General features: G+C 36.0%; 1 non-coding gene and 2 pseudogenes across 1 annotated transcript; all 3 read left to right on the forward strand.

Annotated features, from left to right (window-relative positions):
* The first annotated feature begins 6,000 nt into the window (after nucleotides 1-6,000).
* Nucleotides 6,001-8,839, forward strand: LOC114082376 (serine/threonine-protein kinase PLK4-like; annotated as a pseudogene).
* A 4,721-nt stretch (nucleotides 8,840-13,560) lies between these two features.
* LOC139707873 (zinc finger protein 845-like) lies at nucleotides 13,561-85,056 on the forward strand (annotated as a pseudogene).
* Trnar-ucu (transfer RNA arginine (anticodon UCU)) lies at nucleotides 17,216-17,289 on the forward strand. The gene has a single exon. It is a non-coding gene; the product is annotated as a tRNA-Arg (tRNA).
* Nucleotides 85,057-111,457: the final 26,401 nt, after the last annotated feature.

Here is a 111,457-nt window from a genome sequence, read left to right on the forward strand (position 1 = left end):
TCTCTCTCTCTCTCTCTCTCTCTCTCTCTCTAAAAAAAGGTGTGTTTGAATAAAAGCATTTTAAGAAAGCCTCCACTCAATGATGAATAAAATTCCCTATTAAAGAGTATTTATTTATTTTTTTTAGTACAAAATGTTTCCCATGAAAAGAAGGAATGGATGTTAGCCCACCACAGTACGCTAAATCACCTTTCATATAAACCTATGGCAGGGATGCTAAGAAGATTATATTTCAAAGCACAATGGATCTCAAACATCAAATAAAATTCTAGGCTTCATGAAACCAAAAGAAAAGATTTTACCAGCATTTTCTATTTACCACAAAGCCTCTCTCAAAGAAGTAGGCAGTCCTATGCTAAGTATTTGATAGCATACCCTTGGTGTCAACATTTCCTATTCTTCTATAACAATCACTGAAGGTCCAGATTTCCCCTCACAGTCAGAATTCTATTTTCTTCTATAGGGTATGCTCATAAAGCAAAACAAATAGAAGTTCATGGAAAAGGACTTTTTCACTCATATTTTCCTTACTGTCTTTTTTCTGGAAACAAACAGAAGGCATCTGTCTTCAAAATTGCTTTCACCATAGTTTACTACAATTTTCTAATCCCAATATTGGACTGCAGGATCCTCTTTTGTGGGAGCCAGTGTTGAGGGTCTTCTGCTGCCAAACAGAGGCCTCACAAGCCATGTGGAATGTGGATGATCCATGTCATGTCTTGTGAGCTGCATAGCTTACACAGTTGCTTTCCAAAGGAGTCAACCTGATGTGATCTAAAAGGTCCTGTATTATATAAATTCTGATTTTCTTTTAAATTGGCCATCTTTATTCAGCTCAGCTAGTGTGCTGCTCCTAATTGTCTCTGCATTAATATTAGTGAAACACAAAAGAGCAGTGGGCCTCAACCATTTTTTTTTCACCAGTTTCAATCCAAATATTCTTCAGGACTACTTCAGGATTTTTTGTATAAAAAGCCCAACCATCTTAAATAGGTTAATATACCAGTGGATTAAAAGGCCCTATTCTTATAGCTTTATGACTCTAATTAGCTTGAATGCTTAAAATTGATTTAAGTTATAAACCATGCTGTTTTGTTGCAGTAAATGGTATTGTGTATGTGCATCAAATCACTGTATCAGTGTGAAGTAAATGTATGGATACTTAGATCAAGACAGCAGAGGCATGGGTGAGAAAGTCTACACATCAAGAAAGACCTGAAAGACCTGTGTTTGTGCCTGGAGCTGGGATTGTGACTCAATGGTATAACACTTGCTTAGCATGTTTGAGGCACAGGGTTTCATGTAAGCACTGCATATAAACAAAATAAACAAAATAAAGACCCATCAACATCCAAAAATGTATATAAATAAATAAAGTGCTTAAATACTTTGTCAGAATTAGTCTATGCCGTTTTAAGAAAATAAGAACAAAATGAAATGTTTCACCCCTTGTAGAAAAGCTATTACCTTCAATAAAGTGCTGCTTATGAATTTATTTCTTCTTTGTTATCCTGTGAGGAAATTACAACATGTTAAAAATTCAGTTGTATGTTATCAGCCAAAAGAATGATTGAATATCAGAGTTTTTCTTCCTATGCAAAAATCACCACCCTTACTGTTATTGTAGGAGAAATTAATAAACACAGAAAGCTTGGCTATTCTCACAAAGTTTATGTAAACATGTTACTCTAAATTAAATTTATATAATCAATTATGATTTGCTACCAATGCAGATGTCTTGTTACCATTTGGAACACATGAAGAGGTGATGAATTGATCGCTATTTCAGTTTCAAGAGAAACATTTCCTATAAGGGTGTCTGTATTTTGTCAAGAAGATAAAACAAGAACAGTAAGGACATATTGATTCCTGATCCATGCAAAAATAACTGAGAAAGAAGGGTGATATCACTTAGAAAATGTACACAAGTCTATAAACCACTTTTAAAAAATCATATTAAAAATACATACAAAGAACTACAGATCCAGTTAAGAAAAAATCAGCTATTCCAGCCAATAAAACTACAGGAGATATCACAATATCAATACTTGAGAAATAGTGCCACTTGTTATCTGATCATATCACTCACTGAAACATTACCCAGGAGAGTCAAAGCCAGTATAAACACTCCAAGAACCATTTAGAGCACACTATTCTTTAAGACCTCAGAAGTAAATGTAGCTAGAACCTACTGACATACTAAAATTGCTTATTATCACAAAGGTGAACCAATATATTCTGCTTTACAACTCTCTTGGCAGGCCAGAGAACAGGGTAAATTTATTATCTACAGCACCATAATGCTCACAAAGATTTCTGTATTATTCATAAGACTGCATATAAATTATTAAAAAAACATATTTTTTTCCAGTTTATAACATTGTTTTATACATATCAATACATTATGTTGTGGCCAGCAAAGTACATATTATTACTGACAGCTGTTGACATGATTCAATAAAGCCCCAAGGGGTTTCACTGATAATCCTAAATCACAACTACTTTTCCAAATAAAAAGCCACTTCTATCTCTCACAATATTTAGAGGAGGTTTGCAGAAATGTCAGTGGTTCATAAGGAAGAAACTTGGGCAGAAGCCCCAAGAAACCAGTGTAATTTTCTAAGTTTAGTGGGGAGGAGAGGGGGTCTTGTATATTAAAAAATAAGCCCTCTGTAGAAAATGGAGTCTCTCATGTGAAGTCTAATTTTGGAAAGAGAGTTTCTATCAGACTTTGCTAGTATTTTATTTGGTTTCTTATCTTTCTCTTCCTGTGTCAGATGGTGAAGTGCCTAATTTTAAACCACATTTTGAGATGAATGTCCTTAAAAAAGTTTAGAGATTTTTCTATTGACTTTGAATTCCTCTGCAGTTTTCAAGTTTGCAAGTCATATTAAAATAGGCAGACTGCGTAACCAAATGTTATTCGGATGTCTTCAAATAAATTTAATAATTTCTTTTTTTATTCCATGTACAAAGGAATAATTTAATTACAATGAATAAAAGTTGAGAGTAGTTGGTTCTTTTCATAAAGCAAATTTTTTTAGACATCAAGAACTCCATGAATACAATTTTGAGCTGAAATATGGGTGGACTCCTCCTGCCCCGGCTGGCCCCAGTGCACCTCTGGCACACATGTCCACCCAGAAAGTTAAGTCATGGGGAAGCGAGATTGTCGCCTCTGAGGCCCTGGCTCCGTCTCCCCGGCTCCGGCTCCCCGCCCCCGGCTCTGGCTCCCCGCCCCAGGCTCCCGCCCCCACCGCTGCTGGCCTGGCTCCCATCCACGGACTGGCCTGCTCTGCCAGAGCCTCCGCCGCCCTGCCCGCTGCAGCTCCTTCCTGTCAGGCCCTGTAGTGCGGCGCCCCTGTCTCTGCCCCCGGCGCGGACAAGGGCGGCCGCCTGCGGGGCGGGGCTCCCCTCCTCCTCCTTCTCCTCCTAGAGGCTCAGCCGGGGGTTGCCTCTGACACTCCGCTTCACCTTCACACACCCCTAGCACTTCCCGAGTCCTGCCTCCCCTGGCTGCCCTGGGGAGAGCTGGAGCCTAGGCTGTCTCCAACACCGCACCAGTCTGGGCGGCAGGCGCTCGCTTCTCCAGTGGGGTCCGCGCCTGCGCCCCACCGCCCCCCGCCCCCCGCCTCGGCGCTCACCTCTGGCCTGCACCGGGGGCTGCAGCCTCCCCCAGCCTAGCACTCTGGGACTCGTCTCCGGAGTTCTCCCGAGGCGCTGGAGGCCTCCTTTCTCTCCCGCGACTCCGCTTCTCCCCCGCGCTTCCCGCCCTCCCCACCCCAAACCCCAACTCCCCAGCTCCATGGCGCCTCTGGGATGCAGCTCCCCTTTTCCGCACACTCGGGCAGCGGTGCCCGCACCCAGAAACAGCCCTCTTGGGGGCGCTCATCTCCTCGGGGCTCCGTGTGGGCACTCACAGCCCGGGGTGGGGACCCGGAGCCCCCGCCTACCTCCCACCGGCCTTCGCAGCCCCTGGGGAAGGCCCGGTGACTGGCTCCAGTCATTGGTCCTTCAGGTGCCTGCTGCCCAGGGCGCTGACCTTCGCTGCCAAAGCTGTAGCTGAGGCTGCCTCCGCCAAGTTCCCTTGTTATAACTCCTCCTGTTAGCAACTCCTCCTGCTCCACTCCTCCCCCTCCTCCTCCTCCTCCACTCTTCTTCCTCCTTCTCCTCCTCCTCCCCTCCTCCTCTTCCTCCTCTCCCTGCTCCACCCTCCCCCTCCTCCTCCTCATCTCAGCATGAGAGAGTTGGACCGCACCAGCTCTGGAGCAGAGGAGGGGGCTCAGGAGCAAGGCCGTCCCTCCCTCCTCCTCCCCAACAGTGACCGCTGCCAAGTCCTGTCACTGGGGAAAGGACAGGGCGGAGGAGGGGACAAAGGTGGATTGAGAAAAAAAAAAAAAAGAAATATGGGTGGAGGGCATAGGAGGTGGAGAGGTGGGGCAATTCTCCCTGGGCCATGGAAGTTTTTCAGTATCTCTCCACCAAATTAAAAGTAATAAAAATTAAGAAAAAAACTTATAAGGAGAAAAAGAACTTCTGAAGCCATCAACATTTTTCTTTTTCTTTAGTCTCCACCTTAGAACCTAAAATATTTTATGCTGCTATCATCATCCAATGATGGTTCTTCAGGCTTATGGGGGAAAGGCATTTTCAAATTTTTAAAAATCTTTCTGGATGATTTGCACTTATTCTTTTATTAATTATGATTTCTTTGTATTCTATCCTAAATATGATTTTAATATTGTCAATTTTCCTTATGTGTCTCAACAAATCATTTTTTCCTCCACTAAAATCATTAGTATTCATTCAACGAATTCTTTTTTGTTATTTAAAAAAAATTATATTTTCCATAATGTCTAGAGGCAGGACTGAGATATTTGGCTTTCATAATTGTGCTAATATTCACACCAAATTTATAAGGTAGTGGGAGAATATTTTCACAATTAAAGGCATATATGTCTATAAATATTTTTCTATAGTTCAATACAGTTTACTAAGAGAGTCAACAAAATTTTAATGAAGAAAAAATAAATCACTGTCTATAAGATGACTGCTGTTTTTCATACAACCTCTGCACATCATGTGATTGAAACCTGGCATCCAGCCTATAGTGAATAAATTAACTAATTATCTGTCACTAATTAACTCATTCTAAAACTTATTAGCTCATGTTTGGGATGGTCGTCAATTTAGGCTCAGTTCACCTGGAATCTTTGCTGCATATGATTAGCTGATGGTTGGTAAATACAATGAACTTTAGAGTATAATCTGGCTGCCAATAAAACACCCTGATGTTTTTTCCCCAAATAACTCATGATTAAAAAAGTATTGTGTGCTTGTTTTCATGGAGGTACCAGTGTTCTGAAAGCAAAAACGAAAACATTCAAATGTTTCTTGACCAGATACCTGACTAATACTCTTTCATAGCAAACAGCATTACATAATTCATAAGAATGAACAACTGGATAGTGGCTTTGCAGGTTTTTTAGGAAGGCAGGTGAGTGCCCAATGCCTGGGATCCATGTGACTTACCTGGAAACCTGACAAGCACCAAGTTGATCTTTCTTTGTGCAAGGCTGCCAATCATGAGGCCACTGCAGATATTTGTGACCAGTCAACTACTGAGCCGAGTGCCCAGCTGGGTTTGACATATTTCTGAGCTGACTCAAATCTTCTGAAATGATTCCTGTTTTCTGCCTCCAGCCAGAAAGTCATCTCAAAATATTGATTAATTTCAGAAGGAGGAAAATAAGGTTCTACCACCAGTCTCGCTTGAACAGCCACCAGCAGGAGTATTTCAAAATGGGAGTGCAGAGGCACCGCCCAAGCCTCGGATGGTGTCGAGGAATTCCTTCGGTGGCTTTAGCGTCATCGCCCGGAGCGGCGGCCTAGAAGGTAGAGCCTGATGGGCACCACGACCGGCTGGCTGCCTGGAGCTCCACCTCGAAGGGACTGTGAAAAGGGACCTGACCCCGGGAGCGCCGGCCCTGGCCTGAGAATATGGCGACTTGCATCGGCGAGAAGATCGAGGATTTTAAAGTCGGAAATCTGCTCGGTAAGGGATCATTTGCTGGTGTCTACAGAGCTGAGTCCATTCACACTGGTTTGGAAGTTGCAATCAAAATGATAGATAAAAAAGCCATGTACAAAGCTGGGATGGTACAGCGAGTCCAAAATGAGGTGAAAATACATTGTCAATTGAAACATCCCTCTATCTTGGAGCTATATAACTATTTTGAAGATAACAATTATGTGTACCTGGTATTAGAAATGTGTCATAATGGTGAAATGAACAGATACCTAAAGAATAGAATGAAACCTTTCTCAGAAAATGAAGCTCGACACTTCATGCACCAGATCATCACAGGAATGTTGTATCTTCATTCTCATGGCATGTTACACCGGGACCTCACACTTTCTAACCTCTTACTTACTCGTAATATGAATATCAAGATTGCCGATTTTGGGCTGGCAACTCAATTGACAATGCCACATGAAAAGCACTATACATTATGTGGAACTCCTAATTACATTTCACCAGAAATTGCAACTCGAAGTGCCCATGGACTTGAATCTGATGTTTGGTCCTTGGGCTGCATGTTTTATACATTACTAATTGGGAGACCACCTTTTGACACTGACACAGTCAAGAACACATTAAATAAAGTTGTATTGGCAGATTATGAAATGCCAACGTTTTTGTCAAGAGAGGCCAAGGATCTTATTCACCAGCTACTTCGTAGAAATCCAGCAGATCGTTTAAGTCTGTCTTCAATATTGGACCATCCTTTTATGTCCTGAAATTCTTCAACAAAAAGTAAAGATTTAGGAACTGTAGAAGACTCAATTGATAGTGGACATGCCACAATTTCTACTGCAGTTACGGCTTCTTCCAGTACCAGTGTAAGTGGTAGTTTACTTGACAGAAGATGACTCTTGATTGGCCAGCCACTTCCAAATAAAATGACTGTATTTCCAAAGCATAAAAATTCAAGTGACTTTTCTTCAGGAGATGGAAGCAGTTTTTGTACTCAGTGGGGAAATCAAGCACATGAAACCAGTAACAGTGGAAGAGGAAGAGTAATTCAAGATGCAGAAGAAAGGCCTCATTCTTGATACCTCTGTAGAGCCCATTCCTCTGATAGATCTGGCACTTCTAATAGTCAATCTCGAGCAAAAACATATACAATGGAACGATGTCACTCAGCAGAAACACTTTCAAAGTCCAAAAGATCAGGAATAGAAGAAAATGAAGACCGATATCCACCCACAAATAGCAATGTCAATATTTTTCATTTCTTTAAAGAAAAGACATCTCGTAGTTCTGGATCTTTTGAAAGACCTGATAACAACCAAGCACTTTCAAATCATCTTTGTCCAGGAAAAAGTCCTTTTCCATTTTCAGACCAGACACCTCAAACTGAAATTGTACAACAGTGGTTTGGAAATCTGCAAATGAATGATCCTCTTTCAGAACAAATCAAGACTAGGGGTATGGAGTCAACAGTGGGATATCAGAAACACACATTGCGAAGCATTACGTCTCCTTTGATTGCTCACAGGTTAAAACCAATCAGACAGAAAACTAAAAAGGCTGTGGTGAGCATACTTGATTCAGAGGAGGTGTGTGTGGAGCTTCTAAAGGAATATGCATCTCAAGAATATGTGAAAGAAGTACTTCAAATATCTAGTGATGGGAATATGATCACTATATATTATCCAAATGATGGAAGAGGCTTTCCTCTTGCTGATAAACTGCCCTTACCTACTGATACCATCAGTAGGTACAACTTTGACAATTTACCAGAAAAATACTGGCGAAAATATCAATATGCTTCCAGATTTGTACAGCTTGTAAGATCTAAATCTCCCCAAATCACTTATTTTACAAGATACGCTAAATGTATTTTGATGGAGAATTCTCCTGATGCTGATTTTGAGGTTTGGTTTTATGGTGGAGCAAAAATACACAAAACAGAAGATTTAATTCAAGTAATTGAAAAGACTGGGAAATCTTACACTTTAAAGGATGAAAATCAAATTCATAACTTAAAAGAGGAAATAAAAATATACATGGACCATGCTAATGAGGCTCATCGTATTTGTTTAGCACTGGAATCTGTAATTTCAGGAGAGTAAAAGAAGAGTGGGAGTGCTCCCTTTTTCCCAATAATTGTGGGAAGAAAACCTGGTAATACTAGTTCACCTAAGGCCCTGTCAACACCTCCTTGTGTGGATCCAAACTACGCAATAAGAGATGCACCATCTTTGGGTAGATTGATCATGAATAGTGCTACTACTCCAACCCAGGCACCCATACTTAATCCTTCTATAGTTACAGCTGAAGACTTGGCCATACCACTACAGCTTCAGGAACAAACGTCTCTTCGAATAATCTAAAAGATTGTCTTCCTACATCAGCACAACTTTTGAAGTCTGTTTTTGTGAAAAATGTTGGTTGGGCTACACAGTTAACTAGTGAAGCTGTGTGGGTTCAGTTTAATGATGGGTCCCAGCTGGTTGTCCAGGCAGGAGTATCTTCTATCAGTTAAACATCACCAAATGGTCAAACAACTAGAAACAGGGTCTCACTGAGTTGCTTAGGCCCTTGCTAAGTTGCTGAGGCTGGCTTTGAACTCATGATCCTCCTGCCTTATCCTCTCCAGTCACTGGGATTACAGGCCTGTGCCACCATGTCTGGCTAATTATCCTATTTTAAGAAGAAAAAAAATGGGTATGGAGACAATGAAAAATTACCGGAATACATCAAACAGAAATTACAGTGTCTTTCTTCCATCCTGTTGATGTTTTCTAATGCAACTCCTGGTTTTCATTGATTGAAAAGATACCTAAATTTAATAAATAACTTTTTGGTTGGCTTTCAAGTAAAGTGACTTTTTATTTAATATAACTTCTTCAGAAAGCCTATTAAAGAGAATTTTAATCTGTACAGAAAAGGATGTGTACTAAGAGAAAACTGAATGAAATTTGAGTCGACAAATAATTGGTCGCAGAGTACAATAGGATGCCTAACTTTGCTCTGAAAACATACCCTCAAGCTTACTGAGTATATTTGTATTGAATGTTTTTTTAAAAGCAAAAATATAAATGGTGTGTGGTGTATTTATGCTTTTATTGTTTCTCTACTTCCCAGACATGTTGAGAATCATGGACAAAATATGCTGTAGTTTGGAATTTTTGAACATGTAAATAATATGTATTTGTTATAAGTAACATATGTAAACATGTATAGTTGTTTTATATTTATTTTTGTAGACCCAACATCAAGCAGTTACACTTTTTTCTCAGCAGCACATGGATCCTTCTCAAAAATAGATCATATATTATGTCACAGGGAAACTCTTAGACAATATAAAGGAGTAGAGATAATACCATGCATCCTATCTGATCATAATGGAATGGAACTGAAAATCAACAATAAAAGAAGGAAGGAAAAAGAATACATCACTTGGAGAATGAGCAATAGGTTACTGAATGATCAATGGGTTATAGAAGACATCAAGGAGGAAATTAAAAAATTCTTAGAGATTAATGAAAACACAGACACAACATATCGGAATCTATGGGACACATTGAAAGCAGTTCTAAGAGGAAAATTCATTGCTTGGAGTTTATTCCTTAAAAAAAGAAAAAAACAACAAATAAATGATCTCATACTTCATCTCAAAATCCTAGAAAAAGAAGAGCAAAACAACGGCAAAAGAAGTAGAAGGCAAGAAATAATTAAAATCAGAGCTGAAATTAATGAAATCGAAACAAAAGAAACAATTGAAAAAATTGACAAAACTAAAAGTTGGTTCTTTGAAAAAATAAACAAAATTGACAGACCCTTAGCCATGCTAGTGAAGAGAAGAAGAGAGAGAACTCAAATTACTAGCATACAGGATGAAAAAGGCAATATCACAACAGACACTTCAGATATACAGAAGATAATCAAAAATTATTTTGAATCCTTATACTCCAATAAATTAGAAGATAGTGAAGGCATAGATAAATTTCTTAAGTCATATGATCTGCCCAGATTGAGTCAGGAGGATATAGACAACCTAAACAGACCAATATCAATTGAGGAAATAGAAGAAACTATCAAAAGACTACCAACAAAGAAAAGCCCAGGACCGGATGGGTATACAGCAGAGTTTTACAAAACCTTTAAAGAGGAACTAATACCAATACTTTTCAAGCTACTTCAGGAAAGAGAAAAAGAGGGAGAACTTCCAAATTCATTCTACGAGGCCAACATCACCCTGATACCTAAAGCAGACAAAGACACTTCAAAGAAAGAAAACTACAGACCAATATCTCTAATGAACCTAGATGCAAAAATCCTCAATAAAATTCTGGCGAATCGGATACAAAAACATATCAAAAAAATTGTGCACCATGATCAAGTAGGATTCATCCCTGGGATGCAAGGCTGGTTTAATATACGGAAATCAATAAATGTTATTCACCACATCAATAGACTTAAAAATAAGAACCATATGATCATCTCGATAGATGCGGAAAAAGCATTCGACAAAGTACAGCATCCCTTTATGTTCAAAACTCTAGAAAAATTAGGGATAACAGGAACATACCTCAATATTGTAAAAGCAATCTATGCTAAGCCTCAGGCCAGCATCATTCTGAATGGAGAAAAATTGAAGGCATTCCCTCTAAAATCTGGAACAAGACAGGGATGCCCTCTCTCACCACTTCTGTTCAACATTGTTCTTGAAACACTGGCCAGAGCAATTAGACAGACGAAAGAAATTAAAGGCATCAAAATAGGAAAAGAAGAACTTAAATTATCACTATTTGCAGATGACATGATTCTATACCTAGCAGACCCAAAAGGGTCTACAAAGAAACTATTAGAGCTAATAAATGAATTCAGCAAAGTGGCAGGATATAAAATCAACATGCATAAATCAAAGGCATTCCTGTATATCAGCGACAAATCCTCTGAAATGGAAATGAGGACAACCCCTCCATTCACAATATCTTCAAAAAAAATAAAATACTTGGGAATCAACCTAACAAAAGAGGTGAAAGACTTATACAATGAAAACTACAGAACCCTAAAGAGAGAAATAGAAGAAGATCTTAGAAGATGGAAAAATATACCCTGTTCATGGATAGGCAGAACTAACATCATCAAAATGGCGATATTACCAAAAGTTCTCTATAGGTTTAATGCAATGCCAATCAAAATCCCAATGGCATTTCTTGTAGAAATAGAGAAAGCAATCATGAAATTCATATGGAAAAATAAACTACCCAGAATAGCAAAAACAATGTTAAGCAGGAAGTGTGAATCAGGCGGTATAGCGATACCAGACTTCAAACTATACTACAGAGCAATAGTAACAAAAACAGCATGGTACTGGTACCAAAACAGGCAGGTGGACCAATGGTACAGAATAGAGGACACAGAAACCAATCCACAAAACTACAACTACCTTATATTTGATAAAGGGGCTAAAAGCATGCAATGGAGGAAGGATAGCATCTTCAACAAATGGTGCTGGGAAAACTAGAAATCCATATGCAACAAAATGAAACTGAATCCCTTTCTCTCGCCATGCACAAAAGTTAATTCAAAATGGATCAAGGAGCTTGATATCAAATCAGAGACACGCCGTCTGATAGAAGAAAAAGTTGGCTATGTTCTACATACTGTGGGGTCGGGCTCCAAATTCCTCAATAGGACACCCATAGCACAAAAGTTAATAACTAGAATCAACAAATGGGACTTACTCAAACTAAAAAGTTTTTTCTCAGCAAAAGAAACAATAAGAGAGGTAAATAGAGAGCCTATATCCTGGGAACAAATCTTTACTCCTCACACTTCAGATAGAGCCCTAATATCCAGAGTATACAAATAACTCAAAAAATTAGACAATAAGAGAACAAACAACCCAATCAACAAATGGGCCAAGGACCTGAACAGACACTTCTCAGAGGAGGATATACAATCAATCAACAAGTACATGAAAAAATGCTCACCATCTCTAGCAGTCAGAGAAATGCAAATCAAAACCACCCTAAGATACCATCTCACTCCAGTAAGATTGGCAGCCATTATGAAGTCAAACAACAACAAGTGCTGGCGAGGATGTGGGGAAAAGGGTACACTTGTACATTGCTGGTGGGACTGCAAATTGGTGCAGCCAATTTGGAAAGCAGTATGGACATTTCTTGGAAAGCTGGGAATGGAGCCACCATTTGACCCAGCTATTCCCCTTCTTGGTCTATTCCCTAAAGACCTAAAAAGAGCATGCTACAGGGACACTGCTACATCGATGTTCATAGCAGCACAATTCACAATAGCAAGACTGTGGAACCAACCTAGATGCCCTTCAATAGATGAATGGATAAAAAAAAATGTTGCATTTATACACAATGGAGTATTACTCTGCATTAAAAAATGACAAAATCATAGAATTTACAGGGAAATGGATGGCATTAGAGCATATTATGCTAAGTGAAGCTAGACAATCCCTAAAAAACAAATGCCAAATGTCTTCTTTGATATAAGGAGAGTAACTAAGAACAGAGTAGGGTCGAAGAGCATGAGAAGAAGATTAACATTAAACAGGGATGAGAGGTGGGAGGGAAAGGGAGAGAGAAGGGAAATTGCATGGAAATGGAAGGAGACCCTCAGAGTTATACAAAAGTACATACAAGAGGAAGTGAGGGGAATGGGAAAAATAATACAAGGGGGACAAATGAATGTCAGTAGAGGGGGCAGAGAGAGAAGAGGGGAGGGGAGGGGAGGGGGAATAGTAGAGGATAGGAAAGGCAGCAGAACACAACAGACACTAGTATGGCAATATGTAAATCAATGGATGTGTAACTGATGTGATTCTGCAATCTGTATATGGGGTAAAAATGGTAGCTCATAACCCACTTGAATCAAAGTGTGAAATATGATATATCAAAAACTATGTAATGTTTTGAACAGCCAACAATAAAAAATTAAAAAAAAAAAAGAATACCCCTTCTAGCAGTTTAGATCACCTGCATTTTTGTTGTACAACTTAAAAGTATAAGGCCAAGTGGCTGAATTGGATTAAAATCTGGATTGCTGCTAGACAATCACAGTCCATCATCATTACCAGTGGTAGAGTTAGAAAGGCAATTGGAACTTAGAAATATATTTTTTAATGGCACGTAGTAAAAATGCACAATGTACTAGATATTGAATTTCCTCTGACTTGGGAAAAGTTATAATTGTTTCTAATTTTCTTTTATGTGATATATGACCATCTGAAATCAGGCAAATAGAAATTTCTAAATGTCAATGTATCAAGTATTTAATAAACAAAAGACACAGCCAGAAAAAAAAAAAAAAGAAAAAAGAAAAAAAAAAAAAAGAAAATAAGGTTCTAATGCTGCCATTCAGGTCCAAGTCTTCTCCAGGGCACCTGCTAGGCCTGCTGTGAGCCTCCATCAAAATGGTCAGGAATTCACTGACAAATTTCAAAGGGGCTGAAATGTCATTACTGTTTGTATAATTTTGGATTGATTAACAATTGCATAAATGACACAAACATGACAAAGGTGGAAGGTATGAAGCAAACCTTTTGTTGGCAATCTTTCTTTATTCAGTATTCAGCAGTAGAGTCAAGCAGTGGTTTACCTAGCATGGCTTATTTGGGGGGCAGAAAGTGGCTTAAGTGAGGATCTGAGTTACATAAGCTTCTTTCACCATATCAATTTTCTTTCAGAAGCTTACAACATTCTTATCATGGACACTCATGCCATCCACATCTCCAAATACAATATGTCAAATCTTTCTTTTCTGAAATCTAGATTCTATTTTTTAATGTTTCATAGTCCTGTCAGTAATTATATTTCCCACCTTGGTCTCCTTTTTCCTCTATTTGCTTTCTATTTAAAAAATGAAATAAAATAAACAAAGAAAAAATTAAAAAAATTCTTCTGAATGCCTATATATCTCACATTTCTTTTTGTTTTGAAAACATAGGACTGTGTGGTACTTTACATTCTCTCTAGATCAGCCTGTTCTCTAATGAATAAACCTTGATTAAACTTCCAACATATTCAATGACAACCTATATTTTGTATGTAAAGGGGTATTGAGATAAATTCTAGCTGTTGTTTCTTTGTTGAGAGCCACAGCCAGTCAGAATGATGCCTGGCATTTGCCAGAGAGAATGTTTGAAAGGTGACAAGGAATGTTTGAAAGGTTAAGCCAGGGAACCATTGAGATGATGATTTGAGTTAAGCTATATCTAATTGCTGTGATGCTAGATTAATTGCATTGAATATTTGACCTTTACTGTCGGGCAATGGGGTGGCTCTTGCTGCCTTGGGCGCCTGCTAATTTGAAGTTCTTGCTCTACTTTGGAGTTCTCCTGAGGATTCCCAGAGAGTTCCCATTGGTTGGGGAAGTGCTGGAGGGGGGATTTCCAGTGTGGGGGGTTGCTGGAAGGGCTATGTGAGTGGCGTTGGCGAAAAAGTACGCGTGCAGTGCCGGTGAGAGTTGAAATAAAGTAGTTGCTGTTTGAACCTACAAGGCTTTGTTGTGGCTCGGTTATTTGTGCCCAGCCAGACTGCGGCATTTCTTCTTGATGTAAACTGTGAAGTGTATGAAAAATAAGTCCAAGCACATTACTCTAAATCTTTTGTCATTTAAAATGATAGACCTCAGCCAGAGCAAAGGAACATATACAAAAATACTTGCACCAGCCTGGTTTCAGACCCCCCCCCACCCTAATGGAGCAGCTGACCCCAAAACAATAAGCCCAGGAAATACCCTATTCACATTCTGGTTCCATGTTAATTACTCAGCTGGGATCAGTGCAGAGAAGTAGGCAAATATCAAAAGTGCCAGTTTAGCTCAAGACATTATCAGCATATTTTCTCAACTACTATTGCTGGGAGTATTGTATTGTGGGTGTAATAGTGTAGAATAAAGTAAATCACCAATACCCTGAGCGAGACCTTCCAGAGCCCTGGCCCAATTCTGCTGACCACAGTAATAACTCCACAACTACCAATTGCTCCTAAAAGAAATTTGTTTGTGCACTGTTTCAACTTTAAAAAAAATTTGTTCTAGTTACTATGTTCTGAAGTTTAAAGTTTTAGATGCAAAGGTGACTGGGCATGTGCAAATATCTGTAAACTGCAAACAAATAAATTTGCATTCTTTTTTCTAGAACTTTTATGGACTATGGTTTCCAACAGTCATTCACAAAAGAGGTTAGAAAAAAAAAATCCCTGTTTATTCCCAAGGAATCTTTACACAACACTTTTACACTGGCTACTTCACATAAATTTGCCTCAGGGATTTAATTCATAAATCAAATGAATTTCCTGCAGCCTGTACAGTGCTGTTGTAATGGCTATTATAATAATGTAAAATTGTCATGAGTGATGAAACATGCCTGGAATCCTAGAAGTTCAGGAAAATGAGGCAGAAGAATTGGTAGTTTGAAGACAGCCTCATTCACTTAGCAAGACTCCAAGAAACTTAGTGAGAGCCTGTCTCAAAATATAACATAAAAAAGACAGTGAATGTGGCTCAATGGAAAGCACCCCCAGGTTCAGTACTCAGCACCAAACCAAAAATTAAAAAATAAATAAATAAACATAAGGATTCAGGGTACAAAAACATGTAAAAAATGTTGGCAACAGCATAAATTTAATAAATATATTTTTGATAAAAGTGTTAAGGTTCTTTAAAAGCCCAAAATAAATATGCTACATAATCCACTAGTAATTATTTGGGGTACTACCACAAGGTTGTACATGCCTGTACTCTCTGTGCCTTAGAAGGGTGAGACAAGAGGATCTCAAGTTAGAGACCAGACTCAAAAACTTGGCAAAGTCCTAAGCATATCAGTAAACCCTGTCTCAATAATAAATAAATAAATAAAAGTGGTGGAGACTGGGTATGTAGCACATTGGTAAAATGCCCATGATTAATCCCTGGGTTCAATCCTCAGTACCACAAATAAGTAAATAAATAAAATAAAAGAGAGAAAGAGATAGATTGAACTATCATGTAATTTAAATTCAAAATAAATTTTTAAAAAATATGGGTATATATGTAAAGCAATTGAAATCCTTTTGCTGAAGATATTGCTACACTTCTATTTTTATTGTATCTTAATTCACAGTATCCAATAAAAGGAAACAAGTGTCTTTTAGATAAAAGGTATTATCAGAAAATGCCTTCCAGCTGCAGATTATTCAACTAATGCCTTTAGAAACTACACACTTAAAATTAAAACTGGTCTCTAGAAGGCAAGACTCAGATACTGGTGTTTTTAAAGTACTCCAAGATATTTGGTATCTGTGGGCACCTTGTTTCAGACTGTTCTAAAATTCAGAACGAGGTACATATGGGAGGTCAAGATGAAACCACAATATACAGTAAATTCTTCAATGGGTAATCTTAACTCAGACACTCTAATAGATGAAACAGTTTTGGAGATAAAACTAGATTCCCTGTTTCACTGATTTCTGGGTTATGGATTCAATCCAAACATATATTAGAAAAGATTTAAGGCTACTGGTTAAAATCTATTTATAATAGGTATTGAAAATATACCAAAGGCTGGCTGTGTTGGTGCAGGCCTGTAATCCCAGTTGCTGGAGAGGCTGAGGCAAAAGCATCAAATTTCAAAACAGCCTTAGCAAAAGTGAGGTGCTAAATGACTCAGTGAAACCTCATCTCTTAATGAAGTAAAAAATAACCCTGAGACTGAGTCTCAGTAGTTCAGTGTTCCTAATTTCAATCTCTAGTATCCACCATGAAAAAAAAAATATGTACCAGGGGGCTGGGGCTGGAGCTCAGTGGTAGCTAACTTGTCTGGCACTTCTTTTAATTCTCAGAATTACATATAAGTAAACAAAATAAAGGTCTATCAACAACTAAAAATAGTTTTTTTACAAAGTGTACCTATTTGTTGACAGCCTGTGACCTAATTTGCTGTGTACTTTAGTTTTTGAGATGGAAGTTGGCCATGCATGGTGGTGCATGCCTGTAATCTCAGCTGCTTCAGAGTCTGAGAGAGGAGGATCCTGAATTTGAAGTCAGTCTCAGCAATGGTGAGAAGCTAAGCAACTCAGTGAAAACCTTTCTCTAAGTAAAAATAAAAAATAAGGGTAGGTATGTGGCTCAGTGGTAGAGTGCCCATGACTTCAATCCCTGGTTTTGTCTCCCAAAATATGGGACTGGGGATATAGCTCAGCTGGTAGAGTGCTTGCCTTCTAAGCATGAGGCCCTGGGTTTAATTCCCAGTACCACAAAAAACAAAAAACAAAAAAAAGGAAAGAAAGAGAGAGATTGATCTTTCATGTAGTTTGAATTCAAGTTTGTCCCACTTTTATTTTCCTGCCACACCAGAGAAAGGTGTTTACTGAAATGTTTGGAATGTTTCTATGGTTCAGGGCCATTTTAATAAAAAGGTCTTACATATGAAAACAAAATGAATTGAGGACCTTTATTGGGACACATAAACTACACTACCTCATTTAGAAGAGATTAATTCTTTTAAATGTCACCTAATTTTATTCTGCTTTATTCATATGTAAAAAGCTCGGATTGTTGGTAAAGATGGTGCCTGGAGGGGCTGGGAATGTGGCTCAAGGCATAGAGCACTCACCTGGCATGCGTGCAGCCCAGGTTCCATCCTCAGCACCACCTACAAAGAAAGATGTTGTGTCCGCTGAAAACTAAAAAAAAATAAAAAATAAAAATAAAAAAATTCTCTCTCTCTCTCTCTCTCTCTCTCTCTCTCTCTCTCTCTCTCTCTCTCTCTCTCTCTTTCTTTCTCTCTTAAAAAAAAGATGGTGCCTGGAGCATTTCTCTTCCAGGAGCTCAGGTCCATGACACTGAATGGCGTGAATTTTAATGGCACAATGGAACACCTCCAAATCCCCAAAGTGGCGTGAACTCTCAGCCAATAAAGAAGTAAGAGCCCACTCCCCCCTGCTACTCCTCATCCCCCATTGAGCTCATCAATATCAACACCCTCTCCCTCTCCCTCTCCCCGTCCCCCTCCCCCTCTCTTCCCCCTTCCCTCTCTCTTCTTCCCCCTTCTCTTCTGTGACAGGCCTCTACAGTCCTGTTTGTTGAGTTTATGGAGCTTTTCCACCATTCCTACACAGATGATAAATCAAATCTTTTAAAAATGTTCTCTAGTTCTTAAAGAAAAATGAAATGAAATATGGGAAAATAGTCATTGATAATGTTGAAAGTGGAGTTTTGAGATGAAACAAAATTTCTTACTTTGCCAATTGCATCTGGGTACTTGTCTCACAAATTTTAAAGAATAAAATCTATTTAATTAAGCAAGTTGAAATAGAACTCCCACCATGTGGGATGGGGAATGATACCAGATAAACTCATTTTTGTGTGCCATCTTAAAAGTTTACATATGTTTTTCAGCAGAAATGGAAAAAAAAATTATTTAAAATAGGTTTTAGAAAAGGCATCCTGACTACCATATGGGTTCATTTTCATCTTTTCCATGACCCATCTTTCCTCTTGCAACTTCACCACTGGACAAAGGACTTTGTTGAAGGTGTTTCCAAAAGTGGGCATTAAGGTTTTTTTTACATTTGAAATAGGCCTTAATGGTGCTGATTAACATATCTTCCAGTTATCCTCCAGCTGTGTTAGAATAATGTTCATAATCCTGATTACACTGTAATTTTACTATCCCTTCTATTTTATACTAATTCACTATGAAAAAAGAACCCTAGATTTGATTATGTGAACAGAGAGCTAGAAAACTAGAGGTTTATTCTCACACCTAGGAAGAGCTAAGCTGAAGTTCTGGAATTTATATTGTTGTTCTGAATTTGTGATACTACTTCCCCTACATTAAAAAAGCTCTTGAGGGGCTGGGGATGTGGCTCAAGTGGTTTAGTGCTCGCCTGGCATGTGCAGGGCACTGGGTTCGATTCTCAGCACCACATAAAAATAAAATAAAGATGTTGTGTTCACCGAAAACTGAAAAAAAATAAATATTAAAAATTTCTCTCTCTCTCTAAAAAAAAAAGCTCTTGAGTCATGAGGAGCATTGAGTTAAAATCCAGCATCAGCAACTTAATGAGGCCCTAAGAAACTCAAAGGGACCCTGTCTCCATATCAAAATATTTAAAAAGGGCTGGGGATGTGATTCAGTGGCTGAACTCCCCTGAGTTGAATTCCTGGTACCAAACACACACACACACACACACACACACACATACACACACACACACACACACAAAAAAAAAAAACGCCATAACACGCTCTAAAAGTACAATCTCTCTTGTGCATGGAAACAACAAATGAAGTTGGGGTTCTCTTCAGATAATTATTCCAGTCTTCACCACACAATGTGGGAACATGCTGGACTCATTGCACATGGATGCCCACAAAGGGCTTTAGAGACAAGCTGAAAACACCATATAATTATCGAACAAAATGCCCAGGTTTTTAACTGCTGATCTAAGCTTCACTAGACTAGTAAGGGTCGGGGATGGAGGTTTATCTGCCACAGAGACCCTCTGAGGAGTCCTGTGAAGATGACCTTAGGCCTGAGCCTACATAACTCTATTTTAAAAATTCTAGTTTCAAACCTGCAGTCTCACCAGGCACACACACACAGAGCACTCCAGTATGGCCTCAATCAAGTTATTTCCCCCCAACCTGATAAATAGAGTGAAGCCCCTGGCAGGCTCTCCTAGCCTGATAAGAGAGAAAGGCAAAAATGTCAGGGTGGAGACCACCAGACAAGATGTTTCTGACCCCAGGGTAAATGACAATGAGAAACCTGGTGTTAGCTGAAGAAGATTGCAAGGGGGGTCAAAAAGCCCAAAATTTTATGTAAATAATACAGCTAATGAACAGGGATTCAGCCAGCCAAAACAAAGATGCACTTGAGATAGATAGCCTGATGAGGACCTGACATCCCATTAGTTGTCTTCATTTCCTGATCCTCTGCATAATACTCACCACTCCCCAACTCTATGCCCTTGTCTGGACCATGCTGAGTGCTGCAACTTCTCCCTATGATTCTCTCCTCAACCAGTCATCTGCTCCATACCAGGAAAGCCCTGCCTTGGTTTTTGTCCTGATCACCCTGGTCTGAGTGAGTGTGCATATCCTGGACATAAAGCCTAAGGCTTGAGACTTTTGAACTTAGCATGCAGAGGGAATGTCTGTAATTAGCCTGTCATTATTACGTGTGCTTTGCAGTGCTTAGAATTAATTTATAATTGTTAGCTCTGAATAGATTATGTCTATTGCAGTACCTAGCATTAAGAATTGTTGTTTTCTTGATTAAGAACCTATAGAGTGAAATTGTGTTGAGTAATTGAGTGAATAAAGCATTGAAAGGGGCATAAGTGCATGGAAATTCTTTATTTCTCTCCTGTACTGCATATATCACAATTGTTGCCCCCTCACAACAAGTACCTAGCCACAATTTTCATTTTCCACCATTGCCACTCTTGCCAGCTTCAAACAACATACTTATCCAGTCTCAAGATAACAAGGCACTCTTATAATTTTCTTGCTTTCAGGGTTTTCAGAGTTCTCCCTGTGATTTGTTTTCAGCTTCTTCTTAGCACAGAAATTTGGGCTCTTCATCCATGACAGAAAGCCTACAAAATGATTAAAAGAATGGCACCTAAGGGACTGATTGGACAAGTCTTCAGGCACTGACTCCAACCTAAGCCAAGTGGGCCCAGAATCAAGTCCAAAAGGCAAGCTGGTCCATTTTCATTGTTAAAAGACTAAGGATCAGGGCTGGGAATATGAACTTAAATAAAAGAAATTAAAATACTTCTTATAAGATATCTGCTGTTTTCCAGATATTCACTGTACCACATATGATTAAAACCTGACATTTTCCCTCCAGTGGGTATATTGTTGTCTATAACTGTATAAGAAGTCACTCTAAAACTTACTAGTTCACATTTGGATTGAACTGCATTCATCTGCAATATTTTTGCTGCATATGTTTAGCTGTTAAGATTACTGAACTTCAGAGGGTGATCTGGCTGCCAAAAGAAAAAGGACCCTGAATCTTCTTCACATGATATCTCAGAATCTAATAAATTAAGGTGAGCTTGTTCTCATTGAGGAGACAGTGTTCTAAAAGAAAAAGCAAAAACATTAAAAAAATTTCCTGACTAGATACCTGACTAGTACTCTTTCATAGCCACAACTTTACAAAAGCCATAAAAAAGAAGAGCCCTGACCCAAAGTTTGTAGAATGCATTCTGCATTTGGCTAGAGTAGGAGTAAAATCACATTACCAAATTTCTGCACACAGATAAGGCTAAAGGACTATTGATATTATGTCACTAATTCTGCCTTTTGTAACAGATGAGGTTAATACAGCTGTTCAGTGTCAAAAACATATTTTCAAAATCCCATAAGTACTGTGTGTGTGTGTGTGTGTGTGTTTATATGAGTGTAGTGCTGGTGGTTAAACTGAGAGAATTAATATTCCTGAGCTATATTCTCAATTTTTTCCTTTTCTTTTTCTTTATTTTGAAACAGGATCTTACAAAGATGCTTTGTTGTGTGCCCACAATTTTTAAGTACATATCAAGATCAAATATGCCTGACACAAAGGCAAAACTTACCTCCTTTAGAAGCCATGATTCATCATTATTTTTAAGTAGTGACATTTTTAAGTACTGACATTTATTCAAAAAGGGGAGGGGGGTTACACACATATGTGGCTCATGTCAGCAATCTTAATAATTTGGGAGACTTAAGCAGAAGAATCACAGTTTCAAATTCAGCCTAAATAATATGAGAGGGCCCTAAGAAACTAAGCAAGACTTTGTGTGAAAACTAAAAATAAAATAAAATACAATTTAAAAAGCCTGATTATATAGGGGTTTAGGAGAACTACCCTGGGTTAAGTATTCATTCCTCTCCCCTTAAAAAAAGAAAAGAAAGAATAAAAAAAATAGAAAAACAAATTTTTTACATCTGATGAACTTTTTATTCAATGGGGATAATATGTTTGAGAAAAAAGTCTAAAGCTTATAGCAAGGAATTAAAATAAACTTGGGAAATTGCTGAAAATTGAATTGAAAAATCAAGAACAAGCAATATTTTTAAAATTTCTTATCAGGAGAAATTTGAAAACAGCCATATTTCATTTCAGTCATGATGAAAATGCAGGATGCTATGGAAACTGCAACAAAAGGACTGTATCTGTATCACAAAAGTTTTGTAAATGGAGAATATGAAACACTACATTAAAAAAGTGTGGGTGAGACAACATTAAGGCCATATGTGTAATCTAAAATAAATAATATACTAAATCTCCACTATATGAATTTTATCTGGGAGTATGTCTACAAAACAACACAATACTCCTTGAATAAAACAGAGGATTTGTGATAGTATCAAATTAAAAATGATTTCACATCTGCGGCTGTTGTGCAGGGGCTTATATCAAAAAAGTAAGGTTTGGGGCTCAAGCAGTTGAATGAAGATGTGAGGAACTTTTGGGATGGTAGGCATGCTACTTTTGAAGGCAGCAATAGCCCATAACCAAACTCTAGCTTCTATCCCTCAGCCCCCCAAATTATTAAATGGAACTTTTTTTAATGCAGGTCAGACAAAGAAAGCATATCAACAACATTTTACTGATGTAAGAGCATGCTCACAAATAAATGTGTTTTTTTTTTTTTTTTATCTTGAGTACATAGATTGAATATGATTGTTTATGACCTTGGTTACTTGCTAAAAATACAGCCCTCTGGAAGCCTGGCCAGATACTAACATACATGGTCTTTTTTGTCCTTAAATGCCTCATGGCATTGAGCATTTTACAACTTCTACTGTAAGGAGCAACGCTAACCTCTCCATTCTTAAGGTGCAACACAGAATGCTGTTTATCTCTAATTCTTACAGACAAAAAATAATAATCTTGCTCTCTTGCCACCTGGGTAAATTATTTTTTAAGTCCACCAGTTCTGAATAACAGGTAAAATGGGGTAAACTTGGATACCTGGGCTGGCCATGCCAGTTGTTCACTGAAGCCATTGGCTGCTGTTGTTTCATTTTATGCATCATCCATTGACTGGACTTGAAGGCCTTTATCCTTCTTCTTCTCCCCAGACTCAATCATCACAATGGAAAATGTTGATGGGTATTTTCAAAATACAGACATCTTACTCTACTGGATATACTTTGGATTCCTATACTTCTTGATTATCTTGCAATTTCTCATTCTGGTAGTCTCTCCTACACTTGCATCAGTTTTTGCTGTCAGATCTATAGAAACCATTCATCCCATGACCACAGCAGCTGCACATGACTCATTTGACTACTTCCCCAAATCATCTATGCCATTGCTGCCACTTTTTTCTTTGGCCAGGGGCTGGAGCCTGGGCTTCAGCAATTCATTGATAGTTCAACTTCCAAGGTTCATGTTTCCACACAGTGCAGTCCGAATCCTTATTTCTGTTTACAAGGAACTAATCCCATTATGTCACAGCTCTCCACAGGAGTTCACTGTAATTGGACTGAGGCAAAAAAAGTGTTGTATGCTTCTTTGTGTCCATAGGTGCCACTACTCCCCTAAAAATCTCCATGAATCTATCAGGACTGAGATATCTCTCACCTGCAAATATCCTAAAGAGTATGCGAGTTGCTGTGTGTGTGTTGAGACCCAGGATGTAAATAAAATTTTGGTCTCTAGCAATTGAGAGATGTGAGGAAGAGTTGGCAGCGTAGTCATGCTTATGCAGAGGTAACAATAGCTCCCAGGTAGCCCAGAGCATCCAGCCCTCAGAATCCTGCATCATTCCATATGTCTTTTCATATATAGGACAGAAAATGAAGGTGCATGATCAATATTTTACATAGCGAACACATGCTCAGAAGAAAATGTTTATGACAATTAATGTATACACTTAATCAAGGTATTCATTACTTAAATAAATGATAATAATATTCATCATCATCATCATCATCATCATCATCATCATCATCATCATCATCATCATAACAGTAACCTGTTGGAAGCATCAACAACAGAGTAGCTATAGCCATGTTTGGCCTTTCCAATGATCCACCCTTATAGGTTTCATCATCAAAAAATCTACACACCTGAAGTCTTCTGCAAATATCTATTAGCAAGGAGGTAAGAGCTCTGCATCCACAGGCCTCAAAAATTATGCTGTATTGTGATATGACTAGAACAGAATCCCCCTGTCTAGGATTACTAAAACCCATCTCCAGATGGTATCTAAACAAGCTCATCATTCTTGCAACTTATCATTGATCAACTGCTGCGTGCCTGCATCTAAAGATATCATATGTATTGAAGTCATACTGATATTATTATATGGCAGAAACCCATTCCTGTGCTGCTGATAACAAACCAACTTCTATGTGATTTTGCAACACAACTTTTTGTATTTGATATTTTTCTTTATTAACTAGAGTTAGAGCCTGCTTTGTATGATTTAAGGTTTGGCTGTGTACTCTGTATCTTATTCACCAAGGTTACATAAAAATAAAGAAAATACCTCACCTTCATGAGTTTAAAATTTTGTCATATAGTCTTCTCTTTAGCTATAACCACACCATAATTTTCCATAGGCTGTATGGTTTGAACCTAGTATCCTAATAATGCCAGAAGAAAAACCAGAAGTTCAAACATATTGAGTAACATTTTCAAATTAAATCAAAGTTTAGGCAGTAAAAAATTGTCTGGATAAAATGGAGATCAACAGACTGTTGACTATAATAGATAATGTTACCTTCAGTATACATTGAAATATGGGTTTCAATATGTAAACCTTAGCAATTAAGCCAAAATTAATAAAGGGGTGATTATAACAGCTGCTTCTCTTCTTATCATTTCAATTTTGCCTATTCATAAACCAGGAAACAAGAGCCAATATTGTAATGCATGTCTGTAATTTCAGTGACTCAAGAGGCTGAGGAAGAAGGATTTTAAGTTCAAGGCTAGACTCAGCAACTCAGTGGGGCCTTAAGCATCTTAGTGAGAACTTGGCTTTTCTTTAAAAACAAATGGGCTGGACATGTGATTTGTGATAAAGTGTTCTGAGTCCAGTCCTTGGTACAAATAAATATTCTGCTTTTTTGTGCCACTATCTAACTTCTAAGACAATAATGAAAGACTGATAATTCATGTAGTCTAGAGGATGTGAGTTGTGGCTTTGGGGTCACAGAGAATTGTCCCTGAATTCCAGTAAAGTTGCTTAATATTCAGGAGACCTTTCAAATATTCTTTCACACTGAACAGCTATGTAAACCTCATCCATTACAAAAAGCAGAATGATACCGAGTGTCAACATATTAGCAATTCTTTAGCCCTATCTGTACACATAAAGTTGACAATGAGTTTTTACTCCTCTTGTAGCCAAAGTGCAGAGTATATTTCACAAATTTTGGATCTGAGCTCTTATTTTTTTGTGTGTGACTTATGTAAATCTGTGACTATGAAAGTGTATTAGTCAGGAAACATTTTGAATACTTTGTTTTTACTTTCATAACACTGTCACCTCCATGAGAATGAGCCCACCTTAATTTATTTGATTCTGAGTAGAAGGGTGCTTTTTTTGGCAACCATATCTCCCTCTGAAGTTCAGTAACCTTACCAACTATCACTTAATCCAGTAAAAATATCCCATATGAACCCAGGCTTAATTGATGATAAGCCCATACTTGAGACAATAATTTTTATATGGTTTCTTTTTATTCAGTGATAGATATCTAATTCACTAAACATGGGCTGAATGCCAGGATTCAATCACATGTGGAACAGAAGTTACATGAAAAACATATTGTGCCTTATAGGTACTGGTTAAATTTTTATTAATTTAAATTTAAACTTTAATCTCTTGACAGGCTTTATTGAATTATATGGAAATATGTGTAGACTTCTATGCCTTTAATGTTTGATGATATTCTCAGAGTACCCCATCCTAAAGAAGAAAATTGAAATAACAACCCTGCATTAGGCTAAAGACAAAACTGCAAAATAAATTTTTTAAATGTTTAGATTCTAGTTTCTGGGTTACTGATGATCTGATTACCTAGAGTCTTCTCTCCAGTGATATCAACCTCTTTTGGTTAAATTATGATATCTAAAATGAAAATGGATCTGTGCCCAGAATCCTGTGAGAAACAGTTTCCACTTTTGTACACTTCTGAGTTGTAGATGGTTTCTGTCTCAAAGTGCAGAGTCTCTCCTGTTCTTTGGCCGTAAGAGAATGTTGTTTGGTATGTTTATTCCATAACCTATGACGCAGAACTGAGTTGTCCATTTTTTTCACCTTGCTGAGGTCAGGGTATTTATGAATCTCAAACATAGAATATAGCTGTAGTGAACATAGATATCCCTGAGAGGTCAAGAGTGAATTTTAGGATGAAGCTTGAAAAATACATTTATTTATTAGTCAATTTATATTTTCAAAAATAATAATATTTTGCATATAGTGGTTTAAGTTATTAAATTGATTTAAGCTGTCCTTCTTAATTTTTATTATGAATACTAGAAATTTTTAAATTATACTAATGCATTATATTGTTTTTCCCTCTGGGAAAATATTAATGCCTTAGGACATTGCTTAGAAGTTTAAAATAAAATTTGCTTTCTCATAAGACCAGACAGCACAAAAGTTAAATGAAATTTTAAAGTAATTTTGATAAAATTTTTATTCATAGAAGTATACATTTTGGGTGTGTGGGAGATCTTGCCTCTTGGTTTTATTTTCCCCATTGGGTTTCTCCCCACTGAAATTAAGTTTTCATCACATGAGAAGAACATCATATATGTAAGGGTAAAAGAAATTGAAGTTAAAGCGTAAAAGTTAAAGGGTAAAAGACGGGGTGTTGTAAAGTTTCTAAGCTGCAAGGTCTGAGTTAAAATGTAAAGGATTAGGTATTGTTAGGTTTGTATGCTACTTGCAAAACCTGAAATTTCTATAGCTGTTAAGACAATGCTTGGAACTGCCCAGTAAATATTTCCCCTGAGTACTTGGTTGTTTAATAAGGGCTCTGTGTGGTCAAACGTAGGCATTGCAGGGCCTGGACCAATCAGTTTAAATGTAACCCCCTCCTTAGGAATGACCTATCACTCCAGCTTCACCTGTTCCCGCCAATGAATGAACTAATCATGTTTAGGAGTTGTTGTTCAATTTTCCCGTGCCTCATGATGATTTGTTCTGATGTATACAAAGCCCTCTGCCCTCCCCAAAAAGTGTACTTAAGCAGTGCTCAGCCCCTGCTCAGGCTCTGGGCTGCTTTCCCTTCTTGAGTGGGCATGGAGCCCCAGCATGCTGGTTCAATAAATCCCCCTTCTGCCAATTGCATGAGTGGTCACTTGGTGGTCTCTTTCTCCGACGTTTCGAGGGACCCTTACAATATAGTCTTTTACTTTTCCCCCCTCTCACTAAGGTGTGGCTGTAGAGTTTAAGAGTGGTGAGGATAATACAAATGATGAGAAGTGATGAGATGTCATTCCAAGTCCTCATCAGCCTCCCCAGCTCAAGTGCATTTTTTATTGAGCTGGCTGAACGTCTGTCATTTGCTCTACTCTTTATACTAAATTTTGCAGCTTTTTTACCCTTTTTTCAAACCTTGTTAGTTACCACCAGATTTTGCCATGACATCATTTACTCTAGGGCCAGAAACATCTGGTCTGGTGGTCTGCACCTTGGTCTTCTCACCCTTCCCTCTTATTAGGTGAGGACAACCTGCCAGAGGCCTCACTCTGTTTATGGTGAGGGGAAGTGATTTGTTTATGTCTGAAGGCAATACTTCAGGGCTTCTTTAGGCATGCCTGGTGAGACTGCATGTTTCAAACTGAAGTTTTTAAAATGGAGTTTTTTTTAGGCCAGGCCTAAGGCCATCCTCACAATAGTGTTGTTAATTTGTCCAAAATTAAGGTGTTTTTGTTTGTTTCTTTCTTTCTTTAATGTATTTGTCATCAATTGAATTTTTTTCATTTTTCTTCTTTTTTTTGTACCAGGTATTTAACTCAGGGGCACTGAGATACATCCCCAGTCTTTTTTTTTTTTTTTTTTTTTTGTATTTATTTAGAGAGGGGGTCTCACTTAGTTGCTTAGTGACTTGTTTTTGCTGATGGTAGCTTTGAACTCATGATACTCATGTATAATTCTTCTGTGCCACAGGGGTTATGGCCTGTGCCACCAAGTTTGCTTTCAACTGAGTTTTTAAATATGTAAAACAACTTTATTAAAATGACATTTAGAGGCATTCCTAATATTCAAGCAAACTCCTTTGTCCTGGTGTGGCAGGGAATAAAAGTGGAACTGGACTTTAATTTAAATAACAAGAAAGTTGAATTGCAAGGGCTTAATTAGAACACAGATAATTAGAAGGTTACAGGCCATAGCGCTGTTGTACTTGTTTAAAATAATTTTTTCTTAGTTGTGGATGTACAAAATATCTTTATTATTATTATTATTATTATTATTATTATTATTATTATTATTATTGTTATTAATGTGGGTCCAGTATCAAACAGACTGCCTCATGCATACTAGCCAAGTACTCTACTACTGAGCAACAACCCTAAATCCTTACCTGGTATTTTTTTTAAATTTTTTTATATTTAATTTATTTATATGGGGCACTGAGAATTAAGCTCACGGCCTCATATATGCTAGGCAAGCACTGTACCACTGAGCCACACCTTCAGCTCTTTCCTGGTACTTTTTAAATACCTGTTTTACATAAATTTTAATTAGTAGCTTTAACCCTTTTCCAATATCTGTTTGGATTAAATCAATAACCTAGAAATCAGTGAAGCAAAGTCTAGTTTTATCTCAAACTCTGATTTTACTTCCTCTTTCTTCCCCAGACTCAGACACCTTATCACAGTGTCTGAATTAAGATTCTCCCTTGAAGAATTTACTCTATGTTGTCCACATTCCAAACTCCAAAATTTACCTATTCCTTAATTTTGGAAAAGTCTTATAGAATTTTTCCGGAGGTACCAAAATTTTTTGGAGTACTCAGAAGAATCCATATCTGAGTCTTGCCTTTTCGGGAGCAGTTTGAATTATACGTACGCAGCCTTTAAGGCAAGTAGATGGATGATCTGCAGCTGGAAGAAACCTTTTCATCAATACCTTGCATCTAAAAGGCACTTCATTTGATTCCTTTTATTAGATACTGTGAATAAACCTACAATAAAAATGGAAGTGAAGTAATATCTTTAACAAAAGTGTTCCAATTTCTTTAGATATTTACCCAGAATTATAATTACTGGGTTATAGGGCATTTTTTAAACCAAGAATTGTTATTGTTATTTATTTTTACTTATTTAGGCACTTTACCACTGTGTTATATCCCTATTTTTTTTTTAATAAGACAGGATATCCCTGAGTCACTTAGGCCATTGCCAAGTTTCTGAGGCTGGTCTTGCATTTAAGTTCCTCCTGTTTCATCCTCCCAAGCCACTGAGAGTACAGACATTCACAATGATACCCTGCTTAAAAAAATATTATTAGTGGATTATATGGCATTTTTATTTTGAGCTCTTAAGAACCATTATAGGGGCTGGGAATGTGGCTCAAGCGGTAGTGCACTTGCCTGGCATTCATGTGGCACTGGGTTTTATCCTCAGCACCACGTACAAATAAAGATGTGTCTGCCGAAAACTAAAATGAATAAATAAATATTAAAATTCTCTCTCTCTCTCTCTCTCTCTCTCTCTCTTTAAGAAAAAGAACCATGAATTTTTTTTCAAAAGTATCTTTATTAACTTCATATTGTAACCAAAATTTTTATCTATGCATATACACCTATACTCTGGAGTCCCTACTATCTTTCAGATATTTGTTTAGTTTGGTGTGGTTTGGTGCTAGGAATTGAACTCTGCGGGTGCTTACCACTGAGTTATGTCTCCAGTCCTTTTTTTTTTTTTTGAGACATGTGATATATCACTAATATCTCAATAAGTTTCTTATAGCCTTTCTATGTTGTTAAGGCTGTCTTTCAAATCACAATCCTCCTGACTTGCCTCTCCAGCCTCTAGTATATTTGCCACCATACCTCGCTCTTTTAGATTATTATAATAATCTTTTCAACAATACTGCCCAGGCTACAGAAAATCTCTTTGACTGATGCATTTTATCCCTGAGGGAAGTTTATATGAAGTAGCCATTGTAGGACTATTCTGTAAAGATTTGTTGGAATAAACAGGGATCATTGTTTTTTAAGCTCCTTTCTGAACAGCTGTTTGGTATCATAGTTCATAAATGTGCTGGGAAAAGGATGTAAATTCATTTGTTTGAAATCTACAGAGATTTACATAAGCTCAATCACCTTTTGTTCTAGACTTTGGGACTTCAGGACATAGTAAGGTAAATAAAATATTTTAAAGTTGAGATATTCAGTACACACATTGACACACACATCCACACACACACACACACACAAAAAAAAACTTTCTAGGAGCAATTGGTAGTTCTGGCATTATTACTAGTGTATCAGGGACATAGTAACATAAACAAAATATGTTAAATGTGAAACATTCAATACACACATACACACACCCATAAAAAAAAAACAAAAAAAAAAAACTTTTTCTAGGAGGAATTGGTAGTTCTGGCCTTATTAATAGTGTATCAGTGTTGGGCAGGATTCAGGAAGTGCCAAAATCTCACTCACGCTTAGAGTAGTTTACTGGATTCCTCCCTATTTCACCTATAATACAAGCTAGAGTGAACTTCATCTGTCAGCAACAGCAATTGGGAAAATATGCTGGCAGTTTTTTTTGAGATAAATTGACAGCTTTGACATTTGGGTATTTTTGTGTCTTAGTCACAGCTGATGAAACACTTGTGAAAAATTTTATGGCTCCTAGGTATCACCATTTTTTTTTTGTATCATTTCTTTCATATTTCCTTCTTTTTTTTTTTTTTTTTTTTGTGGTGCTAGAGATTGAACCCAGGGCCTTTTGCATACAAGGCAAGCACTCTAAAAACTGAGCTACATCCTCAGCCCCTCTCTCACATTTCTGTTCACTAGAGGTGATGATGGTAATTGGGAATTTTGTCCCAAATGTGGTACATTTCTTAAGACTGGACTAATATCCAGTGTATCTAAATCTCTCTACTCATTCATGATTTTGCCAAAGAGATACTCACAGTAGTTTTTTTTTTTCCTTAAATTTATCTATAGATGGAGGGAGAGTGTCTCATTTAATATTCTGCTTTATTTTCAACATCCTTCCCTGTTAATATTTGCTTTTTATAGTGTTGCTAAGTTTGGAACTGACTATCTTGCACATTCTGCACACACACTCTAACAGTGAACTTTGCCTCTATGTCCCAATTCTAACTTTAGGTTGGATAGATACATTCATTCACGTCTAATTTTATTTTTCATATGGTCCATTTTACATATGCCTTTCTATTGCTCTTAACAATACTATTGATCTACATATGGTTTCAGATTTGATTTATATTATAATATATTGGTCTGTATTATTGCAATATAGTTTCATAATATACATTAAATGTGTCTCATAACAATAACTATATTATTTGTTGTTTTTTTATTAAAGGTTTTGGGGTATTTTACATATATTTTATTTCTAAGACAATTTTTTCAGTCCCTTCTTTTCTTTTCTTTTATTTGGTACTTGGAATTAAACTCAGGGGAATTGAGCCACATCCCCAAACATATTTTGTATGACATTTAGACACAGTATCTCACTGAATTGCTTAGTGCCTCACTTTTTTTGATGCTGGACTTGAGCTCACAATACACCTCCCAAGGCACTGGGATTCCAATTGTGCACCAACAGGTCCAGCTCTCTTCTTGAATTTAAAGAAAAACATGCTAAAATTTTGATAGGAAAATATTATATATTAAATTGAGTTAAAATAGTTGTCTTTTTAATGATTAGTTTTATTTACACACATGCTATTTTATGTGCTTTTGTACATTTTTATTTTGTTTGAGATAAGTTCCACATATTTTCCTTGAAATCCATTATACATGTGATGTATTTAACAGATGTAACTTCAGTATAATACTTATGTGGTATTTTGTACCCTAATTAAACCAAAAATCTTTCTGCGCTCCAGAACCATTTTTTCTCAAACTTTATTATTTTTATTTTTCTGAATCACCTCCTCTTTCCTCCTAGGCCGCACATTTCTACTGTATTGACAAGTATAGATCTAGTCTTATGCTATCACATACTTGTACAGTGTCATTTTACACACATACTATAATTTCTATAGGTCTAAGCTGCTTGGTGAGAAGTATATATATACAGTTTTCATGATGAAATAACAGCAATTTCTACTCCATCTTTAGTTCATGATAATTTGTTCTGTGTCCTCATCAATACATTGTATTCTTTTTGTTGTTGTTTCTTACTGGAAATTTAAATCAGGGGCACACAGAGACTGGGTCACACATAGTTGCTTTGGGCCTTGCTATGATTCTGAGGCTGGCTTTAAACTCAGGATTATCTTGCCTTAGCCTCACAATCCATTGGGATTAGAGATGTGTGCCATGGAACCTGGTTCTATTTTATTTTTATATTGAAATATATATTACTTCTGAAAATAATTTATTCTTGATATTAAGAAAGCATTGAATACCATTTTCCCCACAAATAAATCCCCTTTTTTTTGGAAAAGATGTCAATTTTTTTTGGAAAAGATGTCAATAGTGCTAGATGTATAATTTATTAATGTCTAAATGGCAAGTTTATTATTATTATTATTATTATTATTATTATGCTATGTATTAGTTACAAAACTTTATCTCTTCATATTATTGTTGAAAGAATTCCCCACGCAAAGACACTTCGCCTGGAGAATTCCAATTTTATTGCAAAAAGCAGTGTGCTTATATAGAACTAAGGGGGAGATGGTAGGGTTTAGATAAATGGCAGGCAACCCGTTTATTGGCAAGTTCTTTCAGATATCAGCTCTGGAGCCCAGGAATTAGTTCTCATTGGGGCTAAGGTTCCCCGCCAGCGAGGTTTGAAATTGGCACCGGCGGGAGAGTTCACACGGGTGGGAACTTTTCGCGCCACTGCAGAAAAGAAGAAGGTAGGAAGAAAAGGTGCTTAGGCGCCATGTTGGGGTTTTTTTCTCTGGGGTATGGCTGCCGTTTATACTTTTCCCAACAATTATAAGGTATATACTCTTTTTCTATAACTTTATAGCATACATCATTGTGTATCAAAATGACCTTTTGGGGGTTGGGAGGTGAGGGGAGGGATCATGGGGTTAAAAATGATGGTGGAATATGATGTATATTGTTATATAAAGTATATGTATGAAGAAGTGAATTCATGTAAATATAATTTGTATAAAACCAGAGAAATGAAAAATTGAAAAAAAATGTCCGTTGGTGAGTTGTAAACTTTATGAAGTACAAAATGTATCCTGAACATTTGGTAATACATAAACCTAGATGTAGGTATTTATAGTGTTGTCAGAAAAATTAAATAAATACTGTAGAGTTCATTTTTTTGCAATGTATACTCATAATTATATGAGATGCATTTTGTACATATACATGTATACTACCATTATATATAATTAATAAATGATTACTACATCTCACATTAACTACATTTATTTCAAATTAATTTGTCTTTTGAAAGCACTGATATATGACACTCTTTGATATGTACACATGGTGTGTCCTCAAATTTGTCAATTTTATGTGTTATGTTCTTTCCTTTATTCTCCTTTTTATAGAATTTCTTTTTCCAAATTATTGAGATTAATAAATTTTAAACAATTCAGTATAACAGTGCAGTCTGTAGATTTTCTTTTTTAACTTAAGACAAAATACATCCCAATTTTAATAGGCTTATTGTTATGTAAATGACTTTAAAAAACCTGTATATATAACACCCTTACCTGACCTTACTCTGGACTATTGATATCTGGGTGGAGGGGATCTCAAAGTGATCCATGGAAAAGGCAGAACAGGGATGGATCAAGATGTGACCTTGGTGGATACTGAGTATGTAGTAGTGAGTATTCATGAAAAAGTATTGGTGGAATAGGTACGGGTAGAGAAAAAAGTGCTGTGAAGGAAAGAGGGAAAGAATGACCAGCTCAAGAGTTCAGATTTAAAAAGTCTAATGGTGGATCAATGGTAGTATGAGGGTAAAGGGTAGTTTCTTTGGAGGCAGAAATAAGGTAGAAGTGAAAGAAAAAGGTAACTCTGGCACAGTCCCCAAGAGAAAGAGTCAAATGAACACTACTCTCTCTCTCTCTCTCTCTCTCTCTCTCTCTCTCTCTCTCTATATATATATATATATATATATATATATATATATATATATATATATATATATATCAAACTTCTATAACATTAGATTAAATTCAGCCAGCCTCAGCAATTTAGTGAGGCTCTAAGAAAATCAGTGAAACCCTTCTTCTTTATAGAATATTTTATTAAAGGCTGAGAGTGTTTCTTAGTAAAAAAGCATATCTGATTTCAATTTGTCATATGAGAGAGAGAGAGAGAAAGATCTTGCAAAAATTAAAAAAAGTAATCAGTGACACTGTTATTTGCCGCAGTCTGGCTGGGCACAAAATCACGAGCCACTCACAGCCTTGTAGATTCAAACAGCAATTCTTTATTCCCAAACTGTCACCAGCACTCTACACACATGTTCTTGGGAAAAAGCACTTCCACTGGGCTCTGCATCCCAAAATACTCTCTGAATCCCCTGAGAACTCAAAGGGAACTCAAGGAGCCATTGGGCGCCTGAGGCAGCAGGATACGCCCTAGTCCCAGCAGGGTCCTCCTTAAACCTGGAACTGCCCTAAACCCAAGGAGCAGGCACCTGAGGAAGCAAGATACTCGCTATTCCCAGAAGGATACACCCTAAACCTGGACCCACCCTAATCCAGCAGGATCCTCCCTAAACCCGGATCCATCCTTGTCCTTGAGCAGGGTCAGCTTACTCAAACATACATGCTATGTCACTGCAAATGACCTGGGTCCAAGGCAAGCCCATTTCCACAATGGAGAGTCCTCGTCTAAGCAACATGGGGTAGGCTGACAAGGAAATTTCCATGTGTCATTCTTACTTAGCTATGGCTCTCAGCAGTTAGTGTCAAGAATGTAAATTATTTAAAAGTAATAGTGAGCTAGTTGGAAAACTCATCTAGGTTACTAACTACTGCTAGGGAAGTTAGTCTACTCTCCAAAATATAAAAGTGAGAGAGAAATCCTTTATTAAAGTGTATATAAGAAAAAAGAGGAGTTTTGACACAGCTTTTAGATGACCCAGACTGGGTCAACTTTAGCAGGTGATTAGGGTTCTGCAAAGATGACAAATCCTTGAGTTATTTGGAATAATGTGATTTTATCTTGTCTTCATAAATGAAGATTGAGGTCTAATATAAATCAGGCTTGGTAAAGGAAAAACATTTCAATGAAAAGTAAATATATGAATAAACACATAAAACAATATTTAACCAAAAGTCAACCTTCAGAATATTTATGCAATTATGTAATCACCAGTAATGTAAAAACAATGACAACTAAAGAAAAAGTGAATTAATAAAAAACAAATAAATAATGTAATGAATGAATTAATTAATGAATAGCTAACAAGTGCAAAGATGTAATGTGACTGGAATTGTCAAGTCAGCTTGTAGCCATGAAAAAGTGTAAAGGTACATAGAAATGGTGTTTTACTACTTACTGAGACATACCCTATGAACTATAAATTCCACTCCTAGGTGGGAAGAGTTGAACATAGAACCCACTCACCTGGCTCTCTCACTTGGGAACTGTGCAAAAAATTACCTTTTTCTTTCCCTCAAATTTTATTGCTGCTTCCAAGAACACTACCCTCTATATTCACGCTATCATTATAGACTTGTAGCATGTGAACCCCTCTACTGTTCAAGTTTTTCTTCTTTATTTCGTTGCTCTTTTTCTCCCTACCCCCATATCATCCACCAATACTTATTTTGTATAGCAAAATCTACATACTCAGCAATCACCAGTCTTATATCTTACTATATCAATTTCCTACCTTGTGCATGAACACTTTGAGATCCCCTCCATGAAAACATGAATAGTCCAAAGTGATCAGAATGGGGGTAAAAATTGCAGAATATTAAAGGTCAGTTACACAACAAGAAAGCTATAAAGAGTGGATTTCATTTAAAGGTGAAAATAAAAAGAAAATCTTTAGACTTCACTAGTTAAAATAAAGGATCAAAAATTTATGAGTCTCAATAATTTGAATTATACTTGTGAGTCACGTTTTTGGGGGAAGGGATAAAAGAACATTGCTAAAGAGTTTAAAGTTCAAACTGTATTTTTTTATGAGACAAAGAATAGAAAAATTAAATATATATATATGAAAGTAATTGTGATATCATTTTCATAAAAATATATATACATATTTATTCACAAATTGCTTTAACCTTATAAACAGTCATAAGTGTCAATACATTTCTCTCTGGGTGAGGTCCTATTATTGGAAGAAAACTTTGCCTTAAAATAACACCATACAGAGGCATTTAATGCAATTAACAGGCCTCTAATAGTAATAATAATAATAATAATAATAATAATAATAATAATAAGAAGAAGAAGAAGAAGAAGAAGAAGAAGAAGAAGAAGAAGAAGAAGAAGTGAGGTGGGGAGGATTTCAGGTTGTGAAGCATACCTGTAATATAAGTTACTTGAAAAGACATCACAGGAGAATTTTATACATTTTCTGAAGACATATATGTATATATTATTTATAAAAAGTGTTTATGAGTTCTGTAGTGAGGGTGCACAAGTCCAATACATAGTCTTTTTATTGTTGTTGAATATTTTTTTGATGTAGATGGACACAGTATCATTAGTAGTTTCTTTGTTGGCTTTTTTTAATATTTAGTTTTAGTTTTTGGCGGACACAAATTCTTTGTTTGTATGTGGTGCTGAGGATCGAACCTGGACCGCCCGCATGCCAGGCGAGTGTGCTACAGCTTGAGCCACATCCCCCTCTTGGGTGGCTTTTTAATATGGTGCTTCGTGTTCAACCAAGTACCTCATGCATGCTAGGGAAGTTCTCTACCACTGATCCATAACCCTAGTCCCCAAAGTCCGTTGCTTAATGTATTTTTTTTTTTTTGGCGGGAGTGTATGTGTGTAGTGAGGGGATTGAATCCATGGCCTTATATAAGCAAAACAAGCACTTTACTGACTAAGCTATATTCTCAGCCCTGATCTGTAGTCGGTTAACAATGACAATGGAGCAGCCTGTCATTCAGACATTGATTCTGTGCCCACTTGGCTCAGGTTGGAGGCAGTGCCTGAAGCCTTGACCAATCAGTCACTTAGGTGAGAACTGTCCAATCCTCATGCAGCCAGTGATGAGGGGGAGGGCTTCCACAAACTTCTCTTCCCTTGGTGTCTGGAACCCGCCATTTAAAAAATCTTTTTGTAGGCTTCTGTTCTGGATCCGGAGCCCAGGTGTCTGTGCTATGCAGAATCTGAAAACAAACCACAGGGAGAACGCTGAGAACCCTGAGAGCCAGGAAATGGTAAGTGTGCCTTGTTATATTGAGTCTGTGTAGGAAGGGGGCTTAAAGCTGACAGGAGTGGCAATGGTGGAAACTGGCAGTCATGGCTAGGGACTCCTCGTGGTCCTCTCCAGAGTCTTGTGGCCAGAGGGTGTCTCTGTGGTAGTTTAGTTTTCACCTCTGACTAGTTTAGTGAGGCTTAGATCAGCAGTTGAAAACCTGGGCATTTTATTCCATAATTGTATGGTGTTTTCAGCTTCTTTCTAAAGCCCTTTGTGGGCTTCCATGTGCCATGAGTCCAGCATGTCTCCAGATTTCATAGTGAAGACTGAGATAATTACCAGGAGAGAACTACAAATCCATTTATTGTATTCATGCATGAGAGAGGCTGTTAATTTTAGGGCTTGTTACTCATGAGGGTTTGTTTGCTTGCTTGTTTGTTTATTATTATTATTATTATTATTATTATTATTATTATTATTATTATTATTATGTGTATGTTGTCTTCTTTTTGGTACCAGAAATTCAACCCAGAGGTGTTCATCCACAGATTCACATTCCCACCCCTTTTTTAATATTTTTATTTAGAGACAGGTTCCCTTTGAATTTCTTAGGGCCTCACAAGTTTGATGATGCTGGCTTTTAACTCATTCTCTTCATGAGTCCTGGGATTTTTAAATGTAGCAGAAGCAGTATCTCAAATCCAAAACCAAAATCTGAAATCCAAAACTTCAGTTTAGCTCTCCATAGGTCTTAGAATAAACCCCTAGTTTTCTAGCTCTCTGTTCACATATCCAAAACTAGGGTTCTCTGTTCACACAAAATAAGTATAAAATAGAATAGATAGTATAATGACCATGTAATGAGGATAATGGGCCTCACTCAAACACACCTGGTGGCTAACCTAAAGATGTTAATGAGCACAATTAAGGCTTATTTCAAATGTAAAAGACCTTGAAGCCCACTTGTGGGAACACCTTCAACAAAGTCCTTTGTCCCAGGGGTGATTCCTGATTGAATTTGAAGAAAAAAAGATGGGTCATAGAAAGAATGAATGTGAACCCATATAGTAGTCAGGATGCCTTTTCCAAAGCCTATTCTAAATGCATTATGCTTCCTGTTCTGCCCAAAACCATCAGTAAACTTCTAAGATGGCACACAAAAATGAGTTTGTTTGTTTTTTTCTGGTATCATTCCTCATACCACCTGGTGGGCATTCTATTTCTTCTTGCTTAAATAGAGTTTTTTTTCCTTCAAAATTTATGAGACAAGCACACAGATTCAATTTGCAAACTGAGAAATTTTGGTTAATCTCAAAACTCCACTTTCAGCATTATTAATCATTTTCCCAGGTTTTATTTCAAATGTATGCACCATTTATAATGTTTTTCTTCAAGAACTGGAGGGCATTTTTAAAAGATTTTAATCTTTTTTAAAGAGAGCGAGAGAGAGAGAGAGAGAGAGAGAGAGAGAAGAGAGAGAATTTTAATATTTATTTTTCAGTTTTTGGTGGACCCAACATCACTGTTTGTATGTGGTGCTGAGGATCGAACCCGGGCCACATGCATGCCAGGCGAGCGCGCTACTGCTTGAGCCACATCCCCAGCCCTAAAAGATTTTAATTTATCATTCTGAGATTTTCATATGAGAAGAAAGCAGAATAAAAGTAGGTGACATTAAAAATAATGAATCTCTCCTAAATGAGGTTTATGTGTCCCAATTAAGGATTTTTAGAAATTGTAATGGGTCATCAATTGAGGGTTTATTTATTTATTAATTTGTTTGTTTATTTATTTATGGTCAGGCAATCTGGGGTTGTGGCTCAGTGGTAGAGCACTCACCTAGCACGTGCAAGGTCCTGGGTTCAATCCTCAGCACCACATAAAAATAAGTAAATAAAAAATAAATAAATAAATAACCCACACAAACATTCCAAATATTTCAGGAAACTCTTTTATTCTTGTGTGGCAGGAAAAAATAAAAGTGGGACTAACTTGAATTTAAATTACATGCAATTTCAATCTCTCTCTCTCTCTCTCTCTCTCTCTCTCTCTCTCTCTGTACTGGGGATTGACCCCAGGGCCTCATGCTTAGAAGGCAAGCACTCTACAAGCTGAGCTATTTACTCAGCCCCATTTTTTTGGGGGGGAGACTGGGGATTGAAGTCAGGGGCACTCTACCACTGAGCCACATCCATACCTTTATTTTGTATTTTACTTAGAGACAGGGTTTCACTGAGTTGCTTGGTGCCTCACCATTAATGAGACTGGTTTTGAATTCATGATCCTTATGTCTCAGTCTTGTAAACAGCTGATATTACAGGCATGCACCACCATGCCTGGCCAACTTCAATCTTTTTTTTTTTTTAAGAGTGTGTGTGTGTGTGAGAGAGAGAGAGGGACAGAGAGATATATATATTTTTTAAATTTAATATTTATTTTTCAGTTTTGGGCGGACACAACATCTTTGTTTGTATGTGGTGCTGAGGATCGAATCCAGGCTGCACGCATGCCAGGCAAGCCCACCACCACTTGAGCCACATCCCCAGCCCCAACCAACTTCAATCTTAAGGGCTAAATTACACGCAATTTAGATCAAAGTCCATGTCAATATCTTGGTACTATATATATAATGTTGTTGATAGACCTTATATTCCAGTGCCTCACATGTGCCAGAGAAGTGAGCTCCACTGAGCCCCAGCCCCAGCCCCCTGGTACATTTTTCATGGGGGATATTGGAGATTGAACTCACGAACACTTGACTACTAAGACAAATCCCCAGGATTTTTTTTTTACTTTATTTAGAGACAGGATCTCACTGTGTTTCTTAGAACCTCACTTCTGCTAAGGGTGGCTTTGAAATTTTGATAATTCTTCCTCAGCCTCTTCAGCAACTGGGATTACAGGCTTGCACTAACACACCCAGCACCTGGTACATTTTTAATACCTGTTTTATGTAGATTTTAACCAGTAGCCTTAACTTTTTTTTCTAATATATATTTGATTTGAATCCATAACCCAGAAATCAGTGAAACAGAATCTATTTTTTATCTGCAACTCTGCTTTTGGTTATGTCAGTGTCTGAGTTAAGATTCCCCATTAAAGAATTTACTATGTCTTGTGTTCTCATTCTGACCTCCCATATGACCTAGTTTTAGAATATCTGAAACAAGGTTCCCAGAGATTCCAAATTTTTTGGAGTATTTAGAAAACACCACTCTCTGAGTCTTGTCTTCTAGGGACCAGTTTGAATTTTAAGTGTGTAGCTTCTGAAGGGATGGACTAATTGGATGCTTTGCAACTGGAAGGCATTTTCTGATATACTTTCTATCTAAAAGGTACTTTATTTGTTTCCTTTTATTAGATACTGTGAATAAAGGTACACTAAAAATAGATGTGTGGCAATATATTTAGCAAAAGGATTCCAAATTTTTTACATATATACCCAAAGTTATTATTTTATCACTTCTTTAGGCCTTGGTGAAGGGTCTTTTTTTTCAGAATGTAGATTCCTTCTATTATCAAATGGGTCCATGCTAAGTGTGTTGAAAATAGAGATTCTAAAACTTCACACAATGCACACATTTCCAAGAGTATAGGGGAAAGGGAAAGACAATATTCACAACCAAGAAACCATTTCGCATGGAAGCACAGTATCAGTGTCCAACCTGGAGTGTAATCTGGATCTTTCAGTGGTAAGGTTGTTTAAGAACCACAACCATAGGTTTTTGGCATCCTCTAAAGTACACTGAATGGCTTTAAATCACTTACTCTTCTTCAAAATAAAATTTCTGCTACCAACTTAAAAAATAAAGTACTATGAATGAGAAAGGTGAATGAGACTTAAGTTCTTTGGAGGTACTGAGGTTGATGTTTAATTATAGTTTATAAATAGTCAAATAAAAAGTGCCTTCGAGTTGTCTCAACTTTTCCAACACATGATATAGAATACTTAGATGAACTGACATGAAATAATGAAAATGCATTTCAGGGAAGTGATATCACAGAAATTTTCAGGGTAGAATCTTGGAAATGTGGGAAAATATATATTAATATATATATGCTTTTCTATAGAAAAAAATAAGTGATAAGTACATGAGTATGAGGGTAAATTCAGTGTGCCTCATGCATTGTAGGTTGAAAGTAATGATAAAGTAGTAACTGAGGAGATCCAGAACTCTATAATCCTGGGAGACATTAATAGCAATTTAGAAAAAGAAAATATAGTTAAATCCCTTTAGATTTACCTCTGTCCTCTGTTCCTCTTATGAGTTTGATTCTGTCAAATGAGATTATGTGGGTATGGTTCTCTCTGAATTTATGTTTTCTTTTGTTTTTAGGATTTTGTCAGCTATGTCATGTAAAGCCCTGTCTTAAACTCACTTTGGGGGCTCTTTTACATCCTGTTCTGGACTGCAGAGCAGAGACTCACTTCACTCAATCTGTGCAATGAATTGACTTTTGTCAATCTTTGCAAACAATGGTTGGAAGAACAAGCATATTGGAGCGTCTTTCATATCCTATAATATGGTTGTCAGACCCTGTGGGTTAAAGGGTAGTTACTTGCTATAATTGAAAAATCTTCCCTATGAGAAGGGCTTATCTATATATTTTTTTGTTTTGGAAGCCCCATAAACACAGAAGAGAAGCATTTATAGTCACAAACAAAGGAATGCCAGAAGCCATTAGATATGAGAAAATACAAAAATAAATAAAATCTTCTCTTAGAGCTTTTAGAGGTAAAAAGTATATTTCTGTTTTGTGTAAGGAAACTAAAATTTCTCTTTGGCCTGACAATATTTTGATGTTTTAAACTTGCTTGTAATTTCTACCTGTGTTTTGAATTCACCTATCCCTGGCTATCCCTTACCAGATAACAACCCTCTCTAAAACCTTACTGGTGCCTCATAAATTCTGGCTCCTGCTGACCAAATAACAATTCTCTCTATATCTCGGTGGCAACTTATAAATTCTAATGTCTGGAGCTGAATTTATTTTCCACCTTGAAATGTTAGCCACGTAGATCCATAACCTGCTATTTGCCTTTGTATTATGATTGTCAAAATCTTGTTAGCTGTAAGTACCTTAGACACCTACCTCCTTTGTAACTTTTTGTGCTGTAAAAACGTTTTCCTGATGATCAGGTGGATGATCTCTAGCATGGAATCTTTTTTTTTTTTTTAATATTTATTTATTTTTTAGTTTTCGGCAGACACAACATCTTTGTTGGTATGTGGTGCTGAGGATCGAACCCGGGCCACACGCATGCCAGGCGAGCTCGCTACTGCTTGAGCCATATCCCCAGCCCACTAGCATGGAATCTTGTAAGAGACAGTCCTGGCCAGCTTTTGTGTACATAATACAATCTTGATTTAATTTGATTTAAAATTTGAGTAGGTGGTCTTTTGTTTTTTGGTTTAACATTAACCTTTTTTTAAATGTCACTGTAAATAAAACCAAAGAACACAACAAAACTCCTGTAAATGAGCCAGGTACATAAAAATAGTCATTCTTTACTGAAAGCACAGTATTCATTATAGAAATGATATAAGCTTAAAAATTAATTAAAAGATATCTCAAATATCAAGTGAGTTTAGGAGTTAGAAATTTTTTTCTTTCAGAATATAGGTAGTAAAATAGGACAAAAGAGAAAATGTGAAGCATAAATATATTAAGTAATATGCAAAAAAATCACCAAAATATTTATTACAAAAAATCATATCTACAGAAATGGTTCAAAAGAAGCAGTCTTTTTGTCAGGAATAAACATTTGGACAGGAATGGAAGTTTTGGTTCTCTTTTTAAGTAGTTTTACTCCTAGTGAATAATCTTTACACTATTTCTGCATTTTTCTGGTTGGAATTAATTATAATTCATATATCTGCAAAAAAGGTACTGAATGCAGAAAAATATTATTGCTCATGTTTAAATCACCTCCATTATTTGATCTTTCCCTTTTTAAACAAAAAATCTGCATAAACCATCTCTTAATAAATATATCTCTGTATATTAGAAGCAACTGAGTTATAAAATTTGCTATGATCACTTGTCTCTTCATGTACTTAAAGACTATGAATTTGCTACTTAGCACTTAGGTATAAGTCTCTATGATGTTCTCTAGTTGTTTATGTCACTCTGCCAAGTTTTATACCAAGCTCTTAGTATGTGCCTTAATTACTCTGTGTAGCAATGTAGGATTTATGTCTCATTTGTGACACTTTGTTCCCAGAACTGTGTCTAAAGGGATATTGTAAAAATGATTATTTAGGAAAAAAATCTATCTAATATTATATTTTATTTTATATTTATTTATATATTTATGTATACATATTTTTATTATTTAGAAACACACTTTGGTCTGAAACTACAGTGATACTAGTGTATTTTAGCTTGAATTGGTTGTGAGAATCAAACTAACAAGACTTTTATGTGTGTTGGTTGGTGATTTCTGCAACCTCAGGAACCTAGTGAATAATAGCAGAAATAAATAAGTAACTCTTTAGTTTGAGGCAGAACCACCAAACTAGATGATGTTTTGCTTCTGCTTTCTATCTTGATTATCAGAAACATACCTTTAAATTTACATGGAACTCTTTTGGAATTCTGTTCTGTTAGTTCTTCTAAAAAAATCAATGAAACTGAAAAATAATGCAGGAAAGATAAATAATTAATTTCAAACAATTCATTTCTTAAAACAAAATTTTTTTTTCAAATCACCAAATATTCTGAAAAGTTAGAAAAGTTAAAAGCTTTAGAAATATCCTAATGGAATTTATCTTTTGCTCAGAACAGTAGACTATATCTCCAACTCATTCTTCTCTAGAATTGGACTGTGTGCAAATATAAAAAAAAAAGTGCTAAGATGCCCCAAATGGCTTATAAGTTTTAAAATCCTGAAAGGAGCTCAAATCTGCCATTTTTCTACTTTACAAAATACAAAATCTTAAATTTGTATACTTAACAAACATTTGCAGAAGTGTAATTCAAAATGACCTAAAAAAATAAAAAAAAAAATATTGAAGGACTGACCCACTGAACATGAGGGACTTATAATATTGAATCCCTTATATTAAATGTCTTTTTATCATTGTCAAAATTTTCCATGTTTATATAATCAATATATTAATAAATTTTTTATGCATTTAATAACAAATATCTAATTTCCTATTTTATTCAGTCTTTTAAAAAATTAGTAGTAATTAATATTAATAATTTAATTCTCATACTTGTGAAAGTATGGAACATATACTTTAAAAGCCTAATTTCTTTTTAAGATTGGGAGCCATCTCATCATAAAGGCATGAAAAGTTAATTTCTGCTTCATTATAAATTACTGTGATTTGCTTGAAATGCATGCCTACCAGTGCCTTGAACTCACCCATGTCTGGTTTTACCTGATGAGATAACAACCCTCCCTGAAACTTTAGTGATGACTCACAAATTCTGGCTTTCCCTGACCAAATAAAAACTCACTCTGAAACTTTAGTGGTGGATCATAAATTCTGATGTTTTGATCTAAATTTACTCCCTAAGTGCTAAACCATTTAGAGCATTAACCTACTACATGTCTTTGTATTATGCTTGTGAAAATCCTGTTATTTGTGTAAGTTCTCAAGTCACCCCACTTTTGTAACTTTTTGTGCTATAAAACTACAGTCCTAGAGAACTGGAGTGCTGAATTCTTTTTCCATGGGTTTCAGAAGAGACTGTTATGCTCAAATGCAGGACCACCAAAAGACCACTAGAGACCAATATCGATGTAAGCACCAAAGAGGTGTTTATTCCAAGCTAGCTCAGTCCTCCAGGCACACAGAAACTGGTGACTTAGAGGCCCTGAGCCTGGGGTTTGCGGCAGTTTTATAACACTTTGGGGAAGGCAGGAACTCCACAATACATCATAGCATCTCTTAGAAAATCATCACACACCTTGGGAAAATCATAAACAACTCTAAAACATGATTAGCACATTCACTGGTGGGAACAAGTTGGGTAAGCATGATTGGTTAGTACAAGATGGGGATTCATTTGAACAGATTGGCTTAGGCCATGTGGGGATTATATGCTGTACTATATGGTTTCCCAAAATTTTATTAATCACCATAAACTACTGGAAGTTTCATTTGGAATCCCAGGAATTTTCCCAGTCTCATGCTGATTGGCGGCTGCTAGGGGGTTGCTATGGATCCCCACCTAGCCTGACTGAGTCTGGGACACCAGGCACAGCAGAACTCTCCTGTTATTTGTAGATAAACAACTCAGCAGGTTGGGTATGAGCCTAGGAGTGCTCTGTGTGTCTTTCCAAGGACAAGAGTCATGCCCCCTTCTTTGGACAGTCTTTGCTCTGAGGTAGAGGCTGGTTTCTCACCTTGTACCGTATGTTTTATATATATATATATATATATATATATATATATATATATATATATATATATATATATATATATATATATATTTAGATGTAGCTGGACACAATACCTTTATTTCACTTATTTATTTTTATGTGGTACTGAGGATTGAACCCAGGGTCTTGCACATGCGAGGTGAGCACTCTATTGCTGAGCCACAATCCCAGTCCCTTATGTGTTGTTTTTGTTGGGCATTTTTACTTTAGGGGTTTTCTTCCCAGTTCAAAGTTCAATCTGTAACCTAAAAAGAACAGAGATCCAAAAATAAATAAATAAAATTCGATAATTATTGTCATTATTTTATATTAATTCCTTAATAATATACAAGCATATATAACCCATAAACTCAAATGATTTTATATGTAAGTTTAAATGAAAATGTTCTGTTGGTTGGGTTAGTTCCCACTAATGGGAAAACAACCTTGCCTCAAAATAATAGCAGCCTGAGACTCTGGGGTACATTTCTCAGTTAAAAAAAATAAATAAATAAAAAATAAAAACAGCACTCAACGACCTGAGATTCTAGTCCTTATTCATGCCTGGATTGGATAATATTCCCTGTCACTCAACAAAGGGCTCACTTCTCTCAGATTCAATGTTCATGATCTGAAACCCCTTTCAATCGAAAGCATTTTGTGGGAACTGTCCAATCGTGTGTCATCAGGGAGGAGGAGGGTGGACTTTCACTTCTTATCTCCTGAGTCCTCCATTTTTGCCATCTGTAGTCTCATACTTCAGAGTCACAGGTTCTGCTGTGCAGGAACTGAGGATCCCAAGTAGCCCCACTCCTGAGAACCAGGAAATGGCGAGTGTGCATTGGCCTAGCAAGAGAGGCTGGGGGAGGAAGACTATTGGAACCACAAGACTGGCTGTGTTGAAAACAGGAGCTAGCACATTGGGACTCTGGGCAGTCTCTGGAGTCTGCAGGCTTTACTCCTCCACTTGGCCACTATGTGCTCAGTCTTGCTGGCCAACCAGGTGGGGAACATGTCAGTGGCAGAGACTCTTTGCTGCCTTCCTTATGCTCAAAGGGCATCCTCAGAATCTGCTAAAATACTATGTGGCAGGAGTGTTCCTGCAGCCCAGTGTCTTACCAGATGCTGGAGATTGACAGGTGGAATAATTATCAAAATCAAATCTCCAAGGTCCATTTTCCTGCAGGAGAGGAGCTGTCATTTTTGGGTACCTAAATTCCTTTTTAGCTAGCTAATTTTCATTTTGACATTCTTTTATTTTTACTTTCTTCATTATTATTATTTTGTTAAAGTTAGGTGAACTCAGGGATACTGTACTACTTAGCCATATCCTTGGTTGTGGAGCCAGATTTACAGATAGGTTGTTAGTGTACTTAGGTAAATTGGGTCTAATATCCAGTAAAATCAAGAATGAACAGCATATTGAGGATGGAGTCCAGGATAAGGGGAATTGAAAATGTCCCCAAGGCCCTGAGCCCATCCCAAGGAAATTTTAATGAAGCAGCTCACAGCAAACATGGAGATGCTAATCCAAAAGCCCTTCCTGCCCAGAATACTCCTTCAGCCCACCTGTCCTCCACACTTTGGGTCTTCCCACCTACATTCCAACACTGCAAGATAACATAACAAAGGACAGCAATGTGACAGGAATGTGGGATAGCTGAAGGAAGACCTTAGCTATAAAAAAGCTAACAAAAACTTAGTTTAAAAAAAATCCCTTTCATGGATTCTACATCTTTGGTCCCCTTTTTCTTCTGGGGAGAAGTCTTTTCTACTGTCCTTTAATAAAGCTTCTACTTTCCACTCTAAACGTGCCTTGGCGCACTTCTCTGGTGTTTTATTTCAGCATTGGGGAAGCAAGGAATCTTCACCTGTAAACAGCCCTAACAGGTTTAAATTTATTTTGAGAAAGGCCCTAGTAAGTTCCTGAGATTATTTTTGTTATGGTTTAATTTATCTATAATTTGCTATTGCAATAAAACATACTGTTTTTACATACATATGTATTCACATGGGGATCTTATTTATATTGTCATTCTTTATTATTGTAATATTATATTTTCACAATATATATGAATAATAGGCCATGATAAGTTCTTTTTTTTGCTCTTATAATTGAAAAGGTTTTTGGCTAAAGTTACATATAACTTTGTAGAAGAATTTTAAAAATTTATGCTTTGGTTTCTTACTTCATGTAAAGTAAAGCTTGATGATTTTTTATTATTGCATTATTATTGTATTTAATAGTCAGGTTTATTTTGACATAGCCATAAAACATGAAATATAATTTGCTCCCCTTAAGTATCCAGTAGTTCCCCTTTCCCTATTCTCCTACTTTTTTTCTATCGTATATTTATTTATAGTTTTTTAAAATTATTGCTTTATAGAATACACATAAAAGTAGACTTCATTGTGATATATTCATATTTGTACATAGTAGTTTTGGTGAGATATATTGTTGGTTAATTTTGGGGAAAAATATCACCTTTGTAATGATGAGTTTTATTATTTACATGGGATGTATATTTCAGTCTTTTATGTGCTTTTTTGTGACTTTTATTTTCTCATAAATTCTACATATTTTGTTTCTAAAAATGTACACATGTGAAATACCACTTGCATAAGGCACCTATGTAAAATATATACATAGTGTTTTATGCTCTTTTTTAAACTGGATATATTATGAAATGTGACTGGCCCCAGTGACCATTTTTCCTACAGATTATTATTTATCTCTTCCAAGATGTATATTGTATTGAGCCATGCCCCTGGGCTTCAGGTGTTTGGGTGAGTACCATTGCATACTTACATGTTCTCATGATCACATATGCTCTAATTTCAGTAAGTCTCTGTGATGGGGAGTATCATGTATATTCAATAGCAAAATAGTTTCCACAAATAGATACTAATTTAAACTCCTTTTGAGTCAATGATTATTAATTTTTTAAATGTTCATCAATATTACTTAATTTTTCCCATGATGGGTTTTTATTTTGTATTTCTTAACTTTCTAAAGATTTTGAATTTTTATAGTTAATAAACATATCTCATGTATAAATTTGAAGTTCAATCTTCTGGCTTTTATATATTTTTGGCTTACAAGATGAGAAAAGGATCCAAAAATGCAGCTAGAGTTTGATTTCAAAACAAAGAAAAAGGTTTAAATTATTTTTTTTAATTTATTTTTTTTTCTTTACTCATCATTTATTATAGGTTTCTTGTATGATTGTAAGGGTAGATTATTTAAATAGGATTCTAGGGATTATCTTTGTTAATTACTACAGGAAAAAGAAATAAGAAATTTCTCTTCACTCTGGCTGCAGGAAAATGAATAAATTTCTTTAAAATCATATGGTAATAAAATTGTTAAATGACATACTTACTAAACAGCCACTCCTTAAAATTTTTTTTCTGTAATATTTTGGCAGTGAATCATGAATTCTATTATCTGGATTTTGGGTTTTAATATAAAATCATGTGGAATAAAATTTAGCCAATCCTAGATATATTCATACATAATTTGTTTTTTACTTAATGACATGTTGTGGAGATAGCAACTAGTGAACATATTTATTTTTAGAAATAGTTACTTTTTTGCTTTTAAGTTTCTAGTAAGCCTTTTAGATTTATTTCCTTACTGAGTCACTCAGGGCCACTGATGGTTTTTTTTTTTTTTTTTTTTTTTTTTTTTTTTGTAATCTCCAGGCATTTACCCTTCTAAAAAATCTGTCTTGTGAGCTCTGTTTCTGAAGAGTTTCTTAATATGAAAGAAAAAAAAAAAGTTTTTATGTTGCCCCTGAAATGTATTATCAATGCACTCTCTTCAAAATGGAGAGAAAATAATATTTCCCCAGACTGACATCCCTGTGTCAGGAGCTAATAATACACTGATGGTCTTTGAAGAAATTTCATACAGTTCTGTCTCTGGGCAGTTTTCTGTGGGCTGCTAAATTGCCATTTAGTATCCAGATACCCATGATTTTTCATCTGTACTAGGGGAATAATTTTAGAGAGCACAAATGAATAATGCTCTTCATGGAGGCTATGTTCTGTAGTGCACAGCTGACAAGTCCCCTGGAATACACTGTGCAGATTCTATTTGGTTAACCATTATCTGCCACTCACATGAATTTCCTTTCAAAAGCTTGTAATAACTTTTTCACTTTAGGCATTCATGTCATCCACATTCCCAGGTATAAAAGTTTGAATCTTTCTTTTCGGAATTCCAGGTTTCGTTGCTCTTTGGTTCAATGTGGTACAAATAATTATGTTTTTTTTTTCTTTCTTTTACACTGTGTTTCTAATAAAAATGTTCTCTGCTCCAAACCTAGAAAATGACATAAATAATTGTATTTGATAATTTATAAAGGAGAGTTGAGAATAATTCTTGCTCGTGTTTCCCTTCATTAGAAACTGACCCAGAACTGTTCTTGGTCCTGAAAAGGGAGGACCATAACCAATCAGGTATATAAAAAAATATGTTGATTGATTGTATATTCTCTTCTATGAACTCTATGTTCAGATCCTTGGCCCATTTCTTGATTGGGTTATTATTATCATCATCATCATCATCATCATCATCATCATCATCATCATCATCACTATTATCATTATTTGCTTAGTTTTTTGAGTTCTTTATATACCCTAGAGATTAGTGCTCTATCTGATATGTGAGGGGTAAAATATTCCTCCTAAAATGTAGGCTCTGTCTTCACCTCACAGATTGTTTCTTTTGCTGAGAATAAACTTTTTAGTTTGATTCAACCCCATTTATCGATTATTTGTTTTAATTCTGGTGCTATCAGTGTCTTATTAAAGAAATTGGGGCCTAATCCCACCTGATGAAGATGAGAGCCTGTATTTTATTCCATTGGACACAGAGTATCTGGTTTAATTCCTAGGTTCTTGATACACTTAGAGTTGAGTTTTGTGCTTGGTGAGAGATAGTGTTTTGTTGAAGAGGCTATCTTTTCTCCAGTGCATGTTTTGACACCTTTGTTTAATATATAATAATTATAATTTTGTGGGTTAGTCTCTGTGACCTCTATTCTGTACCATTCATCTGCAGTCTGTTTTTTTGCAAATGCAATGCTGTTTTTGGTACCATTGCTCTGTAGTATGGTTTAAGGTCTGGTATAGTGATGGCACCTGCTTCACTCTTTCTGCTAAGGATTACTTTTGCTATTCTTGGTCTCTTATTTTTCCAGATACATTTTATGGTTGCTATTTCTATTTCTATGAGGAATGCCATTAGGATTTTGATCAGAATTGCAGTAAATCTGTATAGTGCCTTGGTAGCATTGTCATTTTGATAATATTAATTCTGCCTATTCATGATCAAGGTAGATCTTTCCATTTTATAAGTTCTTTTTTGATTTTTTTTCCTTAGGGTTCTGTAGTTTTTCTTGTGTATATCTTTCACCTTTTTCATTAAGTTACTTCCCAAGTATCTTATTTTCTTGAAGTTATTGTAAATGGGGTAGGTATCTTCATTTCTTTACCAGAAGATTTTTCACTGATATACAAAATGCCTTTGATTTATGGGTGTTGATTTTATATCCTGCTACTTTGCTAAATTTATTTACTAGTTCTAGAAGTTTTCTGGTGGAGCTTTTTGAGTCTTCTAGGTATATAATCATATCTGGCATCTGCAGGTAAATGGATAGCATTGGAGAAGATAATGCTAAGTGATGCTAGCCAATTCAAAAAAAAAAAATACCAAATATAAGGAGCCTGACTCATAATTGGGTAGGGAGGGTGATCATGAGAGAAATAGATGGATTCTCAATAAAGAAGAGGGGTAGGAGGAATAGAAAGGGGCAGGGGATTAGCACGAATAGTAGAATGTGATAGAGACCATCATCAAAAGTACATGTACAAAGACACAAATTTGTATCACCATACTTTATATACAACCAGAGATATGAAAAATTGTGTTCTATACATGAAATAAGATTTGTAATTCTTCTGTTGTCATTTCTTTAAAAAACTCGATAGAAATATGAAAAAATTTGTTCATAAATTATATACATTAAATATGTGCATGTTATATACAGAAAATATATATGTTTATATATAGATCTAGGGAAAGGCAAGTCTCTTTCCTGAATTTTTAAAAATTAATTAATTTGTTAAATTGTTCTAACTTGATAATAGAGCAGAATGCATTTCACTTCAGAGCACACAAATGGAGCACAAAATTTTATTTCTCTTGTTGTACAGAAAGTATAGTTACAAAACCCATGTAACACTATTTTCTGTACAACAAGATTTTCATCTCATTCCACCATCTAACCTACCTCTATATCATCTCCCATCACCTCCCTCCCCTTTGTCTTATTCAATGTTTCTTCATTTCTTCCATGCTACCTCCCACTTCCCTCGTTGTGGGTCACCATCCACTTAGCAGAGAAAACCTTAGGTCTTTGGATTAGGAGGATTGGATAACTTGCCTTAACATGATATTCTCCAACTCCATCCATTTACTTCCCAATTCCATAATTTTATTCTCTTTTAATGCTCAGTAATATTCCACTGTGTAAATAGACCATATTTTCTTTATCCATTCATCTATTGAAGAGCATATAGATTGGTTCTATAGTTTACCTATTGTTAATTGTTTTGCTATGAGCATTGATGTGGATATGCCTCTGTATTATGCTGTTTTTAGCTCTTGTTGGTCTAAACTGAGGAGTGGGATAGCTGGGTAAATTTTGGTTTCTTTCCAAGTTTTCTAAGGAATCTCCTTATTCTCCAGATTGGTGTCACCAATTTAGAGTCCTACCAACAGTGTAACAGTGGGCCTTTTTCCTCACATCCTCACCAACATATATTTTTGCTTGTATTTTTAATAATTGCCATTCTTATTGGAGTAGTTTTGATTTGCAATTCTTTAATTGCTAGAGATGTTGAACATTTTTTTTATCGATTGATTGTTTATATTCTAAGAAGTGTGTCTCTTCAGTTCCTTAGCCCATTTCATTTAATGATTGGGAAATTTGTTTTTTGGTATTAAGTTTTTTTAAGTTCTTTATATATCCTGGAAATTAGGTTTCTATTTGATGTGCATGTGGTAAAAATTTGCTCCTATTCTCTGTTATCACTTTTCACCTCACTGATTGTTTCTTTTGCTGAGAAGAATATTTTCAGTTTGAATTCATCCCATCTAGTGACTCTTGTTTCTATTTCTTTTGCTTTAGTAATATTCTTAAAGAAGCAAAATTTCAAATCCCCTACCTGGGATTACAGGTGTATGACATCATGATAGCCACACAATTCATCTTCATTTCAAGCCCACTTTCATAAGAGGGTTTCATCCTAGGAAGAAAAAGAAAATGTTATAGACAGGCCATTGGGTCAAAGGCCATGGCATCAAATAAGGAATATACCATTAATCAATTTAAATAATAGACTCAAATCTTTGGATCTGGGGAAAAACATACACACACACACACACACACACACACACACAACATACACTTTCTGGTTAAATCTTCTTGCCCTCACTCAGGCAGTTTCTCTCTAGTTTTTTTAATATCTCAGGAGAAATATTGGTTAAAAAATAAATGTATCTTTCACCTGTAGCATAAAAAGAAGTGATAAATCCTTCATCTTCCTGAACTCAAGACAAGCACAACTCTCAAATATGGTTCTGTGAACTGAGATTTTCTTGAGTCTTGACATGGTTTTGAGGGTGCTGTTCCAAAAATACATATACTTTATTAGTAATATTTTAAATACATAATGGTAATTTTCACATAGTGGAAATTATGGGTTATACTATAAAATTCAATTTTTACTATTTTTATATGAATTCTAAAAAAATAATTATCTTTCCACCTCATACAATTTTAATGTTTAATCTATTTCCATACCAGAGAAGTTAACTGAAATTTTACAGGATTGTCACTGTATTATTTCCATCAATAAATAATATATTTACATATATAATCTACAAATTCAAAAGGCCTCATATGCAAGTTTAAATGCAAATGCTTTTCTGGGTTGGCTTTATTTTACTTCTCCAAGGATACATTGCCTTAAATTTGCTGCAGCCTGAGGATCTGTATTTCAATTCCCAGAGCCTCAAAAGAAAAATAAATAAATGAATAAATAAATAAATAAATGTACAGAAAAGACCCTACAATTGTGACATCGTTTGTTTCTAGATTTGAAGTTATCTCCTGACTCTCAAAAAAATCACTAGGCTCAGATTGAGCATATGAAGACATAAGTTGTGTCTAATCAGGACCCCTTATATAAGCATTGTCCAATCTACTCATATTCAGTAAAGAGAAGTTTTGACCATCTAGTGTGAAGTCTGCCAGAGTGGGTATCCATTTCTAGGCTTCCTCACTTATGTTCAGTGAACCTGATTTTTTTCTCCTGTATAGGTACTTTGTGATTTATAGAGAGGACACATGGTTCCAAAAATACAGTAAATGATGAGTGTGCAGTGAAATCCTGAGACTGGATGGTGAGTCTGGTTGAAACTGGCTGCACTGACTATGGTGGGAACTGGCAATTGTTGGCTAGAATCCCTGGTGTAATTTTTGGTTTCTGCAGTCCTGTATCTTTTTCTGAGAAAGGTCAGCCCTTAATTTTGATGAGCCAGTCAACTGGACCATATATTAACAGTAGACACTGGAAGTCCTATAGTATCCTATAGAATATCTTCAGCCCCTACCTTAAATTCTATGTGAGAACATTTGTGGCAATATTTGTGAATCTTCTCAGATTGTGTTGTAGATTCTGGAGTGAGAAGATCATCACAATCACAACTCCATGTATTTTTTCCTCCAGGAGGGGGGTGAGATACTCTATACATATCTCAGTTTTTCTTTTCTCCTGAATTCATTCTCCTTCTTTTTGGAGACTGTGGTATTCTGGATTGAGCCAGAGGCACTGTAGCGCTTAGCTACATACCTGGTACTTTTTAATTTTTTTATCTTCAAACAGTTGCTGAGTGTGATTTTAAATTTATGTTCCAGTATTGTGAGTTGTATTTATATATAAAATTTTAGCTTCCTGTTCAATGACAACTTCCCCCTTTTCCAGTATTATCAGTTACATTTTTTCAGTATTATCAGTTACTTTACCCATATTGTATTTCAAATGAACATGGTATTTTCAATTGTTATACCAAAAACCGGATGAAACTTTAAAGTATTTTTTTTTTTCTCTCTGGGTGCAATGATACATGCATATTAATTCCAGAGACTCAAGTGGCTAAGTCAGTAAGAGTGCAATTTCAGGGTAAATCAGGAATTTATGTAGACTAATTAGACAATTAGAAAAACCTGTCTCAAAATTTTAAAACATGGCTGGGTATGTACCCCAGAATTAACATGCTGCTGTTTCAAATCCCCACTACCATAGAAAAAGATCAAAAGCAAAATTTGTTGTTGTTGTTGTTTATGAGCATTTTATATGATTGAAAAGTAAAGAAGAATCACTTTAGCTTGGAAAAATCATGTGTTTCTATTCTTCCTTTGTGTCTCCAAAGGCAGACAACCTGTCAGAGTGTCTTTATGCTCAGATTTTCTTTTGTGGAATGTATATGAGAACATTCTCATTCCCTACTCTGGTATTTTCCTGGAACTGTGTTTCAGAACTATGTAATATGAGGATTCAACAGCTGGCACATCTAATGACTCTCATAAGTCCAGATCAGTACTTGGTTCTTTTCTTGTTCAAGAGCAGTATAAATGTAGAGAGCTTAGTTTCTCAAAGAAATAACTAAGAGAACTCTCAACTTCCATTTTTTTAAATGTGTTCACTAATTTTATAGTCTAGCACAGTGTTTCTTTCTTCCATATTCATATAATTGGAGTACTACTTACCATTCCACTTTTTGAGAGTAGCCATTCTAACAGCTGTGTTCATGCAGAAAATCTTATAGTTGGATGGTCCACCAAAATTCTGATGCAAGCTTTTTAGATTCCAGTGTGCCTTATGCTCACTGGAAAAATATTGATGTGCATCTATTTTAGAAATAAAGAGGGATCTGTGATTGTAACAATTTTTCTTCACTAATATTCAAGATTTTAGCCCATTATAGTGTTTGCACACCAATGTGAAAACACTCCTTTTTGTTCTAGGGAGATTTGCATCTGCACAGTTACCAGTGCTTTCAATGCTTTGAGGTTTCAGATGTAGTCCATTGAATGGAAAAATTAATATCGGGACAAATTACTTACAGAAAGAATGGGTTAGGTCTGGTGTTATTAGTAAAGTGAGCTGGGTGAGAGAGCTCAGGAAGTGCTAAACTGCCACTTTGGCTTTCAGTGGTGGCCTATATTTCCCTGTTAATTTTTTGGTACTGTCTAGATAAAAGTTCGACTGTCAACAACAGCTATTTGCATTTTTAGAGAGTGTTGGCAAATCCCTCTAAGGGATTAAGGGGTTACCTTAAGATTTAACACCTCTTTCACTCTGGTCTAATGGGATAAAGCCCATGGATCTTGCATGGCCATAGAAAACCACTTATTTTTTCCCCCCTGGAGTAAATACTGATTTATATCTTATTCCTTCCTCTGTGTGTACAGATAAATTAGCATTTAATCTACAGGCAATTTAGAGTTAAATAATATATTTCAAACCCAAATCAATCTTCCTTTATTTATATTAACACTGGATTTGGACATTTTGTTCCAGTAATTTTGCATATTGCTCAAATCAGCAAAATCTTCAAGTGCATTCTACTTATCTCTTGGACGATATTTTTTTTTTTTCAGTTTTCCAATTTGTGTGCCTCTATTTCATTTACAGTTTTTAGGAGGACTCAAAACAGGAGTATATATTTATTTGGTGTATCCATAAATAGAGGGAGGCTTATATTCTGCTTTTATTTATTTTTATATTATTTTTTAAAATTATCTTTCTTTATATCTGCTCTTTGGTTGATGCTTGTGTATAATTCCAGTGTCACACACATTCTGCACACAAGTCGCTTTTGTAATCTATGCCTTTTATTCTAACATCTACCTTGAGGTTGGATTGTAGCATTCATTCACATTAAATATTTTATTGATATGTTTTGATTTATATACTTATAATTGTTAACAATAAAAAGATATTTGCATACATATGAACTGTCCTATGGAATTTCTCTATTGTGATTTCTTTATCTTAAAATTACTACATTGTTGTAGTATTATAACATGCATTAGTGTCAGGTAATGATCACTAGTACATTTGCTCTTATGTATGAGAGAGTACTTGTCTAATTTTATATACATGCATCTTTCCAGGAAAATTTTAGAAGTTTTTGCTTTGATTTCTTCTTTAACAAAAAGTAAAGAATGGTAAAATTATGACCAGTTATTATTAAAGGGTACCTTGGGAAAAATGATCATTTTTATAATAGTTTTATCCTTTTTAAATATGTTGAATATTTGAGTCTTTTATGTTCTTTTCTGTATTTTTATTTTCTCAAATACTGCATATTCCTTTTGTAAACATACTTGCATATGAAATGCAACATTCATGTGACATCAGCATAAAACATACATGGTATTTTATAGTATTTGTCAAACTGGATATAATACATCAACAAAAATTCTAGCTCCTAGAATTTACATTTTACAAAATTTAATAATTACTTCTTCCTCTTTATCCATGCCCCTTGGTTTCAACTCTGGAAGAATGTGGCTGTATTCTCATGTACATTTGCTGTAATTTTACTCTCTGTTTCCTGTATGGGTGTATCATATACATATGATTACAAAACAGTTTCTACAAATGGATAATAAAAGCTTAAATTATTATTTTCCTTTTTTGTGAATGCATTTATTCCACATGTTCATCAGTACTATTTAATTCATCTATATGATGTGATTTTATTCAATGTTACTTAACTTCTAAAGATTTTGAGTTTTTGTGATTATTGAACACTTAGATATATCCTTTTTAAAGTGACTCTTCAAGAATTTTCTGGTTTTCTTTTGCATTCTGTTGTATTTTTTCTTCTTATATGTCTTTGATTGTATGTGAGGAAATTAGGGTTTTTTAACTTGACAGTTTTGCAGCTTTTAATGTAATCATTTGATTAATAGATTTTTTTGTATTAATATTTTGTAATTCATAAGTTTAAGTCTATTATATTGTGTAATTTTGAAAACAAAAAAAAATAATTTTTTCTATTGTGATATTAGGGATTCAACCAGTGTCTTAATGCTGATCATATTCTCAGCTGTGTTTTAAACTTTATTTCCAGATGGGGTTGGCTCAATATCTTCATTTGGCCTTAAATTTTGAACTTCATGCCTTAGACTCCAGAATAGTAGATATTTCAGGTGTGCACCACCATATGAACCCTATCTTTTGTATGTAAACTTTTGAGCTTTGTACTTTCTTATATATTTAAGTATTATTTATTAATAACTTATATTCAGCATTTAATGTGTGAAAATATGTTGTTATGTTTTATGAGTGAAGGGATAAAATAGCATTTTATTATCACAGTCTTTTCCGAATATCCTAGCATGTTTTAAGAATTTTGTTGTTGGTGTTTTCTGTAGTTCCACCATTTATTTTATTATGAGGATTACTCTGATTGATTTTACTTCATAACATCAATCATTTGGCATCATGGTATTTTGGTCAGCAGTAGACTTTATGTACAACCATGTATCTAGCAAATATCTTATCCATGTATGAGTTTATACCATCTAGATTCTGTCATTGCACTCAGAGAATTGGAAAATTGCAGAAGATTCTGAGGATAAATTTTCCAGAGTGTATTTCCATCAAGTGAGAAATCATTATATATGCCTATATTTGTAATTATATACTGTATAATTGATATAATTTTTATTTGTTGAATTTTCAATTTTGCTAGTGCTTTTTAAGTTGTATCTGCTTTTAAAAAATTTGTACTGAAGATTAAACCCAGGGGTGCTTAACAATAAAGCCACATCCTCAGTCCTTTTTTTATATTTTATGTAGAGACAGAGTATTGCTGAGTTGCTAAGTGCCTCACTAAGTTGCTCAATAAAATATATATGTATATATATATATATATATATATATATATATATATATATATATGACAATATTATATATAATATTGTATTAGAATTTATGATCCTTTTTTCTTATCCTCCTCAGTCACTGGAACTACAGTTGTCCATTACTAGACTGGGCTCATTTGCATTTTAAAAGCACCAACATTGATACTGGTAACTCTTTGTTATGTTTATCTTTAATAGCTTCTAATTTTGCTCTTTGCTTAAGACTTTCTTTATTTTTAGTTTTTAAATTATACTTTTTATTGGGATGGATAATTTGATAATAAATTCTAGTCATTTTTTGGCTTACTAATTTTTTTGTATGTTTTATTTTCACCTCAGGTATAGATGAATTCCAATTTTTCCAGCTGTATGGAGGTCTAAGTGAAACATAATAACCTCTGTGGATATTGTTAAAGAAATGGAACCACAATTTTACCCAGTTTTTTGACTGTACTGTATATGGCCAAAGGACATAAAATCAGCATACTACATTGACACAGCCACATTAATGTTTACAGCAGCACAATTCACAATAGCTAAGCTATAAAACCAACCATTCAATGACGCATGGGTCCATTCAATGATGACAGGATAAAAAACTGTTGCTTATATACACAATAAAGTATGAATCGGCCATAAATAAGAATGACTTTAGGATATTTGCCAGGAAATGGATAAATCTGGAGATTTTATGCTAAGTAAAACAAACAATTTCTATAAAACCAAAAGTTGAAAGTTATTGCTGATATGTGAAATCTAAAGCTCATAAAGTGGGGAAGGGTAAGAAAGAAGATCAGTAGATTGCACAATGGTAAACAAAAATAAGTAAATAAATAAATAAAAAAAGACAAGGATAGAAATATAAAAGATATATATCTGTGAGTGAATGCTACCATCGTAGCCACCAACAAGAACAGGATTTTAATTAGGATAAGATATATCCCATGCTTGCATAATACCATAAAATCGATTTTACTGTCAGGTAGAATTGGAAAGAACCAATAAAATAAAACAAAAAAACAAAAACAAAACAAACAAACAAAAAAAAAAACAAATTATGTTTGTTTGAAGAGCTATATGTATATTCCATTATAAATATCATACAATATAAACATTGATCAAAGTTTGTGTGTGTGTGTGTGTGTGTGTATATATATAATTTTGTATGTTGAAAAATGTTAAAATTATAAAAAGGAAAATTTAAACAGGATTGTTGTTGCTTTTTTATATTAATAACATATATAAAAACCATAAAATGTTTGAATTATATAAACTATTAAATATTTCCATTTAGTGGTCTGTCTACCTTGTTACATTTCAAAACTTCTCTTATACCATTGATATTGGAATTACTAGAGATCTCACTACACATTCAGAATAGCCAGTTCTATCAGAGAAATAACAAATAAGATTCTACACATTACTAAATCTCTTATTAGTGGTTGTACAATTAAAATTTGAGGATTCCCTTTCTTAATTACCATGATTTTCTCATCTGAAAAACATGTATAATTTAGATAAAGATATAAAAAATACAAAATATACATTTTTGTGATAATGTGTGAGTTTTATATTGTGTTTCATAAATGTGGAGTATATATACTTTTTTGAAATTAAATCACTTTTTCTGCAGAAGTAGATAATAGTATCATTGTGTTACAAAACACTACGTACATGATAGTCTACTAACTCTAATTTCAACTGTAATTACATTACAGACTGTGCAAATATTCCTGTAGTCAATGTGTTATTTATTTACCTATTCTTATTTTAGGAACTGTTAACATTTATGGATATATCCATTGATTTTACTGAAGAGGAGTGGGAATGCCTTCAGCCTGCTCAGAAAAATTTATATAGAGATGTGATGCTAGAGAACTATAGAAACTTGGCCTTCCTGGGTAAGTTTAATTTCCCTTTAAAATTATTAATTACTAACTATTATTTAATTTACTTCTGTTGCAGAGTATCTTCTGGGAACTTCTCTATAAAAATGAGTTTCAGATTTATGTTTCAAAGAAAAAGGGCATTTTTAGTACAGATATTTCTCTCTCTCTCTCTCTCTCTCTATAAATATATATATATAAAGATAGATTTATAGATATATAATTTTACTCTTTAATCTGTCTCTTTCTTTGTGTGTTACACATCCTTAACTTTAGATAAGTAGTACCTAGTATAATTTAGTGATGTAAACTATTGTAGACTACACATAGCAGGGGACACAGTTGAGTCATTCAAATGTCAAGGAGAAAACCAAACTAAAAAATTTTGAAAGAGTAGTTATCCTTCAGAAGAAATTTTTAGAAGCTTAGGTTTATTTATTTTGATTGTAATCATTTAACACATACTGCCCTATATTTATCACTTTTTCAAATTCCTTGTTGTTCTCTGTTTTCTTCTTCAGTGGTGTCCCAGTTTATTCAGATTAACCATAAAAACCTACCTTTTGTTGTGAGGACCAGCATGATGTGTTTCAAATCTTCTTGTGTGGAAACCTTTAAAGGGGCAAACAGAAGAGAGAGACACACACATACAGTGAAAAGGGAAAAAAAAAGAAAAAAACTGGCCACTCCTCTTAACAGCTGCTCATATATTACCCCCAAATTACATAGCTTCTGATACCATGACTACATTCTAACCCAGTGTTTCTTTAACCCCAAGTGCTAGCTAACCAAGATTAGGTACAGTTAATACAAATATAGAGCCCCTTCTCCCTAAGGGCATTACCACAGAAACTAGATAGTGCACCTGTAGAGTTGTCTTAATAGCTTCAGGGAGAAACTTCTGGGCATTACAATTGTGGGACTCAGGGTGCCAGTTACAATTACCCCCACACTTTCCTCTCTATTCGAAGGTCAGAATACCTAATACCTCCTCTCTTTTTAAAGGCCTTTTGAATAAATAATATTACTTATCTCCTTAATGCTGGTGGGGGCAAAAAATAGGGCAGGCATAGACAACAGCAAGTGCCAACATCAGTAAACATCCACCTATGAATATTTTTGGCCCAGATGAAATTGAGTATACATGAAGCTAACCAATCCAACAAGTCCAAAATCCATCATCTTGTTGAAACTTATTAATTATATCTTTAAGGTAATATAAGTCTTTTGAAATAAAATCACTATTATAACTTAAATTGAAGGAACACATGGTACTAAACTTCTGATATCCTTTATGATGTAACAATAACAGACAATCAATTGCAGCATGATTGTCAAGTATGGCTTTACAATGTTGTTTTTGTTCTTCATTAAGCATATTTACATCCATTGAGGCATGAGTAATACTGTTTATGATAGCATAGGCGAGTTTCATAGTAATTTCATAAGCTGGTAGAGCTAGTCCAGGTAAACCAACCAAGGAGAATGTCAAAGTGTTAAATTATGCCTTAGAGAGAAGCTTCACTGAATAATCACAGTTTTTATCAAGAGGAATAGATCTTTTATGAATAAATTGCACAGGATGGTGACCTATTAAATACTATGTGGATGGTAAGGACACATTATTCTGCTAAGACAACAATGAATACCATGAGACATTTTTGCAGGTATATAACAATTTTATGCAAGTGAGTCAAGATATTGTAATGGGTTCTAGAAGTCCAGGATCTGACAGGACTGAATTTCCCAGAGCTGGTATACAAAAACAGAGCAAAATTGTTATTAAGACCAAAGCATTTACAGAGTTTTGTGTGAGTTTAGCAATCAAAGCAGTAACAAAGTTATCTAGAGTACATTCTAACCCCATTTTAGCCAACACCTGTTGAGCTGAGGCTGTTAATGGTTTTATATCTCCCCAAGTAACTAGAATTCAAGTATTTTGGGGTCTTCTTTTAATGTTTCTCCTCTTTTGAGGAGAATGATTATTCTCTTGTTTGGATGACCTCTTATCTTCCAGGGTTAAAAGAAAATTAGAAATCAGCTTGTGAAGTCCCTGATGTACATTTATAATTGCTATTTTTCAAGCATGAAGCTAGAGTCCAAACAGGACATGTTGGCATAAGTGTAGCAGTCTATGCTTTTCCCCACGTGATCAAAGGCATAGGATCTTGTCATGCTGGTCAGGTGGAACCTCATATATTACATAATTTTATTGGTAATGGCTGTTTGAGAATAAAATGTCTATTCAATGCAGATGACCAATTTTGACTATTAACTTTATGTTGTATATTGAGCACATTAAGTGTAAATAAAAAAATATTTAATGCAAATTAATAAAAGAGAGGCTAGATCTTTGTTTGTTTCTGTTTTAAAAGGCAAGTATTAGGATACAATTTGCTCACTCAACAAAAGCTTGTCCAAAAGAATTATGAGAAATTACATGATTTAAAACTATATCTCATTGATTAAAAATTGTGCAAAAGGATGAGATGTAAAGGCAGGAGCATTATCCATCTTTAAACAAATAGGGCCTCTAGGAGCAGATCATGCTTGGTTACTTTCCATGCTCTCTGCTGGAACTGACTTGATATTTTCTTTTTTAGATTCATTTCTGTTAGTAATTTTTTTTCTTTTGTTTTGTGTTTTGCAATAATGCATTAGTAATCATAAATATTTTGAAGTGAATAAATCATTATACTTCTACTTTGTACTTTTTTAATATTTTTTTTATTTTTTAAATTTTGATTAGTGATTTAACTTCTGGATCATTGTTTTTTTTAATGTGGCATGCTTGGATACTTTTCGCACTTCATATATATATATATATATATATATATATATATAGAGAGAGAGAGAGAGAGAGAGAGAGTCTTTGACTATAATATCAACCCTACACAAAACACAGTGTGTATGTATATATATATATGTATATATATACATACATATATATATATATATATATATATATATATATGTATGTATATATATACATATATATATATGTGTATATATATGTGTATATATATATATGTCTATATATATGTCTATATATATGTCTATATATATGTCTATATATATATATATGTGTATATATATGTGTATATATATATATATGTATATATATATATATATATATATATATATATATATATCCCACTTCTCTTTATATATCCTATAGATTTTTATTTTTTACAGTATTTTACAAGTTGCTTAGACTTGTCTTACACTTGGTACTGCTTGATAAGCCTCTCCCATATTTGTAGAATTTCAGATTTGTACACTAGGAATGGCCCTCTCATTTTTTCGTAAAGAATTATTCACATAAACATTGTGCTCATTGATGTTAATATTTTTCAGTTTCAGTCTCTAAGCTTTTTTAAAATTGTTATTTAGTGTTCTTTGAGTAATTCATAACTGTCATTATCCTAATGTTAAATTATTAATGTTTTATTTTTCTTTTTTTGTAACTTGGATTTAGCCATGCTTCTCTTTGTTTATATTTGCTGTACTATTTTTTATTTGTTCATTAAAAGAGCCAACAGTAGATTATATAGTCCATTTTCGGGAAAAATAATATAGACTTAAATAAATAAAAATAGGCAAGAACAGTGCTGCATCCTTGTAATATTTGCTAATTGGGAGGCCATGCAAAAGTACTTCATATTTGAGAGAAGTCACAGAAATTTAGAAACAGCATGGCTCAAACAATTTTAAGAATGCTTGTGTTGTAGTTCATGATATAGAATTTTTGGTGTAATCTCAAGCATTACATATGAAACATTAAAAGTTGGATGACCTAAAGATCCAGAATTGCCAGTACTAAATATGTATCCATGAACAATTAAATCAGAAAATTGAAGAGATACCTCTGCTTTTGTGTTTAGTGCCAAAATTTTTCACAGATTAAAGCTAGGGACTCAATGTGTGTGCCCATTAGTGTCAAATGTTTAAAAATATGTACTTATATACTATTATTACTTAGTTATAAAGTATTTTGTCTCTTAAAGTGTTATAAGAAATATATGCAGTACTTTGAATTAAGTGAAAGGTGGCAGGCAGATATTAAGTTGTAGGAGCATTTGATTCACATGTGGAAGTCAGAAATTTAGTGAGCAAAATTTTGCTCACCAGGTACTGTGTTTTGTGTAGGGTTGATATTATAGTAAAAGTCTCCATATTTTTATTTTATTGAGCATAATAGGGTCAAGAGTTTTATTTTACCACATAGTGAGTGTATTATGTTCTTCATAAACACTAGTAGAAGGAATACAATACCTTGTAAGAACAAAATTGATAATTATATGAAATAATGATTTTGTTAATTCATTCTATTTATTCATTTTACCTTGAATATATAGTATAAAATACCATGATATATTTATAAATAAACAAAGTTGTATTTGTCAATAAAGGAAATTCTCATCACAAGAATGTAAAAATATAAAAATCAATTTATTATACTTGACTGTCATGTGTTGAATTCATCCAAATATTATGGCCATAGGGTATGCAAGGTTTTTATTGTCTTTTAAAATGTTTTTATGAAAAATTTTATAGACATATGTGTATATTTCTTAGTAAATTTTTTGTTCATATTTCTTTTTAAGAGTCCATTGCCTCTTTATCCTTGTTGAATATTTATGGTATTATCACTCAAAATATACTAGCTATTTTCATGTCTCCATGTCATGGTAGACAAAAAGCATTTTTGGACACTCTGAAAAAACCATAAATGTTTATATATGTTTTACATTTCTCTTATTCTACTGACAGTGAAGGTAGCTGTTAGATATTTCCCAAATACACAATCCTATCTTATGAGGGACAAAAGGCTGTTAATGATACTTTTCTACACTTTTTGTGATGTAGTCCTCTTGGATAATGTGGTCTCTACAAGAATTTGGATAATATTCACAAGGTAATTTTTCTCTCCTTTTTTTTTGAAATAATATATATTTTTTTGGATTTATGGTGACTTTGGACTTACTAATCTGCTACACTCCTGATGTACTTATTTTTACTTAATTTCATGTTATGTATGAAAAATATATTTATCCCTGACTAATAGGTATTGTTTTTTTTTTATTTTTGTTTATTTCAGCCATGACTCCTAATCATATCCAAGAATATTCATCAGAAAAGGGCCTAAAACATATATTTCATGAAGTGATAAGTGCAAAATATAGAAATTGTGATCTTGACTATTTCCCACAAAAGAAAATATGGAAAACTACAAGTGAGAGTGATGACCAGAAATCATATAAAAACTCAGGCGTTGTCCATCACCAGATAATTTATACTGGAGAGAAGCCCTACAAATATAAAGAATGTTGCAAAGCTTTTAGTAAAAAAAAAAGTCTTATTTACCACAGAGGAACTCACAATGGAGAGAAGCCCTACAAATGTAAAGATTGTGGCAAAGCTTTCAGTCAAAAATCAGACCTTATTTACCACAGCAGAACTCACACTGGAGAGAAGCCCTACAAATGTAAAGAATGTGGCAAAGCTTTTGGTCACAAATCACACCTTATTTGCCACAGAAGAACTCACACTGGAGAGAAGCCCTACAAATGTACAGAATGTGACAAAACTTTTGGTCAAAAATCAGACCTTATTCACCACATCAGAACTCACACTGGAGAGAAGCCCTACAAATGTAATGATTGTGGCAAAGCTTTTGGTCGAAAATCAGACATTATTTGCCACAGCAGAAACCACACTGGAGAGAAGCCCTACAAATGTACAGAATGTGGCAAAGCATTCAGTCAAAAATCATACCTTACTTGCCACATCAGAACTCACACTGGAGAGAAGCCTTACAAATGTAAAGAATGTGACAAAGCATTCAGTTTAAAATCACTCCTAATTTGCCACAGAAGGACTCACACTGGAGAGAAGCCCTACAAATGTAAAGATTGTGGCAAAGCTTTTGGTCTAAAATCAAACCTTATTTACCACAGCAGAACTCATACTGGAGAGAAGCCCTACAAATGTAAAAATTGTGGCAAAGTTTTTGGTCAAAAATCAGACCTTATTTACCATAGAAGAACTCACACTGGAGAGAAGCTCTACAAATGTAAAGAATGTGGCAAAGCTTTTGGACAAAAATCACACCTTATTTGCCACAGAAGAACTCACACTGGAGAGAAGCCCTACAAATGTAAAGATTGTGCCAAAGCTTTTGGTCAAAAATCACACCTTATTTGCCACAGCAGAACTCACACTGGAGAGAAGCCCTACAAATGTAAAGATTGTGGCAAAGCTTTTGGTCACAAATCACACCTTATTCGCCACAGTAGAACTCACACTGGAGAGAAGCCCTACAAATGTAAAGATTGTGGCAAATCTTTTGGTCAAAAATCACAACTTATTTACCACAGCAGAACTCACACTGGCGAGAAGCCCTACAAATGTACAGAATGTGACAAAACTTTTGGTCAAAAATCAGACCTTATTCGCCACATCAGAAATCACACTGGAGCGAAGCCCTACAAATGTACAGAATGTGGCAAAGCATTCAGTCAAAAATCATACCTTACTTGCCACATCAGAACTCACACTGGAGAGAAGCCCTACAAATGTAAAGATTGTGGCAAAGCTTTTGGTCAAAAATCAGACCTTACTTACCACAGCAGAACTCACACTGGAGAGAAGCCCTACAAATGTAAAGAATGTGGCAAAGCTTTTGGTCAAAAATCATACCTTATTTGCCACATCAGAACTCACACTGGAGAGAAGCCCTACAAATGTAAAGATTGTGGCAAAGCTTTTGGTCAAAAATCACACCTTATTTACCACAGCAGAACTCACACTGGAGAGAAGCCCTACAAATGTAATGATTGTGCCAAAGCTTTTGGTCAAAAATCACACCTTATTCACCACAGCAGAACTCACTGGAGAGAAGCCCTACAAATGTAAAGATTGTGCCAAAGCTTTTGGTCAAAAATCATACCTTATTTGCCACATCAGAACTCACACTGGAGAGAAGCCCTACAAATGTAAAGATTGTGCCAAAGCTTTTGGTCAAAAATCACACCTTATTTACCACAGCAGAACTCACACTGGAGAGAAGCCCTACAAATATAAAGAATGTGGCAAAGGTTTTGGTCAAAGAATAGACCTTATTCACCACAGCAGAACTCACTGGAGATCAGCCCTACAAATGTAAAGAATGTGGCAAAGCTTTTACTCAAAAAATAGGCTTTATTTGCCACATCAGAACTCACACTAGAGAGAAGCCTTACAAATGTAAAGAATGTGGCAAAGCGTTCAGTCAAAAATCACACCTTATTTGCCACAACAGAACTCACACTGGAGAGAAGCCTCACAAATGCAAGTATATGACAAAATTTTTACTCAAATTTTACCCCTTTTTTTGCCACAGAAGAATTTACACTGGAGAGAAGCCTTACAATTATAAGGAATGTTGCAAAGCTTTTAGCAATAAAACAGGCCTTATTCACCACAACAGAACTCATGCTGGATAATAGCCCTACAAATGTGAATAATGTGGAAAAGCTTTTAATAAAAAATAAAACTTTAGTCACCACAGCAGAAGACATGCTGGTGAATGTGAAATGTGAATAAAGTGATAATACTTTTAAAGAAAGACTAAACCTTGGGGCTGGGGTTGTGGTTCTGTGGTAGAGTGCTAGCCTTGCCTGTGTGAGATCCTGGGTTTTATCCTCAGCACCACATAAAAATAAATAAGTGAAATAAAGGTATTGTGTCCAACTACAACTAAAAAATAAACATTAAAAAAAGAAAGACTAAACATTATTAACAACAGAATTTATACAGAAAAGAACCCCTACAAATTGAAACAATGCAGCAAAGCTTTTAATAAGAAATCAATTCTTTTCACCACTAGGCTACTTATTCTGGAAAGAAGACATCTAAATGTAGAGAATGTAAAAAATTTTAAATTATATATCATATATTACTAGACATCAGAGAAAACACACTGGAGAAAAGCTATACAAATGAGACCATTGTACCATTACTCTAAGAAAGGGACAACATTTAATCCTCACCACAATAACCATAGTGTAGAGAAAGTTTTGAAATGTGAAAATTGATAATGTGACAATGCCTCCAAAATTTATTCACCAATACTCAGCACTTGTGGATACATACTGGTTAGAGAAAATACAAATGGAAAACAAAAATGTAGCTACATGTTCTTAAACACTGCTTATTTTTGGAGAATTCATTGTGCCCAGAAACTCTAAAAAGTTAAATAACATTTCCAAAATGTATTTAAATTTTAAATTCATTGAACATCTGAAAACTCATACTAGTAGTGAATATTGAACAGATTTTGTCCAAAATGTATGCCTTATATAACAATGAAACATTTATAATAAATGTGAGAGTATAGTAAAGTTATTATCTATATATTACACCTTGATGTATATGAGGATCAGTAAAATACAGAACTCATTTAAGTTTAGAAAACAAGTAGTTGTCTTTAACTTTTGCTTAAATTTATTAAGCATTATCAAGTTATTTTGTAGAAATATCAGTCATAAATATCAAATGCATAGTGAAGAAACCTCATCTTTGAAAGAATATAATTGTTTTTATAAATTAAAATTACTATTTTCACTTTTGAATAGTGATAAAAGAATTATATGAAATCTATTTTTGATGTTTAACACTGAAGTGTAATATTTTAAACTAATATTTGTTTTGTATTTCAGTTTAAGTTTAGGTATTTTTATACACTGAGCCACATTCCTAAGCCCTCTCTCCACTTTTTCAAATTTTGAGACTGTATTGCTAAGTTGCTTGAAACCACACTAAGTTGCTGAGGCTGAATTTAAACTTATGAAATTACTCAGCTTCCCAGTTTGCTTGGATAACAAGCATAGACCATGATGTCAGGTTTACAGTGCATTTTTTAACCTATATTTACCTTATGTATGCAATATGTCTTTATAACTGAATATTTGTTTATATGTTAACACTCATGTATTGCATCCTGTTGTTAAATGACAGGCATCATAGTGTTCCACTTGACTAAATGCTCTATGTAACTGTAAAACATACTGGTGAGTGAATAATACTCTAGCATCTGTTAATACTTTTACACATTTTAATCAAACTTAATGTGGAATACAATTTGCATAAGTCAGATCATTTTTTTTTCTGTTTGTATTTATGGTGAAATTAAGAGTTATAAGAAGGATATAGATGTAGGAAAATAAGCCCCAGGTTTTCATATCTTGATTTATAAATTTTAAAATTTTAACTTTTTAACATTTTAACATTTCCTAGTGATTTTAATAGACTGAATTTCCACAAACTTAAGGGTAGCTCTTACAGGAGAGAAGAGCTTTATCTTTCTTGTGTGCATAATGGCCTTCTAGACTTCATCCTCATTGGAGACATTTCATTTTTCTGTGAATGAGGTCAATGATCAGTGTTTTCATGTATATTAATAAATTCTGATATCTTATAGGTAGTGTTATTTCAGGGCAGGAATTGGAGAAATGGATGTGGAGTCAAAGTTGAGTGAGGCCTTATACTTATGACAAAATAATCAATGAGCTATGTTTTATAGTCTCATTCTCTGAGGACCAAGTAGTAAGAGGTAAACTGAGAAGGTTGTATGTAAAGATTAAGTTTCTTATCATAAAATGTTGGCTTTTCAGGTACAATAGGGTAAAAGCTTATTATACACAGAATCCATACAAAAATCATATTGAACATCATTCACAATTTTATTAACCATGATTACATATAATTCATGAAGACCTGAGTTTACAGCAACATATGCCTAAGAACAAGGTCTAGGGACATTTTACACTCTCCAATATAGACATATTTATACAAATTTAATTATACATGAAACTACACTAAATGAGAAGAAAAATCAATTGGATCAACACACAACAATATATAAATAAAAACTTGTAAATACTTAAGCAACTGACCAATAATGGATGAAGTGTGGTTTCCAAATGCTAGGGGAAAAATGGACATATAATCAGTTAAAGGTAATTGAAGAAAGATAAGTTACCCACTTTGAACTACAACAGCATTTGAAAGAAGAAGAGTCACAAAGTAAGCAAAGATTATTCACCTCCATTTGTATGCTTTGTAATATTTTCCAAGAATTTTCTGCATATTTTATTGCAGTCAAATTGAGAAACAATCCAGAAAGTTAAAAAAGACAAGTATTGCCCCTCTGGTTTTAAAAGCAAGAAAAGGAATAGAGAGAGATTTATTGAGCTAGAAAAATTTACTAGTTAGAGTGAAAAAATAAAGAACTGAGATTACCAGAGTCTAATTATAATGTATTTCAGCCATCCCTGGCTGCACAGGGCATTTTTGCTTAGCAAAGAATTTGTTCACGTATGTACGCTTAAACAACATTGCTGTTTTTAGTCAGTCTTTTTCATTAATAACAATGGTGTACCTTTCAACAGTTTCCAGCCACAAAAATACACAATTTCAGAAATCTTCTGTTTCATCATCCATATATTCTGCCACAATATTCAACAGGGAAAGATAATATAAGCCTTTTGGCAGTCCCATCAAGGCATTCACTTCTATTAATAGAAAAGTATGATACATGGAACAACGTAATTTTACTTAGTAAAAATATTTTTTTCATGAAAAATAGATTCCAACTCCTTTGTCTTGGGATTACATTAGAAAAAATATGAGGTAATTATACTGTATATTATGACCTTAGGCTATGAGCTTGAAAATTACCTTAAAATACAAAAGAATATTAATGTTTATTTTTAAATATAGTTTTTATATTTCAAATATTCAAATTCCACAGCAATCAATGATACAAAAACATGAGGAAAAAAACTGCAGTTTGATGTCTCATCATGACATTTCAATACATGCTGTAGATTGCCTGTGGCTTCCACTTTTAATTTAAACAAATAATAATTTTTCCATACAATTTGGGTGAAGTGGAGGACAAAATCTCCTGCATTGCTTTCCTGGGCAAGCCATCATACTTAAAATAACAACCCCAAATCAAAATACGTTTACTCTACATTCTAATTATATCAGTTCTTAACTCATCTAGCATAAAACAAATCCACTTTCTTCTGGTTGAATATCTTGAGCTCAAATAGATGGAACCTGGGAGCTAAAAAATTATGACATAAATAATGAGGTCTCTTTTTTGCATAAGGCAAATTGCAATTTTTGTATTTGATTTTTCTGCCTGTGAAGATCTACATTTATCTTCCTACAATGGTATTATGATTGATGGTGACTTGTGTGATTACAGGAGGCTTTAAGTGCAGCTACATGTGTTTGAGTCCTTTCACTGGTAAAATACTATAATTTGTACTCTAATAGGAGACTCAAAATGGTGCTAGACAAACCTATTTTTTTTAAGAGAGAGAGAGAGTGAGAGAATTATTTAATATTTTATTTTTTAGTTTTCGGTGGGCACAACATCCTCATTTGTGTGTGGTGCTGAGGATTGATCCCGGCTGCACGCATGCCAGGTGAGTGCGCTACTGCTTGAGCCACATCCCCAGCCCCAAACCTATTTTTTTAATCTGCCTCTTTATTCATGGTTTTCTAGTGGTTTTGATCTAGTCACTTCAGACCATTTCTGATTAATGGGTGTCATCAAAATATAAATTCCCTCTATAATCATTAGCAATGAGACAATTCTTCCCATTAAAAATAAAAAAAACATTCTTATATAGTCTTTGCTATATTCTAAGGAACCATTCTTGCTTTTGCTTTACAAAACAAAATCAATTCCACATATTTGAGTCCCAAAGTAAATGGCAATACATTAAACTAAGCACCATGAGGAATATAAGAAATACAAGATATCACCTTTGAAAAATAAAAATAAGAATCAGAAATGCTAAGCCATTACCATCTAAGCTATACCAGAGCTTTTAAAATGTAATCTTAGATGTTCTACTCACTCTCATAGTAAGATGCCTTAGACTCAAAGATATTTAATCACTCACTAAAGGTCACTCAGTGAATGCATAACAGTTCTTATTCTAAAGCTTTTACAGAATTTTTTGATAATACATTGCAAAGTCTCTCCTGTCTTCTTTAGAAATAAGACACAGAGGTTGTTTTAGTCTGTTTTATAATGTTATAGAAAAATACCAGAAACAGGCCAATGTATAAAAAGAGATATAAATGCATAAAAATTATTTTCTGAGAGGCTGGGTTTGTGGCTCATTGGTAAAGTGCTCACCTGTCACATGCAAGAAGCTGGGTTCAATTCTCAGCACCACATAAAATGAATAAATAAATAAAATAAAGGTATTGTGTCCAACTACAACTTGTAAATAAATAAAAATATTTTTGAGTACATAGTTCTGAAGATTTAAGTGCACTCTACCAGAATCTTCTCAGCTCCTGTGACAGCTCCTTCACCTGCATTACACATGAGGTATCATTATGGTGAGGGCTCATTTGAGACGTAGAGAGAACATAATGAGACAGGAAGTCAGGAAATTCAGAAAAAAAGACTTGCTCTTTTGAAACACCCAGCTTTAATAAAAAGTATGTTGTGCCCCATGAAATTTATATTAACCCTTTCCAAGAACATCTCCCCCAATGATCTAACCACAATTTACTAGATCTCACTTCTTAAACATTCCACTATTTTCCAACTCTCTCCCTTTGAAACTAAGTTCCAAACACATGAACATTTGGGGGACATACTCAAATCATAATGAAAGTAATACGAGAGAGACAATGGTAAAAATGAGGCATAGAATGTCATTTCTTAGTAATTATAAAGATTCTAGATACTACAATAAAATGCTTTAGAGTATAGAAATTATTTTAGGTTGATATTTTATTTTAAAGACAATAGGGAATTAAATTACGTTTTGAAGAATGAATGAATTTGAATGTGACAAGACTAATGGGCTAGGTATATTAAAATAAGGGAAAAGTTTGTGCAAAAACTCAATGAATGTTTAGTAAACCATGCCTAGGTATAAAAAGAGAATGTTGGGCTTTCTGATTATGCTATATCAAGCCAAAAGTTTACTGGCTAAAATCTGGTGGCCCTCAAAACCAGAGCAAATATTCATATAAAAGATGCAGTGGACATCATTCTCAAGAGCTTCCTACTTAAAATATCTGCTTCCAAAGACTACATGATTCATAGTAATTCTCAGGAGTATTATATTTCTTTCAATTTCAATTTTTAGCTTTCTATATACTTACCACACCATCTCATGGCCAGATCAATATTTTCTTGAACTTTTTCATATATTAATCTATACACTATCTCAGATATGTTTGTTTCTAGATTGTCAGGGATCTCTCCTAGAGAATTCTGAGATGTGTGAGAGGTTTAACAAGCATAGAAAATTGCTTATTAAAAATAAGCCATATTGTAAGTGGGAGGTAAAAGGAGAAAAGAAGCAAAAGTCCTCATCTAAACTTGTATGTGCTGATACTACAAAAGGTTATTCCAATGATGTCTGGTTTGAGGTAAGGAAGCAACTTTTCTTATACATTATGACACAAAGTTCATCAAATATGGTTGTTATAGACTTTTGGAGAACACCTAAATTTTTCTTAGTAATTTCTACATTGAAAAACTACTGTTACCTTTAAACAAAACTATCCATTGCAATAAATCTGAAATAGTTCTTTAATATTGCAAAACAGAAAATTGATGGCATTATTCACCGAATGCTAATATTTTCCAATAACACCTCACACCACAATATATGTACCTTATATAGTTTAACACCTATAGGAGTTCTTAACACAATGGATAGATAATTAAAGTAAATAGTGAAATGGGACTCAGAAACAACTTATTATAGTAAAAATTATTATTACATTATTTCAAATACTAGTCCACCCTTTTGTTTTTTTTCCCAAAAGTTAATTTTTTAACCTTTGTTATGATATTTCTCTTTATTTAAATAACATAATAAATAGTACTGTGTTTTCATATATACTCTCTGATGCATCTCAAATATATTTGCATACCCCAAGACCTTAGCAGATTTGTATACACATTATTCACTAGAGAAGCAGTAGTTACTTCTGAAATCTATATTGCTCTTTTCAAATGAGGTCTTACAGTTTTTTAAAAATATCTGAAATAATTATAATGAACTTATTTCTAATTAGCATATAGTAAGTTGCTGATAAATATTTGTGAAAAAGAATGAAGAAATAATAAGAGCATTTATATAATCTGTACAATATGGTATGTGGTATTTCATGATTTTAGCTACAACTTATTGAATATTATAACAATCTTACTATGTGAGTAAGATGTGGGTTTGATGAACCAATAATAAATAAAAATTGTATGCTGCATTGTTCCTAATTCACCAAACAATGTTTTCAAAAACAGACACTCTGATATGTGGTTTTTGTCAACTATTATATTATGAATGAATGTAGCTCAGTAAATGAAAAATTGGAACTGCATACTTGCTTAGGGTGCCTATCATTCATTGTTAAAAAACCTTTAGCTATATAAAATTTCAATACTGTATGTACCATTGTGATATAGTGGAATTTTGATAAAATGTACATTAATAATGCTGAAGTCTTTCATTGAGTCTTATATCAGTTTATGAAATAAACTTACTATATGTGATTTCCTAAATTCTAAGTGTCTTATGTTTTAAGAAACTATATGGACAATGCAAATTAAAGTTAACATACTAATATCAAGAGCAGAAGCACCACAGGAAAGATGAAAACAAAGAATTGCGAGATTCCACCATTATAGATGTAATTTTCTCAACATCTTTTCAATGAACCTAACCCACTATTGATACCAAAATTAATGAGCAAACTCTTCTCATGCTGATTGTGCATGATGCTATTATATAAAATGAAAACAAACAAATGTGTCAGAGATGCATTTTACAACATTAGTAAAAATACAATATATTGATCAGTATCTCACTGTGTTTTACCCCAGCAAATACCTTCTCAGTGTGCAAGATAAATGGGTAAAAATTTTTAAAAATGAAGTAAAATTTATGTTAAAGAATAACAACTATTTTTTCATAAGGAAAATATTAATGTCTTTTTGAAACAACATGTCAATAAACTGTGCCCTGTCACATAAAGGAAAGCAACAATTCTGGTAATTTTCTTCATTTTATTTTTTGAATATGCCAAGTATTCTTTGGCAAACTTCCACATATATTGTTTTAATTTTACAGGTGTAAATTATATCTGGTTTTCTCTAAATTTCTACTTATTTAATATAAATTTGGTGATAAATTATTTCTGCATGTGCTGAGAGTGAAATATAGTGAGGAATGGAAGTCATTTAAAGCTCTATAAATTGCAATCCCAGAATTGTGGGAGGAAACTGTATATAATCATGAGAAGCATATTGAGTACTATGAATTTGTTCCAGATGTTTATTTTCCTTAGTATCCACTTTTCACATAAAGTAGTGCTTTTAAATGAAGTTGACTATTAAATATCATAGAAAAGGCCATCAGAGTAATCAGAAGAAGAAATTTAAAATAGAAACAATCAAATCATAAACATCTGGTTGAAAGAAGAACTGGCCAACTGTTGGATCTTAGCTTTTGACTTTACTGAATTTTCTCCTATCTTTTTTATTATGATTAAGAGGAAGGTACTTCTATTAAAACCATGACCAGAAAAATTTATAGCAATTTGTTTTTCTAAAACATGGATAAGATTGACTTGCTAACTCAGGATAGAATCTAATGAGTAAATCTTGTTATGGTAAGACAAAAAAAAAGTATAACTACTCAACATGAATATTGGCCTTTTCAAGAAAAGAATATTAGGGTCAAAACCAATTTGGTAAGATAGTATTGAATATTTTACATCAAAGAAAATGCAAAAATATTTAAAATATTTTTTGATTATTAGATGCATGTAAAAATAAAGTAGTGTACAGGTCTGATGTCATACCTGTAATCCCAAATATCATAGAGGCTGAGGCAGAAGGATCACAACTTCAAGGCCAGCCTTGGTAACTAAGTGAGACCAGGTCTCAAAATAAAATATCAAAGAATTTTGTATATATATGAGTGATAAAGCCCCCGAGTTCAATCCCCAGTGCCATATAAAACAGTAGTTTCCAAAATTTACACCCAAATCAGCAGCCTACACTCTATCTGCAGCTATGTAAAGTTTTAAAAGGAAACTAAATTTAGCCATACCTACTACTAGTTGTCTGATTATATTGATCATAATCTTGAAATTTAAATAGAAGACCCTATACAATGTTTTAGGTATTCCCATTATTTTTTCTAATTGCAATGAGAGAGGGAGGAAAACAATTTAACTTATGGGGCCACTTCTTTTTCTTCAGGCCGAATCAATCAAATATTAAAAGGATTTAGCGTTTAATTGATTATCATTTACGGTATGTGTTCTGTGATTTCTTGCTTAATCTACATTGGACACTTTATTATTTCTGAGTATCAGCATCTGAACAGACCACCACACCCCACTCTATTTTTTAATAGTTACAAGTCCCTGTTTTCATGCTTCCTCAGTTAGTTATTCTCTTTAAAAAATAATTATGTGTTGCATTCTTTGTCTACAGAAAATTTATGAAGGTTAAAAACCCGTAAGCATTTTCACAAATTTGACTTTAAGATACTTTTCATCACAAAACACACACCAGAAGTAAGAATGATTTCTTTCTCTAATTTATTAGCCTTTCTGACATCCAATATCAGGACATGAATGCTGCTCATGGAGGGATGTTCTTACCATCAAGAACAATCAATACTACTTTTTTCTATCCCATTAAATTTTACAAAAAGTGCACATTTTACTGTGTTTCATATACAGAACTTGGCTTTCCATTATTTGTGTTTAGTGCATTTTTACTTTCTTTTTTCATCACTTTGTTTTTCCTGTATTTTCTAATATTCATTTTTTTTTTGTGATGAGAAAAATAGATCACTAGAATCTTCTATCTTTTGCTACATTCAATCACTTGACTACTCACTAGCTAATATTTCTATTAAACCATCATTTTAAAGGTAGGACTGAGGCATGCTAACAAAACTATTTTCAAGGTCTACTGCAGAATCAGCATAACTTTCTTGAGCTTTGCAGTTAGAGCCACTGTTTCTGTCCACAAAGTCTGCTCCCTTTTTTAAATTTTTTTTCTTCTATATTGAGTAACTCTTTTTGAAATGAGGCATGGAAAATAGCTGTTTAGATTTTTATCATTTATGAAAATCTATTTTTATTTATCATTGATGGACAATCTGCTTCATTTTAGAATACCAGGTTGAATACTATTTTTTCCTTTAAATCTTGAGTTTATTCTGTATTTATCATCTATAATCCATCATTAAGGATAAATACTTGGGTTTTATTCTTGCCTTCTTGAAGCTGACCATGGTTTTTCATTTCAGGATATTTTCTTTGTTTTAAGCATAGCTACTTGAGAAAATCTGGAGATATATTTAGCATATTTAAATATTATTTTCTTGATTATAGCATTCAATCAAAATGGAATATTTGCAGAACTAATTTTCTTTTCAGTATATATATCTAGAAAAATGGATAAAATATGGAAAATAATATATCTGTTTTTTCAGACACCAAAAACAGGCATAGCAGGTGAGGGAAACCATAATCAATAAGTGCAGACTGGTTAGGCGAACTATAACTTTATTTTAAAAATGGTTCTTAATAAGTGCAGTTTGACAAAATGCTGTTAAAACTTATGGGTAAAGGGGAAGTAAAAATAATCAAAGTATACCACTGTAAGAAATACTTGAGTTCTGCCACCTGAGAGCAGACTGTGGGGGAAACTTCATGTTATGATAGGAAAGAATCCCCCACTTTCCCTTCACCCTCTCACCCACTTAACTTCACCAGAAACCACCAAGCTGCCCAGAATAAAAGGTTTCAAGTTCAATAGTCACACTCTTTCCAACTACAAAAAGCAGTTACAATTCAACTTAACAAAGAAGCTAATGTGCAAAGTTAAGGGGATCTGAGACATCATATAAAAAGTTAGGTTAAAGATAATTCTGTTTCTTTTTTTTTTTTCTCTCTCTCTCTCTCTCTCTGTGTTTTGTTTTGTTCCAAGGGTGTGGCTATTCCTTGGTCACCTGAACTCAGCAAAGAAACTGTTATTTTGATGAAGTGTTAGTGGGTGACCCTCATTAAAAACAGACAAATGTTAAAAAAATTTAAAAAGCCTAATTACAAAAAAAAAAAAATATGTTGCTACTTTCTCCCTCCACATTTTGATTTTTAAAGTATCTTTTAAAAAAATATTCTTTTTTTAGTTTTAGGTTGACACAATATCTTTATTTTTTTTTTTTTTTATTTTTACATGGTGCTGAGAAGCGAACCCAGTGTTTCATGCATGCTAGGCAAGCATGCTACTACTTGAGCCATATCCCCAGCCCTAAAGTATCTTTTTTTAACTTTTGATTTTTATTTTTAGTCCTGAAAAGTAGACAGTAAAACAGCTTCTGGAAGAATTTACAACCAACTGCATGAGGGTCTGGGAAGCTGAGAGACTGAAGCAGGGCTGGGAGGAGCAGACCAGAAGTCTGACTAAGGAGAAGACTTCCCTTAGTCACTGGAGGGCAATTATAACTAAAATGAGACAAAAATCAATAAGTGTTTGTAAACCAGAAAATGACACAGATTATCAAGTTAGTATCAGTTATAAAAAATTCATATAATCAAGAAAATAGAGAAATCATGAACAGGATTAGAAAAATAATAGATGTAAATTTTATTTTTTAGAAGCTTATTGGTGATACATTAAAAAAATAAAGATGAATTTTATATTTTGATTTTAAATGGAAGGCAGAGAGATATGCAAGTCATATAGTACTTCACAAACCTTACTTCAGTTACAAAAGTATAATCAATTGATAACTTCTACTTATTTTATTCTCTATCTTCTTTGGCATTTCACCTGAGGTCACACTTGTAGAGTGTGACCAATAACTAAGCAAATAACTAACCAAGAAGATAGTCACTGAAGTTACACTCTTTCTCAGAAAACCCCAATCAATTTCAGAGCAAAGGTGTGATACAACACCTATTCATTTCCTTCTTTGGGAAAAGGTCCCCTTTGCAAATCAGATAGAAGAGGAAATTGGCCAACCTCTATCAAAATATTACTAGAATTAAATATAGTTATCTTCATTTAGAAGTAAAGTGAAATAAAATAACACCATTGTACAGTATCTTTCAGGATTACCCTTGAAAAATAAAAAAAAAAAAAGAAAAAACTCTTTCTAAAGAGCATTATACTTGGCAGCACACTTCATCCTTAATTTCAAGTGGAAAAAGAAGTTACCTCAGGTAAGAAGATACATAAGAAGGTACATAAAATAATAGGAAGAAATCAAGTCTTGGTCAAAGGTTTAGAAGGAACTTATGAAGACTATAAAATTTGGGGGCTACAGTAATAAGGATGGATCTCTGAGAGAGACAAAGCAGTGTAAATATCATGGGATTTCATGCTATCACATACCAAAGCACATACATCATGGACATTGTACAAGACAACCAAGTCGACAACTGTAATTGGCTAGTTGTTTTTATCCAGCCTCTGATGCTGCACAGGAGGAATGAAGACTGAGTACCATAGTGGTTTCCAGTCACCGTATTTTATCTATCAAATGCTTTTTCCAAATATCTAGCCAGCTAGGAGGAGAGATCTATCTCTAGGTTCTTGTTACAGCATCATTCTTTTCATCATTTTCTCATAATAAATTAACAAGTGGACGTCTTTTAACACAGAAATAATTTTAACCAGAAAAACCCAAACACTTTTTTTTTAATTTTTGCTTTTACAGACAATAAATGCTAAGCAAGTACCACTAATTAAGTGTCAATACATCATGCCTAAAATTGAATCAGACCACATTTAACAAAAATAAAGATATTACTATTGGTCTATGACTGACCATGGTATCCACTGTATTATCATCTAAAAAAAGAAACAAAAAGCTGCTGGCCTGGTAGAACTCTGGAACAGATGATGGTGTTGCTAACACTTCTAAAATTTCACATCATTATATCAGTTTGTGCTACCAAGAGACACACTATATAGATCCAGGAACCAGAGTGTCACAGTTTAAGAGTCTTAACTCACCATCACTCTTATTAATGCACTTGGCAATTATATTTTCTTATGCCATGCCTCTGCATCCTCCACTTTTAGAAATCTTAATCATTTAAGAGGACACTTTTCCAACAGGATGTCTAACAAAATTCCAACTAAAATTTAAACTGCACCTGAGGACTCTAAATTCTATGTACTACAGAAAGCAAGAGGAGAAATTACAATCCTAGCTAGGTCAATTCACTCTCCTCACCAGAAGGACATTGATTCCATGTTGCAATGCTAAGCAAGTACCACTAATAAAGTGCCAATACATCATATGTAAAATTGAATCAGACCACACTTAACAAAAATAAAAACATTACTAATGGTCAATGACCATGGTATCCACTGTATCCAAATATAAAAGTCTATTGTATATTTATAGATAAAAATCAGATGATTCAATTTGAAAACAGATGATCCAATTCTCTACTTTTTAGTATTCACTTTCCATACAGGAATTGTAAAAGGATCAGTGCAGTAGTTGTGTCTTGAGAAAATTATAGTGAGGAGCCTCAAATGATTTGGGGATGAGTATAGAGACCAAAAGAAGTATGTTTAGTGGATCTAAATTGAACAACAGAAGAGACACAAGATGACTATTAATTTGACATTCAGTCTACACAGCTGTCGAAACTGTAGTTAATTGCACTGTTTTCCATTCTTATAAGTTTTCTTCAGGAATAGAGTCTCACCAGTACCATAAACTAAGTACAGAACTTAGACTGAAAAGTGAGATTTTGTGGTGTCACAATAGGGAACTATGCTTTATGTCACAATTAGGACTGAAGGATTCATTTCCCAGACAATTTCTGAAAGTGGTCTTTTCAAAGTATTTTCATTAGTAGAAGATAGTTTTTCTGGCTATTACCATTTAAGGCTTCCTAAACTCAAGACTGTTTGAGACTCATGTAAATCACACTCCATGTCTCAAGTAGGAAAAATATGAGAGTGCAAGACAGATCCATAATTTCACTTTGAGTAAGCAGAAGCCTCCTTTGAGATTAGAATGCAACCCAAGATTCTGTGTGCCCAAATGTGCTTCCTTCCCTTTATTTCCATTGTGCTGATCTGAAGCACACTAACTTATGGACTTCCAAGATGACTAGTCATGGTCTTAATCCACCTCCTGTGAATCCCTAATTAGAACTCAGATGCATCCTTCATCTACTTCCAGACTTTCTGTTTTCCAGAAGTTCTTTGAAATCTTTTTTTCACTGGAGATTACCTCCTCTTTTCATTGTGGATGTTTATCACATTTTACGCTTCTCTTTTACTGTTACCTTAATTCATTGTCGGTAAAATAGATTGCATATTTGAAGATCCAGATCTCTAAGTAAAATAGTTAGTTTATGAGCTTATAATACACAATCAAAAATGTTCAATACATTTTAATATGAATTTAGATCCATGATTAAAATTGGTGGAAATAAATTAGGATTTATTAGGATGTAATTCTGCACTACAAAATTATCTTTTTTTTCACAAAGGATAAGAATTTTGGAAGATAACATGACACCAAGAAAAAAAATCACTATTTTTAATATATATTTGTGCTTGAAAGAGAATAATAATGTCACCATAAATTGATGATATAATATAAAACAAAAAGCACTATAACCAAGTTCTGTTTATTTTTGACAAAAGATATTTGAAGCAAAAATACCAAATCCATGAATCTCCTCAAAATACTATACAGTGAATAGCACTTCTATGCAAATCATATAATTTTTATGATATTATGTAAATTTTCTAGACATAGATGTAGAGGTTAAATACACTAATATTATTTCTCAAGGCACATTTATTTTGAAGCACAGTTCCATAAATCTGCAAATACAATTAAATTTTACTTATTATACACAGATCAATACCTCAAAAATGACCAAATACCTGGATATATTTCCGTTGACAGATTTCTACTTCCTAGACAATAAGGTCAGCTTTAATATAATATATCTCCTACCTTTTCAGTGACACAGAATTTTTAAATTTTAAGTAAACTTCTCCTATAGGCTCAAAATTCACCATATAACTATGGTACTAATACAAATAGTGATGGATGTTACAAGAAAAATTCTTAGTTCTTTTAAGAGAGTTTTTTGAAATGAAATCCTATATCAACACATGATCCCTCAAACAAATCATGATAATTCACGCACAGCAATAAATTTGGAATAAAGAAGGTATAGACATTTATTAGCTACAGGACTTTGAAAACACATGCTTTGCACCTAAAAGACAGTTATTTTGCTTTGTAATTGCAGCACTTTTTATAGCTGTTTGAGGAGTTTTAGTTCTATGATTTTTTTTTTGTGATCTCACGTACTTCATTTATTCAGATGTAATAATGTAATATATGCTTATATGAGTTATATGCCTCTTTCTAATTATAGAATATTTTTAGAAACTCTTGGTAATCATACAGTTTTTAAATTAGAGAGCAATTACCATGCAAGCTAGAAAATGCACAGTGGCTTAAAGAACTCCTCATTCCAGAGTCTAGCCTTAGAGTTTTCACATAGTTGATGATCAATAAATTTATATGGATCATAAAGTTAAGATCTGTTTAATATTAAAGTAAAGAAATAGAAAGCCAGAGAGGTGCTTCTTCACAGATGCCAAGCTGTCCTAGAGGGCAGTCTGTCTCTCTGATTGATGTAGTTATGTAAAATTCAAATCCTGCTTTTCTTCCCCACAACTTTGGCTTTCCTGTGTCATCGTTTTCTTTGTGTTTCAGTGACCAGAGAATGAGATATGTTCACAAATATTTGTTCATGCTAAAGACAAAAAACATACAAACAAACAAACAAGCAAGCAAAAAAAGAACTAAAAAACAACTGAGTTTGTGGAAACATCAGAAATTTTTGTACAGTGATCAGGGTAGGATGAGATTCCACTGACCTAAGTGTTCCTTTAAGAAAAATTAGATTCAGACATTTCCATTGTGACAAAAATGGGAAAGGGCATATATGTATGTATATAGTCTCATATATATACACACATGAAACTAATACATAAAGAACGGATGAACACAAATATTCCTCCTCTAAACTTGAAAATTATATTCCTGTGTATTTTTAATACAGGAATGGAAAATTACTAGTACGTCCATTTGATTTTCAAAAATATTCAGTGTGCTTCCAAACCCTTTTATCATGATCCTCTCATTTGTCATTTCCTTTTTTTAAAATTTTTATTGTTGGTTGTTCAAAACATTACATAGTTCTTGACATATCATATTTCACACTTTGATTCAAGTGGGTTATGAACTCCCATTTTTACCCCATATACAGATTGCAGAATCACATCGGTTACACATCCACTGCTTTACACCATTTGTCATTTCCTAACTGAAAGAGTACAGGATCAGGAAATTTTTAATCTTTTGAGTTAAATTGGATCCAAAGACTTTATGAGAAATATAAGTAGTTTATGGCATTGTGATATTGCCCTCTATGAAATGAAGTTTTGAACATAGAATATCATTTCATTCTAAAAATTTAAAAAAATTATAATTACTCAAATTATAGAATTCACATCAATAGTAGCTCTATTTTATTTTTTATTATTACAGAAGCAAGTTTATAAATAAAAAATGCTAAATTACAGATGGAGATATGGCTCAGTGGTGGAGCACATGCCTAGCATGTGTGAGGTCCTGGGTTTTATCCTCAGCACCGCATGAAAATAAAATAAAATAAAAGTTTATAAAATATCAAGTTAAACTCATGTCTTCTTTTATAATATGTATACAAATAAGTAATTTTTAAAATCTCTAGATGACATTCCATATGTAAGTTGTATCACTAGAACTCATTAAACTTAGAACAAACAGAAAACTAAAATTAATCATTATTACCTATTAAAAATGACTCATTTTAGGAGGATATAAATTAAAGAAGCAAACATTGTTAGAAGAAAATATCCTCAATGTACCATACAGAACACAGTCGTCTGGATTGAGTAAAACTGTTGGAGCTGAAGTCTCTCTTCTGCATCTACAAGAAACCTCAATTATGCTAAAATTTCCTCCTTCCACAGCCTTTCCATGACCCAACTGCACACTACTTCTGAATGTAAGAATGAAGAGGCACTTATCCAGATGGATGAGGCAAAGGATGATGTGGTGCAGGTAATAGCCTAAAGAGTTGCATGTTTTAAGGAAAGACATCTTTAAGTTCTGTCTCTTCAGGCCTATAATATTATTTTATAGAGAAATATGACAAAAATCTCCCTGGAAAACACAGAACTGAGGCTTTCCAAGTGTAATACATAAGCTGTCTCTTAATTTTACTTATTCTTTGGTGGATAACAGCAATCCTGGGATAGCTGGTCTCCAAATTTTTTTCTGGACATATTTGGAAAAGCATCTCAATGGGAATCATGTGCAAACAAAATTGCTATTACTCTGATCATAAGATCAAATTAGTCCAGTCCAATTAAACAATTTACAATACCTCCACTTTGGGGTGAGGGATTTCTGGCACCTCCCATGGTTACACCATGGCTCTGAGGGTCCTCTCTCTATCATGTGTGATAGGCTCCTCTTCCCTAGCTTTTTCTCATATGAAGCACCTGGTTTCTGGGTAGTGTTGTTTCTGCTTGCCACCATTTCTAAACTGGCTTTTTTGTGATTCAGGCTCTGTGTAAAGTATTAAAATTAATCTGAAATTTCAAAAGAAGGAGAAAAGAAGAAGAAGAAGAAGAAGAAGAAGAAGAAGAAGAAGAAGAAGAAGAAGAAGAAGAAGAGGAGGAGGAGGAGGAGGAGGAGGAGGAGGAGGAGGAGGAGGAGGAGGAGGAAGAAGGAGAAGAACTGAAGGCCACAGGCTGAGGAGATCACAGGAAGATTGAACATGGAGCTGAGTCAGAGCCCATGCTTAAAGGCAACCCTAAGGAACTTGTGATGAGCCCTCATATTCACTAATGAAGGTAGAGGGGAGGCCTGCACTTTCTCTGAGACAAACCATGTAATATTAGCTTAGTCTTGTCTGTACTATATATAAAGTTATATAAAGCATAAAAAATAAAATGGAGACTTGTAATGTAGAATCAAAAGAAAGTTCAATCATTTCAAGCAGGTCACTGAAATTCCAGTGTTGGAGTCAGAAGATACTGCTTTATCACAACCATTGTCAATGTGTGAAGAGTTAATAAAAGTATCATAAAACTGAAAAAAAAAAGATATTTTGAGAGAGATTTGGAGACTTGAAATAAATGGTAATAAAATAAAATAAAAACTATAATACCTACTGTTAATTTTCCACATGGTTGAATTTGGAGTAGTTTGAAAGCTGCAAAAAAAAAAAAAAAATTATAAGAAATGCCAAATCATGAGGCCTTCAAAGCCATGTGCAAAAGAAATATAAAATAGGAGAAGGGCATAAATAGTTGAACAAGCCTATGTGTGATAAGGCAAGGTAGGAAAGGATTGGGGCAGCTAAATCACATGGAGAAGGGTATGTTTTAGAATAATTGAGAAGTTAAAACATTGCCATGGATGGTAACATTAGATCAGATGCCTAAAGGGGGTCAGTACTTCATGTCTCTTTAGTGCCTGAATTCTTGGGTAAGTCCAGGGGAATTGTAGCCCCCACGAAAATGAGAGCAGAGATTCCTTGCTGTTTTGTTCATGTCTGTGTCCTCTCTGCCTAGGACAGAGCCTGGTACTATAGTTTTTTTTTTTAATTTTTTTTATTGCAAGGAGTTATGTTTCAATATATAAAATTAAATGAAGGCTGTGGTCATCTATTATGCATGAGGCATTGGGTTCAAGCTTCACCATAAAATAAAAATAAAATAAATGTATTGTGTCTACCTACAACTAAAAAATAAATGTTAAAAAATACTAAATGATAATACTGTCAAAATAGATCCCCTACCCCATCCATTGCAAACTGCCTTTTAGAGAATCATGAAGCTGGAACATGGCCTTACACCAGCCTGAGAGGCAGACGCCACTTTGTGTCCTACTTTACAGACATAGGGAGTGTCCCAAAGTAGCACCTGGAAAGAGTCAAGGCCTCTTCCCTCATCAATGCTTTTTTTATTGACCAGACGCAATGAAACCCCTGCCTGTGAGTGAGTGAGTGAAGGGGAATGTGTGATCCAGATCAGGCTCCAGCAAGTGACGGCTGCATCACAGGCTTACCCTCTCTGGACTTCAGGGTCTCAATATGTAAACAGCAGGCACCAAGAGAAGTCTCTGTGAACACATTGGAAAAAAATATTGTTCCCCCAAAACAAAGTGTCTCAGGCGATATCCCAAGGACAACTTCCAGAAACCCAATGGGAACCAACCAACCTGAAAATATAGAAAGTGCACAGCATCCAATGAGAAGGAGGAAGATAGAAAGGCTGTGCCATGCCATCTTCAGCCTCCCTCTATTGCCTCAGTGGGTAAGAGGGGAAACTGAGGCCCCCAATGGAGAAGACCCTGAGGTCAAATTGCTATCTGAGAGCCCAAAGACCCTGCTTCCCCTCTGGGTCCACAGTGACTCCTGACAGAATTACCGGATGCCTCTCCTGACTCCCTTTACCTCCTGTGGATGCACCCACCATGCCCTCTGTTCCTGCATCACTGTGCCTCCTGGTTCCTAGGATGTGTTCAACTAAGGGGTCCTGGGTGGGGTGCTGCCTCCCACGTGCTTCCCCTGTCTTCTCCCCGCCCACTGTTCTTACGAGTTGGGCTCCACTCACTCAGCCTGACTCTGCCTCACCAGCTCTGCCCACTAGGTCCTCTCCACTTTTTTTCATAGGCTCCACCAAGCATCTGGTCTCTTACCTGCACTGTTCTGCAGAGCCACGCCCACTCCACCCATTTGATCCTCTGCATTCTGTCCACGTGACTCATCCTCCGATGACATATTTAACACTCTGGGATTGCAGGTTTTTCCCTCTAGCTCTGGAACGTTTGCAGTCTGGGTTGGCCCAATTCCACCAGCATCCACTAGCATACCAAATGGCTCTGCTCTTCTTCATTAGGCATGGTTTTCCATCAAGATCACTCCTACACCAGCCTCCCTGTCACCTAGCCTCTCCATTGCTCCTTGAAAACTCCACCTGAAATGAATGAAAGAGATCTTGCAGAGATGCCCATGGTTGTGACACCACTGAGTCTAAGGGACAATTACCTTTGGGCTCTGGTCACGTTTGAACCCCACATCTTCAATGGTTCACCTTGAACCACTCTGCTAACCACAGAGTATCTCCATTTACAAAATTCCAGATGATGACAATACTTTATTTGCATAAATATGAGCATGTTTTCAGCACTATCTTTGTATTATGGATGCAGAAGAGGCACTGTCGAGCAACTAGCAGCGGTCCCTGCCCTATTTGTGAAAGAGCCCAGCCAGATTTAAAAAGCATGTTTTCAATGGACATGGCCTTCTGCTTTTTTTTAAGCTCTGTGGCCTTCAGCACCTTCTCTTACCCTTTCAGCACAGGATGGGCACAATTACATGGCAAACAAGAGTCATCTGTGATCTCTTTTCCAGCCAGCCTGGGGCATCTCAGAATGAGGAAGCATAGGTATCTGGTCATGGCCATCTTTCTCAGGGTTCAGTCTCAGAAGAGAAAGCCTCTGTATAATGACTTCTGTATAAGTATGGTTTATTCTGACAGCCTGACCCAATGCTGTAGAGACAGGGCAGCGGTTGGGGACTTGGGCTTCAAGCTGCAGAAACTGAACTAGGTGATTTAATTTTAAAAGAAAATGACACTGGGGAGGTCAAGGAATCTGATAGCAAAGTTCAATAAAACCAGGATGTGGGATTTGCCAGGTGATTTCAGTGGCCAAAACCCCTTTATAGTTCTCACTGAACCCCATTTTTATATGAGCACACTGGAAGCCTTTCTGCAGGAGTCACAAGACAACTGGCCAAGGAGAGCCATTGTTCCTGAGGCAGTGTCCCCCTCAGAGTTTTAAAACCCTTGGTTGTTGGCCAGAAGTGACTGGAATCTTCTTGTCCCTGCCCAAAGCCCATGGGCACTTTACAAGCCATGTCCTGGGGAGCTGAACTGGGCCAGGGAGGCACAAAGGGGATGGGGGTGGTCATTACCTGATGGCTCGGAGGGTGGCCTTGAGAGTGGGGATCATGTCTCGATGAGGAAGTCATTTCCGTAGCCCCTGTCTTCTGCCATGGGATAGCCTGTCCCAGCATCTGGGAGGGAGACACAGGTGTCAATGGCAGGCCTCAACATGTGGGGAAGCTCTGAGACTCTCCCTGGAGTAGGAGCTTCCAGGCCTCAGGCTTTGTCTCCACTTTGTGGGGCCGCACTGTGGCCTCCAGCTGCCACAGCACCCACCCTTCCTTGCACCCCCTTTCTTGTCCAGAAGTTTGAGTTAGAGGCCCGAGGGCTGGGGAGGGCATGTGAAGTGGGCAAAGTATGTCCCACAGGATCCAAGAGGTCCCATGAGACAGCAATGGACACCTTTGAGGGCCTCAAAGTCTGATAGATCTGAAGTGGGATTCTTTCTCTGTTGGACTGTCCTGGTGACCTTGGGAAGTCACTATCTGTGCCATTCACACTTCACAGGTCTCACAGAGTACCCAGCAATATGGTGAGAGTGAAGGACCCAGTGGCCTCAGACACTGGAGTCACTGCTTTCCTGCTGGCCCTCCCTCTTCATGAGTAGAAGATGCATACAAGGCCATTGTTCCTATGGCTCCTCAACACGGGGGGGGGGGGGCTTTTCTGACCCCTCTTCCTCCCCCCAGACCTGGGTACTGAGGCGTCCATCTGCAGATGGCTGTGCAACTGGTCTCTGCCTTCAAATTGACCTGCAAAGCTGTTTGCCCTTCAGGGCCACCTCAGAAACCATGGCAACCTGCCCCCAGCTCCCTGGAGACAGCCAGGAAAGCAGCTAACTCAGGAGCCTCCTGTCCTATGAGCCCTGATGCATGAATGAGATGAGGGAGAAGGAGGGAAGGGAGAGGCACTTTGGGGACTCAAGAGTTCTTCAAAGGAGAGGAGGGGAGGTGGGGAGGAGGTGTGCTCAGGAGAGCAGAAGTCGGGGAGACAGGCAGAGGACAGGAGGACAGGAGGCCCTTACCTTGGGAGCTCTGCCAGAAAGCGTAGGCTTTCATGCGGAAGACGGTGCGGAAGCACTCTTTATTGTTTAAGCCAGCAGGCTTTGGCTCTTTAGAAGGACTTTCTTCTATGGCATCTACATTCAGAGGGGTAAATAGCTTTCCTTTAGTATTGCTACCACGAGGATTAGAAAGGCGAACCCGATCCAAGAGACCTAGCTTTTGGCTACAAAATAAGCAAAAGTGAACAATTTTCCTCCTTAAGTTCAGGCTCTTGTAACTTCCCATCCTTCCATAAAGACTCAATGTCCTCCTCCAAGGCTGATGGGGAGTAGTGCCCAGTGTAGGACAGGTTGGGGCTCACATGCTGGGCACCAGTGCACAGCCTCACATCTTGGGAGATCTCCTCAACTCTCTGGACCCAGCTTCCTCCTATGCTAAAGTGGGGTGCACATAAGATTCAGTAAGAGCGTCCACCCCTCTAGGGTTTCCCTTTCTGTAGTTTCAGCTATCTGCTGTCTACCACTATCTGAAAATGTTACTAGAGTGCAATGAAGGATTAAGATATTTTGAGAGAATGCATGCACATTGCATAACTTTTATTTTATCCTATTATTATAAATATTTATTATCTGTTATTGCTGTTCATCTCTTACTGTGTCTAATTTGTAAATTCAATTTTATCCTAGGTGTGGGTGTATATGTAAAAAACAAAAAACACCCAGTGTATGTCAGGCTCTGCATCACCTTGTTTCAGGATCCATAGGGATCTTGGATGCATCCCCTGTGGATGAGAGGGGCTACTGGGAGGTTCCTGTCTCATAGTTCATGCTGAAAAGATTTGTTGCTTCTTCATGTCTCTCCCCTCTCTATCAATGACTTTCTGTCTTTCCTTTTTTACCACATTGTGGTGCAAAATATGACTTACACAGGCAGATCCTTATCAAATGCCCCTTGAATAGAACTAAATAACATAAAGCCATAAAGTGGCACCTTTAACCTGCTATCCACAGACAGAATCTAGGGGGTCCAGGAACTTGGGTGGAAAATGATACCTTTAAGATTCTAGCCTTTAACTAAAATTTATCATCTCTTTCAATTAACAAATACAGGTAACAAATTCCACCAATATCCCCAATGCCTATAACTGCCCACAAAAGAAATTATAGATAATTTTATGTCCTATTAGTTCAAGGTATTGTTTATGCTCATGGCAGCTTCAAGGTTATCATAGTATTCAACCTGCCACTAGGTCTTGTCCTTTAGTACAACACAATGAAGCATGTATTTGACAGTTCAAATTTTTAAGTATTTAACTCTATTTAATACTTAACAACCAGTTTCTTTTATAACTGCATATTATATTTTATTTATGGATTCAAATAAGTATTCTCAGAAAGAATCCGTGGGTTTTGCCAGACTGCCACAAAAGTTCTTGGCACAAAAAGTAGTTGATAACAAACATACAGTTGTCCTGGTACAAAATATCAGCTCCTGGTACAATATAACACCTCCACTTGAGGCCAGGTCTATCCTTCCCATCTGGCTGACATTGGCCAAGCCATGCTGTTCCTGACCCTCAGAAGCCTCATCTGTAAAATAAAGGTAAGCATTCCCTGTTCCATTGGGTTGCAATGAGACGATGTTGGTCAAAGATTTGACAAAGAACTTGATACATGGTAGGTGCTCTTTAAATATGAATTTCTTGTGGTGCACGACTGTAATCACAGCAGCTTGGGAGGCTGAGGTAGGAGGGCCATGTGTTCAAAGCCAGCCTCAGCAAAAGCAAGGTACTAAGCAACTCAGTGAGACCCTGTCTATAAATAAAATACAAAATAATGCTGGGGATATGGCTCAGTGGTTGAGTGCCCCTGAGTTCAATCCCCAATATATCCCTCCCCAAAAATAAATAGATATGAATTTCTTCCCTCTATTTCCCACCCTCTGTGCTGTTGCACTAGTTGGATAAGAAATAGTGATTTCTGTGTGAAGATATCTGGAGAGTCATATTGCATATTTTCCCACATAAATAGGCTCCAGTCATTGGCTTCCTCTCCAGTACTCTACATGGGGCTTAGCACAAAATAGGGTCTCATGAGAGGGTGAATGTGTATGGGGGTTCCATCAGTTCCCTGTGGGCCTGGGACCACTCTGTGTTCTGAGAAGCCAGTGTCACTGCCACAGCTGTGGGCTTCTGCCTTTGCAGCCTAGGGTTGTGTGGAGGGAGGTCCTAGGGTGGGGCTGCAGGGCTCAGGTGGGAATGCCAACCCTGCTAAGAACTCCTGCACTCCCTGAGCACCAGGTCCTCATCTGGTACAGGGGCCTGACAACTGCTTCATAGAGGCTTTGGGACTGTTACACATGATGTTATCTGTGACACATCCTGCCTGCAGCCTGGTAAATAGAAGTCACTAAGAAATATTGTATAAATAAGTAAATAAACAGATGACTATGAGAATAAGCAATGGGCACCCCTTATTTCTTGCTCCCTCTGGGGCTATTCTATCTCATCCTGCACTGTTCACAGCAGTTTGGTTGAAGGACCCCATGAATAACCAGCCCAGGGTACATTTAGATAAACTCCAATATTCAACCAGCTCCATCTTCCCTAAGCTGAAGTCAAAATTTTTGGAGCTGCCTTCCTGACCAATATTTGGTGAATAGCAAATAGGCAGAGAAGATGTCAATGGTGGATAAGGCAGGAAGTGAACTGAGCACATAGAGAAGGCAAACCTGCCCACCAAGGAAGAAGAGGCTTTGGCATTTAATTTTCAGGCCATCTTCCCTCTTGGCCCCTGCCTACCTGACCTGCTACACCTCCAAGTGGCTCCATCATTCTATCTTCACCAAGCCCTTTGTCCTTCCCAAAGGGTCCTCCCACACAAACAGGTCCACCTGTCTGCAGTGCCCTTTTTCACCTCCTCAGACAACCTCATTCCTATCTGCAAACCTATGTACAAGTGTCCCCCCTTGGAAATTAGATACTCCCCATCTGCTCCAAAGTCATGTTATATTTCTCTCTGTCATATATTAACACACTGTGTGGATAAACCATTTCCACATCTGCTAGGCAGAGCCTCTGCCTAGTTATTTTGGGCCTAGCACACTCCCCTGCCCAGTACATCTGGATGCTCAGCATGGTACCTCAGGTCATGGGCTTTGGGAAGAGACATCCTGGTGAACCATGTGACCCAGGACACATAACTTGTGCTCTTTGGTCTCCAGCTTCCTCACAAGCAGAATAAAGACAGTGAGCCTGTGCTTCACACAGCTGACGAAGAGTTAAATGCAGTAATGCTTGTAAAGTACTTTGCCCACTGTCTGGGATGCAGGAAGCATTTAATAAATGCTGGCTATCATCATTATCTTGGTAAATAATCCTCTTCTCACAGAAGCAGTGGAAAGCTTACCACATTTGTGAAAATAGTGGATACAATTTCCTGGGCCACAAAAAAAAAAAAAAAAAAAAAGGTTTGTGTGGTGTTTTAAATTTTATTTTATTCTTTTACATGAACTGAGATGAGCTTTGGGGATTTATATATTATTTTCCAGTGCTTATTAATGCTAATCTCAAAACATTCAACATTCAAAAAGAACACATTCCAAGACCACACTAGATCTTGGAATGTGTTCTTTTTTCCATATTTTTTGCTGGTGTGTTATGGTTGTACATATTGGTGGGATTTATTATGCACACAATATAATAACATAATTTGGCCAATATTATTCCACAGTATTTATCCTTCCCTTCTTTCCTCCTTCCCCCTGGTAACTTTTCTCTGTTCTACTCGTCTCCCTTTGATTTCCTCCTACTGCTCTTTTCTTTTTCCTCTTGAACTTCCATATACGAAAGAAAACATATGGCCCTTGACCTTCTATGTTTGGCTTATTTTGCTTAACTTATGTTCCCCAGTGCTATTTATTTTCCTATAAATGTCACAATTTCATTCTTCTTTATGGCTGAATAAGATTTCATTGTGTCTATACACCACATTTCTTTATCTGTTCATTACTGATGAACACCTAGGCTAGTTCCATAGTTTGAGTATTGTGTATTGTCTTGCTATAAACATGGGCGTGCATGTATCACTGTGGTGAGATGACTTTAAGTCTTTAAGATGAATAGTGAGGAGTGATATAGCTGGTCATATGGTGGTTCCCTGCCTACCCTTTTGAGGATCCTGGATTCTGATTTCCATAATGGCTGTACTAATTTACAGTCCCATCAACAGTGTAAAAGTGTTCCTTTTTCTTCACATCCTCTCCAGAATTTATTATTTTTTGTACTATTGATGGCTGCCATTCTGACTAGAGTGAGATGAATTCTCAGAGTAGTTTTGATTTGCATTTCCCTGATTGCCAATGATGTTGAACATTTTTAAAATATTTTAGCAATTTCCACTTTTTATGAAAAAGTATCTATTTAGTTCATTTGCCTGTTTATTAATTGAGTTATTTGATTTTTGGCATTAAGTTTTTGGGTTCTTTATACATTCTGAATATTACTCCTCTGTCAGAAGAGTAGCTAACAAAGATTTCATTCCATTCTGTAGGTTCTCTCTTCAGATTCCCAATTGTTTATTTTGCTGTGCAGAAGCTTTTTAATTTGAGGCTATCCCATTTATTACTCAAAGCATTATTTCCTGAGCTTTAGGGGTCCTATTGAGGAAGTAGTTGCTTGTGCCTACATGCTGGAGTGTTGACCCTATGTTTTCTTCTAGGAGTTGCATTGTTTCTGGTCCAATTCCTTGATCCATTTTAAGTGGATTTTGTACAGTGTAAGAGATGAGGGTCTGGTCTTATTCTTCTATATATGGATAATCAGTTTTGGGAATGTGCTCTTTATGTCAATATAGAAAAGACTCCAAAGGCAGTGTGAACTTATGCATGATTGAAGACCTCATTGGTCTGGAGGGAATGAAAATCAAGAATATGCTGGAGGGAGTCTTGAGACCTGGATCATATAACCTCTGCTGCTCATGCGCTGTGTGATATAAGGTGAGCCTGTCTCCTCGAGGGTTCTCAGTTTGTATAAATCTATCTAGATGAGTAGTCTGGTTTTCTTCCCACTCTGCCTCTGTGAGTCATGAGCTGCTGCAATTTCTCTAGAAAATGTCCTCTGACCTTGTCATCAAAATTCATCTAGCCCTCTTCTACAGTCCACCCCCAATGACCTCTACAGTCCAAGCTAGGTGCAGGCAAGAAACTCTCCATTCACTATACATACACATTCCTGGAAATCCTGACATATATTTCTGCAGGGAAATTGATGGTTCTGACTGCAATGGTTTCTTCTAAGCAGCATGATGTATGGGGAGAGCACCATGCAGATCACTCAAGGGTCAAGGTTGTCCAATCACAGGTTCTCAAAGGCCAGTGTTCTCAAATGGTTCCCTGCAAGCAGTCCAAGTTCCTGTCACCTCCTCTGCCCAAATTCTGTCAGCTCTAGGAGCACAGCATTGGCTTAAGATACAAGAATATATTTCATGCTTGTATAACTATGTCAAAATGGATTCTACTGTCATACATAGCTAAAAGGAACAGTAAAATACAATTTTTTAAAAAGTCTGTGAGACCTTGTAAGTGGTTTTCCAACAAATAATAATGTGTGTGTAATTATTTATATTTATAAATACATAAGCAGTTTGCAGTGGTATTTACAAGATGGCCTTTCTTTACCATCTGTAGCAGGGTCCACGGTTTCCCTGTCATTGGGGCCTCTTCTGAGAGGGAGAAGGAGGAGGGTTAGAGAAATGCTTAGAACCCAGAGGCTCCTGCAGTCTCTGCAGCAGCCTGCAGTGAGGACTGTTTGCTGGGAAGCATCTGCAGGTGTGGGAACCATGCATTATGGTCTTGATTCATTTTCTGAAGTTCCATGTGTGAGGCCAAGAAGCAAATGAAACTCCATGTAATGGAAATAACTTCTTAATATTCAGAACTGCCAGACTTTGGATTTTAGTCTTGCCACACATTCACTGTGTAAACCAGGGGGAATGATTCAACCTCTCTGAACCCCACTCCCCTCATCCACCAGGGAGGATATCAAAGCTTATTTTATACTGGGGTTTTATGGACCAAAGGAGGCAACACAGAGAGAATTCCTGGCACAAAATCTGGCCCAGAGGATAGTAAGTGGCTGCTGCTATGATTCCCATTAAGTTTCTCTGATTATGTCTGCATGAAAATGGAGGAGAAATGCCATCATCAGCAAAAGTGACCCCAGAGACTCTATGTTGTGACAAGCATGGCCACACGGGGGCCACCCACCATACCAAAGCATACTGGGAGAACTGGACCCTGTACCCTGACCCAGTGGTGGGGAGAAGGGAATTTATAATCAGAAATTCACCTGGCGGCTGACTCCAGCTGTTCTTTCCTGTAAGGAGAAGAGGGAGAAAAGACAAACAAAGCGTGAATTACATGGAACACGCCCCCCAACCCCCCACCAAAGTTTGCTCCACATATTCCCTTTGAAGGTGCTGGCACAGAGTGTTGCTCTGGGACAAGATGAAATATGTGGAGGGGAAGCCATGAGGGAGGAAGTCCCAGCTGGACCCCAGGCCCCTGCTGCTGTGTGCTGTTAGGTTCTTCTCAGCCACTCCTATATGCCCTTTCTCATCCAGAAAATAGCTGCTGAACACCCTCTCTGCCCCTGTCTGTAGTGGATCTCAGTGGATTTGTTCAAGAGGAGACAGATCAGGCTGCAGCAGCCACACACCCCACTGTCTTTCACCCCCATCATCATTATAATCAACACTGGCATCTTCATGCCTTCTTGGGCATCTTTCATGCCTTCTGCTCGATCATCAGATACTACTGTAGGTGCTTTTATAGGTCAGCTCATTTCATCCTCATTACAACCCTATAAGGTAAGTACTAGGACCAGTCATTTTCCTGATGAGGTGCAGAGAAGTAAAAAAAAATATATTGCTCAAGGTCACAATTAGGAAGCTGCAAGGTCAGGATCCCAAGTTGGGCCATCTGGCTTCAGAGTCCACGCTGTCCAGAGGGGCACTGCAGGTGCTGAGCCTTTGCCCAACCTCAGCATTTTAAAATATTCAATTACTCATTTCACAGGTGGCTGATATATGAAAACAATACATCACAACCAGAACACTCACATCATTTATCCAATGCATTCCATTCTTAATACATAGAAGGTGAAATGTCAAATTGGTAGCCAGAAGTTGAGTTGTTAATCTCAGAATCAGACCATAGGTAAATAGAAGGTGATGTCCTCCAAGTTACAGTGAGTCCTAAGGAAACATCCCTGCTCATAGAAGAGAGCACCTCCTCTCAAGCAGATCCAGTGAACATTCATTGAAGCCCCAATATTAACCAGCACAAGGAATACATATATGAATAAGAGATAGCCTCACAAGTGGTTCTTCATGTAGAGAGGACAGTTGGTTGACAGAACATTTCTCCCTTTGTGGGTAAGAAAACTTAGCTGATGGGAGAGTATAGGACACCTGGGTTCTTTCCACCCTGCACAGGGCCCAAGCCTCATTTCTGTCTTTCCAGTGGAGCTTCATTTATTTTGTTGTCACAGAATTTGGCTATTGTCAAAACATACTCATTCTGCATTTTAACCTTTGCATATTTCCTGGATTAAGACTTATCAGCCCTAGTATAATGGTTATAAATAGCTTTCCTTATCCAATATTATATAAAATTCCTTGATTTAGTGAACTCTAAGGGCTGCTCTGAACTAGTAGAAATAATTATTAATTAGAAATGTGGAGAATAATTGAATCAATATTAGTTTCATAATCTTTCTTGTGTGAGTTCAGTTTTTAAAGGGAGAATATAAAAATATTATAATAGAATTATCCTTGACATTGATACAAGCAGACTCTTTTTCTTCAAATCCGGTGGTATGATTTACCAATGTGTCCCCCCAAACCTCATGTGTGAGACAATAGAAGAAGGTTTAAATGTGAGACAATTGGGTTATAAAAGTCTTAAGCCACGTAGTAAATTAATCTCTGAGTGGTAACTGAAAGCAGTTAGGGTGTGGCTGGAGAAAGAGTGTTCCCAGGAGACATGAATTTGAGGCACATATTTTGTCTTTATTGTGTTAAGTGTGTGCTCGCTCTCTGGCATGCACACTCTCCCTCCCCTCTCCCCTCCCCTCTCCTCTCCTCCCCTCCACATCATAGATTCCTAGTGTTGTGTCTTGAGCCACTTGGCTCCACCTCAGTCTCCTGGTGTGATGTTTTTCCTCCCCTCAAGCCCTGAGGATTGGAGCCAGTTGTCTATGGACTGAGATCTCTGTGAGGCCCAAATACAATTTTCCTCTTCTAGAACTGTTTTTGTCAGGTCTCTTAGTCACACCAGAGAAAAAGCTGACTAAAACATCTAGAAATCAATACTGGGAAAGGACCATAGAGAAATAAAAGTGTTCCTTTGGGTAGATAAACACATGCTCCGTACACTAAGGGTATTATACAGAAATAGCATTCTTCTAAACGCACACATAATACTTCCTTAAAAAATGTATTTGTTTTTCTTCTCCCTACTTGGTGTTCCATCTATATCTAAGCACAAACTTGAAAGTTATAACCATTACCTAGAAAAAAAATATTTATTTATTTATGGTACCAGGGACTGAACTCAGGAACACTTAAACACTGAGTGGCTCAGTGTTAAGTATACATATTTATTTATTAGAGACAGGATCTTTCTAAGTTATTTAGGGCCTCACTAAATTGATGAGGCTGGGTTTGAACTTGCAATACTCCTATGAGGCTTCAAATTTTAGATCCTTTTCCTGACTTCAAGGAACATAAAGCAGATTTTTTTTTTACATTTTTTTATGAAAGACTTTTATGTAAATTTTTGTAGTATTGTTTTAGTAGAATTTTACTTCTTTGCTATTCGGAATTGACCTCTGTATTCATCTTTATTCATGGTACACAGTATTACATATAGTTCTGGAAGTAACAGTGATGTGGATCGCTTAATCCAACACTACAAAAAAAAATCAAATATCAAGAGCTGACACAACTTTGCCTTAGAGAGCACCAGATTGGAGTTTGTCCTGTTGTGTTCAAGAATAGTAGAATGCTCATAAATGTTTATGGTTTTGATACTACTGAAGGCTATCACAATGGCTGGATATGTGCTTAAAGCTAAAGTTTCAATTTGTTGTTTTTTTTAAACAAAGAAATATTTTAAATAAAGCCTAATTCAAATTGTCTCATAGCAAAAGAATAAAATCTTATTAAGTATTAGTGTCATTATAGTGAAATTAAAATGTTGTTACACTTAATACTGTTTTGATAAATATTAGGGGTTAACCCTAATGTAACAAAAATTAAAATAAAACTTCCATCTAAAGTGTGATATTCAGAGTGCAGTGTATCAGTCCTGACCTAGCAGTGGCTATGTCTCAGCCACAGAAAATCTCTGGTCCTCTCTGAATGTAAATGTGTGGTGCGAGGCTGTGCAGTCAGGAACTGAGTGACTCAACATGAGAAGTAGATGCAAAGGGAATCTTGCCCACCCACAAGCCTATACCCATGTTCAGTCTCGGATTGGATGAGCAGACCTTGACTAGCAGAGTTACTGCTAATGAGTCTTTCTCCAAATGTAGCCAGTCAGTAAGCACCCAAAGCATCTTTCACTTCACTAGAATACTTCATAATCAGTTGAAGATACAGCATCCTGGCCTGCGGGAGCCATCCTGTCCTGCTACCCAGAACCAGATGGGTTTGCATGGTGCTGTGTTCTTCAGAACCTGCCTTCATAGCCTGCCATGTGTTGAAGGGGACAGAGGAATGTACAATCCCAGGTAGAACAGCGTTGGGATGGACTTATGTTAAATAAGTGTATCTTTCTGATTTTTTAAGCAAAATACTCAATTTTCAGCTTATTTTCTAATTTTTATTCCATGGTAATATCAAAAATTGGAAAGTGTTTAACATTAAAACTTCTAATTGCTAATGAGCACTGAGGAAATGGGAGCTATCAGTTAAAATAAAAATAAAGACAAAAGATTTTTCTTGAACATACATATGTGACAGGGTATTAAAAAGCCAGCACCATCTGCTAACTCTAAGGGAGTTAGCTTGTTCACACCACTGCGGCCTTTCTTCATTCAGGGTAGTGTGTTTGCAGCCAACCTCCATGGTGTTGTCTGATGCTAGTCTCCTATCCTGGTAACTGCTGGCCTTTCCTAAAGGTTGTGAGGGAAATGATCTCCCTGTTCAGCCTCCTCTCTAAGGATGGTCCTGTGGATCCTGAGCAGGGCTGGCCATCCTTTCCACACTTGATCTTAGCCAAAAGGCTGAGAAGCAATGGCCATCCTTTCCAAAGCACAGATGATTTGCAAGTAACAAGTCAGGTGAAACTGAAAGCAATGGAGTCTAATGAGGCTATTGCTGAACAGTCCCAGGGCTGAATTTATATGAGGCATGTGGTCCACTCTTGCAGTACTCTATAAAACCATTTACTGTGCTGTTGGAGGCCAAAGGGCCAGGACAAATCCCTTCTCACATAGAGGAAGGAATGGTGGCCACGTGTATCACTTCTCCCATGTGCAGAGATAAGGCATTGGTGCTAAGAATGAAACCTTTGCAGCTTCTATTGGACATGCTTTCTTTTTAGGAATGAAGGAATATTCTTCCATTTTTTAGCCATTCTTTTGTAATTTCTACAAAATTGCATGTAACTGTATAAGTATTTTTAAAAGAGAGTTTTGTAAATATTTAATATACTGTTAATTTGATTTTCAATTAGAAAGGTCAAGTATTCTGTCTTTGGGGTCTTTATGTTTTATAATACTTTGCTAAAAATGAAAAAAAAATTGTACCTTTTCAGAATGTTTTAATGTGGATTTAATTTAGTGAAAATAAAAGTTTTTTAAGTGTCAAAAAATTGCAATTTAAAAAATTCAAAAAGAATATTTTCCATGGCAACTGCCGTATATGATTTGGTTACTGACTGTTGGAATTCTTGTCTTACTATTCTCTTCCTCAAACTTGCCCTTATCCTTCTGGCCACATTGCACTCCATTTTGCTCCTTAAACATTGCATGTGTTTTTTTTTTTTTTTTTTTTTTTTTTCCTCTCGGGAAGCTGCAAACACAGTGCAGTTTCTAGATATCTCAGTTGCAGAGCCCACCGAGGAAGTGAACCCAGACTGCACTTGCCAGAGCCCCTGAGGAGGAGACCCCAGCCTGCACCCACCAGATTCCATGGCGGAGGCACCCCAGGCCTGCCTCCACCTGATTACGTGCCCCAGCCCTGCACCCTCCTGAAACCACCAAGGAGGCGCCCCAGGCCTGTGCCCAGCTGAGCCCACTGAGGAGGCTTCCCCAGGCCTGCCTCCAACCAAGCCCACCAAGGAGGCACCCCAGGCCTGCACCCTCCTAAAGCCACCAAGGAGGCGCCCCAGGTCTGTGACATCCTGAAGCCACCAAGGAGGTTCCCCAGTCCTGCCTCTGCCCAAGCCCACCAAGGAGGTGCCCAAAGCCTGCTTCTGCCTGAGCCCACTGTGGAGGTGCCCCAGGCCTGCGCCCTCCTGAAGACACCAAGGAGACACTCCAGGACTGCACCCTCCTGAAGTCATCAAGGAGTTGCCCCAGGCCTGAACCCTCCTGAAGCCACCAAGGAGGTGCTCCAGGCCTGCTTCCTCCCAAGCCCACCAAGGAGGCGCCCCAGGTCTGTGCCCTTGTGAAGCCACTGAGGAGGCGGCTCAGGCCTGTGTCCTGCTGAAGCCACCAAGGAGGTGCCCCAGGCCTGTGTCCTGCTGAAGCTGCCAAGGAGGTGCCCCAGGCCTAAGCCCACTGAGGAAGTGCCCCAGGACTGTGCCCTCCTGAAGCCACCGATGAGGTGCCCCAGGTCTGTGCCCTGCTAAAGCCGCCAAGGAGATGCCCCAGGTCTGTGCCCTGCTAAAGCCGCCAAGGAGATGCCCCAGGCCTGAGCCCACTGAGGAAGCGCCCCAGGCCTGTGTCCTCCTGAAGCCACCAAGGAGGCACCCCAGGCCTATGCCCTCCTGAAGCCATGGAGAAAGTGCCCCAGACCTGCACCCACCTAAAAGATAACCCCAGCCTGTGCCCGCCAAAGCCCACCGAGGAGATGCAAAAGGCTTGCCCCCACCCTAGCCCACTGAGAAGCCACTCTAGGCCTGTGCCCACCCGAGCCCACCAAGGAGACACCTCAGGCCTGTGCCCACCCCAGCCTGCCTGGCCTGGGCCCATGGAAAGGCTCAGGAGCCTGTGGCAGTGCGCTTCTCCAGACCCACCTACCTTGTTCTGGTGCTGGGAACAGGTGCAGCTGGAGCGCCCAGCATCCCTGGCAACTGGGACTGAACTTTGCAGCCCACTGCCTCTTGCTATGCTTTTGACTGATGTCTCAGGTGCCACAGGGTTTCAGGTGCCACACGGGGACCATGGAGATGGGGTCTGGACAGTTTTCCCCGCTGCCTCTCCAGACTGCCAGTTCAGGGGGCTGAAAAATTGATAAGGACAAACGCTCAGCTGCTGCCCTAACCACTCACAGCCACCCATACCCTATGCTGAAAAGAATGAGCATCAAACCACTTGCCAGCTTAGGCATGGGCCTCTGCAGCTCGCCACTCACTGCCAAATGGCTGAGAGAGGGGAAATCTGCGCTCAGACTGCCCCCTCTGCTAATCAATTTTCAAACTCACCGTGCTGCCCTCCTGCAATTTTGAGCCAGTTCCTGCGGCTTCCACGCCATTATGCCCTCTGTGGAGGACACTGCCTTGGATGCTATTTTGACATGCCCTCCAGTGGTGGGCTGCTGGGCCCAATATTTTCGATCTCTGGTACCAAAATTCTACTATAGAAATGAGATAATATGCACACCACTCGGTTTGAAGGGGAGAGGAAGAGGCAGCCTATCAATCAGGTGATCTCAAACACTAGAGCATCTGCAAAGTCCAATTTCAAATCTCCAAGAAATAAAATGTGTGTGTGTTTTAAAACATAGTCTTCATTATTATTTAGGTATGGCAGGGCCAACAGCTCAGTGGAAGCTGCCATTGAAGAGGTAGCTTCTTATGTTCTGTTTCCAGTTCTGTTTCCACACCATGACATGAGTGCCACATAGGGGCTGGGAGCACTGGCATCAGTCAAAAGCACAGAAGAAAAAAAACACAGAAGGGAGAGGAAATGTGGGCAAGAGCTCTTGGTGTGGTTTCTATGATTAGGAAGAAGTGGGGTGGGGTAGTGAGGTTTAGGATTGTCTGGCTTAATTAATTCAGTGGGACTTGAGGCAAAGGGCTGTTCCTTATTATCTGATATCTGCTCCTGAGGGCATTAGCACAGGTGGATGATGACACAGGGAGTGAGATCTCTGTAAAGCAGGCTGTTGGGGCATGAGCTGGCTCATGTTTCAAAAGTCTACTCAGGCCCACATTGCCATCTCTAGTGATTAGCAAAGTTTGGAAGTGGAAGAAAGTCCCTAGGGTTTCAGGAAGACCCCAAATGTCAAAGCATCAACTGCAGGTGCTTCCAATTTAGCCCTTTCAATCCGTGTTTGTTATGTAATAAAAAGTCATAGTTTTATGGAGGTAGGAATGTTTATGTGAAATTGTTTTTAAACTATACCTCTTCCCTATTCATTTAAAAAAAACATAAACAAAGATTGATGTTTGTCCTTTTCATCCCTGCTCTTTAATTGGAGGGTTCTTCTCTGTCAGATATATTCTGAGAGCTTATCTGATGCAGATTCAGAAGGCAAGCTGGGCATATAGAAAGACCAGTGGTTCTTAAGTCTGCAGGGCACTTGAAAGAACTTCTGAATGAATCTGGGAAAATTATAAAGAAAAAGCGGTAGATTTTAGTAAAAATTACGTTTTTGAATATGTTCTATTGATGATGTTCAAGATATAATTATGAAAATCTCTGATTGTTGTGAAATTATGGGGGGAGGACCTGGAATATTTTCTTTCAAATATGATATTACTCTGAAACTCAGTCATGCCTACCATAGATTCAATTTGTTACATGATTACTAAATGCCTTTGGATAAATATTTTATTTCCTATAGATTTTTTTTTCTAGAACATAGAGCCTTTAATTTTATATGCATGTAAGTGAACTTTAAAATTTAAAAGAAAAGTAATTCACATATAAAACTACACTTCTAACAAAATTATAATTCTGCAGAATTTTTTTTTGTAATAGCACATTTTTTAAAAAATTCCATTAACAAGAGTGTATTCTCCACTTACATGTTAACTTTACATTCATTTAAAAATACATAGTATTTCATTAAATAGATTTATTATCACTAAACAATAATAATTTAATTATTATATACTTAAAGCTTGCTTTCAATATTTAGACAATAAAATGCTGGGTATCTGTGGTATATATAGTCCCTTAATTTTCAGTCTTTAAGGTTGTTTTACTTGCAGAGCTCAGATAGAATGGAGAATAAGTATGGGTAGCAGGGTCTGGGGGTGATATTTCTCTCACTGCAAGCTAATCATGTGTGAAAATGAATTTAGAGAATTGCATGTCTCCATGAACTACATCATGTACTGATTAGAGAAAAAAAGTGACCTTGACATTGATGATATTGACTTATCTCTAAATTTTGATGAGCACTCAAGATGGTTGAATGAAGTGATACTTCCTGTGTGGTGGCTGCTCTCATAACTGCATTAATCAAGGTTTAAACTGTAACTTCTATAGTTCATTTGAATGATTAGGTATGTGTGATGTGAAGATGAAAATATCACAGCAGATATGGAATTAAGTAGTCAGCTGTTCAGGAATCAAGTCACAAGTAACAACAAAATATGTAGAGAGGGGTATTTTATAATGTAAAGGACTTTTAAAAACTGTTTAATTGTACTTGCTAGTAAATCTCTTCATTACTAGTGCCACCCCATGTTAAAAAATAACAATAAATTCTTGGGAGAGCTTTAAAAATGACAAACTTATGGTCATCTTTATCTACTCTCTTCTTCCCACCCTTTATCTCTCTTAGCCCATTTACCAATTACTTAAAAAATCACATGTCTAAATTATATATATATATATATATATATACACACACATACATATGTGATTTATATATAATTATATAATTTTCATGTAATTATATATATATATGTGTGTGTGTGTATATATATATATATATATATATATATATATATATATATATATATATAACAAATTACACACACATGTTCATCTTCATCATTATCACCATCTCAATTCTATCATCTGTTGTATTTGTATGAATATTATGTTCCCGTAAAGATTAATGGGCTAAAATTTTGGCTCCTGGTATGGCAATATTAAGAATCTTTGAGAAGTGGGACCATGGAAGGTAACTAAATCATAGGGACTGAGTCCTCATGAATGGAATAATGCTATCTCTGGAAGTGGGACAAATCTCATAGAAGTGAATTAGTTCCCATGAGAGCTGATAGTTATATAGAAAGAAAGCCTAGGTCCTACCATCTTCCACTGGCTATCTTGCCATGTGATTTCTCTGTTCCACACCATTGTGATGACATCCACAATGAGCCCATTACCAGAAGAGAATAGATGCTGACAATATGATCCTCCACCTCCAGAGCTGAGATATATAATCCTCTTTTTCTATGAAGTATCTACTATCGGGTATGTTGTTATAGCAACACAAAAATAGACTAAGTCAGTTACTCATCTTCATTGTACTATTCACAAGTTTCTTGAAAGAAGTTTGCATTCTGATAATTGTGTAGCTGGGAATTTACTACTTCACTTTACAGTTAATTTGTTAGCTCTCTCTAATTGAGATTTTGACCCCCACATACCATCTGAGACTGTTTTGTTATAATCCACAAAGACTTACTTTTTTTGGTAAATCCAATGAAAAATATTATTTTTATTTTACTTCTATTACATCTAAAATCATTTAAGTTACTTCCTCTCTAAGCCATTGTGACAGTGTCTTTTCCTTATTCTTCATCTGTTCATTTTATTTTACTTCATAGTTATTTAATTTTTACTTTTTACTATACCCATATTCTCAGGGTTCTTAAATCTTTTTGGTTTTCTACTATATCAACATGCTGGTAATTCTCAAATATCCATTTGATGACCAAACCTCCTTTTCTTCCAATGTTATACCCATGTAGTCAATGCCTATTAAATTTCTTTAGCTGGATTTTTTTCTCATTTAAAAATAATTAACTGATACATAGCTCAGCTGAATTCCATAAATGTCATTAAAATGTAATGCATAGATTTCTCATCCTGAAGTTCTACCTGAAATTTGTAACTCTGAACAGCAGTGAGGAGTACTTCCAGTTCCTTAGTAAACCCGCCAGAAGTGGAATAATCCTTCACTCTTTCCTCCCTAGTTTTCCTCTCCATACTCTATTTATCTTCTGGGTAGCTTTCAAATTCAAATTCATTAGTTGAAATTCTAATTCTTTCTTATGTGGATTGTTAAAATAGCCTTTGACCTGTCTCTACTCTCTATTCCATTGGGCTGTTCTTAGTACTATATCAGGACTAAGGTGCATGTATTTAAATCCCAGCATACTTTCTAATGGATTAGAGTTCACAATTAATGTACCATAGCTTTCTGAATAACAATGAATTTATTACTACAGAATAACTGACTTTTGTGACTCCGTTATTTTTTTTTTTCTCTTTGCACGCATCTCTACACTCCTGTATCAAAATACTACTTAAACCCCAAACTCATGCCTCTGGGAATCTTCATTCTGCCCTTCTCACTTCCCTTTCTTTTACCATGTATACATTTCTTCTGAACTTTGGGATTATGGTTAGTTATTTCTTTCTCAAGAAGTCTTTCTCTGACTCTGCTGCCTTTGTGTATGTATTTGTTCTCTATCCCTGTGACCCAAATCACTATGAACTTGATGACTTAATAAAGAAAAAAATCTTTTAAAACAATCATTCTCACAAGTCTGAAGTTAACACCCAAGAACCCCTTGTAACTTTTCTCACTACTGTAAAATTCACTTCTTTGGGGTTGCATATTTGTGGTTCCAATGCTCTTGATGGTTGTCAACTGGAGACCTGTTTCATGGATTGAAGTCCTCCTCCTTTCCTTCTTGTTTGGCTTCTTCAGTTCTCAGAGTGCCCTCGGTGATCAGTTCCTATGCTTCAAGTATCTCTTATTTATGTCCCAGCCAGAGAAGGGACTCTGCTTTGAAGGGCTTATGTGACTGGTTAGGTCTTCTAGATCACTTTCCTACTTAAGGGTGATCTGTACCATAAAACATAAGATAAGCTTCAGAGTGATATCTTGATATATTGACAGACTCTGGAGATGGGCAGGACAATGCTGAGGGCCTCTTTAGACAGTCTGTGTACAATCTAGTAGGATTTTTCTCCTTACATGTACTTGAAAGCTTCTTATTGGGGAAATAATATGCCACAAACCCAATTTTATGAGGAAAACTGAACCTTAGAAAAGTAATGTAAATCAATGTTGAGGTGTACTAGCTAGGGTAATGTTGACAGAGATTATAAGAAAGTTGTTAAAAAACTGAAAAAAATGTGGTTATTTATATCTTCTTGGTATACATGTATCATCATCATAAATCAGGCACTTAAATTAACATAATTGCTTTATATAATAAATTAATAATAATATCCTGATGGATATCTGGGGGAAACCCTTACCATGTACAAACCATTTTACCACATAATATAATCTATTTTGAAATTGAAACAGAAAAAGAAAAAAAGGGGGAGGATATAAATATGCTAAAGTGAGGAAATATGCTAAGTTGAGGAAACTTAAAAATATATTTAAAAATATAGATGTAACATACTCAGATTAAAGTTTATTTTTAGATAAAGGATATTTGTAAATGATTAATTAAACAGTTAATTAGAGTTTCAAGTCTTCTAAAAAATAATTCTATTTTATGTTGTTGATACTGCTGGTTCTGCTCCCTCATATGTTGAAGTAGAACATTAGAAAATGCACACTAAGGCAAGCATATAAAGCAGGTTTTACTTAACAAGGGATAGCATAGACTTCTCTGAGGAGGGAGAAGGGGGGCATAGATGGTGTTTCTAGAAGTGGGGCCATTCTGCCTTTTTTAAATTAGACTTAGGCTTCCTTTGTTCTCCTGCTCTCTTCCCCTTATCTCTCTCCTTCCTGCTTATGTGACTAGGCCCAGGAGCTGCTCAGTGTGATGGCCAAAATGTGAGCAGTAGATGGGATGGATTGGCCAAGTTGGAGCCATCAGGGCCGGAAGGCAATTAACAACTCCCTATAGGAAGGGACAATCTCTGGGACAGGTTATCTTAGCAACAGGTTGGAACAGGTGCAGGGTTATTCTTGATATGGGTGGAGAAAGGGCTCTGAAGGCATTAACATTTCAATCCCACCATTCTCTTGATCTAACCCTTGCCTATCTTCCTCTCTGATTCTTGCTTCATTGTTTATTTAAAATTTTATTTTCAGAACAAAATACTACCATTATATAATTCTGGTGTTATGTATTATACACATATATAATCTTTGAAGGTTTTTTACAAAGTTTTAAAATATTAGTGAATAGAAATACATTCTTAAAATAAAGTCACTTTGATAAAGACAGGTCATGGATTTAAACACATCAGCTGCATGCTACAAATTCCCCCTAACACTAAAATATTTCTCAGGGAAAGGACCTCCTTAATGCATGCTAGTATATTCAAAATACTATTTTTACTCTCAAGTGGCATGATTAATCAGAAGAAAAAATAAGCACAATGGCTAAACATGACATTTATTTTCATCAGTGATTTCTTTTGAATTCATGCTAAGAGGAAGTATTTCATTTCTCTGTAGTTAAAAAAACAAGTATAAAGATTAACCGTATGTCCACTCTCATTTTTCAAGGCATTTTTCTTTTACTGATCAACAATTTTGATTTTTGTTCTAAAATCTCCCTTTTCAACTTATATCATTATGATAAATCATTGAACAGTATAATTCCTGCCTGGAAAGGTAATATCAACAGGATCTGTAAGGAGAGTAGTCCACAATGTCACATCAACTTCTTTCTTCCCCAATGGCACTCTCTCTATCCGATCTCTTTCATTACATTCCATATAACATGTTTTATTAATGAACATCACTTAGCAAGCTGAAAGGAAAAACTCCCCTTTCTATTTTCTCTTAAATACACTGGATAGATTTAAATACAATTATTTAAAACATATTTCATTATTGACGTCATAAAATCTGAAGATGAGAGATCCACAAGGCAGATGGTTCTTTATAATTAGAATTACTCTTAGAAAGCAGGATTGGCCTACTATTACATCTGTACTGATGGCAGAATGTTGATTATAAATTCTTTATTTCACATGTTTTTTTTTCCTCTTTTATTTTTTCCTCTCCCCACCCCCACTAGCCACCCTCTTCTTGGATTATTGCTTTTTCACTTAGATTGGATCAGGACCATTTATACAAATCACCTGTAAACTCACATAAAGCTCTGAAACATCCAAAGCAAGATTCTTTTGCTTGCTTGTGAGAACATAAGACTTTTGTTCAAGCTTTCCCTTGATTTATATCTATCAGGCATATGTTTTTAGTCCTTTTCAGCATTTCCAAGTCTTCAATTTATTGCAGAAAACACATTGTTGGATTTTATTTTCCTTTGTGGAATTTATGGATCCTTGTCTTTTATTTGGTTACTTTAATCCATCTTCATTTGTTTTAATTTCTAACTAGATTTTTATTCTGCCATATTATTTAATGTTCTTTCTATTTCTTGTACTTGCTGTGCTCTTTTAATTAACTTCTATAATATTTTCTTCTGGTGTTTAAAGTTTTATACAATAATTTTATTTCTGTTTCTCTTTAGAGACACAAACAATACTTCTGTTTCCCTAATATATCAGTGGCTGTATCTTCCCTCTTAGAAAAGAAGAGCATTAGTAAACCTCATGTCTTTACCATCTCTATGATGCCCAGAATATTACTTACTTCTGGTGACATGAGTAATCTTTCTCTTTTCTTACATTTATATATTCGTGAATCATAGTTTATTATATTTATTTAAAATTATTCCACTACCTTTATTGGTTCTTTGGTTTTGGAGAAGAACCAAAGGCCAGAACATAGTGTTTATCTCTGTAAGAAAGCTGAAGAATCTTGTGTGTGGGACAGGGCATGGGACATGGACTTTTTGACAGAAAGACCCATGCAGTGCATCATAAGACAGCTATCACTTGATTTTGAAATAGCCCAGCAGAAAATAACTGTGGTCAAGATGGCACCCCAAGTTCTTTTTTTATGTTGGAATGTAGATAGAAGACAGTTTTGCCAGGTTGCAATCTACAAACACTGGGAGTTAGATTAGAGAAGTAAACGACTGAATGCACAAAGCATGTCAGCCTCCACCTACTTTAACTTTACACAGAAGAACTCTTGCCCAAGAAGATCCCCACAGCAATGGTGTGAGGGCAAAAGGATAGGCAATAAGAGTCCAAAGGCAAAGAGGTGGGAAATGGGTTGGGGAGAGCTAAAGAAGAATTGGAACTGATCTTCCTGTGTTGCCTCTAGCTCTTCTCTGCCCTAAGCTGGCCACTCACTCCCTCAACAGAGCAGTTTAAAATATACTTGTTAGTGTTGTTGTTGTTTTAGATCCTGTAGTCCATTTTTCTAATCCTGTGGATTCTTGGCATCATTTTTTGAGGCAGTAACCTATACAAGTTGGACATCTTGTTGAACACCTGCTATCTTGGGGGAATATATACAGATGTGTGTGCATGTTGAACTTGTATCTATATTCAGAATGTATTAATTATATAAGGAATTATATATATATATATATATATATATATATATATATATATATATATATATATATATATATATATATATAAGTTTGATACCTTTACTATACTTCACGTTCTTCATTTAAGTCATTTTTTTTTTTTTTTTTTTTGTTTTTGTTTTTCATTTTCTGTATTCTGTGATGGTATATATAGTTTTTTTATACCTAGATAATATTGTACAGTTTAAAATCTGCTTATTTTACAATGAAAAAATTTCCATGTACAATGAAAATATACGTTCTGAAAGATGACCTTATAAAATTGCTTTGAAAGGACACTTCATATAGTGTGAAAATACCAAGCAAAATTTTTTAAATGCAATTTTTAAATAAGTCACAAATTTCAAACATGCAGTTAATAGGCAGTATTTGGAAAGAGTTTTGAAGTCTCATCAAAATTTTTGTTCTTTCATGTACAAAATTGAATACTGGTAATTGTTACTTAGTTTATAGCCTAAGTAACCTCCAAACATCATTTTAGTTTACCAAAGCATCTTTTATTTTTATGGTGCTTGAGCTTGAACCCAGAGCCTGTGCATGCTTAGGCACATGCTCTACCACTGAGTCACCCAAAACCCCATATTGATTTGGCTAAAACAAATACAGCAATTAATGGAAAATATATGTTTGATGAAGTACATTAACGTGAGCACATTATCTTGTGTTGGTACTGCCAAAAAAGCAAATACTGGAGAAAAATTAATACTTACTCAAATTCCA

Source organism: Marmota flaviventris, chromosome 12 (assembly GCF_047511675.1).
Source record: "Marmota flaviventris isolate mMarFla1 chromosome 12, mMarFla1.hap1, whole genome shotgun sequence".
Lineage (NCBI taxonomy): Eukaryota > Metazoa > Chordata > Mammalia > Rodentia > Sciuridae > Marmota > Marmota flaviventris.